General features: G+C 41.2%; 4 protein-coding genes across 16 annotated transcripts; 2 read left to right on the forward strand and 2 right to left on the reverse strand.

The window, feature by feature from the left end:
- Positions 1 to 3,462: 3,462 nt before the first annotated feature.
- syne1b (spectrin repeat containing, nuclear envelope 1b) lies at positions 3,463 to 79,657 on the forward strand. Of its 13 annotated transcripts, none has more exons than XM_068721488.1 (146): positions 3,463 to 3,627; positions 10,438 to 10,499; positions 12,974 to 13,069; positions 14,139 to 14,222; positions 15,137 to 15,229; positions 15,514 to 15,692; positions 15,856 to 16,052; positions 16,696 to 16,805; positions 17,445 to 17,477; positions 17,723 to 17,830; positions 17,927 to 18,064; positions 18,515 to 18,679; positions 18,826 to 18,938; positions 19,033 to 19,201; positions 19,306 to 19,402; positions 19,705 to 19,725; positions 20,043 to 20,245; positions 20,397 to 20,561; positions 20,666 to 20,818; positions 20,918 to 21,061; positions 21,623 to 21,790; positions 21,975 to 22,133; positions 22,220 to 22,384; positions 22,616 to 22,750; positions 22,953 to 23,111; positions 23,346 to 23,554; positions 23,844 to 23,952; positions 24,105 to 24,269; positions 24,668 to 24,835; positions 24,965 to 25,141; positions 26,297 to 26,437; positions 26,546 to 26,706; positions 26,974 to 27,124; positions 27,422 to 27,649; positions 27,740 to 27,838; positions 27,932 to 28,119; positions 28,298 to 28,421; positions 28,648 to 28,814; positions 29,064 to 29,217; positions 29,350 to 29,975; positions 30,127 to 30,306; positions 30,792 to 30,942; positions 31,079 to 31,237; positions 31,498 to 31,680; positions 31,980 to 32,081; positions 32,273 to 32,476; positions 32,599 to 32,806; positions 33,164 to 33,276; positions 33,442 to 33,647; positions 33,732 to 33,881; positions 34,049 to 34,340; positions 34,435 to 34,607; positions 34,726 to 35,035; positions 35,305 to 35,469; positions 36,124 to 36,480; positions 36,618 to 36,754; positions 37,395 to 37,572; positions 38,052 to 38,234; positions 38,354 to 38,497; positions 39,014 to 39,169; positions 39,513 to 39,677; positions 39,769 to 39,941; positions 40,189 to 40,342; positions 40,526 to 40,669; positions 40,770 to 40,934; positions 41,079 to 41,396; positions 41,668 to 41,823; positions 42,036 to 42,206; positions 42,401 to 42,727; positions 42,831 to 42,983; positions 43,066 to 43,233; positions 43,382 to 43,558; positions 43,684 to 43,830; positions 43,920 to 44,045; positions 44,413 to 44,589; positions 44,883 to 45,148; positions 45,457 to 47,617; positions 48,245 to 48,582; positions 48,673 to 48,817; positions 48,928 to 49,146; positions 49,228 to 49,496; positions 49,752 to 49,917; positions 50,021 to 50,176; positions 50,331 to 50,483; positions 50,583 to 50,765; positions 50,896 to 51,033; positions 51,288 to 51,473; positions 51,644 to 51,766; positions 51,896 to 52,078; positions 52,361 to 52,504; positions 52,663 to 52,851; positions 53,113 to 53,256; positions 53,616 to 53,729; positions 53,828 to 53,989; positions 54,301 to 54,495; positions 54,643 to 54,819; positions 55,831 to 56,022; positions 56,714 to 56,845; positions 56,992 to 57,092; positions 57,219 to 57,372; positions 57,507 to 57,635; positions 57,739 to 57,894; positions 58,143 to 58,352; positions 58,456 to 58,557; positions 58,654 to 58,773; positions 58,887 to 59,087; positions 59,231 to 59,404; positions 59,707 to 59,838; positions 60,148 to 60,344; positions 60,539 to 60,671; positions 61,821 to 62,003; positions 62,173 to 62,322; positions 62,631 to 62,807; positions 62,889 to 63,044; positions 63,147 to 63,302; positions 63,461 to 63,631; positions 63,839 to 63,972; positions 64,076 to 64,280; positions 64,582 to 64,764; positions 64,885 to 65,031; positions 65,124 to 65,278; positions 65,409 to 65,556; positions 65,639 to 65,733; positions 65,903 to 66,137; positions 66,452 to 66,646; positions 66,902 to 67,027; positions 67,246 to 67,401; positions 68,070 to 68,228; positions 68,460 to 68,626; positions 68,756 to 68,918; positions 69,319 to 69,506; positions 69,608 to 69,758; positions 69,870 to 70,052; positions 70,250 to 70,387; positions 70,843 to 71,034; positions 71,195 to 71,522; positions 72,556 to 72,624; positions 73,380 to 73,507; positions 73,775 to 73,901; positions 74,086 to 74,297; positions 74,395 to 74,595; positions 74,724 to 74,852; positions 75,228 to 75,440; positions 75,630 to 75,722; positions 76,652 to 76,710; positions 78,576 to 79,657. In XM_068721488.1, the coding sequence occupies exons 1-146, from the start codon at positions 3,561 to 3,563 to the stop codon at positions 78,811 to 78,813; spliced, it is 26,376 nt and encodes an 8,791-aa protein (XP_068577589.1). In that variant the 5' UTR covers positions 3,463 to 3,560; the 3' UTR covers positions 78,814 to 79,657. The 13 variants fall into 13 exon arrangements, with proteins under 13 accessions (XP_068577589.1, XP_068577602.1, XP_068577601.1 ...); XM_068721487.1 differs by lacking the exon at positions 3,463 to 3,627 and adding an exon at positions 8,818 to 9,290; XM_068721501.1 differs by lacking the exon at positions 19,705 to 19,725.
- A 22-nt stretch (positions 79,658 to 79,679) lies between these two features.
- Positions 79,680 to 84,350, reverse strand: ccdc170 (coiled-coil domain containing 170). The gene is made up of 8 exons (XM_068721502.1): positions 84,266 to 84,350; positions 83,890 to 84,072; positions 83,064 to 83,366; positions 82,257 to 82,457; positions 81,968 to 82,141; positions 81,494 to 81,736; positions 81,048 to 81,251; positions 79,680 to 80,154 (listed from the first exon to the last, which is right to left on the reverse strand). The coding sequence occupies exons 1-8, from the start codon at positions 84,290 to 84,292 to the stop codon at positions 79,867 to 79,869; spliced, it is 1,623 nt and encodes a 540-aa protein (XP_068577603.1). The 5' UTR covers positions 84,293 to 84,350; the 3' UTR covers positions 79,680 to 79,866.
- Positions 84,351 to 85,393: 1,043 nt separating this feature from the next.
- Positions 85,394 to 89,386, forward strand: rmnd1 (required for meiotic nuclear division 1 homolog). The gene is made up of 12 exons (XM_068721504.1): positions 85,394 to 85,540; positions 86,012 to 86,467; positions 86,564 to 86,669; positions 86,780 to 86,855; positions 87,173 to 87,212; positions 87,323 to 87,423; positions 87,529 to 87,635; positions 87,716 to 87,780; positions 87,905 to 87,981; positions 88,289 to 88,409; positions 88,518 to 88,634; positions 88,806 to 89,386. The coding sequence occupies exons 2-12, from the start codon at positions 86,039 to 86,041 to the stop codon at positions 88,836 to 88,838; spliced, it is 1,272 nt and encodes a 423-aa protein (XP_068577605.1). The 5' UTR covers positions 85,394 to 85,540; positions 86,012 to 86,038; the 3' UTR covers positions 88,839 to 89,386.
- Positions 89,387 to 89,548: 162 nt separating this feature from the next.
- LOC137880525 (titin homolog) lies at positions 89,549 to 95,987 on the reverse strand. The gene is made up of 2 exons (XM_068721937.1): positions 90,770 to 95,987; positions 89,549 to 90,621 (listed from the first exon to the last, which is right to left on the reverse strand). Exon 1 carries the CDS (start codon positions 95,904 to 95,906, stop codon positions 90,804 to 90,806), a length of 5,103 nt encoding a protein of 1,700 aa, XP_068578038.1. The 5' UTR covers positions 95,907 to 95,987; the 3' UTR covers positions 89,549 to 90,621; positions 90,770 to 90,803.
- Between the last annotated feature and the right edge of the window lie 5,306 nt (positions 95,988 to 101,293).

Raw genomic sequence — 101,293 nt, forward strand, 5'->3', positions numbered from 1 at the left:
CAGTCTCTATGGGGATTTCCTTCAATTGTTGCACTGTTCCCGCTCCACTTCTGTCCTCAGAGTCCTCAAGCTGACATTCTGCAGCCCAACAGTTGATACAATATACAGGTTCAACTATTCCTTTCCAATCAATGGACACATTTTTGGAAGACATCATTAAACTAGGGCCTTTATTAGATATCTATAAGCACGTTTTTAGGATTTAACTTTGAACTAATTCCTCAAACAACTGTATTAAGGAAGAGGCCATAGAGAATGTTTTATGAGGGAAATTCTCTAGAAATACATTCATGTCTCAAATATGTCCAGCAGGTGGCGCTGAAGTACTTACAATGGAGATTAATTTGGGAGACTGCATCTTTGTGCACTTCACAATCACTATGATCTGTATTATAAAGACAGGAGGTTCACCAGAAACATCATACAATAAATATATCAATTCAGCTGCAGGGTTGGATTTCAGATTTCTAACTGACAATAGAAGTGTGAGGTAGCAGGTTACTGTTATATCTCTATTGTAACGCAGAGTACATCTGTCTGCACTCTGCACCTACCTGTCTATCTACCTGCCTGCCTGCCAATACCTGTCTGTAAGTGTATAATAATAAATCACAGAAAAATCTTCATTATTGCCAGGACTATCTGCATTTGGGTCCCTCCCTAATACCTTGCACACACACCAGCTGTGACAAACTGAAGGTTTAGTTTGAAATTAGAAAGGAAGTCAAACTTCTTACTTTTATATAACTTTAACCATATTCTGCATGTTTCCTGTGTCCTTTGGAACATTTAAGTTAAATTAATTACACAATCTTGAGGAGAGAGCCACCAGCTGGCTATGTACAAACCCAGTCAAGTCCCTGCAGTCATTTGCCAACGTCAGGTCTGGAGTGAGTTGATACCTCTGCTGCTAACAATGAATTCATGCTATTTTCCTCAAATATGATACATTTCATGTTGCTTATATTGAATTTGTCCAGTCAGCGTTCTCCCCAAGTGGAGGGATCTGTTTGTATCTTCAGTATTTGCTGTACACAGAGGGGGTGATTTAGAAAGAAAAATGCAATAAATCTCACAATTTTTTACTGACTTTTTCTAAGAATCTTCATCCTCAGAAAATTATGAAATCTTGAGAATAAACTCAAGACTATTTTTTTTTTTATATGTATTTCACTCACATGTATAACAGCAGGCTTGCTGGTGTATCAGAGTGATAAACACGTGACCCTTTATTAACGACTTAACAAATTGATTGTGATCCAGATGGTCGGCCCCCCCAACCTTTACATAGGAGGGAACTTCCTGATTCATTTAAGAGCTAGGTGAAAAGACAAAGCACGGTTCATGCAGCAGGAGGATTTTCCCCAAAACTACAGCATCCTGTAGTAGTTTCATTTATAACTAGAAACTCAACGCGAAGTGTCCTAAACAAACCTTGGGAGAGGGAGAGGGAGAGGGAGAGGGAGTGGGGGATACCCGGAATTCCTCTCTGTTTACCCAAAGAATGACCTCTTTTGTTCCTAAAAATTAGGAGGACAGAAGTTGGTCCACACTATTCCGACCCCTCCGCCTCCTTTGGGTCTGTCTGTGCAGTTCGCTGCCAGCAGCAGCAGTAGCGTGCCGCTGCTCTTCTTCTTCTTCTTGTGGTCACACACTTCACTTCACGCCACCATGTTTCATTTTCACCGTTACTATTGGCAACAAGTCAACACACACACACACACACACACACACACACACACGCACACACGCTTACACACACACACACACACACACACACACACACACACACACACACACACAGGCACTTCCTCTGTAAAGTTATCATGCCCGTCTACTGTCCTGAAAGAGGTAAGATGACATGTCAAATGCAACTTTGTATTTTTTAGAGTGATACATGTTTGCCTGTTGGTTGTATGGTTCTGCTTACTGAAGCGTTAACGATTCATTTTGTAATTTTGTGATGCTTTCTAGCTCGCTAGTTCTAATGTAGTTGTAGCTAATTTGTGGTGTTTTAGTAACTTCCTCTCCTGTTAAAAATGGCGCTAATAAACCATTCAAATGCAGGTGTCCAACTCGTTCAAATTGTAATGAAGTATTAAATAACTTTATGATAATATGTGCACACATGTATTGAAACGGTTGTAGGCAAACGTGTGTGCCTAGCTAGCTAACCTGGACACTTCTTTTAGCTAATTCATATTTTCTCACTCAACAGTAACTTCCTTTTTGATTGTCCTTGACAGTTTGCAGAGCAAGAAAAAATACAGTTTCACTCCTTATTTGAACCTATTGTTATAGTTATTGTTAACTACTCTATTTAATAACCCTTTTGCTTGTATGTAATATATGGCTGTTACTTGTGTCCAGTTACTTGCCTTTTAATGATATCTTTGTGGTTACGTTTGCTTATCTTTGTTATGTTTGTGTAGCTGTATGTCTATATTTATATTCGTTTCTTCCTGTAAATTTCTTCTTGGCACTTCTTGAGAACTAATTACTTCCGATTTAGTCAGATATCCAGCATGTGTCAGCATACTTAATCAGTAAAGTTGATTCTGAATCTTATTGTCATGTAAGCAATTCATGAATTGACTGACACCTTTATTTATAAAGGAAAGGTGATAGTCTTAAGTAAATCACCTGTTCTCCAGCACATTTTTTCACAGGTGTCACAAATAAGATTAACGAGGACTCTGTTTCAAGCCATGACAGACAGTGTGACTGTGAACGGTTCATTGGAACTCAGCAGTTATTGATTTTATGAATTGCACCTGTGCTTTTCGTACTGTAACATGTCAAAATGTCTTCTGTGAATTATTATTATTTCATTTCTCATCGTGTATATTTCCTCCCAGGTGACACATTAATTATTTCTTGTGATATATTGTTTGATGTAGAAGGGTAATTTACTTTTATTTATACATGAGAAACTCACTAAAAAGCAAATTATCTTCTCGCATAATAAAACACAAAATTATTAACCGAGAGGTACAAACAACATCAACAGCAATGAAAACTAGAATAAAATCTTGAAAATATTAATTAAAACATGCAGATTGTTGTAGTATTTTAATGTTTGAGATACACTGTGAGAATCTTGTGACTTCTAAGGTACAAAGTAACTAATAGCTGAGTTCCCTAAGGGGGGGGGGGGTCATTCAACATCAACATGTACTTGTGAACAAGAAAACAAGCTAAACAGTTAAATTGGTCTCAAAATATAACCTTTAATTTAAATCTAATAATAAATCGTGAGCAAAACAGCGTCATGAAATAGCTGCATGTCAAAAGGTGTGGCCTCAATCGAAACTCTCTTAACATGCTTCTCTTTTTTCAGGCAACGACTGGAAGAAGAGCTTCTATTGGACAGCAAACCTGCTGTCCCTGCATGAAACCTGAGATTCAATTGGACCTGGTCCTGCAGTGAAATTAGAAAGAGAGAGAGAAGGAGAGCGAGGGAGGGGCAGAGGGGGGATGTCCCACTCAGGACAGTTGTGAAGGATCTTGTGCCATCAGCATCAGTGACCCACCTTGTCATACAGCTGCGGTGAGACGACATGGCCTCTCCAAGGCACTTCGGTCGGCCGTCTGTGGACATCGCTAATGTGATGCAGAAACTGCAGGGTGAGTGTCACTCTTCTGCTTCAGCTGGCTTACGGACTAAACACTCTCCTCCTACGCTGCTGCACAGTAATATTGTGCTGATTCAATGCCTGGGCCGCGTGCCCATCTCAAGTTTGCCAGCTTCTGCAAGGCAAGATGCTCACACACACACACACACACATGCTTACACACACACACACACACACACACACACACACACACACACACACTCATTTATTCACATACCATTTAGACAGAGAGTTAGAAAACATATACCATCAAATTAAACTATTACTTATTGCCTTTGCAATAACAATCTGTCTGTTTAACTTATTTTTTTTTGTCTCTGCAATGCATTCTGTATTGCTGGTTAAGATTTAGAGTTAAAAAATGCACAAAAATTGCAATGTTAAGATTATTTTTTTAATTAATACTTAAAATGATACGTTACAGTCCTACATTACGTAACTGCTCTGTCCACAGGTACTTGTTGCCTTTAAAAGGATAATGATTTTATGTGCGTACAGTGTCAGGTTTATTTTTTCCTATAGCATGTAATCTTATTTGGAATGATAAAATACATTTGATTTTAACTTTTGTAACATCTTGTGACCAAACTAAGTTGTTTTGCGGCCTAGATACGGTAATTGAGAAGTTAATTAGAGCATGATTTGTTTTATTCAGTGTATATTGTGAAACTCTTGATCTCAATACATGGATCAAACAATGATCTGTTTATCTTTAAATCTAATTTTCTGTTGAGATTAGTAAGCTAAATTTGTTTTCACATCATGCCATTATTAAAGTAGCATCAAGTCATCTTGTCCCCAGTAAAAATATTTTTTTTGGACCCAATCTTTTCTAGCAATAGAACAATTTTTGCCACTTCTGACAAAGAAATTCTTGCTCATTGAATCAGTCCAGGGATGATCAGGAACATTTCATCTGGTCTGAGTCTTGACATACTGAGTCACAATAACTGTGGCTTCATGAATGCACAGACAATGCACCGAACAAGACTAAAACCTGACACCCTTTTTGCCCTTGGGAGGAGAACAGATCGATAGCGGGGGTCTCTTTTTGTTGGTGTACCCCTTTTGTTACAAGGGCATTAAGCCACTACCATCACCACACAGGTCTGGCCGATTCTGGCATCCGCTTCCGCTCAGTTTAGATGCATTTGTGGATGTTCAGTATACCAGGAAATTGTACACGTTATAGCTTGTTACCATAGAGACTGTTACAAAACATTTGTCTGTGGTTGTGCCAATGCAACCCAGTTCCTGCTCTAGAGAGACTTGGTTTCACAGTTACTTACATTCACTTGATATCAATAGATTAGGCCGGCACACTGACTCACTCTCTGAAATGAAAGACTATTTAAGCTATAGTATAGTGTAATGATAGACACAAACTAAACCTCTTATTAGCTGCTGCTGAAAAAAAAGATCAGATTTCAATATCTATTTTTAAGATAATAATAGAAACACAATAAGATGAAATTAATTGATTTATCTTTCTGACCTGTCACATGAAATCCCCCAAAAACATTACCTTCAATACTGCTTGGGGGAAATTCACCTGAACCATGCACAGATGGCATAATCTGCAATGCAAAGTGCCAGCCACTGTTGCGCGTTTCATGACAGGAAGTGGAATTTGGTGTGAGGTCACATCTGGAAGATATTATTGTGCCAGTGGTTTTAGGTGCTCTGTAGATGGCGGGCAGCAAGCTGCTCTGGGCTTTTTCACTGTTCAGATGCAGCTTCCTGTCATTAAAGGCATCCTGCAGAGCCAGTTAATGCAGACTCACTTTGACCTAAACAACAGTCCATCTAGCTGGATGAATTATTGACACCAGCTAATCTGTAGTCTTGTGAATGTATATTGTCGATTGTAGTGATCTACACTGTGTATTGAAAGAGATTCATGAAGAATTCTCCGAAATGTATCAACAACCACATCTTTTTTTCTAGTTTTTTGCTGTCATCATGCTATCGTAGTATTTGTGTGTTTGATTTCAGCACCATAAGACCATAGAGTAGCAACACCTTGTGGCCTTATATACCCTCTGGGGATGCCTGTTAGTTGCCTGGTGGAGTGTGCATGACAAGCGTGTTGCTCTCTTTTCGCCTGGGTTTCTTGTGGGTTTCGGTCTAGTTTAGGCTGTGTGTCAAACAGGATATGAAGAAACGCAAAGGGTTTGTGGTGATCTCCATCCCTTAACAGATACTAATAGATAAAAGCCTATTAATGTAGTTTTGTTTTGTGACAGAATGCCCATCACAAATTCCTTCAGACCCGTTTTGCCTGAGCCAACAGTTCAAAGTTATTCAGCTGAAAATGAGACATAGCGAAGCCTCACATTCGAAAAACCAGTGAACAATGAATCAATCGTCCAAAAAAGCGTCCTGTTCATTTTCTGACAATCAACCAAAGCGCCTCACACCTCCAAGACTGCAGCTTTGTTGTAAAAGGTCACAAGCTAAAACACTGTGAATACAGATTGTTAGAAATCTGATGGAGTAGTTACATCCCGGTTGGAGCAAAAGCAAGTAAAAGACAGAGTAGCACGCATGTTGTCAGCTGTGAGAGATGCTTCTGCTCTACAGTGTCAGTAACAGCTGCCCGGGACAGACAGCCATCACACTGATATGATCTGTACGCTAAGCTAAGCCTCAGAAGTTAGTAAAACAAACCATATCTTATGTAACTTCCTCATTCTTTATCTTTGTATGTGAATATTAGATTACGGTATTGCCATGTTATTTTGAAGACCAGGAAACCATTCACACTCTAAGTAAATCCTCAGTGTCAAACATGTCCGAATAGACAGCCACAGAATCCTTTCTTGTCCCGCCTGATTGTTGTTGGCTTGTCAGAGCTAAAGTAAGGCTGCTCTCGACTAAATGGACCAACAACAGAGTGAGTGGGCTTTTACAGTGCTCCCAGGTGACCAACGCAGGCCAATGAAGACAAGCACCTACAGTACAGTATTGCCAAAGGTATCATCTGTCCTAAGATCACCTTAAGTACTCCATTACTCATGTGGATTGAAGATGCTTTCATGGTTTGATGCTTTGCTGGTGTTTGTTGCTGGGGCTTTTCGCTTTTAATTGCCACTTAGCTACTAGTACTACATCAGGCTTAATTAAAACAGTTGGCTAAGACATAATGACTCAATGATGGGGAGATGCTTTACATAAGGATTTCATGCTTGTCAGAGATCCAGACCTGACCTACATACGTTTATTGTATTACACTAACAGAGTTCTCTAAGATAGTTACATTTGAGACTGAGTAGCCGGAAAACTTATAATTTACAAGTTTGATTTTGTATTTTACGAGTGCACTGTGTATGTCCTGAAAAGTGTTTAAGGGCTAACAGCTCCAAAGTTGGCCTTTACTCTTTACTTCTTTGTCAGATTCATAATCTTGTTTGCTTATTTTTGAATCCCAGTTTGACCAGGATTTCTCCAGGTTAAACTTTATTCTTTTATGAAGCTTTCAACCACTTCTTGAGCGGATAGATTTGCTCATATCCAGAAGAAAGAAAAATGGATCTTATGTTGGGAATTTATCAAAACAGCTTTTAAGAATGATACTTCAAGCTTACATTTTTTTAATTTTTAGAGTTCAGCTGTTTGGGTTGCATTTAACATTTGAGAACTTGCGTTTGGCTACTAAAAAAATAATTATATATCTTAAAATAAGCTTTCAAAAAAACATACTGTTTTTGTATTGGGCCAAAATGCAGGTGTTGGCTCTTATCTAGCCCTACTTGACTCTAGTGGAAACAAAAACACATCTCTTCCTTTTCAGCAGAAGGTTTTTCCTGGGTTGGTCCTATGTGGCATGAGGCATTTAGAATAGCATATGTTTAAAGGTTATAGGTTGACTCACTACTCTGAACAGAGAAGCAAAACAAAAAAAATTAAAATAACATTTTACTATCTACTGTTCTGCTACTGTGACATACGCAGTGTTTTTTAGGAATGTTACCATGAAAGCAGTAAGTGAGTAATTTATGTATAATAGAGTAGAGTATTTTTGGTAATTTTTAAAGAGGACACCCTGGTATAAAAATACTGAAACCCTAAAAGTATGATGTCTCAAGGTGGTTGGGTGTTGAAGGGTTAAAGAAGTATTCTAAAATGGAAAAAATAGCTTGATAACAATTAATTACAGGGTTAATATTTTGATCTTAACCTTTTCTGCTTTGGACTTAGATACTCATAAATGTGCATTAATTGAAGTATGTCGGCGCGCTCATTGTTCTCAGTGTACGCAGCGGTCAACAACATTTCAATGGTGCTACTTTTAACCTTTTACCTTTTTGATGTAAAAGGGAGAGAAAAAAAAATCCATTTTCACCCAAATAGCTTTTCTGGGCCAGTTCCACCAGCGGTCTATAGAGCAGTAATAATAGAATAACAAACGGAGGCCTATTTTTAGTATATCAGAGAAGCTTTTAGTATGCCAGTGGTCTTGAAAGAATAAAGGGATTTCTCTGCAGGAGATAAGTACTATACTTATTCACTATTGTGTGTTGTATTCAGAAGAGTGGAGTAGTCTAATAGAAAACAGACTGGTCAAAGCTGAAGTTGTTCCAGTAGGTCTTAAAGGACAAAAAGGGATATGCTTTAGAGCTTTTACATGATACTGTGTGTGAAGTGGGAATCCCGGAGTGGGTGTGTCTGCTTTGTCGTCACAATAGCATTGACACTGAGAGAGAGAGAGAGAGAGAGAGAGAGAGAGAGAGAGAGAGAGAGAGAGAGAGAGAGAAAAAGAGAGAGAGAGCAGGTGGTGGATGTCATTCACCAGCCTCAGCATTAATTATTGAGATTTGTTGCACCATGGTGAGCTTTGTGCAGCAGTCTTTTAATTTAGTTCTGGACTATTTAATCAATAGGTCTACTGGGACTTCATCTTATTTTACAGCAAAACATTTTTTAAAAATAAATAAAAGGGTAATTTTACAAATATTTCATGATTTCCTTGGAATTTGTGATGCTTTTTAACTGTGTCAGTCTCATAGAAGATTAAGCAAATCATATAGGCAAACACAGGTCCATACACACACACACAGACACGCATAAATCAGGAGAATGTAGCCAAGGCTGTGACATCACTGCCTCCCCCATGCTGATTGGTTGAGCCATGCTTCTAGCTGATCTCTCTCCAGCGTCAGACAGTGTGATGATACACAGAGGCAGTGCAGCGGGGGCTGTGCACATCCTCACAGGCATGGCTCCTCTGGATGGAAAAAACACAGCAAGATGGAAGGATGGGATTGTAAATGACCCGATCCGTTAGAGCCTTCTCCTCTGCCATCTGTGCGTGTGTGTGTGCGTGTGTGTGTGTGTGTGTGTGTCAGTGTGTCTGTTTGTGAGAGTGTCAGGGAGGAGGGGACGTTTTCGACACAGCCTCCAGCAGCTCTTTTGCTTTCAGCCAGATCTGTTGTGCTTCCTGCTGGAAAAAGAGAGGAAAAGGACAGCTGTGTGTTTTTGTCTCAGTTTTCCACTGTGGATTTTATTTTCACACATACATATATGTACCCTGGAACTGATGAGAGGCAGAAGGAGAGAGCCGGAGAGTGGGGTGTAGAATGGCTCATTATAAGGATGTATCTGTCAGAAAGACTTCTTTAAATCTGGTGACTGGATTCTTTCAGTATCTACGTGGTAAGTAGGGCAGCAGCATCCTTCATCTCTCATCTGTGTGCGCATACGTAGCTAATCTGGGATATAACTGGGAAAATAACAGATGCTAATGGTTTGTGGGTAAATCCCTGCTACATGAACTAGTTACAGTGTCATGCTGCACAAACACAGCTGTATGTGTGCTGCATCTGTATGTGTGTATGTGTGTGTTTGCTTGTATCTGTATGTGTATGCTTCAGTGGGCATCCCCTGTGCATCAGTGATGAAGCATTTGCCTGTGGGTTAACTCAATGTCTTTGCTCCCTGTGTAGTGTTCGCATTGCTTCCTTCCACACGTGACCACTGTCTATATCTCTAAGGGTGGATGTTTAAAAATGGCCACTCTGTGCAGTGTGCAGCAGTCGCCTACCGGCATGCGTGACAGGGTGTTAGAAATCCATCCCACCGGCAACAACAGCACCACTTTAGCAAAGAAATCAGTTGTTTGTTCATACCTGCTACATAATGCATGAAGCATTGTGACTGAATATATTATTAGACCACAAAAGAGGCTGGGGGTGACCAAAACGATCACGCATGTTATTACTGAACACAGAGGGGGCTTGCGAGATGTGTTGGCAGAAATGTCCTCAGCACTCATTCTCTAATCTCCTTGTATGACCTCTTTCTGAGAGCTCTGGAGCATCAATTGTACCAGCACCGCCAAGCCTGTGTTATTCACATTGCACACATCTAACCACTGCAGAAGTCGTACTTGGTAACATGTTTGGTGCAGGGTGACTAAAATGCTACTTGACTTACCAGAAGCAGTGTAAGACGATGTGGTATGAGGTTGGATCAAGTATGGTTCTGGCTCGGGGAGTCATACAATGGCCATTTTATATATATAGTTATAGTTAGAGATTAATATTTTATGTATTTTATGATTATAAGCTATGAACCCAACCATATCCACATCTAGAATCAATTAACAGCCACTTGTTAGCAAGTGCAAATCCATAATCTCTGATCATCAAGTATAACTTGTATTGTCCACATTCGGTTGTGTCCTCTACGAGTACCAACAGCTCCTCTAGTCGCAAGTGTGTGGCTTAACAGTCAGCCGTCAGGAGCATGTGGCGTCTTTCGTGTACTGTGTTGACATGACCTCTGTGCCTTTCCTTTTCAGATGAGCAGGAGGCAGTGCAGAAGAGAACCTTCACCAAATGGATCAACTCTCATTTAGCAAAGGTAAGCGTGCATTTTCATCCATGCTCTCCGCTGCCTTCCCACTGCTCATCAACCTCATGTAAAACAAATTGTCAAGGCAATTACATCACATGTACATTGGAAGCTGTGGTATGTTGACCTTTTTCCTCAGAGAGGCTCGTGATGTTTTATTGCTCGTCATGATGATGTGGCTTCTCTTTGGTCCGTGGTATTTCAGGCGACTGACCCGTCACGCCTGTGAAGGGAACTGACTGCAAGATGAGCTTTGCCATCCGACAATAATGGCCCCTAATAACACGGCACAAGATATTCAATTTATCTTGTTAACCGTGAATTAAACCACCTTGTTTCTTAAGCATTTCAGATCATATAATGTGTATTGTGTTTATTATGACTGGATCTAATGATGGGGAGGGAACACAGAGTAAAATAAACATTGAATTCTTCTAGAACCATTAGAAAAGGTCATGCTGGTTGTTGCTTCGCTGGAAAGACGACACAGACATAACGGAGCTCAGAGGCATCTTCACAGTGCAGAACTGCAGTACTGTTTTAAAGAAGCTCACTAGGGGCTATTATCGTTGGGTGAGCTTCTGTACCACTAGTGGAGTGTGTTTATGTGGACATATGGGAGGTATAATGGAATTATTCAGAAACTGGTGTGTGGGGTACGTGTGTTCGTCGTGTATTAGGTGTAGGTGTGCCCCCGCTGTGTGTGTGTCTGAGTGCGCGTGGGTGTTTTGTTCTTCGTGTGAGTGTGTGTATTTGTGGACAGGCTTGGCAGGGATAGTGATGCGGTGTGCAGATGGAGAGCAAGGGGGTGAGGACAGTTCCCTGTAGGCAGTCGTTTGCGTCTAAGGTTCAGGCATGTAAATTACAACAACAACACATTTTAAGCTTAAATGCTGGATTACGTCACACTGTGACAAACTGTATTAAATCATGCACACTGATGAACTGTTCAGAATTCAGAATAAGTACTGTGGGATCTTTTTGGGACTGTAATCACTGATGACACAGCAGAGTGTTCAACTAGTCAGACACTGGGTTTATGTCTGGAACCTGGCAAAGAGATTTAGTTTAGAGGGGTCTTTTGTTGAGCCTGATCTGCCCACATTAGTTCAAAGCGGGGCTTCTAAAACTTTAGAAGAATCTCAGTTATGTGGTGGGCCAGAGCAGAGACACTGTTGGTCTATTCTTCATTATTCATGCACTGCGCTCAAGCTCACTCACTGTGCATACCAATAGGACTAATGTAGCATAAGCTACATCATGAAAGAGCTCTAACAGTCAAATTTACACTGCGGACACTGCGTTTACTGTAGATTCTTGCAATAGTTTTGTGTGTTTGAGTAAATGATGGATTTTGGTCTGAATGGAATCTCCTGTTTGTGGATGAAAGTGTGTATTATCTAAGCTTGAACTTCCTGCAGTTGTCACACTTTTCCTCTAGTCTTTTGTTTCCATTTCCTCTGACATCGTATTACTCAGCAGGTTTTTCAGTGATTTTCACAGTTTTTCCACTTTTAGGAGGTCTCATGTGATTCTGTTGCTCAGGTAATTCATTTTCCAGGGTGGGAATGACATAAGCTATATTTGCGGGATTGTGCATATTAGCAGTTTGGAAATTTGAAAAAAAATAAAATATATATTTTGTTTTAATTTGAGTAGTAGGAATATGATAGTTATATATTCTTATATACTCAAATAGTATATTTGATTGACTCTCTTAACACATTACTGTACGTGCAGCCATGCATAGACCTTTAGCTGCAGTGTGAATTGATAAGTGCATGTTTTTGAACCAATATGGTTCAGATAAATCTCAAGCAGCTGATAATATTTGGAAAGAGATTGCTGCACAAAACCATGACGCATCTTCTTCAGTACTTTTGTGACGGGAAGAAGAGAAGTGTGCATGTACAGAATAACAGGACAGACGCTTGCCTCTTCACACTGCTTTGCCCTAAATAGGCAGCCAACTGCATCCTGTCATGGAATATGTTGAGTTGTGAAATGGCCTGTATATGGTGCCAAATGAAGAATGCCCATGGTGAGCTTTCCTTATAATTAAAGCTAAATACACATCTGTTTATTTTACTTATGCTCAGGAGGTTATAACGCTGTCATTCATCTTGGAGATTGTACAGCTCTGTAAATGTGTGGATATGATATCAGGAGACAGTCCAATTAGGGTTAAATCAGTACCGTCGCCTCAGGACTGGGCACCGGGCCACTGCTGAGGAAAAGGCACCATCTTTTCAGCTGCAGGGAGGCTCTGTGGTTGTTTCTAACAAGCCTGTTTCTCACAAACAACATTGGGTTTCTCCTCATCCCTGCTAATGGACTAGAATACTAATATCCCTTCACACTAAAGATTTAACAATGCAACCATGCTGGTTCTATAAATGCATTGGTTCTCAAGACTGATTCATTTCTAATCATAACCATTTTAATTTGTTGCAATGATTAAAGCTGTGTTTTGTCTCCTCCAGTATAAACCACCACTCGAGGTTAATGACCTTTTTGAGGACATCAAAGATGGGGTGAAACTTTTGGCTCTTTTGGAGGTTCTGTCTGGTCAAAGACTAGTAAGTAATACTAATGAATGTACATGACTTTTACCAAGAGTCCTACCTTTAGGATGTTTAAATGTAATGCAAGGGGATTTACACTCTTGATTTGAAGTGTAGATTTAATAAAGGAAAAGTGCCACCCTGTATGATATCCACTTGGAATAATGAATATGTAAATCAAGGCACGCCTTTTCATCTGGGTCAATTTCACGGGTCAACTTGTACATGCATGTGTGATTCCCTACATTATGTAATGCCTCTCCTCCCATTTATTTCATGGTTTAAAACCCCAAATTATGCATACAAATTCACTATATTGCTTACAATAATTGTTGCTCACAATTTGCATAATTATGAGCAGTGTTGTTGGTCTTTAAGTCAATGAAATACTTTTCAAAGCAGTAAAGATATTGTCAGATAATTATCTTCTTACTTGTCTTTGCATACTTTTGAGAGCCCTCATTGACATAATCCGTTCCCTAGCCCCTAATCCTAACCATAAGCATCCTAAATGCTCAATCCAACCCTAACTTACACTGACACGCTTACACCAACTCACAAAAATAGCAATACAAGCCCACACACATAAACACACTGGCCCAGACTCTGATAGGGATTTAGTAATCAGACCTGTCTTAAAACAAACTGCCATGTCATCTGTAAAGCTGTTACTTGGCAAATGAATCAGTTGCATGTCATGGTGAACACTGCCTGATGCTTCCAATTACTGCTTCCAGAAGTGGACCCCTGTGGTTTACATCAGCCAAAACATTCACATCGACAGATCGTATTGAAGCTGATTCTCACTCAGGTTTTAAAGCACAGGATTACACGTTTTCTCTTAAAGCAGCTTTGGCACTCACCACTTAATTTGTGTTCGAAAAGCCCTGCTAATATTCCCAGGCCACTTTCACTTTTACTTTGCTAGTGGCAAACTTGAGTGGTTAAGTAGTAAAGAAGACAAAATTACCATCTGCAGTTAAGTTGTTACAATGTTCCAAAGCAGTAAATGGTTGAATGAAGATTGTATAATATGGCTTTCTCGACTAGCATGATTTTGACTGTTTGCCCACTGTGTCTTAAGCCCCGCGAGCAAGGCCGCCAGCTGAAGAGGATCCACTGGGTTTCCAACATCGGCACAGCGCTCAAATTCCTCGAAGGCAGGAAGGTAAGCATTCAGTGATGTCAGCAGTTTCACCTTTGAAATGGTATGAGGTCATTTTTTCCACAACTAAATATCAGCAGTGTTATGTCTTAAAGAAGTCCAGGGTGTGAGTAAGAACTCATGAGAAAAAGATTTTGATTAGATATTTGTCAGTGTACATAAGGTCTGCGCAACCTGCACTATATTCAGAGAAGCAGCAGATAGAAATAGGAGTTCTTGATTACATAACCCTTCTCTAAATCCCTCGGCTCTATAAAGCCTGTGTCCCACTTTACATCTGGGCTCCCTGAGGACGGAGTCTTACATTGTTGTGATCTCTCTCCCATCATGTGTGCCTTCAGTCTGTGTATCGAGGATCTCCGGTCAGTCGCCATTAACCGCCCTGTGTGATCCCATACTGTATGCATTCTTTTCATTTGATGCACGATGTGTACTAAGCAACGCTTGGATACAGCCATTTCTGTTTCAATAAATGCAGTCATTACGCTTTTCTACTGACAGGCATTTTGATGCATTTTGACTAGAACACTGGTTACTGATGTGTTCATCTACAGTTCTGAGCTTCTCAAATGTAGCGATGTAAACATGGCAAATTGAGGCACTTCTCCAATGCAAAGTTTGCAGTGCTGTGGTACCTCTGCTGTTCCTAAAATGCCTAGTTGGACACAATTCTTTTCTTTTTTCTGTTTTTCCTGCTGGTTCACTTCTCAATGTGGCTGTTTCTGCCTTCCTGGTTTGGCTATATTAAAGTACTTACCTGCATCAAAGACCTGACTTTGATGATGTTGAGAAAACAAAAGCTTGCCATTTTTTTTGGATTGTATGAAACTGTTGGGGGCTTCTAGGGGAAAATGCGAAATAAATCTTGCTTCCAGACTTATTTTCCATAATAATCCTCTGCTTGGTTTTTGTTCCAGATCAAACTTGTTAACATTCATGCCACCGACATCGCAGATGGACGACCATCAATTGTTCTTGGGTTGATATGGACCGTTATCCTCTACTTTCAGGTAAAACTTGATGATCCCTAAATCCTGAGAGCTTGATAATAACTGTGCTCACTCCAACGTGAGTTGATGCCCTTCGATTAAACTCGGAACTTCTCAAACTCCTGGACCAAATCTTCTTTGATCCAATGTTGATCTTTGTCGCATAGAATAATGTATGAAGCGGATGTCGCTGGAGAGATTATCTCGCTGATTCAGTTGAATGCCAAGAAAAAGTCCTTTTTTTTCATGTTGCTATGGTCACAATGCAACCTCTTCTTCTCCCATTGATCTTGTTCTTCATTTAGATTGAGGAGTTAACCAGCAACCTGCCAGCCCTCCAGGCCCTGTCCAACAGCAACTCTTCCGTGGAGAGTTTAGCCAGCTCTGAAGCAGGAAGCCCTCCCATGAAGCGAAAGGTGGTTAACAAATTCCAGGGCAATGCCAAGAAGGCCCTGCTCAGATGGGTGCAGAGCACAGCAGCCAAGTATGTCACTTTCAAATCACCATTTAGGCCAGATGTTAAAACAGGTGTTGTTTGTAGATAAGGGTTAAGATACATATTCTATGCTGTTTAAGATTCAGTAGATAAGGTGCCTGTGTTCTGTGTTTTTCTGCGTAACAAAAATGGTCACCTATGTGTTTTTCAGGTATCATGGAATTGAGGTGAAGGATTTTGGTCCAAGCTGGCGCGATGGTGTTGCGTTCCAGTCGGTGGTGCACGCCATCAGGCCAGACCTGGTGGACATGGAGGTGGTGCGGAGGAGGAGCAACAGGGAGAATTTGGAGGAAGCCTTTGCTCTTGCAGAAAATGAGCTGGGTATTCCCCGCCTGCTGGATGCAGAAGGTGCCCTGGATCTTTCCTGTTGCTTGTATTAAATAGTCCAGTGTGGTAGAGTATTCAGACAAGATAGCATTGGATATAAGTGTTAAATAGTTAAGTATTTTGAAGTTTGTCATTGTTATAGTCACATAAATACAGCAAATATATAGTATTACTGCAATTAGAACATGAGCCTTTTTGACATGTGTGCTGAAAAGATCAGTGAAACCCTCCAGAGGAATAAAGTGATGTGTTTACTTGTGGCTCTGAGTTTTAGTCTGAGTAAGTGAAGCACTCTGCCGTAGCTCTGCAGTCCTGTCTTCACTAGCAGAGTGATGATGCTTTAATGCACAACAAGCTGCACTGAAACGTCTCTGCTTTTACCTTAGCTTGACCCTGATTTCTAGAAACATCAGGTCAAGGATGGATATGAAAATACACATGTCTAATTAGCTGTCAGGCCTGCAGAGATTTATCCTCTTCAGGACACAAAATGTTTTTATTCATGTCATATGACCTAATACCAAATATAATGGCTCTGTCATATCTGTCCTTTATTTCTATATTGATGAAGTCATGGTTTTTTTTAGGCCTGAAAAACATTTGCATCAGCAAATTTTCAGCGTTTTTATCCAATGCATCCTAAAATGTTTGTGTTTCTCTGTAGATGTGGATGTAGACAAACCAGATGAGAAATCCATCATGACATATGTGGCTCAGTTTCTCAAGCACTACCCAAACCCACACCACTCTGAAACTGATGGACAGCAGGATGAGGTACTTTGTTTAAATCCTTTGATACTATATAAGTGCAGACATCGGGGAATATCTGGGACAAATATCATTGTGCTACTACTAAATAATCTAGAATAGCAATTTAACGCCATGTGTTGTTATTTAAATAATTAAATTGTATATGTTGTTGCCATCCACATTTCCCAAAAATGACAGAGTGCATCATCATTCATAGAGAATGACCATATGCAGAGATCAACAGTGCATGCTTGATGAAATCATGCTTTACCTGCTGCTGTGCTTAATTGTTGTACGCCTGTGCAATTTTTCTTACTTGTCATTTTATCACATCAAGCTGTCATCATAGCATGAACACAGCAGCAATACAATCATCACAATTTTGCTTTTTCGTCATCAGACTCATTTATTTTCTCCATGTACTTATTTTTTTGTGCACATTAAGCTGCTTCTTGGCTCAATTCCAACTTTTGCACTGTCAGTGCCAGTACTTCAGGTGAGAGTTCAGGTCATACTGCTGCATGCTCTCCATTTGGAGTGTATTCCCAACTCACACTCATCCCATTTCCTGTCCACTTTGCTTCTTTTTTCCCTCCTTGCTATTCTAATGCATTTTGTGGTGTGTTTGCATCTCTTTGTGTGCCTTGCTGCTTTCCTGGATAGTTTGGTCCCCAAGATATAGAGCAAATGCTTGAGGTATGTTTCACTAAATTAACAGACTAAATCCAAAGTTGTCAAGAACATGCAAGTGTCCAAACCCCTTTCCTTCTTCCATGACTTCTAAAAAAAACGTCTAATCTTTGCTAAAACATAGAGGCTGGAGACATAGAAATGTCCTTCTTGAATGTCAATTTGGTGTCAACATTTTGGCAAGCTCATTTGGAAAAGATTCACATCAGTTTGTTCCTGAGACTCTAAGCTGGATGTTCTGATTGTGACAGAGAGAGGAGCGGAAGATGCTGAGAGAGCTGAAGGTGTTTTTAGATCAGCTGGAGAGAGATGTGCTGCGGGCCCAGGGAGCAGAGGGAAACCTCACTGACAAATATCAGGTGAGTCTGTCCTGGAAAGACAAAAAGCATTGTTCCATAACGTTCCAAGACATTCATCAACTGTCACCACTCTAATTTAATCTATTTGTTTTGCAGGCATTTAAGAGCTTCCGTGTCCAGTATGAAATGAAGAAAAAGCAGACAGATCCGCTGCTACAGCCAGTCCACAGAGACGGCAAGCTGTCCGTGGATCAAGCTCTGGTCAAACAGGCGTGGGACCGCGTGTCTGCCAGGGTAACTGCACTGCTTCTACACAGCTTGAATCATTTATAACAAGCTACAAAGAAAGGAGAGTTAATTGTGATAATTAATCATACCCAAATTAAAGAGAACCTGAGGATGAATAATAGATTGTCCATTTGTTATTTGTCTTTATTGTTTTCTGTGCTTAAAAATCACATTACCATAGTGAAGGTGTCATAATGAGAGAAACACAACTCAGGGTTCCTCTCTTCACTGGCGTTTCAATAAGAGTTTGTTCAGAGGGGAGGAGACAGGAACAGAGGAGGTTTTGTTCATTGGGCAGCTTGCTCCTCTGGACATCCACAGCTCATCTAGACTGGCATAAAACTCTTTTGTGGCCTGATTGCTTGTGAACATGTGGAAATGTTTTGATCAGCACAGCCTCCACTATGGTGGGATCGTGTTTTGGTAGAGTGGGTTTTTAATGGATGTCAATTGCAGCTGCTGGACTGGCACATTCATCTGGACAAGTCCCTGCCTGGTCCTCTGGGAGTGATTGGAGCCTGGCTTCACAGGGCAGAGATGGCTCTGAGAGAGGACATTCCCATCCAACATGCTCATGAGGAGACAGCCAATGTTCTGCACAGAAAACTAGAGCAACATAAGGTAACACAGTGAACCTTTGAGTTTCAATGTGTGCGGATACCTACTGTACCGTGCTATTGACCTGGTAGATATACGAATCCTTTTACACAGAAACTGTAGACAGGAAAGTCAATGGAAATATGATTATATGTGATTTGATTTTGCAGGAGGTATTAAAAAACTTGGAATCGCACAAACAAACCTTCCAGCAGATCCACAGGGACAGATCAGTGAATGGGGTGCCTGTCCCACCTGAGCAGCTCCAAGATATGGCTGAAAGGTATATTGTCAAATCTTGTTTTTAATTAAGTAAAACATTTGTCTGTGTTTAGATGCCTTTTGAAATAATTACTGAACATCTGTTTAATTTGCAGGTTCAATTTTGTATCCACATCATCACACGCTCACTTGATTAAACTGGAATTCTGGGAAATGAAGTATCGACTGATGGCATTTCTTATGTTGGCTGAGTCAAAGCTCAAGTCCTGGATCATAAAATATGGCAGGCGGGACTCTGTGGAACTCCTGTTGCAAACCTACCTTGTAAGTGGAAATTATTGGTGCTGTACTTGCAGTATTTAAAAAGTCACTGTGTCTACCAGACAGATCTGATTTAATCTGAATTCATGTTTGCCTTTCTATTCCAGACTTTTGTTGAAGGCCACAGGTTCTTTGAGCAGTATGAGATAATCTTCACAGGCCTCAAGCAAGCTGCAGAGGTTTATGTAAAGTCAGACAGTTCAAGTAAGACTCTTCTCTGTTTTATTACCAATTTGTTTGATATATATATATACACACACATATACATATATATATATATATATATACATATATGCATATATATATACACACACACATATACATATATATATATACATATATATACACACACATATATATATATATACATATATATATACATATATATACACACACATATATATATACACTGTATATATATATATATAAATATATATGTATATACTGTATATATCGTTTTTCTTGGGCTCATGGTAAACAGTCTTATTATCGATTTCATGTTACAGGGTCTAAGACCTGTAACAAAGGTAAGTCCAAATACAGCCTGACAGCCTTTGAAACCTTAACTTTGCCTGTCTCCTGAGCCGTTTCTTTCTGTAAATGTGGGGCTGCACTTTTCTTTTCTAACATACTTTTAATCCCCAGAACTAAAAAATCATAATATCGCATTATGCATGAAAAAGTAACAATAATTGCATCAATCGGAATGCTATTTCAGCACGATCTTTCTGACCTAACATCAGCCTAATGGCTACATAATAGTAGTAGACATAATCAAATGCTGTGCAGTTACTACCCATATTGGTTTCAACTAAACCAAACTTGTTCCATAATTAACTTTCAGTTGATGAAGCAGAAGGGGTAAGTAAATTCCTCAGTGATGCCACGGCTCAGTGGAGGAACCTGGCTTTGGAGGTGCGGAGTGTTCGCAGCATGCTGGAGGAGGTGATGACTAACTGGGAGAAGTACAGTAGCACAGTGGCATCGCTGCAGGCCTGGCTAGAGGACGGTGAGCAGATGCTCAATCAGTCAGAGAATGCCAAACGTGTAAGTACAATCACAGATACTGGTAATGGTAAACAGTAATATTGGTAATATACAGCTTACATTTGTGCTGCTAAACCGTATGAAGAATGTTTTTTTCTATATGGTCACTGAGTCTCTGCAGCAACGGTCTTTGTTTTCCTTTTTCTCTTAGGATTTCTTCAGAAACCTTGCTCACTGGATGCAGCAGCACATGGACATGAACGATTCTGGGAACTTTCTCATTGAGACATGCGATGACACGGTCTCACGAGATCTGAAGCAGCAGCTTCTCCTTCTGAACGGGAGATGGAGGGAGCTGTTTGTCAAAGTCAAACATGTAAATGTCATTTGAACATCTGTACCGTGAACCCACACATCAGCTTAAGTTTTCAAAAAAGATAAAAATTATCCACTGACTGTCTTCCTCTGTTTCATTGGCAGTATGCAAGAGCAGACGAAGTAGATAAGTTGAGACAAGACTACCAGGATGGGATTAATACCTTGAAAATGTTTATGGATGCAACCAATGAGAAGATGACTGCTCCTGTCCAAGTATCTTTCCTGAACGTCAGAGCCTTTGTTCAGGATGTTGAGGTAAGGAGCTGATTCGCTCATTCTTTACTCGAGTCAGACCGATTTTAATCTCTCTGCTGTGCAATGAAAAATTATACTCTACATCCCAACTTACTGTAGGAAATCAAGCACAAAGTGCCAGCTATGGAAGCCGCCTGTAAGGCAGCAAGCCGCACGGCCCAGCTGTTGACCAAAGACACTCCACAGGAGGAAGTTTCACAGATGATGGCTGTGATGGCCTCGATCAAAGAGCAGCTGAGCAAGGTGTGTGCATGTAATCATACATATGTCATACACTTGTTTAGCTTTGCTTCTCTTTGTCTGAGTTTGTGTGTAAACACGTGTTTTCATTAAATTAAAACTGGTGGTTTTTCAAGGCTGATACTGATAAAGTTTGTATCAGGTGCTCATAACTTTTTTGACCGTATTTACTATTTAATACTTATGTACGTTGGAATCCATACTTAATCATACAAAATATATGGATTCTTTTTGACATGTATGCAACATCATTTCGGAACATATGGACTCAATTAGGTTGTTCTTTTATATAGTTTTTACACAAAAAGTAGGCAGAAGCATGACCAAACCTTAACCAAAATAAGTTTCCCTATCTTAGCTAAAGGGGAACCAAAGCCTTAATACATAAATATTGCAGGTAATTGTTTGCACTGGACAAAGGGCTGCCAATTAGCAAATTCTATGCAAATGATAATTTGAAGGATATGTAAAAAAAAAAAGAAAGAAAGTTTGGTGTTAAAGCCTCTGAAAAAATACATCAGTCACGTGTGATTCACTTTAATCAACGTGCTTTCCTCCAATCAGATAAGGGAGAGGTCTTTGCCTCTGCTGAGGGAGTCCCAGTCTCTATTACCTCCACTGGAAGAAATGGAGAAGAACATCACAGGCTTCTACCAGGCTCTGGAGAAGGCCAGTCATATCACCAGCACCGGCGACTCTGAGGGAACAGTAGACTTCAAACAGGAATGCCAGGTAACTAATGCAAGAGTTTTTAATTTGTTGCCGTCCCAATTTTAGGTACACAGATCAAGAAATTGCATAACATACCCAATACCAAGCATGTTTGATTTGTCACAATGTTTTAAAGTGAAAAGCATAGCTTCAAGTCAAGATATGAATAAATGACTAACACTCTGCTTGCCATTGAATGTTGCAGGAGCTGGTGACCTTCACACATAGCTGTAAGAAGTGTTTGACAGCGATAGAGAGAAACCATCAGAGCATCCAGAAAATAATGAACGGCAGTAACACCCTCCAGTACATGGACATGAGCCTTCTGCAGAAAAGAGTAGCAGATCTGCAATCCTCCTCACAGGTACAGTTGACATCAAGGCCTGTGCTAATTTCTGTTCAGCTCATAACTGTTTTGGTATTAAAGCAATTACTTGTTTGTGTGTTCAGGGGATGATTAAGGAATCTACAGAGTGGAGGAAGCATGTGGAGGCAAACAGCAGCCTCATGAAGAGGTTTGATGAGTCACGGATAGAGCTGGAGAAGGTTCTTAAAATGGCACAGAACTGTCTGACAGAAAGAGGCAACCCAGAGGAGCTGCTCAAGAAACACACAGTAAGAACTGGCTTTGTGCAAGATTCACAATGCCACACGTAGCTGTAAATACAGTGTAATTCATGCTTTACTTAAATTCTATAGTCAGTCCTGGCACAGCATGAAACAATGCAACAGAAAGCAACAAAATAACATATAATTGCAACAGATGATAAGAAGGATTTATTTAAATAAGACATGGCATGCCTGTACAAAGTGTCACACATGAGGTGTGTTTTTTTTTTTTTGCAGGAGTTCTTTGGTCAGCTGGACCAGCGGGTCCTGAATACTTTCCTCAAGGCCTGTGATGAGCTGACAGATATTCTGCCAGAGCAGGAGCAGCAGTCGCTACAGGAAACAGTCAGGAAGCTGCACAAACACTGGAAGGTTAGTTCCTTGGCTTGAAAAGTGTAATTTTTTTATGAAGGAATTAGGACATATTTCCATCTTTTTAAATCCATTTGAATTATGTCAATTAGAAAAATATACATGTATTTATTTTATAATTTGGGGCAAAATGTTGGTTAAAGCAAACTGCTTAAATTGCTCTGAATCTGGTCTCGTATTTGTTGTATTTCTCATTTCACAGGATATTCAGTCGGACTCCCCTTTTCACATCCTGCATCTTAAAGTGGAGGTGGAGAGGAGCAAGCTGATAGTGTTGCAGCAGGAGTGCCAGGCGGAGGTGACCAGGGAAAACCGCCACCTCGCTAGCATGGGAAGCGAGAGGCTCGTCAAGGAGCACAGGGTGAGCACAGAGTGGCTGGCTGAGTTTCATGTATTGATCCAACTCATTGTGAGATAACTAAATGCAAATTCACTGCTGTGTCGCAGCTTGGGAAGATTTTGATAAACTTGATGCAGACGAACCGAGGCCTTTCCAGTGTCAAACAAAAACTGTCCTCAATCAGCAGTGTTTTGTCATTTTATATTCACATACATTTTAATTTAACACAAGTCAATAATTGTGGTTTTACTTTAGGCCTTCTTTAGGGAAAAGGGCCCCCAGTCAATCTGTGAGAAAAGGCTGCAGCTGATGGAGGAACTTTGTCAAAAGCTCCCTGAGGCCGACCCTGTCCACCAGACCCTGGAAACGTCCAGAAAGGACTTCTCTGAGGTCCGAGAGGAAATCGAGAACACTCATCAGAAGCTAATGCAGCACCCAGATAAATGGAAAGAGTACAACTCAAGGTGCAGCAACTATTTATTTTGATGAACATAAATACAGCATAATTATAGAAAGATACATTGTACGCACATTACGTACACACTGTTCCTAATGCACTAATATTTGGGACTGTGTTAAAGCCTGGGGCTTTACGTTGAAGATGAGTTGGTTTGCATTGTGAATTTGATGCCTGACGAAGGTCCATGACCCAAGAAATTTGCATCTAATAAATGCAGTCTTTTCATCACAAGCAATTATTCCTTAAATCTTCTTGAGTTTGACGTGAAATTTTCCCGTCATGGTGTGGAACAGGTACGCTGAACTTTCCTGCTGGCTTATATCTAAAGAAAGTCAACTGAGGCTGCTGAGAAACCGAGCCAACGACCCCAGGAAATATGGCCAGGTGAAGGCTACCATTATGGTGAGTTATTACATAAAACTATCCACTGACAGTCCCTCCTTCGGCCTCCTCTGTGATCTGTCACCTGTGATGTGCTACTGGCTTGTCAGTGTCACTGCTGAGAAGATGAGACTGCAAAAACATTCTGTATCACACTCTTTTCTTGTGTGCAGGAGCTGAGGAATGATGCAGAGCTACAGGAGGGGAATCTGGGCTGGTTGAAAGCTCGTATGGCCGTACTCATCGAGATTTGTGCTGACAGCGATGCCCAGAGGCAAGGAAGTGCCCTGAGCAAGCTCTCTACAGATTTCAAGGGTCTTCTTGCTTCTCTCGTCGAGGTAGGTCCAGCTTTCACGTGTTTTACTAAGGTGCCAGACATCATATTCCTTCTGTGAATCTACAGTATACTGCTTGAACACTCTAACCTTATTTAAGGTACACAGATACAAAAATATTGCAAGAATCTAGAATTATATGTAACAAATCAGTGCACGTTATTAGGGCATTATCAGACCAAGTTAATTTATAGGTAAGATGTATGTTTGATTGCACTAAACTTTTTCAGAGTTCAGAGTTGAAATACTAACTATATCTGGGCAAAGGAGAATTGTTCGCTAACAAAGATTTTAACAAATTTGTGAAAGATACAACTTATATTTTAGTTCAGTATATATACCTCAGCATCAATGTATCATGTTTGTTCTCATACTGTATTTTTTTTTTTTATATCTTCCAGGCTGAGAAGATGGTGCTGGCTGTTGGCGACTGTGTGCAGTTCAGGGAAGAGGTACAAACTATATTGGACGATCTTGTTCAGGGGCAGAAAGAGGCTCAGGCCGAGGTCACCAAAATACTGGACTGTCCAACTGTGAGAGAAGCCCAGCAACTACTTCTCGTTCACCAGGTACTGTAGGACATATGCAAAAAATGAATGCAATTCATAAATAAATCTTTGACTCTTTTGTTTTTATTTTAGTTAACTTTGAATTAATTTCAATAGATGAACACTTTGAATGTGTCTTCCTTTCCATAGCAACTGTTAAAACGTTTGAAGATGAAGAGAAAAGATGTCCAGCAGCTGATCACCAGAGGCCAGCAGCTCCAGGCTGAGGAGGGTTTGGGAGAGACTCTGCAGCAGGACCTGCAGACTTTAGAGAACACACTCGGCAAAATGGAGCAGAATATGGATTCACAGGAGCAAAGCCTTGAGGTAAGTAGTGTTACTAAGGCAGTGAATCAGGGACACTGTTAGTGAATAACATTTCACAGCGGTTTAAATCAGCACTTTTTCCCTAAATAACAAATTTAGAGTGAAGGATGATATTGCTACCATCTTTCTTTGCTAAATATTAGCAAAATATCATGAGCAGATAGGATCCTTACTCAATGATTTACTGAATGTTAATTCAATACAGTATAATTTGTTCTGACTTGAGCTGAAAGGGTGTTCATTTCAGCTCTACTATAATATGCTGTCCATAGTTTTGTAGACCTCTGTGATGTTAAGTGTTGTCTGTTGTTGTGCTTGTCATATGTGCTTGTATGTGTCTGTTCTACATGTTTATGCGGGTTGTGCTGCATCCTCCTATAGGTGTTGCGATGCTGTTTTGTCTGTCTTGTTTGTTTTTTTGTACAGTATAACATCAACCTGCCCATGAACACAATTACGTCTTATCAAAGTTAATTCATGTGTGTTGTCCCTTATAAACAAATAAATTAGGTCAGACTTGGCGAACATAAAAGAAAAGAGCTTGGGTATGTGAAGGAGGAGAGGGATGCCTGTTAATGCAGTCAGCTTTGGAGATGCAGCATTTGTGGAAACTTGTCCTGAATGGAGGGCAGTGAGGTCTGATTGATGTTTTTTGCTCGAAGGCCTTGCCCTCTGAGGCTTTACAGTTCCTTCAGAAGATAGCGATGCAGTGAGTCAGTCCTCACTCTCTTGATGGTGCTTTTGTAGAACGCAGACAGGATGGAGGTGGGCGTCTTGAAATGGAAACTTTGTTTGCCTTTGTGTGTGTGTGTTCGGAAGAATGCACAACAGATCCAAGTAAATGATTCTCGGTACGGTGAACAGCAACATATCTGATTTCTGTAGCTGCAGCACCACTGGGGCAAAGTCCTTGCATAATATTAGCTGTGTTTCCTCTGTCGATGTGCCTCATCACCATTGCTGATAAAGCTAAACGTAGTAATGTCACCTGCATACTTAATGATGTCATGTGATCTTGATCTGGGATTGCTGGCATTAGAAAGTGTCTTCTAAGTGACTTTTACCCCTTTTGGATCTGCGATGCTGTGTTTTATAGATAAGGCACTAAATTAATTTGATTTGATATCATTGATTTTGGGGCATTGTCATCCCCAGGTCACACTGGCAGCCTGGCAGGAGTTTGACAGCCAGCAGGAGGCAGTTCACGAGTTTGTTAATAAGGCCCGCTCAACGATGGAGAGAGACCTGAACTTCAGCAGTCCAGAAAGCCTGGCTGTCGAGCTTGACCAGGCCAGAGTAAGTCAAGTTTGTGTTAATTCTTTGGTTTACTCCTGACATTTTTAATACTGGAAGTGTATCAGCTAAATGGAGAATATAAACAATACTTTTTGTTTTTTTAAACAGGTGTTGTTGAAGCAGTGTGAAGCAGAGGCCTCACACATGAACACTTTGCTGAAGAGAGCAAAAGAAATCCAGCTTGGTCCAAACAACAAGACTCTGCTTTTACAACAAGCTCGTTCCCTCAGTGAGCAAGTGGACAAAGTAGAGGCTAGTCTCAAAAAGGAGTAAGACCATAGATTTCATTATGCTTTTGCTAGTTAATGCTTTAGTAGTCTTCAAATACATTATGGTTTTAGCCTAATATGATAATGTTCCAGTTGAGTGGAGTTTGCCACAAAGGACAATACAACACAATCAAAATTAATTGACACAATCTCAAGGACCCAAATGTCGTAAACCCAATTACCGGGTACTCTGTATCTTACGTTATTGTCAAGATGTATTTGTAAATACAACTTAGCTAATTTGTAATGAATACTCTTGTGTTTCAGTGTCAAGACTCTGGAAGAAATGAAAACTCAGTGGGATCAGTTTGGAGCTGGGTTTGAAACCTTTTCCTTGTGGATATCTGACAAGGAAAAGCAGCTGGATGTACTGAAATCTTCTACTTTGCCTCTTGAGCAACAGATCAACACAGTAAAGGTACATTATTGTGTATTGTAAAGCTACAATTCTCCTACACTATGCCCTAACAGAGTCATTGGTGTTAGAAAGCAACAATACAGACCTTCTTCTGACATAGCGTCCCTGCAACTGTTTGGGGAAGTTTAACGAGCAACAGTAGCCAAAGCCATTATAGGCACCAACCTAAGCAGTGTAAATTTGATCATGCTGAACATCACCTGCCAATGTCTAACATAATCCCATAGCGTATCACCTCCACTGGACATTTATAAAGTCTTGTTTTTTAATTTTTTACATCCATCCCTGCATGTCCAGGCTGTTGGTGCAGAGCTTCAGGAGCGAGCTGAGGTTCCTTGTCAGCTGGAAGCAGATTCACAGGCACTAGCCCAGTTTGTATCTTCAGGGGAGGCCGCTCGCATCAAGGCCCGTCTGACCCAAATTGGCAGGTACTGGGATGAGCTGAAGGAGAGCGTACAGCAGCTTGATGGACAGCTGGAGGAAAGCTCCTCTCACCAACAGAAGTTCAAAATTAGCCTTCAGGAGGTAAAGAGACTTATTAATACGTGTTTTTTCAAATATCATGACATAGCATTTAAGGAAGGGCATACAGTTATGATCTTGTTCCTCTCCTAGGTGCAATCATCTCTCAGTGAGCTACACACAAAACTGGAGCATCCTATCAAATCCTGCACCTCCTCATCGGAGACCTACAAAGCTCTTCAAAGCCACATGGTGTTTAATTGTTTTTACTTTTATGAAAAATGCTTAACACAGCACCAGCTGTCCTGCAGCTCACAGATAATGTTTTGTGTTTTTGTTCTTCAGGATGTCTGTCAGAATCAGGAAAAGCTGAAGGGAACCTTGCTGTCCCTGTCAGCTGGTACCAGAAGGCTCAGTGACAAAGAGCAAGCGGAGAGGATCGTGACAGAGCTAAACAACAGCTATGACCAAAATGTACAGGATGCAAAGGACAAACAGAGCACTCTGGAAAACCTGCTTTCTCTTTGGCAAAAGTAAGCTCTTGAACGGATGAATTTAACATATGCAGGATTTTAAAATCATGTAAATAAAAGCAATGTTAATAAATAAATTGGATCACAGGCTTTTCCAGTTGATGGGAATGTTAACACACCACTTGCAGTAAAGCACAGCCAATCGTGAGACACCAGTGTTTCTATTGATGTGTTTCAGGTATGAGAAACAGCGATCAAACTTTGTTTCCTGCTTGGAGAGAAGTGAATCTGCATGCAAACCAGAGAGTCAGTATCTGTCAGCTGATAAAGCAAAGCTCCGCACAGAGCTACAAGATTTGCAGGTACAAACATACACACAGACTCTCATAGTTTTTCACATCTAAAACTGAGTCTTAACCCTAAACTATTTTGCAAAAGATAAATAAATGGTTTATCTTTCCCATGTATGAGAATGTGAACTGACTTTTCCCCCACAACATGACGGATAAATACCACACACGCATATTTATCCAACACTAAATTTAAACAAAAACATATTTTGAGTGAAAGTTTTTTTTTCTCTTGCAGGCCTTCCACTCTGAGGTCCAGTTCCTCGAGCCTGCTCACGCTGAATTGGTATCTTTGGGTACATCTTTGTGTCCGACTGCACCAGAAGAGAGAGTGAAGCAGCTGAAAGACGAGCTGGAGACCCTGCAGAGGAGACTGCATGTTCAAAATGAAGTCCTCCCCCAAAGGTAAAATAATCTCACACAAAATCCCATTTTTTTTTTTTACAGGTCACACATGCTGTTGAACATGTTTATAGCAAATATTCTTTATGCACAATACACCACATATTGATGATATACATTATTAAATGTAGTGTAACAGTGAGGGAATATTGGTGTTAAATATTTGACTGAAAAGTATACAGTACAAGTGCTAGTGAAAGCAGGTCTTGTCTTTCCTGATTTGACTCACTTTGTGGACATTTTGTCGCCCAGAATCAAAGAGCTTGAGAGCCACCTCTCGCTGGTGGAGCAGTTTGACCAGGCCCTGCTCAAATTCTCCCAATGGGGTGAGGCCATGCTCTCAAATCTGCACTCAACTTCTCAAATCAACATCAGCAACCTGCAGTCCGCCACCAAACAAGTAAAGGTCAGAACTACACAGAGTCATTGTTCATCCTGTTTGTGCATGCAGGGCTTTACTGAGCCACTTAAAGTTAGCCAACGAATAGCATCTTGCTTACGAGCAACAACTGATCCTCTATCAATTTATATTTTACAGGAGACCCAGGTTTCCTTACAGAAGCAGTCCAGTGTGAGACAGAGCTTGGAGCAGCAGACCGAGAAGCTCTGTCAGTTCTGTGAGCCTAGTGATGCACAGCTCCTCCGCAGCAGAGCAGACAGCTGTCTGCAGCCCTACCTGGAGGCCCAGCACATAGCTGAGCTCCAGTTAGAGTGCCTTGAAAGGCTTGAGGCTTTTCTGCAGACTCACGGTGTGGCTGCAGGGGTGTTGCGGGGTCTGAAGCAGACTGTGGAGAGTGCCGGGAGCTGGGACCGTGGAAAAGTAGAGGAGCTGCAGCAGGAGCTTTCCACTATTGTCCCAGACATTAGCCAGCTCGAGACTCTAGCTGTCAATCTGGACAGCAGCCTCTGCAAAAGCCATCTCCACATTGGTGCTGACGAGGGCTCTCGTAAATCATGCCGCATGCTGGCTGATGCACTCAGCGCTGAGCTAGATGCAGTGAGGAACCTGCTGGGTACTAAGCAGAGTGAAGCAGAGGCCCTGGGGTCCCTGTGGACCTCATTTAGACAACGTAAAGAACAGCTGCTCAAAGCTGTGGAGGACATTGAAGAAAAAGCTGATCACCAGACCTTCAAAGAGCCCAGCCTGCATGCACTACAGCAGAGGTAAAGCATTTCAAGCATTATCAGATCAGTATTTCTATTTGTCAATGCTCTTATTAATAATTTAGAGGGGGACTGTTAACATACTATGCCAGTGCCGTGGGTGGGTATGAGAACATGTTCAACAGCAACATGTTATCCCTCTGTTTGCCAGGCTAAGGTTCTTTAATCAGCTGGAGGATGAGCTACAGTCACACCAGCATGAGGAGCAGTGGCTGAGGGACAAGGGGAACCAGCTGGCCCAGAGAGATGCAGAGTTGGCTGGGGAGGTACTGAGGGAAATCAGTCTGCTGGAGACCACATGGGAGGACACCAAGAAGCTCATCACAGAGAGGTACTGAAATAGTGGAAGAAGGTCTTTCATGAGTCATGAAATATTGCATCATCAAAAAACATTCAACACAAAAAAAGATCTTACTGGGAGAAAGAAAATCAATAATTAATAATTTTTTCTTCTTTTTTCTTTTACATTTTTGCCATTGTTGCAGATATAATTGAGTAAAAAAAAATAATCTTTTTGAAATTTGAACTTTGTTCTCACATACTAATTATTATGATACACTCTTTTTTGGCAGAAAAACATGTGACACTGACCTCTATGGTTGATTGTTTCATTTGTGTTGTATTTAACATTACATCACTTTTGGGATGTCAACATTTCTAGTCCTAAATGGGTTTGTTGGCACAGTTATTTTCTTTATTTTTTTCATGTTTGTTTTCTCTTTTATGCAGTTTATTGTATATTTATTGTGTTTTACATTTACAGTTAATTTACATAATCTACAATGGACAAAACACGTATCTCTCCCCCTTTGACAGACAGGAGCAGTGCAATGTCCTGGTTGAGCTTATGAAAGAATACCAAATACTGAAAACCTCCATCAGCAGCATTATTGAGAGCACCGAACCTTTGGTTGAGATAAGCTCTGTTTTGAAGGACCATGAGGAAACCAGGAGGTCACTAACCAAGGTCAGGTCAAATTATGAATTCATCTTTTTTGGGATGTATCTCAAAATAAATTTTTCATTACACAAATCCAGAAAAACGAGTTTCTTGGTCATCAGGATACTTAATAAAAGGTTTGCTGTCTTCACTCCATTTGTAGCACGAGGCAGTGAAGATCGAGATGGCTAGCAAGCAACATGAACTGGACCGGTTTTCCAGTAAAGGAAAACAACTGGTGATTGAACTGAAGAAGATCCCTGAGTGTAATGCTCAGATGATGAAAGAGGACATGGAGACCCTTGTTGACCAGTGGCTGGATGTAAGTCTGACTTCAGGAGTTGCTACAATCGTAATGTGTTGATTTGATGCATCATTCATGTGCTTTTAACAGTCAACAATGATGGCACAGAGGAGTTAGCTAGGCTTTGGCTACACAGGCAATACGTGTTCAAAGGATCAATTCATTGCTGGTTTTGTTTTCTATGCGATTTGTTGACAAGAAAAAATATATGAAACTCAAGTCCACTCCAGATGTTTGCTTCTGTGACTTGAACGGTTGTGATTTAATCCACTTCTCAGGTGTCTGAGAAGATAGATGATAACATTGATCACCTGAACCAGAGTTTGATACTGTGGGAGGATGTGCGTAAAATCAGCGAGGACACTGAGAGCTGGACAAGCAGCTGTGTGATTGAACTAAATGAGAGCCTGAACAACCTCAATGACAGTCAGAAGGTGTTGGCAAGACTCTCCGTACTACAGGTAAGATTTCTGATGTCATAATTAAACCTGGTTATAATTAGTTTGTATGTAGTAAGTATGGTTTTCCACAAAAGACAATGTAAATGTTAAATTAACCCCAAAAATTGTGCGCAATCGAATTGACTGACATAACTAACATGATAGCTCCCTGCTTTCAATGACAAAAATGCTTAAATACATACACATACATAATCATTGTGCAGCCACAACCACTGGGTATCATTTCTCGCAGATTACCAAAGAAACTAGAGGAAAAGAACTCAGAGGGGGTGTAATACATGCTTTTCATACATCCACAGGCTGAAATGGGCGAGAAGGAGCAGAAACTTGAAACCCTGCAGAGCAAAGTATCAGAGCTGAAGAAGTTAAATCAAAGTCAGGAGACGCCTGCTAAATTACAGGTACTAAAGATTATTATAATGATATCTGTTTTGTTTTTTGGTTATACTGAATCTCACAAGTGGTACTACATTTGACCAATTAGTGGCACTAATTGACCAACAGATATTAACCCCTGACCCTTCTGAAGAAGTAGGTCCTCCTCTTCATAATACATGTGTGTCACCCACAACTTTTATTATACATGCATCAGGTGTTGGAGAATGACCTTCGTAAAAAGATCAGCACTGCTCAGAAGCTGCATGAGCAGGCCAGGGGAAACCTCACGGACTTCACTTCTCAAAAGAAACAGCTGGAAGAATACATCTCACAGATGTCTGCGTGGCTAAAAAGTATGGAGGATTCCCTTGTTTCCTCACCCACTGGATCGGATCCTGAGGACATCTGCAGAGTGAAGGTGCAGCCTAAATAACAATGACATTGTTGGTGTTACAGATAGGCAGCCATTTTTTACTTACAGAGCACATAGATGAGAATGTAAGGACTAAACTAATTTACATTTCTAAACATGTTTTAAAGGACCTTCAGAAAGAGCTGCAAAATCAGCAGGGGAGTATTGACTCCACGAGGGAGAGCCTCAACACACTGTGTCGAAAATATCCCTCTGAGGAGCTGGCTGGTTTGGGATCAGCTCTCACTGACCTCATCAAGACTTATGAGTCTGTGAATCAGCTTTCTTCCAGGACGCTGGCATCACTGCAGAACTGCCTTCAGCAGCAGTTCAATGGTGAGAAATCCAAAAAACTAAATAAACTGAATAAAATGTGTAGTTTTACTCAGTAGCCACTTGCTGCTCCAGCTTACATGCTTACATAGCTTACACGATTGTAATACTACGGTTCTAAACATTTAAATACAGCACAGTACATTAAACTATTCTACCATGTCCTGTTATTTATGACCAGATATGTTCTGTAACCTCCTATTAATTTCTTGTTTTTTAATTGGAAGCCATGTCTCATATACAGTAATGGTCATGGAGTGTAAAATCTCTGCTTTACGAAGACAAAGCTTGATTCTATTCAGCTTAGTTCTGTGTGAATCGACACCAGATATTCATTTTCTTTCTCCTCTGCCTCCTCAGATCTAGTTCAGGAGTTCCATCGCTGGCTTTCAGAACAGAGAGAGATCGTGAAAGAGTGCTCTGACAGGTCTGGAGACACTCAAATTGTCGAACGCAAACTACAGAAACTAAAGGTAAAACGGACACACCAAAGAAATAGCTGTTCATTTAATTTACACTTTGATAGGAATGCAAATAAAATGTGGATTGTGCTCGTATCTACAACTTGTGAAATGAAAGATTAAGCAGAAAAAAAGAGTTAGAAATACAAAGCTAAATTACTGTGGGTTATCTGTCAGGGTGCCATGGATCGTGTGGAGGAGGGTGAGGTACGTCTTACTCAGGTTTGTGAGGAAGGAGAGAAGCTCCTACTCCATCTTCCCAAAGCCAGCGCTGGGCAAGTCCAGCAGCACCTCTCCTCCATCCAGCAGGACTGGGACAGCTTTGTGGAGCAGTGCAGACAGAACCAACAGATCCTGGAAGACAGTGCATCGCTCATGAAGGGGTAAAAGACTCACACAAAACCAGTTCTATCAAGCACTTTGTAAGCTAAACTTTTATTTAGCATTGCATTGTAAATTCCTTTTAGGTTTGAGGGTCGCCTTAAGAAGCTCCGGTGGTGGTTGGAGCACATGGAAAAGAAAATGACCACAGATCTGCTTGAAGCCAAGCAGCGAGGTCCTGAAAAGGCTGCGCTCGAGCAAGTGGAGGAATATCAGCAGGAAGTGCTCAAAGAAAGGTGCTGAATCTGCTTCAAGTCTGCATTTACTAGGGAAAAAAAATAGACATCAAATGATTTTTTTCATTGTCTACCAGTGTCCCCAAAAGGATCCCAAATAATTGTTCACAATCAAACTTCTAAATACCCGTTGTAGCTTATTTAACCATTTACTTGCTTCCATGTAGGGATTCATTTGAACGCCTAGGTCAGGAGGGCCAGGCGCTGAATGAAGGTGGGCGAGGCGATGGTAGTGAGACAAGAGTGTCAGCTCAGCTGCAATCCCAGCACCAGGCCTTACTGAGGCGTGTGAGAGAAAGGCTGCGCAGCTGCCAGCTAACTTTGCAGGAGCAACAGGCCTTTGAAGATACACTGCAGACTACCTGGACGTGGCTTAACGGCGTCCAGGAGCGTCTGGCTTCACTCAACAGCACAGTTGGCAATAAAGAGACTCTTGAGAAAAGACTAGGTCTTGTACAGGTCAGTTAATATAACCCTGATTCAAAGATATTGTGCTTTGGGATACTGTGTTTTCTGGACACATTTGGAAGCTTTCTGTTTTTTATACATGCAGGATATCCTGCTAATGAAGGGTGAAGGAGAGGTAAAGCTCAACATGACCGTTGGAAAAGGAGAACAGGTCGTGAAGCACAACAGAATGGAGGGACAGGAGGCCATTTGTTCACAGCTACAGAGCCTAAAGGATGCCTGGGCCAACATGTTGATGACCTCCATGAGTTGCCACAGGTAGGAAATGTATCTTCTTCTACACTCAGACGATTGAAAACCCCCACTGACACCATAGCTCATAATCAACTGTAAATGCTCTTCTTTATTTCTTATAAACTCTTGTTATTGTCTGTAGTCGTCTGGAGTGGACAGTAGCCCAGTGGACCAGTTTTCAGGAAAGTAAGAGCCAGCTGCAGCAGTGGACGGAGTCAGTGGAACAGGAGGTGGGGATGACTCTGCCTCAGCAGCCAGGCCTCAAAGAGAAGTCCGCTTTGCTTGAGCGCCTCAGGGCCATCCAGGCTGATGTGGACGCTCATGCAGCGGCACTGTCACGCCTAACAGACAAGGCAGTGGAGATGCACGAAAAAACTGGGGACCAGACGTTTGGTCCAGAGTCGAGGGCGGACCTCAACGCACACTTTGCTGATATCTCAGCTGTTGTCAAGGTGATCTAAATACAGGCATAGGTTAACAAGTACTTGCAAATATTTGCTAAATCAAGGGCCAGCCAAAAAGAAGCTGCATCTGGTCTACACACAAATTGTTGCCAAAATTGAGACCGAATTTTTGTATATTAAATTGACTTTTAAGGTTGCATAACTGCCATCCCACTTTCCCTTGCAGGGAATTAGTCTGAAACACTATTTGGCACATTCATCCATATCTGGTACTTTTTTTCTGGTAGTAATTTACGTTGTCTTTTTCTTCCACAAAGGGTAAAGTCCAGTCCATGCAAAGCATTGTGTCTGAGCATGAGCAGTATGTAGATGCTGTGAGAGACTTCAATGACTGGCTGATTTCAGCAAAAGAGGAACTCCAGCGCTGGTCAGACCTGTCTGGAGACTCAATCTCCATTAAGAGAAAGCTCTCCAAAGTGCAGGTGAGAACTTCAAGATGTTATGTTTTAGGATTAAAAAAATTGTATGTTGCTCTTGGTCACGTTCAGCTGAGAGAAGTTTGTCGTCCAAAGTCCATTCATATTTACTCCAGTGTCTTCTCCCACATTCTGCGTAAGACCTCCACAGGGAGGCGATAGGAGGCATCTTTACTGGGTGTTTAAACCAGTTCTGCTGGCTCCTCTCATTGTAGTGTTGGTTTGATGGCAAGGTCTTCCAGGGGCATTGAGCGCAACCACGCAATCATATCAGCCATGAGTGGCAACAGTTTCATTCTTTTGGTCACAGTCGAGGGCTTGTGAGCATAATTTATGTATGAAGATTGCATTTACTGTGATTAAGACCTTTATGATTAGAAAGGAATGGTATCAAAATATTGTCTGGCTTTTGTGTGTGCCCATTTCCTTTGCAGAGGTGACTGTCAGTTATAAGCTTTGAAGCTAGATTAAGAGAAAAAAAAAAGAGACAAGTTTTAGATAACACCTTTCTTAAGCAGAGGATTTCCATTGGCTGGGTCCAGACAAGCACACACTTTGTCACTTTTGGGATTCAAGGGCATTCCTACTTGAAAGTTACTTGCCCTTACATTTGTTTTATTTGACAAAGATGACAATTATGATTCCTTTTGCCCTTTCCAGGAGTTGCTTGACTCTAAGCAGCGAGGCAGGGAGAGGCTGAACCGGGTTCAGAGATGTGGGGCAGTGTCAAGAGATCACACTGGCTCAGGGGGCTATGAGGCTATGGAGCGAGAGGAAGCAGCCCTCCTTTCGTCATGGGACCAGTGGGAACGTGGAGCACTGCAGACACGAGCTAGTCTGGAGACTGCCCTCTCACAGATAGCCAGCTCTGAGCAAGAGTTCAGCAGCCTGTCAGCACAGCTGGAGCAGGACCTACACGACTTCAGCCGTCAGCTTAAGGACTGGCGTCTGTGGTTGGCTCAAGCAGAGAGACAAAATGAAGGAGAGGAGGCTGTTAAAGGCTGGCAGATAGCAAAGGTAGGTCTCGGCTCAGTTTACTTCCATTAATAAGTTGCTAATAATCGGAAGCAATGATGGCAGTAGATGACTAATTCATTTGAAATGTAAATTAACTTCCGTGGGTTTTGATCAGTGGTTGTTTGTTTTTCTCTCAGGACACTTTGGAGGAACTTGTCAAAGCTGAGCCTGTGTCTGATAGTCTGAAGACTCAACTCAATGATCTGTGCCGATTCTCCAGAGACATGGGCACACAATCTGAGAGAGTGTCTGCTCTTATTAAGGAATACAACAGGTGAGACAGGTGTAAAGGTGTCATGGCTTTTAAACTGTAAACTGTAGTAACATTAAGCATTTACACATAACCTTACTAGGTGTTTTAGACTTTTTTCATATAATTACACAGGATCTTATGCAGAACTATACACCAGGAGTGACCATAAAACTTATGCAAAACAGTGCAATGCAATATCATAAACCCACAATAAATATTACCTTCATTAAATATTCAGTTCATCTCAGACTAATCCTTTTGTTTTCTCTGTGTTTGTGACATGTTTCTATGAAACATTTTAGGTTGTATTTTAATTATTGGTCTACCTCATTTGCAATATACGGAGTGGCATACACATTAAACACTCTTTACAATATAATGCAGTTTAGTACACCAAACCACAAGTTGCCATATAACTGAATTGACACCTCTCTGACACACGGTCAACAAACTAGTTTCACACAGGTAATACTTTATGTGGGATTTTTGCATTTGATTGTGTTGCAAAGTTAATATATTACTGTTTTCCTGGTCACTCTGTAGGCTTAAATGTGTCAACAACTTATGGTCAGACAAAAAAAACCAACAAGCCAACAAAAGAACTTACAAAAATGTATGGATCTCTTAAATTGATTAACAATGACACACTGCTTGTTTCTAGCCTGAGTCTCCAAGCGTCCAGGGAGTGCCAAAGCAAAGAGAAGCTGCTGGAACAAGGGTTCCGCTCAGTCTTCAGAGAGTTCCAGAAATGGTTGGTCAATGCCAAGATCAACACGGCCAAGTGCTTTGACGTACCTCAAAATCTCAACGAGGCCTCATCTAGCTTGCAGAAGATTCAGGTACAGCTCTCCAAGTCAATTGCCATGGAACATTCAGACAGTTACGCTGCCAGAACTACAGGTTTGATCAACACTGAGGGGAATCAACACAGTGGGATTTTAATTTGCAACAACTTGTCTGTGTGTTTTCATTAAAGCATGTAACTAAATCATGTTTCATACAGTCATATTTATCCACGAGCTATCTCTCACAATCAGTCAGACATTAGTATGAACACAACAATGTAACTCCTCCACCTCCCCAGTCTTTTCCTGTACTAGTCATACATGGATTTTTTATGTTTTCAAAACATGTGTATCTTCGGTTCTGTCAAGGGGGGTTATGAGCTCAGGATGTTAAACACAGAACGTTCCAGAGCATCACATGAGCAGAGCCACACTGTCAAACTAAATTTCATCCATTTGCAGGAAATGGTTTTAAAGATAAAGAGTTTCACTACAGGCTTGTGTCATTATCTCATCTCTGCTTCTCTCCTCAGGAGTTTCTAAGTGACAGAGATCAAGGTCAGTCAAGACTCAATGCTGTGGTTGTGAACGGTGAGCTTGTCTGTAGTCACGCCGCTAAAGACAAAGTTGATGCAGTTCGGGTTAAAATGAACACTTCCAGAGAGGACTGGAAAAATATGATGACCAACCTGCACAACAGAGAGACAAGTCTACAAGTAAGCACCTAAATGTCCCTTCTCACCAATCAGGGTCCATCTAAAAATAGGTATATTAATACATTTTAAGTCAAGGAAACATTTCAATAGTCTCTTCATACACGTCTTTTGTGCTTCAGAACGTCTTGTCCCAGATGAAAGATTTTGAGGCGAGTGCCGAGCCTCTTCAGGAGTGCCTGAACGCCACAGAGCTGGCTGTACACGAGAGCTGCACAAGGCTTCATGATCTCTCAGCCAAAAAGCAAGAGCTTCACAAGCTGCAGGTACTAATTTCCACTGAGCTTGGAACACCCCTCATTTCAAGACCACTCACGCTCAGCTGCAACAACCACTCCGTGCTTAAGTGCCTACATGACTATTTCTGTCATTTGCAGAAACTCACCATTCCACCTACAGTATGTTACAGTGTTTTGGCATCGCTGTTATTCTTTAACAGCTTATACTAACTGCCAGTTGCTTATTTTTTGAATCGCTGCCATTTTTCTGCTTTGCTTCTCTCAGATGTCCTCTTAACAGTGTCTATCATATCAATTAATACTTGCCTCATTTATAAAATAATTGCTTTTAGTATTTATTGTTTAAAACTGTCTGCCAGCTAGTTCCAGTGGCCTTGCACGTCATGACCACCAAGAGCCTTACCAACTGTAGCATTGGCCATTGTCTCATTCTCTTTTCTTTTTGCCATGTTGCCATCTCTAACCCTTCAGTCTGTGTCTGAATTTCTTATATCTGTGTGTCAGCTTGCATGCCTCTTTGATAACCTGCTTGTGCTCTTCCAGTCTGTGCTTGAGGAGTTAGCCTCTCAAGAGATTCAGCTGAACAAGCTGAAAGAGAAGGCCCAGCTGCTGTGGGATGAACACGCGGCCGGCAAGGGTTTTGTGCACCGTGTCTCGCAGCTCTCTGCTCAGTACCTAGCTTTAACCAACCTGACCAAGGTACAGTAATGCCTACCAATCTGCTTGTGCACCGGGGCTTTTCTGGGGGTAGAGCTGGAGAGGAAACAGAGGCGCTAGACTGGATCGAGCTCTGACTTAATATTATTTTACAGTGATTAACAGTGAAGGTACTAACTCACAATGATTAAACACTCATTTCTTTCTTTTGTTACAAGTCTGTTAAGTCTTAACAGAGAATGTACAAGCTAATTTCCTTCATATATTTTGTTCTAAATCTCTATTAATTTTGAAATTGAAATTGAAATTATCAGGTTGCTGTGGATTCAATTTCTAAAACCTACAGTTGTAATTTCTCTGTTGCGCCTGTTTTGTGATTCTGCAGGAGAAGGCATCACGGATTGACCGAATAGCCACTGAGCACCAGCTTTTCTCCCAAGGGTTGAAGGAGCTGCAGAACTGGGTGGCTGACACCAGCCACATGCTGCAGACTTACTGCGCCCCCACTGCTGACAAAAATGTTCTCGATAGCAGGATGATCAAGCTGGAGGTATAAAAAGTCACCGGTAGTTTTCAGAATTCAAATTAACCCTATGAATATCCATCATAGGAGTGTATTATATGTGTCATTGTTGCACCAGGCCTTGCTGACTGCTCGGCAGGAGAAGGAGATCCAGCTCAAGATGCTGATCACAAGAGGAGAGTCAGTTCAGAGAAACACCTCAGCTGAAGGAGTGCCTGTACTCCAAAAACAAATACAGGACCTAAAAGATTCCTGGGATGCTCTGCTCTCCGCCTCAATACAATGCAAAAGGTAATTTCTCAGCCACAAGTAACAACACACATCAAACAACAACATGTGTTTCAAACAGCCTTTAGTAGCTTCACAGCAACAATAGTGTGCACAAAAGGTTTTTCCTGAACTTTGAACTACAAAAGGCACAAAGGGAACACAGCATCTCAATCCTGCTGCTGCTATTTTTGCCAAGTCTTTGATTGCTGCTATTTCTACAATTACTGCACTATTGTCTGACGTTGTTGTACTGTTTTAAAATTGACAGTCAGCTGGAGGGTTCCCTGTCTCAGTGGACCAGTTACCAGGAGGATATACTCCAGTTTGTGGCATGGGTGGAGCGTGTGGAGGACAGTCTTGAGCCCACTGACAAACAGTGCCCAGAGATGAGAGACAAAACTACTAATTTGAGCAAAGCCAAGGTATTGCTATCTTCTTAGTCATACTATATACTATTAGCTGTATACATGATTTAGTGAATTCCATGTAGACTTACAAATACAGAGTACTTTAGAATTTCAAACCAGTACAGGGTTTAAAGTCACACAAGCATTAAACTTCACTTCAAAATGCAGTGGATTGATATTGTACCTCTGTTGTTTCAGTTGCTGTATGAGGAAGTGCTCAGCCACAGCACCCTGCTGGACACCATCAGTGCAAAGAGTGCCAGTATCGCTGAGAACTATGTCAATCAGCTGGAGCTCCAAGATCTGCAAGAGCGCTATAGCACTATCAAAGACAATGCCATGGTAATGGAATCAGAGTGAACAGTAAATCTTACTTTAAATATGTATTTCAGCTTTGGTCATAAAAGTAATAAATAAATCCTTATCTTCATTGTGTACTCAGAGGGCTGTAGGCAAAGCAGAGGAGCTGGTGAAAGCCCACCAGGAGTATCAGCGGGGCCTTCAGGCATTTGAAGACTGGCTGGAACAAGAACAAGAGAAGCTTGGCTGCTACACCCAACTGGAGGGCGATGTTGATATGCTGGAGGAGACTCTGCAAAAGCTACAGGTCAGAAAATTCTCAGTGGGGAAACATTGTAAAAAAAAAGAACATTAAATGCTAGTTCTACTACATAGCCAGAAGTTCTATTTAGTTAACGTATTGTCTAAAGTTGAGAGCTGAAAGTGCTCAACCACATCTATGTAACTACAGGAACTGCAGCTGCACTGCACAGAGGGCCAGGCTTTGCTAAACACCCTTTTGGTGAGTCGGGAGCTGGTCATTCCCTGGGGCCTGCCTCAGATCGAAGACCGAGCACTGGAGACCCTGCAGCAGGAGTGGAGGTTGTACCAGAGCCGGCTGGCCGACACCCGGGCTCAGCTCAACAGTGCTCTGGCCAAACTCCGGCAGATGGAGCAGAAGTTTCAGCGTCTTGACAGCTGGCTAAAAGGCATGGAGACCAAAGCACAACTGCGTAGCAATCGGCGGTCTGACCGCGCCACCAAAGATGCTCAACTTCAGTTAATAAAGGTTAGTGTTACATGCACAGAAGCTATGCACATGGAAATGTTTTGCACAAATCTGCACAAATCTGCATAGTTTTCACTGCTGCTTTAGTTGCTGTGACAATACTGCATTTTAAATCAGTGCAGGTCATTTCAATCCAATCAGAAAGAAGAGTCTTTCAACAAGTTAATTTGCATTGGAACAAGTGTCATTTCAACAAGTGTCATTTCAGTCAAATGATTATATTGGAATTTGATTATTGCTCAGACATCTCTAATGGTCCGTGTTTGGTCAGAGCTGGCAGGAGGAAGTGCTGGTTTATCAAGAGGAGATGGAGGGCCTCAGTCTCTTGGCTCAGCAGGTTCTGGATGAGACCCATATTAGCAGCCGGATCAGTTCCAGAGCTACCCAGATTACAGCCCGATACCACATCCTGCTTCTGCATTTACTGGTAACAAAGCACACAGTATCACTATGTTTGTTCATAGATATGCATTGATTGCTTGATGCATTTGAAATTGTTTCTTTAACCAGTATACCAACCTGTTTATCATCTTTGTTGAAAATCTTTATTTGACAGATAATTGGGAAGATGACATTAGTTTTGCTACGCTTAGCTTTCTTCTACCATAACTTGTTGTTTCCTCTTCCTTTGTATTGCAGGAGACGATCAAACAGCTCCAGGAGGAGGTGTCTTGCATTGAAGAGGCACAGTGTGTCTTCAACACCTTCTCAGACTGGCTCAGCACAGCTCAGAATAACTTCAGCACTGTGGCTATCAGTGTTGATGTAGTGGACCGCTTCGCTATGGACAGAAAGATGAAAAAACTAGAGGTACTCTCTCTAACATAGAACACATGCTGTACATAAAATAAGTGCACATAATTACAAACTATTGCTGACTTTTATATATATTATCAGTTTAAATGCCAACAAAAGTTCACAAATTAAAGTTCCAGCGCTACTATCAGACTCAAAAATATGATATCTGTTTAAGAATTAATAACACCGTCCCGTGTACCTTTCAGGCTCTTCAGGCAGACATGGAACAGGGTCACTCTTACTTGAAGACAATGAGGGAGAAGACAGAGAGAGCCATGGCATTCTTAGAGGAGCCTGATGCAGAGCAGCTGAAGGAGGAAGTGGACAGCCGACTCTTCCAACTAAAGGAGTTGATGGAAGCTCTGCGAACAGAGCATAGCTCCCTTGAGAAATGTATCTCACTCTCTAAAGACTTCATGGATAAATACAAGTCCCAGGCCCAGTGGGTGATGGAGACCAAGAACCTTTTAGCATCAAGTGTGGAGCCTAAAGCTGAACTCTACCAGAAGAAGGCTCAGCTAGCAAAGTACAAGGTAACTTGACACTCGTTATTCTTTTTTTTCCATCATGGAAATACAGTGAAAATAAACAGAATGCATTTATCTGCAATATTTTGCTCTCTCTTCATATATGCAGACCATCCAGCAGACAGTGCAGTCTCATGAATCAGCAGTGAAATCTGTCTTTGAGAAAGGAGAGGCCCTGCTCGACACAGTCCATGACCCCACTATAAGTGACAACATGAAAAAGCTGCAGGCTGACTACCAAGATCTCTGTTTAGCAGCTAAGGTATGGACACTATATGTTGGATTATTTATTAATGTTTTTTGATCTGTGTTGTTATAGCGATTGGCTGTGTGTTGTATTTTAGACTCAGGTCCAAAACCTTGTTGAGTGGGTGAAGGAGCACGAGGATTACAACAGTGAATTGCAAGAGGTTGAGAAGTGGCTCTTACAGATGTCCAGTAGACTGGTCACCTCAGACTCCATGCAGACCAGCGGTATGGAGATGGCAACTCAGCAACTTGCCCGACACAAGGTGACCTATACCATACTGTCCTACAATTTTTTACTGTAAAATGAGTGCACTTTACATTTTTACATGACTTCAAATACTTTGCAGTTTACAATTACATGGATGACTTTCGGTGATATTTGTATTGAAACACCCGACTGTTCTTTTTCAGGCAATAATGGAGGAGATTGCCGGTTTTGAGGAGCGTCTCACCAGCTTGAAGCAGAAAGGAGAAGGTCTCATAGCCAGCTGTACAGACCAAGTTCAAGCTAAGATAAGTCAACAAGTCCAGGCTCACCAACAGGGAACCAGAGATAGCTACTCTGCCATTTGCAGCACTGCCCAGCGTGTAAGTAATACAAGACAACATTGATCATATATCTTCTCGCTATTCCTAGAAAGGAAACCTCTCCATTTGATAATAACATTTTAAGATATATGTTAGTTAATGTCTTACCTCACCTTGTTTAACAGGTGTACCAGAGTCTGGACCGGGAGCTACAGAAATACGTTAACCACCAGGACACTCTCCAGCAGAGCCAGACCTGGCTCTCCACAGTGCAGGAGGAGCTTCAGCTCAACGATCAGGGGCCGTCGGGTCTGCAGGAAGCACTAAAGCAGGTGCAATGTTGCCCACTCTCGGAAAGCAATGGTGGCGACAAGTTATTTTTTTAATGATTTATCTTAAATAATTGCTTTTGCACACACAGGTGAAGCACTACAGGGCCCTTCAGGAGCAGGCCAGCACTTACCTGGACCTAGTGTGCTCTGTGTGTGACCTGTCTGATGATGCTGTGAGAGTGACCGCTGCTCAGGTCCAACAAGTCAAACTCACGGTCAGTAATCGTTACTTCCTTATCCATTGTATGAATCTATGACAATTAGTGCATCATATTAATGACTCATAAAAACTGATTGTAATTCCATGAAAAAAACAATGTTCTTGATTCTATGTTGACAAATAAAAAATTTAATTCTGGCACCTAGTCCAATAAGTGCTGGATTTAAGACGTACTATGGCGAGTTCATATACCCTTCAAAAATTCTTTCATCAGTCAGTAATAAACAAGCAGAATGACATTCAGTGTGATTGTAACTGTTCTGTGAAAATATAAATAGTGGTATAGAATGTTGTGTTTTTGATTATATTCAGGAAGATTCTGCCAATATTGACTGTAGGAAGGTGTAAATATTTTTTTCCAGATAGAGGAAAGGATGTCCAGTGCACAGGAGCTCTCGGAGGGCTGGAGGGAGATCAAGGAACAGAAGCAAGATCTGACCAGCCTGTTTCAGGATACGGAGCAGCAGCTCCTCAGCCTCTCCAGAAGGCCTGCAGAGTTGGAGACCAAGATAGCTCAAAACATGCTGTCTCAAGCCAAAGTAGGAAACATTATCAGAGCGGCTGATCCTTTGACAAGGCACACAAAGGGGAACTCTTTCATCCTCATCAAGCTAATTTTTCATGCTTATATAGATAAAGATATACTGTATGTCTACATGTGCTTTTTACCTCAACTATACAGTACAGTGATTCTAAATATGATTCTGGTGGTTATGTTGTTATTATTATCTAATACAACACTTTGGCTTGGATTGCATAGGGATTAGAGAGAGATCTGCTGAGTCTTTGGATGTATTTATGGTTAACATCCAGTATATTGCTTGTCACACAGGAATGCAGCCAGCAACTGCAGTCTAAACAGAGTATCCTGACCAAGATGACGGAGACTGTGAGCAGATTGACTGGTGGCCAGGACTCTCCAGAACATGCAGAGCTTGACTGTCTGGGCCATTCCTGGCTCGAGCTCTGTCACCAGGCCAACAAGCTGCAGATCCAGAGAGAGGAGGACCTGCAGAGGTCTAAAGAATACCATGACTGTATCACTGCAGTGGAGGCGCTGTTTGAACAGGTGTCCAAGGAGTGGGACAATCTGGCCAGGTGTGTTTGTACATCAAGTATTAAAATGAGTCATCACATACTGCTGTGGTCTGATTCTAATAATCTCCTGATAGGACCAAAGCCAATAATCGTAAATAGATTAGCTCTACGTTAGACCATTTGTTTATCATTACACAAGTCTGAGCTGAAGGCTATCATTGAACATCTTGGGAACTCATTTTAAAAATATTCTTTGTTTAAATATAGTTGTATTTCAGTTCTCTAGATCAAAACATGTACTCCTTACATTGTCATATATTCTACACAACACTTGTTTAATTAATTTGTTATCTTTTTACGTCTTACAGAACGGATGCTGAAAGTTCATCTCAGCATTTGGAGGCATTACGGAAGCTTGCAGTAACTCTGGAAGAACAAAAAGGAACTCTTGAGGACCTTAAGGAACAGAAACAAAAAGTCATCCAACATTTAAACTTGGATGACAAGGAGCTGGTAAAAGAGCAGATCAGCCACTTTGAGCAGCGATGGTCTCAGATGCAAAACCTAATCGAGAGGAAAATCCAAGACTCAGTGGTGACCCTGGAAGATATGGGCCAAGTAGAGGCCCGTCTGAGAGAGGCTCGGGACTGGGCCGAGGAGCAGAAGCCTGCCCTGTCTGAGGCCATGAAAATGAGTCCTCCCCCTGAGCTGGCTCAGAGCTTCCTGTTTGACCACCTGAGCATCTGCAGTGAGTTGGAAGCCAAGCAGCTCCTGCTGGCACAGGCCATGGTCGATGCTGACAGGGTGCTGGCCCGGCTGGGCCTCAGTGAACGGCAACGTCTCCAACATCTTATTGTCGACACTCAACATGAGGTGGAATCTCTGAGTGTGAAGGTTGTGCAGCGCAGAAAACATCTCAGCAAGGCATTCACAGAGAGAACGCAGTTCCTGATGGCTGTGAGTCAGTCCATTTCCTGGGTCCAGCAGAACGAGAAGAAGGCTCAGGCTGAGGAGTACATTGCTTTGTTACCTGATGACCTGGCCAAGCAGGTCAGAACGTGCAGGAACATCCAAAGCAGCCTGAAAGCCTATCAGAGCGAGCTGACCTCCTTGTGGTCTCAGGGGAGGGACCTAATGAGGGATGCCAGCGAGGAAGAGAGGAATGAGATTCTTACAAAGTTGCAGGAGTTACAAAACATCTTTGACAAAACATTACATAGATGTGGCCAGAAACTACAGGAGCTTGAAAAAGTACTTGTTTCCAGAAAGTATTTCAAGACAGACTTGGAGAAAATATGCCTGTGGATAAAACAAGCTGATATAGTCACATTCCCTGAGATCAATCTGATGGTTGGAGATGCTGAATTGGAAGCACAGCTACTTAAGTATCAACAGATAGTCGAGCAGGCAATTGAATATGAGAATCTTCTCCTAATTGTACAAAGAGCTGGCCAGGAAATATTGCCCAGTCTGAATGAAGTAGACCACTGCTATTTGGATGAAAAACTCAACACGCTCCCCCAGCAATATAATAGCATATTAGCACTAGCCAAAGAAAAACAGGAGAAAATCCAGCAGGCCATTCTCACGAGGAATGAGTACACCTCTTTCATAGATGTCACTCATAAAGCCCTGAAGGAGCTTGAGGAACAGTTCAATAATCTGTGCACACAGCCTGTAGGGCTGCAAACAGAAGAGGTTGTCAGTTTGCAGAGTGATTACAAAATGATCCAGGCAGACCTAGGCAACCTCGGTCTAGCTGTGAGTGAACTGAACCAGAAGAAAGAGGGATTTCGTAGCACTGGTCAACCATGGCGCCCGGAGGAAATGACCCTGCTTGTGAGCCTGTACAACGGCCTAAAGAGGTTGGTAGAACAGAAAGTAGAGCATCTGGAGGAAACCTTGGAGTCGTTTGAGGACCACAAGGCAATGGCTATGCAGGTTGACTCTGAGTTAAAGGCCACAAAAGAGCAGCTGGTAAAAGTCAACGCTGAGACGCAGTCAGCTGAGGAGAGGCTGAAGAACTACCACGCTCTGGCAGGGAGCCTCCAGAGTGCCAACTCCCACTTGTCAAGGCTCATGGAGCAGATGGACACTCTTGCACCACGCGTGGAGCAAGCAGCCCATGATGCCTCCAAGGAGCAAGTGGTTCTGTGGCAAGACGAGCTGCGATCTTTGCAGGCTGCAGTAGGTGATCTGATTGAAGAGTGTGAGAACAGGTTTGTCCAAAGTAAGGACTTTGAGACAGAGATGAAAAGGACCCTGGACTGGCTGCAGCAGGTCAGGGATGACCTGGGCTGCGCTGTGATTGTGGATGTGAGGGTGGAGAAGGTGCAAGAGGAGATCAGAAAGCAGCAAATCATGCAGGAGGAAGTACAGTCAAAACTGAGAATAGTGGCTGCTCTTAGTAGCAGAGAGAAACAGCAGTTTGTCAGCGCAAATGAGCTTGTACCAGCCCACGTAGATACAAGCCTAGAAGAAATGGCAAAGCTGCAAGCAGATGTTCAGAAAGCACTGAGCTCCAAACAGGTGGGACAATATCACATTCAATATTCTATAAAACATGTTCATAATTGTAGTGAAATGCTTTATCTGTAATGCTGTTTCGTATAGTTACCTCAATGCTTATTTACAGTATTTGATTTGTCAGAGTTGTTGAGAAGCATCAAAATAATTGCATTCATGGTAGAACGTTTTTTTTATAAAGATTTGTTTTATTGAAAAATGAATGATGCTCAATTTACAGAGCAGTAGCTCTATGTTAGCTATATAAACGTTTCCTTTCATGCATGAAAAATAAAATTCATAAGCATACAGATACATGCAAATATACAGTACTTGTAGAAAAAAATAGTCATTATAGAAATAATAATGATACGACAACTGAAATATATATTCAAGTAAAATGGGGATAATGACATATAAGACATAATAAACCTAACCTGTATTAAAAGGAAACATTAACTAAAATAAAAGTAAGTAAATAAATACACACATATACATATAGAAAATAAGTATTGAAATTAAAAATGTTTTTATATAAATACAATAAACATGTAATAATAATGGAAGAGAGGGGGAAAAAAACTGAATCTGTATTTTATATATCAATATTAAAAAGTGTTGGTTTTTTTTCATCATTTATTTTGTGTTAAGATTACTCTGGAGGAAGCCCTGGGGTTGTGCCAGAAGTACCACTTCAGGATGCAGTCAGCCTGTGAATGGCTGGAGGACGCTGTGTCCTTCCTGCAGCAGGCCAGCCTGGGTGTGGACGTGGAAAACTATGAGGAGTGTCTCCGACAGCAGGGGGACATCATGGCCACAGAGCAGGAGTTCCTCAGCCACTTGGAGGAGCTGCAGGCCCTGCTGCCTCACCTGGAGAACCTGGTCAACCCCAAAGCTAAAGATCAGCTCCATGTGAGCGTGGAGTCAGCCGAGCAGAGAGGCGTGGAGGTCCGAGATCAGCTCCAGTGTCACCAGGATGTCCTTCAAAGGTAGTGAGAACAAAACTGTGAAGTTGCATGTGTAATATACCGTGACAATACACAAGCATTTTATACTTTGACATTTTTTGTTTTTCTCAGCTGTGTGGCTCAGTGGAAGTCTTACCAGGATTCAAGGCAGACTGTCATTGAGCTCATGAATGAGGCTGAAAAGAAGCTGACTGAATTTTCCACTGCAAAGGCAGCCACAAGTCAAGAGGCTGAAGATAAGCTATGCAGACATCGGGTATGAGAGGCCAAAATAAAAAGGCATTTTCCATTTGAAAAATGGGTGGGGCTTCTATGAATGCTGTGCACTTACTTACTTACTCACTCAATTGTGTCTTACTTTTTCAGTCCCTTGTCTCACTGGTGAATGGCTTCCAAGAGAAGCTGAGTGGTTTAGAGGAGCAAGCTGCCCAGCTGGAGCTGGTGGGGAGTGATGCCAGCAAGGCCACCATCAGTCGCTCCATGACCACTGTGTGGCAGCGCTGGACACGACTACGCAGCGTGGCACGGGGACGAGAGCGAGTACTCGAGGACACAGCGCAGGATTGGAGGACTTTTAGAGAGAAGGTACAAAGACAAGATGATGACAGACAATAATTAAATGAAAATATTTCTGTACCAGAAGCTGAACTAATCATTAATGTACAGATGGTGAAGGTGAGAGCAGTCTCTGATGAGCTCCAAAGTCGTTTCCCGGACAGTGCCGTGGAGAAGGCTTCCAAAGCCACCCTGCAGTCTCTGTTGGACCAGCATGAGTTATTGAGCCAAGACTTGGAGAGAGAGCTCTCCTCCCTCACACTGCTGCGCCAGTACGCTCTCAGCCTGCTGCACGATGTGGAAGTGCCTTCACCAACAACTGAACAGGATGAGCGGCCCAGCCTGAAGGAGATCAGAGCTGTTCAAGACCAAATGGAAAGGTAGAGACAAGAGGTTGTTGCAAGGTTGTTGCATTTAACAAGAGCTTATGTCTTAAGATAACATCAAACTAGTGGTATTGTTTTAATGGACATGTTTTAATGGACATGTTTTAGATAGATAGTTTGATTCAAATTAAAAATAAAAAATTAATTTGCCATTATTTTGATTGAAAACATTCTCAACTATTCAGAAATCAAGATGACTATATTCTGTCATTCAGAATTTCAGTAGAGTAATTTTCTCTTTGCCTCCAGCCTCCTGACACAATCCAGGACCAAGCGGGCTCAAACAGCTCAGGAACTGAGGGACAGAGAGGAAGTGGAGAAGGAGCTTAGCGTCGTAAAAGCCTGGATCCAGGAGACCAGGGAGCTTCTTCTCAATCCCACACCAGACATTGATTCTCTGCTGCAGGAGCTTGAGGTATATCTCATATCTAAAAACATTAATATCAACTCTCTGATCTTCCAGTCATCATTATTATTTCTGAGAAAGGTTACATGGGTCCTCCATTTGTTGCGTTTAGGTTGTACATGGAGAAGTGATCACTTATCGTCAGAATGTGGATAAACTAGCAGAGCAGCAACAAAGCAAGTATCTGGACCTCTACACCATATTGCCCTCTGAAATCTCCATGCAGCTGGCTGAGGTCTCACTTGCATTGGGTGCTATTGAGGACCAGGTACAGTATAATTTAAAAAGCTTTCAATGTAAACAATATCTTAATGGAACTCTTTATATTTTGCATCATCTTAATTGTTAGCCTATGTCAATTTCATAAGGGAACTCCAACAATATGTTTGTAGTCATATGGCATTTGTTGACATTTGTTCTAGGTTCTTTCGAAAGAGAGAGAAATTCAGAAAACCCGAGAAATAAAAGAGGACTTCAGCTCTAGAATCCATGACGTCTCTGAGAAACTCAAAGTAATCTCAGCTAAATTCAAGGAAAAATCTCCTGACGTTGATCATGCCAAAGAAGAGGTCAAGGTGGGGTAGCTTACTTTTGCTTGAACCTACTGTGAATGTGTAGTTGATACAGTTTGCTGAGAAATTCTGATGTTTTTTGTTTTTTTTACATTTCTTCAGAGCCTGGCTGAGGACCTGGACAGTTGCGGTCACACCCTCTCAGATATGGATGCTGCTGTTCAAGAGTTTGGCCGCAGAAACCCCCTACTGGCCAAACAGCTTAGTGATGCCATCAGCAAGCTATCGGAGATGCATCACCACACAACACGGCTAGCAGACTGTAGGAACAACTGGCTCAAAAAGGTTTGCGTTTACAGGTCTCCTATACAAATGCAAATGTTATTTTATGCTACAACATTCAGAAAAGGTGATGCTGGTAAGCATTCTTTTGTGTTTTTGCTTTAATGGCCTTTTTCTTATCTTGGCTCCTCAGGCTGTCTGCTATTTAGATGAGTATAATGAGATGCTGGACTTCATTGTGAGGTGGTCGGAGAAAGCCAAAAGCCTGGTGAGAGCAAACATCATCTGGAACTCCTCTGTTCATCTGCAGGAGCAGATACGAATGTATCAGGTGAGTTCAGGATCCAGACCGGCATTCCCATGGGATCTATTGTGATATACAACTACAGCATTTCAGCTTTTTAAGAAGTGTTATTGGGCTCCTAATATTTAGAAACATGGACATGGTTTGGGCTAGACATGTAAGGATTTTTACCAATGCACATATTTCATAAAAGACACATGCAGGGAATAAGTTGCCTCTTCCCACCAGGAGACCATACCACACATGCCTTTCATTCACTGCATTGTTGCCCTGTTCTTTAGGCTGTCCTTCGTGAGTCTCGGGAGCTCCATGGAGACCTGGAATCAATGGCGGAGAAAGTGGATCTCTTATCTGAGGTGCTGCAGGTCGAGTCTATGAGCCAGCAGGTTTGTGAACTTAGTCGACACACTGAGGAGCTTCAGCAATGCATCAAGACACGACTGCAGAGCTTGGAGGATGCAGATAAGGTACAGAGAAAAAAAAGACTTATTATCTATTACTTGATTGTAACATTTACAATCGTGTTTTAATTATATTTGACTAGTAGAATTTCCCTTAATGAGTTTGAGTACTTGTATCTCATACCTTACAGTGATAAATACACTGTATAATTGACTCATGTATTGTGTGTCCTCAGAGTATGGAAGCCCTGGAGTATGAAGTTAAGGCCCTACATGTTGCTCTGGAGCAGGTCCAAGCCACACTGACCTCACCAGAGTTGGCACGCCAGAGCCTCAAAGAACAGCTGGCTCAGAGACAGGTAACCACACCACATTAAAATAATCCATACTATGTCCTGTGATTTGTCAGAAAGCACCTTGGATGCTTACTTTGCATATTAAAGCTTGCTAACTGTTTCACACAATGTAAACTTTCCCTGTTTCTGCAGCGTCTGTTGGCAGATATGGAAAGCTTCAAGCAGCAGGTGCAGGCAGTGCAGCTGTGTCAGAGTGCTCTGCGGGTCCCAGAGGAGGTGATGCCCAACCTTGCCATTTGTCGCACAGCGCTGCGTCTGCAGCAAGAGGCCAGTCAGTTGCAGCACGTGGCCATTCAGCAATGCAACATCCTACAGGTACAGTAGGGGACACTATTGCTGCAGCATAGTAACGCCATATTGTCCTGCATTGTCACATAAATCTGTGACTGTAGAAAGGCCCGGCTAGCAGCTTGAGTCACAATGCTGCCAAGTAAACAAGCTTTAAGATGATTAAAGAAGATTTTACTTGAAATGAAAGATTCATTATGGTTCTCTGCATGTTTTAAGAAGTGTACTCTTTTTAAATTCTGCAAAAAACAACTTGGAGGTTGAATCTGTTCATCTGACAGTAACAAAGCAATTTCATTCTCGATCCAGGAGGCAGTGGTGCAGTACGAGCAATATGAACAGGAAGTGAGAGACCTACAGGGGCTGATAGAGGAAGCACATCGTGTGATTCAGGACCGACCGATTCCCACAAACAACATCCAGGAGCTACAGGCCCAGATCCTTCACCATGAAGTACAATATATTAATTCACGTATTTAACCCACTGTAACCCAGGATAGGTCATCAGGGCAATGCAGGCATAACAAATAAAGTGTGACATGCTTGCATGTGTTCATAAGTTTATTATGCATAACTGCATAATAAGTTGCAATTTTTTTTATTTTGAATAGGAACTGGCCCAGAAGATCAAAGGTTACCAAGAGCAGATCGCCTCACTGAACTCAAAATGCAAGATGCTGGCAGTGAAGGCCAAGCATGCCACCATGCTGCTGACAGTGAGTGATGTGGAGGGACTGCCTGAGGGGCTGCAGGAGATGGATGGGGAGAAATCCAAGAAGTCTTCAGCACAAGCTTTTATGGTAAGAGAACAGAATATAGCACATAACAAAGTGGTGCTCACTGTTTGCTGTGACTGTTTGCTGGCATTGCCTACTTAATAAACTCATTCTGCTATTTCTGGCTCAAGCTTAAAGAGTTTTTGCCTGCTTTTATTATAAAATATGTGTTTTTAAAAGGTGCATTGCCACTTTTAACTAAAAAACACATAGCATATTATTAATCTTTCCCAATCCATCTTGCATGTGTGCTCTTCTGTTAATGTTTCTTGCATGGCGTGTCAGATGACGGCTGGCCGCTGTCACACCCTCCTGTCTCCTGTAACTGAGGAGTCTGGGGAGGAGGGCACTAACAGTGAGGTTTCTTCTTCTCCTCCTGTCTGTCGCTCTCCTTCTCCCATCACTTACACTGAAGCCACTATAACCAAGGTATCTGCCTTCACTCTTCCTCTTGAGCCCTTTTTTCAGTCATTCTGGTCTTTCAGATAAATTCTACATACTTTGTGAAATTTTTATTTTTTTCAATCTAGACGATGAATACTCTTTTTCTCTTTTATCTGTAATCTTTCCTGTTAACTCGGTAATTAAATTAAGCACGCTCAATTAATAAATGCAATTAATAAAAGAAGAAGGCAAAAACAAACTCCATATCTATTCTCTGCCTGCACCCGCAAGCTCATCATGACTGACAGTGAATTAGTGGCTTTATAGAAGTATTTCTATCTGCCATCTGTTTCATAACTAATTTCTCTTAACTGCTGATGGCACTTTTTGAATGTTTTTTTTAGATGGGAAGAGGAACACTCACAAGAGCTCCAATCCAAGAATTATATGACCCGTCATTTGAGTCCGTGGCCAACTTAGATGACTTGCAGCGCTCATGGGAGACTTTAAAGAATGTGGTATGTGTACAACAAGACATCAGCTTGGTAGTTTGTTGAATCTCAGTGACTGTTTTCAGGATAAGCACTTTTAAATTGTCCGCTTGATCTTCCAACAGATCAGCGAGAAGCAGAGGTCTCTGTATGAAGCTCTTGAAAAGCAACAGCATTACCAGGGTTCACTTCAGTCAATCTCCTCCAAAATGGAAGCTCTGGAGGCCAAACTGAGTGAGCCTTTGGAGGCAGATAGAAGCCCAGATAGCCACGTTAAGGCACACAAGGTGAGTCATTGCAGTACAATAAAGGTTTGATGGAAAGAGCTTTTCATAGTTTACAGTAAAACATTATTCATCTCGACATTACATCACTGTTACACTATACTAACTAACTAGTTTGTTGAAGCTAAATGGATTGAAAAAGGAACTACTGCTCCGTCTCTAATATCCAAATTTGTGAAATGTATTGTATTGCATTCAGTCACAGTATCTACATGCCTCAAAAAGATGATACTTTCATTTGACCAACATATAAATGAAAATACAGTCAATAAATATGCAGAATGCAACACCTATAACAATGTTTTTCACTCCAGGGTCTGATAAAAGAGATCCAGAGTGTGCAGGAGGAAATAGACAGGCTGCAGACAAGCTTCACAGAGGATCTGGCCTCTGATGCTGTGGACTCAGACGTGGCTGACCAGCTGGCCATGCACTCCTCCCTGGCTGTGTTAGCTGAGAGGATGGCCACTATCCACATGAAGGCTTCAGGGAAAAAGCAGATATTGGAGGTATTTTTTGTTAATGTTGTAATATAATGTTGCCACTACAGTAATATTAGCTAATAGTTTGGCTTTATTGTTAAATTAATTTGTATTTCTCTATTACTGAATTATTAGACTGTTGTGATGAGTAAAATGTGATGTACTTTGCCTCAGGAGCGCATTAGTGACCGTCTGGAGGGTCAGCAGCAGGAACAGGCCATACAGCTCTATCACACCCAGGCAGACGACCTGGACCTGTGGTTGACCAGAATGCGCAGTGCTGTAACCTTTATCCTTGAACCTAAACCTCTAGAGGAGACTGATATGGAGGATCAGTTTTCTGAGTGTCAGGTAAGAGCTCCCCCTGCTGTTCAGTCAGAGCAATGGATGCAAACAACATATTTGAATTATTATATGAATTAATTTATGAATCTCACTATGAGGTTGCTTAATAACATATATGGCATAGCAAATTGTCAGGAATAGCAATACTGTGCTGGAGTACTTTTGGAGTATTTTTTTCTAGTTGTTCAGTCATTGTTTCTGGTCAGCACACTAATGCAAATTTGCCAGTGGATTAATTACATCCGTCTTGTACTTCAATATATTTAGTTTCCTTTATCACATATGGATCATCCCAGCAGGACAGGAAGTGTCCAGTGGGTAAACAAGAGCATTAGAGGAGTTAGAGGGTCATTCAGATGGCTGGGCTCCTAAGCGACTGTAGCACTAGTCTTAAGAAGATTATGCAGATGTCTCTGTTTGACTGCGGCCTGTTAGCAGCATAGGGCGGAGTTGTCAGAGGTTGTAGCTTTCAGACGATTAATAGATCCCACTTCTGGGATTGGTGTTGGTGATGAAGCTGCTAGAATATCCAAGTAGGTGAATCCTAGAGAATGGGGAGCGTAAGGCGGGAGGGAGGGGGAGTTACTCTCTGCCTTAGAAAGACCTGTTGAAGCTATCGATAGCAGAGTAGCAGCAATGCTTTAGAAAACAAATGTATCTTCAAACTTTGGCACAGCATTAACTGATGGGCGTCGTCAACCGGTCTGGACTTAGAATGCTGATCTGTAGATGAGAATTAGTTTTGAATGTGCACATGAGCATGTATGCTGTAGAGCATGGAGCGTGAAGGATTAGTGGTAATATGTTGCACAGGAGACGAGGCCGGAGAGGTGGGCCAAGGATGAGAGCAGAGGGAGAGCTCTCACTGGCCTGTGGCTGAGGAAAGCTGCTGGTGTAGGGGGTTCAGCCAGACCCTGACCCCCCGTCTGTCTGGAAGGTCTGTTGTGTAGAGAGAGGAGCTGCTGTAGGTGCTGAGACACCATGTTTGAGCTGGCCTCTCTCCTCCTGCTGCTGCAGAACATGCTGCTGGAGATTGAGGAGAAGGTGCTGGCCCTGTCAGAGCTGTCCATGCACAGTGAGAACCTGCTGCTGGAGGGCCGGACAGAGACCAGAGAGGACGCTGAGCAATTGGCCGGGAAGTTATGCATGCTGAAGGGCAGCCTGTTGGAGCTGCAGAGGATGCTACAAGACAAGCTGATTGACATCCAGGTGAGGTGGCTACATGCTTTCAGGGCTGATATACACTAATGTGTGTGTAAGTGGTACCGAACTTTTCTCAATAGTTCCTTTACACTGCATTTTATTGCAGGGTAAACACAGGTGTAATTTATAAAATTATTTATGGTCCTGTTCAATTTAGTGTGTCAAAATCATTCCTGTTAGCCAGCATGCACAATATCAGAGCCCTGATTCACCTAAATGGAGCAGGGTCATAATTAGTGTCATTAATTACACCTTTGTTTACCCTGCAATGACATGTAAAAATGGCTGCTGTGAAAAGGGCCTATACCATATCATATTAAGCTCAGTCCCCACTGTGGGTACCTTGTTTACAATGTAAAAACAGTTTCCAAAATCACATTTTTCTTTCTAACTGCACTATAACTGCACTATAAAGAATATTTTATAATCTGACTCACATCACCATATTTATTAGAACATCATAATACAATAGACTGACCTAAGTGTCTAAGTCCATTTGTTATCTATCTACCGACTAAGCATAACAGAAGATGAAAAGAGAATATTGAATATTTGTCTTACTAAAGCACCTTTCTTCACACCCACCGACAAATTTGCAAACTTTTGAATAAAAAATTAATTACAGTGTTTGATAGTTGTGCTTCCTTGCTGATGTGTATTACTTAAATATGTTCTAATACATTGTCTGGTCCTCCAGGGCTCTCTGCAGGAGCAGGAAGACAGTGAATCAGACTCCAGCCTCTCTCAAAGTCCCAGTATGCAGGATTGGCTGGTCCAAGCCCGGACCACACGTTCCCAACAACACCAGGACAGTCTACTGAGACAGAGGGTACATTTTCAAATAGATTCTTGTTTCCTTGTTTTAGTACTCAGTACGCATGGGCATGCAGTGTACAGCGGCTGGCTAAAATTATAATCTCCTTTCTAAAATGATTTCCAGTCCAATCTAAACTGTTTTACATGTTTGCTTTTTAGGAACTGGAGGAGCAGCTTGCAGAACAGAAAAAGTTGCTTCAGTCAGTGGCCAGCATAGGAGAGGAGATCCTCATCCAGCAGGCCTCGCCCAGCAGTGCCAGGTATTTTATATAAAAGTGTAACTCAAATCAAGTAGGTTGAATGTTAAGTTAACATATATAATGATTCCTGTGACAGATTTCAAATGGAACATTCATTAATTCATGTTTTTGTCACCCACCGTGCAGTACATCAGAGCCATTTTCACCAGCAGCTTTGGTTGAGAGGGAATCTCAGGCTGCTAGAGAGCAGATGAGGCAGAAATGGGAGAGCTTGAGACTAGAGCTCAAAACTAAGCTGCAGCTCCTGCAGAAAACCCTGGAGCAGGACCACAAACAGCCGGTACAAATCCTGTTGTGTTGTTATTGTTACCATAAAGTAGAAGTAAAGTGTATTCACATTGTTGTTGTTGTTGTTGTTATCAATTTCTAAAGCCAGGGACTGTTGTTGACTGTCCGTCGTTTTATTTTTTGCAGGTTTACTCCAGAGCTTCTCGCATGACCACGGCTGGATCACTGTTTAAAGGAGAAACACAGGCTAACAAATCCTCCCTGAATACTCTGTATGATAGCTTCAGACAAACAATGGAGGACATGACCACTCAGGTTTGACTATTTCTCTCACATTTGAATCCATTCTATTGCAACATAAAAATATGTAGTTGAACGTGTGTCAATGGAAATTTGCAACACTCTTGTGTGTACATAGTCCGGTGGTGGTGAGGCACAGGTGGCGCAGATGGAACAGCAGCTCTACACAGCTGTGTCATCCACCTCCTCCTGGCTGGATGGTGTGGAGAACAACGTCTTCTCTGGCTCAGTGCTGCTGGTCGAAAACCCAGAGACCCAGCTACAAAAGCAGGAGGTACAATCAGGCATATTTGTGCTGCTTCTTTAATTATTGCAGACATTTTTAAATAGCAAATCTGGTAGTACCCATGTTCAGTCAAAGTTCAGTGGAAAATCTCCACAAGAAGTGGATGAATTATACAGTGATACTGTTGCTGGAGTTTAAAAAACGCTGACAATTAAAGTAACAGTTTATCTACTCTATGGATATAATCTTTTTTTACATTTTTAAATCTTCCTACCTGTTTCTGATCTTTCCTCCAGACCTTAGAGAACGATGTGAGGCATGTCACAGAGGAGGTGAAGCTCAGCCAGGCTCTGCTAGCTGGGTCTTCAGGATTGAAACAAGAGGACCGATCGCTGCTCGAGGACAACCTTGACTGCTTGAAAGAGAGATTGGGAGCTCTGGGTTGCGCCCTGGGGCAACGCTGTGACCACATGAGGACCAGAGCACATGAGCTCACAGCCTACCAGGTCTGCACATGAAAATGTCTTTATATTGTATCTGTATTATGTTTATCATAACTCCATGCACCTCAATTTAAATGTTCTATAAATTGTCTTTTGTCTAATACAGACTGAGTTGCAACTTCTCCAAACTGCTTTAATCGAGACAAAGTGCCAGATCCTGCAGGCTTTAGCTGGAGCCATGGATAGACCAGCCTCAAAACAACTGGAGGTAAGGAAAGCTTTGACATAGACATTCACACAAACACTGCTTGTCCCCATCAACTCTTACAGAACAATACATTATTGTGAATGCCATTTTTCTTAGGTTATTTCCAGTGCCGAGGAGAGCCTGAAAGACTTTGAACAGAGGATTATGGAGCTCAAAACCAGAGGAGCAGCACTACAGACGGATCAGATATCAACAAACAAAATACTGAAACTCCAGGTAATGTATATCACTGAGAAGCTCTCACTAAAAGTTGTTCAGTCTGATAACCATGCTGCAAAAGCTGCTCTGTCTAACTTTTACTTATTTATATTCTTTGCATGTGTTTTCAGGATTCCTATGAGGAGCTGGTGATGACGGTGGGTTCCCGGCGCAGTGGGCTGAACCAGAACATGGCTCTGAAGGAGCAGTACGAGCGTGCTCTGCAGGACCTGACTGACCTGGTGGACACAGCTAAAGACAAGATGGCAGCCGATCAGAGGATCATTGCCAGCTCTGTGGAGGATGTCCAGAATCACCTGGACAAACACAAGGTTTGGTCAACTTGGAGCTCAGTTAAGCTGAGAAAGGCTTAAGGAATATTTATAATCAACAGTGTGAAAACATAGCTATTAATGCTGGAGATACACTATTGCTCAATGATGTGTTTGTGTGTGTGTCTGATTGTGTTTTCTAGGAGTTCTTCCAGGGTCTGGAGTCCCATATGATTCTAACGGAAACGTTCTTCAGAAAAATCGGCGTCCTGATGCTTCCCAAAGAGAGTCAGGCCCTGGAGGAGACACTGGCTGAGGCTCAGAGCGTCCTCAAAGAGGCACACAGTAAAGGAGTTGAGCTGGAGTGTATCCTGGAGGTGAGAGAAACAATACTATTTGTGTTGACCATGATTTTCTTTTGAAAGCATACTGATATAGTAAATCTGGGGAAATTATTTAAATTTGCTGTTAATATATGTTTCTAACTTAAAAGGAATAGAGAATAGTTACTTATGCTTGAAAACTAAAGCTATTGAAGATTATCTTACACACAATGTATTGGAAAGCGTTTCTTTCCTCTATGATAGAGAGAGAGCACAGCAGCTGCTTTAGTGTTACAGTGTCTTTATCTAAGGTTTACTTGTCAGCTTTCATATATCCTTTGTAATCTTTTTTTCAGACTTGGTGCCGCTTGGTGCAGGATTACCAAAGTCTGAACCACCAACTGGAGGCAGTAGAAGGAAATATTCCAACTGTTGGCCTGGTGGAAGAGACTGAAGAAAGACTCATGGACAGAATTTCATTATATCAGGTACAAGGTGACATCAGTGCAGATTTTAGGATATGGCATAATGATCCTAAATAGTCTCCATTGGCCTCCTTGTTTTGTTACGATACCGTCAATAAAGTAGGAATTTGATCTGTGGCCTTTTTGTTTTCCTCTCTGAGCTTTTTGGTATAGTGCTGTTTTACTATGGGAAAATTAGCTTTACTTTTATTTAATTCACTCACTCAGTCTCACTCACTTTCTTCACCCAAACCTTCTCAGCTGGTTCCACTCCAGCTACAATGTCACTGCTCTAAGATTTAGTTGTCTGCCCCTCTTCCATTCTCTGTAAAGGGTCTGAAGGGCAGACTGACAGAGTACCAGCACAAGCTACACCAGGTACTGGATGAGGGCAAACATCTCCTGCTGTCAGTGTGCTGTCCCACTCTGGAGAACCAACTCGCGCTGCTGGGGGAACACTGGCTCAATAACACTAGCAAGATCAACAAGGAGCTACAGCGCCTGGAGCAAACCCTAAAACACTGGACCAGGTCAGAAATACATCAGAATCAGAACTTTTTTTTCAGCCATCAAATCCATATGGTATGCCATAGGGACACTGAAAAACATTATCTTTAAGTAGGGTCTTTAAAATGGGGAGCTTAGCAAACAAAGACTGCACATGTGATTTCTGAACTGTCATTGCATGCCATTGTTCTATGATTGTATTGTGGTTTTCCTCTAGGTATCAGAGGGAGTGTGCAGAGCTTAGCGAATGGCTTCAGTCTGCTCTGGAGCGTCTGGAGTTTTGGAATACGCAGGCGGTGTTAGTCCCACAGGAGCTGGAAACTGTCAGAGACCATCTCTCTGCTTTCCTTGTGAGGCTACAGTTTTTATTTGTTTTCTTTTGCATTTTGTATCTTTATTGATCCGGAGATTCAGGCTTTTAGCCAACAGCAGCAGTGGTGCAACTAGTAGACATTTATACAGATTTATACCCAACCGTGGTGCTTTGTGGCAACGGTGCTCATAACTGAGCCGCCATACTGCATATGGAGCCATATGCAGGCCCATACAACTATATTCACATGCAAGACTGTGTCAATGTACAGTAGTTTATATATACACTACAGTGTACAATTTAAACAATATACTATGCTCTGTATTCACACTGTTACAGCATATGCTTCTTGTATAAGAGCATACTTTTAATGTAAAATAATAGCATTTTTGAAAGATGTATAATTATTAGTGTAAATTGCATATTTTTCATAATTGTACCAGTGTTAGTAGCAGTGGTGGAAGAAGCACTCAGATCTTTCACTTTTTTAAATGTATAAATACCACATTTTAGAAATACTCTGTTACGATTAAAAGTCCTGCATTAAAAATCTTAAGCAAAAAAAGTATTAGCATTAAATTAATTAGCATAATAACCACATTTTACAAATTTCCCCCTGGGGATGAATAAAGTATAAATCCATCTATCTATCTATCTATCTATCTATCTATCTATCTATCTATCTATCTATCTATCTATCTATCTATACCAAAAGTAAAAGGACTCATGATGCAGAATGGCCCATTTCAGAATGACATATTGTATATTATTGGATTATAATTATTGATGCATTAGTGTTTCAGTGGGTAAAGGTGGTACTACTTTTAGGGTAGTTTAATCTATATTATTACATCACAATTTATTTGTTATACTTTGTTTTAATAATCAGAATCTAAAAAGTAACGTATAAGTAATTTAAGTTATAAGATAAATGTAGTGCCTTTGAGATGCAGTGGAGTAGAAGTATAAAGTAACAAAAATGTAAAGTATAGCACAAGTTCTTCAAATTGTACTTTCATAAATGTACTTATTTCACCACTGGTCAGTAATGGTACTTATCATGGATGCATTAGTAGTAATAGTCTTGCTGTGTCATCTGCAAAAATCTATAAAAGTATTTAATATCATCATAAGATAAACCTTTGATTGCATACTAGCTGTTGCTTCTTGTCCCCTTCTGTCTCAGGAGTTTTCAAAGGAAGTTGAAGGCAAGTCCAGCCTGAAGAGCTCAGTGATAACCGAAGGCAACCAGCTGCTGCGTCTGAAGAAAGTGGACACGGTGGTGTTGCGGTCTGACCTGGCACGCATTGACACTCAGTGGACTGAGCTGCTCACACGCATCCCAGTGGTCCAGGAGAAGCTGCATCAGGTATCGTCACATGCAGCGCGACTGAGCAGGCTTAGCTGCTCCAGAGCAAATAGGATTACCTCTTTCTGCTGCTTCACTCCTAGACAGAAGTTTTCACACAAGGTTGCATGTGCGTGTTTTTTCCCTGGTTGTTTAAAATGCTGGTTCAATGGGTTTCATTTTTCCTCAGATCCAAATGGAGAAGTTGGCCTCCCGCCACGCCATTTCTGAGCTGTTTAACTGGATATCATTGATGGAGAATGTCATTGAGGAGAATGAAGAGAACCTAAAGAGTGCAGTGGGGTCAAATGTGATTCAGGACTATATGCAAAAACACAAGGTAGTGGACTTCATACTGATTTTTAAAATGTATTTTTGATAGAACAATGTGTGCCAGCTACATAATCTTTTGGTAATTTTCTAAATATGATGGATGTAAAAGTTTTTTTAGGGTTCACAATCGTTGAACATTAAATATTTCTATTATATTTTCTAGCTACAAAGTAAGAGGACTATTAAGACTATTAAAGAGGATGTGTGTATGTCCAAAATGTAGATAAACTTGAGCATGATGTCATGCATGATTCTAGTTGTGAATCTGTGACAGCCATTTTAATTTGGAATAAACTCTTCTTTTCTCCAATTCAGGGTTTCAGAGTAGATTTGAGCTGTAAGCAGCTGACTGTGGACTTTGTCAACCAGTCAGTGTTGCAGATCAGTGGTCAGGATGTGGAGAGCAAGCGCAGTGATAAGACAGACTTTGCTGAGCGTCTGGGAGCCATGAACAGACGCTGGCAGGTCCTGCAAGGCCGCATCAATGAGAGGGTGAGGACATAGGCACCGATACTGGATAATGAAAGGGAACAGCCATTATTTTACAGTGTAATTTGTATAAAATACTTGCAGATTCAGTTTCTGGAGAGCCTTTTGGAGATGTGGTTGGAGTATGAGAGCAGCGTTCAGGTCCTGAAGTCCTGGATGGCAACTCAGGAAGAAAGGTTAAAGAGGAAACACCGGATAGAGGATCTAACATCTGTGCAGAATGCTCTCAAAGACTGTCAAGTAGGCTTGTCTTACTGTACTAATACTGATTTATCAAAACACGTAAATACCCCTACATGCTGTTATCATCACATCCTTTAAGTCCATATTGTTAACTTTTAGGAAATGGAAGAGTTGGTGAAGGAAAAAGAGAAAGAACTAGAGAGAGTGGAGGAGCAGGGCTGTGCACTTGTCCAGAACAAGACCGATGAGGCCTGTGCTATAGTCATGGAGACACTCCAGGGTGTCAATCACACCTGGGCTAACCTGGACCACTTGGTAATCTCCTCTGTTCTCTTTCTACTCTGTTTTCTATATGGTACATTGTTAACACCCATCTATTCTGCTCGGCTCAGCTCTGTCTGGTTCTGTCCGTTTTGGCCTGGTCTCAATAATTTACTGAATGTCACTGTGTGTTTTTATTTTACTTCTAACAGATTGGGCAACTAAAAATCAGTCTGAGGTCAGTGCTTGATCAGTGGAGTCTTTACAAGCGGGCTTCAGAAGAGATCAATGGCTACCTGATGGAGGGAAGGTACTCTGTATCTCGTTTCCGCCTCCTCACGGGATCCCTGGAGGCTGTTCAGCTGCAGGTGCAAAGTCTACAGGTATGTTAGGATGAAGAGGCTTTTGATTTATTTTACCTGCCAGCTGGCCTGTTGTCACCCAGAGGAATTTGTTTACATTGATTTCATTAATCTTGTTGTGATGAAGTTGACATACTGTATATATTACTCATCAAGGGAATCTTTCTCTCAAAAACGCTTTATTCTTGCTGGTGAATTAAGCACTGTATTTTTCTGTTACCTGTGAAGGATTTGCAAGAGGAACTGGAGAAACAGGAGAGCGGTCTAAGAAAGTTTGGTGCTGTGACCCACCAACTGCTAAGGGAGTGTCACCCTTCAGTATCAGATTCTCTCAACAACGCCCTTAAGGACGTCAATGCAAGGTGATCATGAAGTAGAAAGAAAGTACAATTGTTCACTGATCGAGGTGCACTTTTTATTCTTTTCATTGTCTCTTACATTGATCCATGTCATATTTGCAACCAGATGGACCGGCCTGCTGGAGGAGATTGCGGAGCGTCTGAGAAGCAGCAAAGCCCTGCTTCAGCTATGGCAGCGCTACAAGGAGCTTCACGAGCAGAGCTGCAGCAGCAGCCAGCTGCAGGAGGAAAAGGCAGACCAGCTCCTCAAGCTCGCCTGCAGCAAAGACATCGCTGACGAGGAAGTGTCCGACTGGATCCATGAATGCAGCGTGAGTGAGGCCACAGCTGTGCCACTGTTGACTCATTTTGCATCTAAACAATTATTCAGTATTTGTCTGTATGTGTTTTACGGCCTTATTATGAAAGCCAGTTTGCCACAAATAATTAAATTGTTTCTGTGTTGCTGCAACATGGTTGCAGAATGTTGTTTATGTTCCTCAAGTGAAATAAATAGATAATACGAATTATTTCTCCTGTGTTCCTCCCATTTGATTCCATGTAGGGTTTTGTTTTTTAGTTTTGAATGAAAAAAAATACTTTACTCAAAATTGTATTTGTGGTTTGTCTCAGGAGGTGCTTCGGTCTCAAGCTCCAGTGCAGGCCTCCCTGCAAGTTCTCCAACAACTGGGAGAGCAGCTGAAACAGCAGGTGGACACATCAGCAGCATCTGCCATCCAGTCAGATCACCTCTCTCTCACCCAGCGGCTGGCTGCTGTGGAACAGGCCCTCACCAGACAGCTCACCACACTGCAGGTACAGAAAAGGCTTTGTAACTAGTTTTGACTTCACGTTGTCCATTTTAAGTAGTCAGTCATCCAGTCAGAATCATGAATTTTACACTTATGGATTGCTGATGTTTGTCTTCCACACTAGACTGGAGTTCAGGACTATGAAATCTTTAACGATCAGCTGGATTCACTGGGGCGCTGGATAGTTGAAGCTGAGGAGGCTCTGAAGGTGCAAGATCCCAACGGCTCCACCGACCCGACAGTGATCCAAGACCACATGGAGGGGCTCAAGGTTTTTTTTTTTTACTTTTGTCAGTTTGAAATAATCTATTACTGATTGTCCTGTAATTGAGAAATGTAACATTTCTCTCTTGTCCTCTACAGAGGCTCATGCTGAAATTCAGCAGTATGGCTCCTGAACTGGAGCGTCTTAATGAACTTGGTTACCGGCTCCCTCTCAACGATTCAGAGATCAAGCGCATGCAGAACCTCAACAGGAGCTGGTCTACAGCCTCAGCACAGACCTCAGAAAGATTCAGGTATGACCTATGAAAGTTTCAAGACAACATTTAAAACACCACAGATGTTCAGTAAAGGCCAATGTCCAATGTGACTGAGATGATGGAATGGGTGGACATTAAAACTATGTATTTTGTTCGCTCCTTGTAGCAAACTCCAGTCCTTCCTGCTGCAGCAGCAGACCTTCCTGGAGAAGTGTGAAACATGGATGGAGTTCTTGGTACAAACGGAAGAGAATCTGGCAGTGGAAATTTCTGGGAACTACCTGAGTTTGATGGAGCAGCAAAAAGCTCATGAGGTTAGAGTTCCTTTTGAAGTAAAATACTCGTAGCTGCTTTTTAAATTTCATAATCATTAATCCTCAATATGCTGTCTTTTAGTTATTCCAAGCCGAGATGTTCAGTCGCCAGCAGATCCTCCACTCTATCATCAGCGATGGACAGAAGATGTTGGAGCAGGGTCAGGTTGATGACAGGTAAAGAGCCCAAAATCACATTGTTTGTAATCTGTTAGTTTAATATTGTATACAATTTTACTATGAGTGGAAGATTGCTAGACCTTGTAAATCAATTTTCTCTTTGTTTACCACAAAAGAAATCTATCATAAGCCTTCCTTTGACAATTACAACTTCCCTCTCCTGCAGAGATGAGTTCAACCTGAAGTTGGCTCTCCTGAGTAACCAGTGGCAGGGCGTAGTGCGGCGTGCTCAACAGAGGCGAGGCATCATTGACGGTCTGATACGACAGTGGCAGCGCTACAGAGAAATGGTGGAGAAGCTGCGTAAATGGCTGGTGGAGGTCTCCCACTCTGCAGAAGCCCTTCAGGCAGGGACTGCCGTGCCTCTGCAACAAGCCCGGTCCATGCTGGACGCTGTCCAGGTATGTAATGTAAAAACTTAGAGAGTACACATCTCATCATACATCTCGGATTTATATTGGTGGTGCTGGACAGAAAGACACACATGTTATGTGTAGTCCAGCCACTAATCTCGCCAGAGCAGACATTCATCTTTGTTAGGGTGACTATGCAGTGGATTCTGGCAAAAATACTCTTAAGATCAAAATCTTGTTCAATAGCATCTCATTTTTCTTGATGTGATAAACTCCACCTATATAAGAGGTAACTGTAATAACTCCATATGTTGGTCGGGCAGGAGATTGACAGGTCTGTGTGATTGTGCTTTCTGGTTCAGCTGAAGGAAAAGGTGCTGCAGCGTCAGCAGGGCAGCTACATCTTGACAGTGGAGGCTGGCAGACAACTGCTCCTGTCGGCTGATAGCCGGGCGGAGGTGGCCCTGCAGACAGAGCTTACTGATATCCAGGAGCGATGGAAACATGCCAGCATCTGCCTGGACGAACAGAAGAAAGAGCTTGCCACCTTGTTAAGGGTAAATCAGACAAATTGCCAGCAACTTGTGGAGTACAGGAGAATCTCAGGGGACATTGATTTGATACTATTAATGTATTTGCATTATAGGTGCAAGTTTGCATGCTTTGCTTTTGGGTTTTTTTAAGTTCAAAAATCTTTTACTTGTGGTTTAAATGATGAATGTCAAACAAGTCTAGAGAAATGTATGGAAAAACAACTATTATTTTGCTGTTTAATTCTAAATTATATAGTACATTGTTTGTGTAATGTGCAGGACTGGGAGAGGTGTGAGAGGGGTATTGGTGGATCACTGGAAAAACTTCGAGCCTTCAAACGGCAGCTCTCTCAGCCTCTTCCTGATCACCACGAGGATCTGCAAGCTGAGCAGATGCGCTGCAGGGTAAAAAGCTTTACATTACATAGAAATTTTACACAAAGGAAACATTATATACCAATAACACAAGGCTGAATCAGTATAGAGTTATTTGTCCCACCCGTTGAGCTGAATATTAAATAGATTTAATTGACATAGTTGTTCAGGACATAAGCTGTTAAACGTTTTGTCTGCAAGATGTTCAAATTGATGTTTTAATAATGGTAATAACTTTTCAATAACAGGACCTGGAGAACACATTTGATGGCTGGACTGGTGACCTGGCCCATCTGAATGTGCTGCGAGAGTCCCTGTCTTGCTACATCAGTGCTGAGGACCTGTCTGTCCTGCAGGAGCGAATTGAACTGCTGCATCGACAGTGGGACGAAATCTGGCACCAGGTACAGTTCACCAAACAGTACCTGTACATATCTAATCTGGTGTCACTATCTGATACACTGCTCTGGTTTCTGCAGTTCCTTGAGATACCAAACGGTGGTGCTATTGTCAAACAAAATCACAAGACTTACACTTTGGTATGGACAGTGTCAGTTCGCCAACATCTAATACAGTTCACCATCATATGCATAAAATACAGAATATTTATACGACTAATGAAATGCAAGGTAAAAAAAAGGCATTTCCTCTTTGAATATATGCTCACATTGATTTCCACAGTTCTAAAGAAGCTATAACCAATGAATGTAGATAGTGTGCACTGTTCTTTAGATCACTTAAATGTAACTCAAAATGGCATTTCACAGCAAATTTCAGAAAGGAACTTTGCTGTCCAAAGCAGTTTCTTTTGCATGCAAAGTAAAACCTCAAGGTTGTGAGTTGCATCCTGTGTCGTATAGATAAAATACGCACACAGGAAACACACAGAAGCACACACTCGCTGCTTGATGCAAATGAATCAGTCATGGTGCAGCGGTCTCTAGCACTGCATCCGTTTGAGACTTTTTGACATGAATGCACTTGTTACAATTTAACATGCATTCATTGATTGCTATTATGCACTTTGCACAATGATTTACTTAACTTAATATGGATTGCTGTGCCTCTGCAGCTGTCACTACGCAGGCAGCAGGTGAGCGAGAAGCTGAATGAGTGGACGGTATTCAGCGAAAAGTACAAGGAGCTCTGCGAGTGGCTCACCAACATGGAGAGCAAGGTTTCCCAAAATGGAGACATCAGCATTGAAGAGATGATCGAGAAGCTCCGCAAGGTAAACGGAAATATACAGTTAGTATGTTTTAAAAAATGCAGCTAATGCCAAACTATTAATCACCAAGTTGATATCTGCTTTTTCTCATGATTTGCTTTATTCCCTCTTAAAATATACGGGTTTACTCCACACAGTGTTACTCACTCTCATTGTCACGTTGTTGCTTTTAAGTACAGCATTTAATCTTTTTAAATTGCTTTTATGCACTATTTGTGTTATATTGTGTCTCAGGACTACCAGGAGGAGATCACTGTGGCAGAGGAGAACAAGCTGCAGCTGCACCAGCTGGGAGAGCGCCTGGCCAGAGCCAGTCACACAAGCAAAGCAGCTGAAATCGAGCAAAAACTCAACAAAGTCAGCGACCGCTGGCAGCACCTCCTGGATCTCATCGGAGCCAGGTGAAAAGACCCACACTCACACCTGAGAAGCTTAAATAGTTCTGTAATTTGTTTCAGTATTAAGAGTAACATTTTTTGAATGTATTGCATCAAAGATCACTGACAGAGCTGAATTATTTATTTTAATAGAGTGAAGAAGTTGAGAGAAACTCTAGTGGCCGTGCAGCAGCTGGATAAGAATATGAACAGCCTTCGCTCCTGGCTGGCCCACATCGAGACCGAGCTGTCCAAACCCATCGCCTACGACTCCTGTGACTTCCAAGAGATTCAGCGGAAGCTCGATCTGCAGCAGGTACAAACATACATAAAGTACAGTACAGTGCATAACATATGAAATACTATATTGTAGATTTTTAAATATTACTGTAGCAATTCATTGTTAACCTGGAACCTCAAACGAGCACTGAGTATTTTCACTAGTTGTTGAAAAGTATTACATTCTCATATATGCACGGATCTAAGTTTCCTCCTTTTTCCTCAAATAGAGAAGCACGTATTTAATAGGACAGCTAAATCAAGATTTAGGAATGAATTGTGTTTTGTGGTTCTTTAATGGCACATTATTATAGCTGTTAGTCGGTAATGGATACATAGTCTTCTGACTGTATTCATCTTTGGGATTTTTCAATTAACTAAACTAATCAAAAGTCATTATTTTTTCATTACGTCATTATTTTTTTCTCACCTCTCAGGAGCTTCAGCGTGACATAGAGAAACACAGTACAGGAGTTGCGTCTGTACTGAATCTGTGTGAGGTGCTTCTGCACGACTGTGACGCTTGCGCCACCGATGCAGAGTGCGACTCCATCCAGCAGGCAACTCGTAGCCTTGATCGCCGCTGGAGGAGCATCTGTGCCTTGTCTATGGAGAGGAGACTCAAGTAAGATGTCGGATGAAAACAAAGAGTGTAATATAATAGTATGGATGGAAAATAGGTCGTTGTTATTATTCTATGTAAATATTATGTTTTCCCTCTGATAGAATTGAGGAGACGTGGCGCTTATGGCAGAAATTCCTGGATGACTTTGCACGATTTGAGGAGTGGCTGGCCACTTCAGAAAAGACTGCTGCTCTGCCCAACTCCTCTGGTGTACTGTACACTGTGGCCAAGGAGGAACTTAAGAAATTTGAGGTATATAAATCATCTATACCACTAAAAACTTGTCCAATATTTTTTTTTCTTGATCTAGTAGGATGGTGCTGTTGATAAGGACCATATTGATACAATTCTTTGTTTCTGAAGGCCTTTCAGAGGCAAGTCCACGAAAGCCTGACCCAGCTGGAGTTAATCAATAAGCAATATCGCCGCCTGGCCAGAGAAAACCGCACTGACTCTTCCTGTCGTCTGAGGGAGATGGCTAACGATGCCAATCAGCGATGGGACAACCTGCAGAAGAGGGTGGCATCCATCCTCCGCAGGCTTAAGGTACATGCATCATTACATTCATGATTTCTTTATTAAAATCAAAGTTCAATCTCCACATGTATTTTTTAATGTTAGATGGTAGCATTTGTGATCTGCCTGTTTTACTTAATGTTAAATCAATGACTAATGATGCTTAATATATGCTACGTACATTGTACTATCATTCTAACAGCAGCATCTCTATTTCAAACGTGCAGCACTTTATCAGTCAGAGAGAGGAGTTTGAGACAGCCAGAGACGGCATCCTGGTGTGGCTGACAGAGATGGACCTGCAGCTAACCAACATCGAACACTTCTCTGAGTGTGACATTCAGGCCAAGATCAAACAACTCAGGGTAGGTTTGTCACAATGCACCAGAACAACATGGTCCCGAAAGTATTTGCTAATCATACTTACAGATTTAATTCATTTACATTGTAATGTGTATATAGTTTTAGACATATTGTAGTTTTAGACTTCCTGAAGATGTTTGCAGAGGGATTGTTGGGACACATTTGCCCAACAGACAGAGCTACAAACTAGTTACATTTTGATCAATTTCAAAAGTTACAAGCCCATCAAGTATTCTTCTTGTGGTGTAGAAGGCTTGAATATATTAGACTAGACTGACTAATATAACAAGATTTCTCACAAGTCACGCTGAGCATTCAAATTTTTAAAATCAGGAATTTAACATAGGAAATGTCCTGCATTTAGAAATTGAGACTGTGAAAGGATCTTGTGTTCAGCTTGAAAAACAGAATTACTGAGGATTTGTTTATCTGTACTCTTCCTCCTTCGGTCCCACAGTCTTTCCAACAGGAGATCTCCCTCACTACAGCCAAGATCGAGCATATCTTCCACCAGGGAGAGGCGCTGATAGAGAAGAACGAGCCTCTGGATGCTGCTGTCATCGAGGAGGAGCTGGAAGAGCTGCAGCGCTACTGCCAGGAAGTGTTTGGTCGAGTGGAGCGCTACTACAAAAAGCTCATTCGGCTTCCTGTAAGACCTGAGATTGAGAGCATAGCAAAGATTGTATATTGTTATTGTACCATGATTTCACCATCTAATGTGGCTTGATTCCAGGCACCAAATAGGAGTCTAAACACATTTTTTTACAGACTTTAAACTGTAATATGTTATGTCTGTGCTTTTTCTTCAGCTTGCAGACGATGATACCGAAGTGTCACTCTCGGACCGAGAGCTGGAGCTGGACGAGCCGGGTGACTTGTCCAGCCTACCATGGGGCGAGCGTTTGGGGGATGGCTTCCTGTCACCTCTGCCCTCCTCTGGCCGCTCGGCCTCCCTGGCAGCCCAGCTCCGGACCGAGCGCTCAGGCAGGGACACCCCAGCCAGCGTGGACTCCATTCCCCTCGAGTGGGACCACGACTACGACCTGAGCCGCGGGCTGGAGAGCGCCAGCAGGGCCCTGAGAGAACAGCAGAGTGAGGAGGGAGACTTCCTCCAGCGGCCCGCCTCAGCCATGTCAGGTTAGTTATCAACCACACACAGCATTCTGCTTAAAGTGAAAGTGTTAACTGAGACTTTTAAGATAGTATGATTCATAACAACGGTGTATGAGGTATTGTGGCTATTTTTGAGATGAAGAAAACAGAGAATGTTTTAATAGAAAAGGGAGAGCATCTTTTAATCCAGTGGTTCCCAACCTTTTTGGCTTATGATCCCTGATGCAGTGTCTGTGGTCACAGGTTACTTATTTGAGTTGTGAGCACTTGCACCAAAGATAATTGTCCTCCAAAGTTGTTTCTCTTTAATAATTGTTAATAATTGAATAATTGAGGCTTGAAGTGGTCAAACTATCAAGTATTTCACAAGAAAAAAGCAAAGATCTGATAATAGTCCGAACAAAATTATACAAATATGTGTAGCAGAATAATATTGTTCTTCTTCACTGTCCAATTCATTATCTAGTGACCCGTTGCATGAGTCCAGCTGAAGTGTGATTGAGAGAGACACTAAATGCCAAACAGTCATAAGGTGCTGTTCAATGGCCAACTTTGACCTTTGCTCTACCTGAGGAGGCAGAGAATAAGAGTTTGCCTACAGAAACTAAATGTTAGCAAGTATACATAAATGGTAGAATAATGATATCTTATAAAAATCACATGTAGCATCAAATTCCAGACAATATACACTAAAATACAGTTAAGTGTAATGATGGGTCTGATTGTTTTAAAACAGTTTGTTTTTATAGACTTTTTAAGCCTTGAACCATCTCATAAAACGTACAATGGTGACAACATAAAATAACTCCTTAGCCAAAAACATCCATGGACCAAGGAGAACTTGACATGGTTTATTTTAGATGCTGGGTGAGTAACGTTTGTCACACAACTTATTGTCAATACAGTGTATTTTCTTGTGACTAATAACTAGCAAACTCCATCTCCATTCATCTAGTGGTGCATAAAACAGCAGATGAATACATGGATACTCAGTTCATGGAGTCAAACAGTGTCATGCCCGCTGCTGAATGTGTGTACTGTATAATGTTTCTTCCAGATGTAGTGATCCCAGAGAGCCCAGAGGCCTATGTTAAACTTACAGAACAAACACTGAGGTCCTCCACTGGTAGGCAACAGCAGACCCCAGCATGTCCCAAGTGTTTGGGTCCAGAAATAACAGCTGTACACTGAGTGATACCACACTTATAGCCTAATCACCGGCTTGGACTTTGATTTGTGTTGATTTTCTCTCTTATACACTTTGGGCACATGCTGTAACCAACGGCAACACTTTCTAACACCGAGGGATAGGGTCAATTCCATTTTTACTTCTTCAATTCACTGTTTCTGCTTTGGTTTCTAATTCAGCAGAACTGAAATGGAATTCAGCCTAACCCTTCTTTCTAACTGGCTTTCTTACTTTTGTTTGAGTGTGCTGTGTAGCTAACCTTCCGATTTTTTTGACGTGATATTTGTGTTTCAGAAAAGCATGTTGTTTTATCGTCACAATGAACAAGTCTGAACTTCTTGCTGAAGGGATTGCAGATTTGTTTAAAGTAAACTTTTTAAAGGCTCCGTTCACACAGAGGCACATCGTGTAGGAAAAAATGCTTTTGAACTTAAAGATCGTGACACCTAATATAAGCAGGACAGGAGAGCACTGCGATGAGGCTGAGTGTGTGAGGTGGATCACTTGGCACCATGAGTCAAACCAATTCCTGTCTTCTTCTTTCAACTCATTCTTTACTCTCCAAGTCTTGCGTTTCTCTGTATGAACGGGGCCTTATCTCTTCTTAGGGTGTAAGAATATTTCAAGTAACCATTATAATACAGTACATGATCATAATCAGCAAAGATGACCAGTTGATGATGTGTCTACAGGAGAGGTTGCCTCGATGGACTCACATGTTCACCCTCTGGATTCCAGCCGTTTCCACCTGCAACAAATGGACAGCGGCCGCAGCCGCACACCCACAGGCACAGAACTGGACGCCTCGTATATGGGATATGTATGTGTTGCTCTTACAGCTAAATGAGGCCAGAAACAAATACTTCATAAATGTTTTTTTTAATGTTTGTTTTAAGTAATGTCAAGTCATGTTATCACCAGCCCATGATATTAATTCAGAGTAGGACTTACTTGATTATCCAGTTTACAAAATCTTAGCCATAAGGTTGAAATGTATGTCTTATCATGAAATATGTAATATAATAAGCTTACACTGATTGCACTATGCAAATAGCATCGTGTAACTTAACATGCATCCATTCTGTAGATGCGGCTGCTGGGTGAGTGTCGGGGCAGTATTGACACAGTGAAGAGGATGGGCTTTGAGCTGAAGGAGGAGGAAGACACGGTGTCTGGACTGGCAGATCCCAGTAGCTCAGAGTCCCAGACATCAGGTAATATGACACCTCAACCCATCCTGCATGCATATATCCTACATTACCAAACATTTAAATGAATGTACATGAAAAGAAAAGGTCAACGTGTGTAAATGTTTCAGAGCTTTTATCCAGTGGGATACAACTCTGGTGAATTCAGCTTGGATAGTGAATCGTTTTTCTCTTACACCCTGTAATCTAGGAGTGATTGAGCGCTGGGAGCTCCTGCAGGCTCAGGACCTCAGCAAAGAGTTGCGCACAAAGCAGAACCAGCAGCAATGGCAGCAGCTGAACTCTGACCTGAACAAAGTTTGGACTTGGCTGGGAGAGACGGAGGAAGAGCTGGAGCAGCAGCGGAGGCTGGACCTCTGCACGGACATCCAGACGATAGAGCAGCGCATCAAAAAGCTCAAGGTATTCTTTTTTTGTGTTTGGTAGCACCTATGCATGGTATGTTTTGATCATTTTTAGTTATCTCTTTCAAAAACATAAATAAAATGTTTGTCTACAGGAGCTGCAGAAGGCGTATGACAAGCGCAAAGCTATCGTGCTGTCCATCAATCTGTGCAGTGCTGAGTTTGTGCAGTCAGCCACAGAGGAGTCCCGAGAGCTGCAGGCCAAACTGAAAGACATGAACAACCACTGGGACAAACTGGGCAGCTCACTGGAGGAGTGGAGGTCTTCATTACAGGAAGCTCTCATGCAGTGTCAAGTACGTGTCAGTCATCAAGGTTAAGACAGGGAGCAGTTATTCTGAAAGTTAATGTGAGATAATGTGAGTTTCATAGAGCTGTAATCATGCATGCAGCTGAAGCTCTACTTTTCTGATCTGACTTCCAGGACTTCCATGAGATGAGTCATGGTCTGCTGCTCTGGTTGGAAAACATTGACCGCAGGAGGAATGAGGTGGTTCCCATTGACCCCATCCAGGACAGTGACACTCTCCATGAGCATCATAAAACACTTACGGTACAGAAAATATTGTATATGTAAATATATAAACACAACTTGACTTTCACATAAAAGCCTTTGTGGCTCTTCGTCCCACACCTACAGTGCATTGTCTCACCCGTTACGAGTTACCCTCTATTGGACAGTAGTTGATTATTTTGTAATAATCTTCATTGATGATAGCCTTGTGTGTATAACAAATTATTGCATCCAAAGCTGTAAAATGAATAAAACATAATAGGGGTTACTTTTTTAGATAATTCATTGGATCCTGAATAAACACTATCAATTAAAGTATCACAACATGTGTTTCAAATACAACAGGACTGCATGAATAATCCCAGTTCTCCTGGTGTTTTAGAGTTCATGTCTCAAATTCACAATCCCCCACAGCAAATCCGTCTGGAGCTGCTGGACTCCCAGCTCAAAGTCGCCTCGCTGCAAGACATGTCCCTCCAGTTGCTGGTCAACTCTCAGGGCAGCGACTGCCTGGAGGCCAAAGAGAAGGTTCATGTTATTGGGAACCGCCTCAAACTGCTGCTTAAGGAAGTAACCCGAGACCTCAGAGAGCTGGCCAAGATTCTGGACATCACAAGCAGTCAACAGGTAGATCTTCACTTACTATACACCTGTGCAGTGTTTTAGATTTACAAGGATTTCCTCTAGTTTTGTATTTGTTTATTTTCTGAAGTAGATTTATGAAATGGAAGGCTGCTACTTGCCGACCACTGTCTGATATTTCATGTGTCTCTCTCTTGCTTTCTCTCTCTTTTGTGCAAACGTTTCCTTTGACAGGATCTGTCATCTTGGTCATCTGCTGATGAGCTGGACACCTCCGGTTCCCTCAGTCCTTTATCAGGAAGGAGTACGCCAAGTCGACAACGATCGGTAACGTATACATCTACCTGTACATGCTGCTCTATGTGAAGCCAGGTGTTCGGTTACCCCTCTGAGACAGTGCATACACTAACTTGTGCCCCAAATGCCCAGTTGAAGGCCATGTTCACCCATGTCATCCCAAGATCTCTCCTCACACCTTTCTACACCTCCACAACCTGCTCTACACTCCCTCCCTCTGATTTCTGAACTTTTTTCCAGCCTTTTACTCTTCATGCATGTTGTGTATTCCAAGAGCAAAATCCTGCAAGACAACTAGGGAAACCTCTCTTTCTAACTTTCTTTTCCTTGGATGACTTTTTCATTTCTGCCCTAGCTATCACTTTTTCTCTTCCAGTATTTTAACACAAAAACAAACTTCTGTCCTACAAATCTACAAATAAACTTTCCTCTAATTTCTTCTCCCTCTAGTTTTGGTATGATCCCTGTAGTTTTACTCTCAGGAATACTGGCTATCATGAAACTGCTAAATATACAAAAGAAGCATATAAGCTCTGGTTTTATGATGTAGAAAGCATGACATCATATATGTTTTGTATTGTAGGCTGCAAGAATCAGTATTGATTCATTATATATCTTGATGTCAGTCCAAATAAGCATGTCGCTGCTTATATTATGTGTGTGTTACTGAATGTCACTGTTATCAAAGAATCCATGCATCACATTGCATAATTCCTAGCTTTTTATTTGCAATAAGTTTGTTGCACTCACAACACGAAGCACTTCAAAGTAGTCACGAACTTTGAAAAAGCCAGATTCCTTGTTACCACGGTTTACAAAATCAACCTTCACATATGATTTTGTTGCTGCTCTTCTTTCATTTTGGGAGTTTTCTTTTCATCGGTAGCTTTGTCTTGATTTGCCTGGACTGAAACATACTTTCTTTCTTTTACCTTCCCCCCCCTGTTCATTGCAAACAGCAACGGGGCAAATGTAGTCTGTCACAGCCTGGACCCTCTGTGAGCAGTCCACAGCACAGGTACCTTTCTGTTGGTTTCTAGCACACCCAGAAGATAATGGAACTCATCAGCCCATGATGCACTTGGAGGCCGATCCATGCTTTCTAATCCTCCCCAACAACAGCTGTGTTTTGAAAGAATTTTTAAAAATCCCAATTTCAGTTTTTGTGCCAGATTAGCAGCTCATGATAGTGAATTCCATCATCTTCTGTCAGTCTAGACGCTCTGTGTAGGCTCGGTGATGAGGTGCAATGCAGCCCACACATCCTTAATAAAAGAGTTTCACAAGGGATGGTGCCAGGCCTCTTCTCCGGCAGTGTCCGCGGCTGCTTAATACCGCTAACCAGAGGGCATTTATTACATATAACACGAATATTTCTCTATGTCTAACACTCCCTCGCTGTTACTGAGCACACACACCCTTTTTCTCAAATTGCCGAACCAGTAAATGTCTGCAATGAACAATGCAAAGGCTGCAGTTTCTCTTTCTCTCTCGCTCTTGTGTGTGTGTGTGTGTGTGTGTGTGTGTGTGAGTGAGACAATTCTTCTTCTTCTTCTGCTGCTGCTGCTATCTCACCAACTATCCACCATCTCCCCCCCTCAGTCTGTCATCTGTGAGTCTCAGATCTCCATTTGTAAAGTGGTAAGGGGCACTTTTGGTAACATAGGACATCCTGAGTATAATTCATACATCATTAATGTCCATGCATTCCTGGAGTCAGGGATCATTTTAATGAAATACATTTAGAGAGTACTGCAGGCCTGTTTTCTCTTAATTTAGATTAATAAATCAATGTTGTTTAACAGTAGGTAAGTGTGACTGAGCTTCTTTATAATAATTCCCTTTAGCTGCTCGTGGCTTCTAACCTTTGAGGCTAAAAGAAGACAGTTTTGCTGAGGGTGATGGTGGCTGTAAATTATACGATTAACTGGTATGACACTTTGGGAAATTCGTTTTTTTGGCTGGGAGCTCTTTTTGTTAGTGCTGGAACCACGGAAGTAGGCTAGCTGTCTCTCCATGCTTCCAGTCCTATGCTAAGCTAGGCTAACCGTCTCCAGGCTCTAGCTTCCTATTTAACACACAGAGTTGAGAGTGGCATCAATCGTGTCATCCAACTCTCAGCAAGAAAGCAAATTAACATATTTCCCAAACTTCCTTCAGAAAAGCTTACGTAAACTACTTTGTCAAAGAGGCCGGTTCTAATTGCTATTGCTCCTCTTGCCTCGGCATGCTTTGCATTTTTCAACAGGACTTTCAAAGAGTCCATTTTAAAACATACATGATTATTCAGCTGATACTTGCAGCATGCCTTTTGTCTTCTAGCCTAACATCCTTTGCAAAGGAATGCAATCTCACATATTAAATGTATTTGTTTGGTGCAGGATTGTATAGTATGTACTGTATGCTTTTGTGTGTCTTTGTACCCGTGTTTAGCCACCCAGTGTCAGTCAGCATGTAGATCACACTGTGAAACATTGTCCTGACATTGCTTTTGAACCACGTTGGCAATGTCTTTGAAACACAGCATGGTGCTTATAAGCACTGTCACGCAGTTCCTCTATCGCTGAACTGAGGTCTTATTTGGATTGAATTGGTAGACAACACCTAAACAATAAGGCGTATGGAGAGAAGAAAATTAGATGACTGAGAAGTTCAAGTAAGGCTTGTTAGACTAATTTAATCAGTTATTTTCACTGAGTTTATTTTTGTGGACAGAAAATAAAAACCCATTTAAGGTCGTTGTTGTGATGTGATTACACAGGTCTAAAATTAGGAACTCAGATGTCAAAACAGATAGCAGGATTTTGTTTGTTCCTATTGATCGACGTGAGAAACTAAACGCCAGTCTGTGCTGCTGTGTTGTGAATGCGTGTGTTTGAGCAGGTCTCGCAGCGACGCTGGATCCGCTTCCTTCCCTTCTGACTCGGAGACGGTTCGTAGATCCTCGTTTCTGTGGCGCGTCCTCTGGGTCGCGTTGCCTCTCCAGCTCGTCATGCTCCTGTTAGTGGTCTTTGCCTTCCTGCTGCCAATGACTGAGGAGGACTACTGTGCTCAATCCAACAACTTTGCTCATTCCTTCTATCCGATGCTCAGCTACACTAACGGACCACCTCCAGTGTAGACTGGCTGTACGAGCGTTCAGTACTCATGCATCAGTATGACTTAACTTGAAATTACATTGATATCCTTTAAAAGGTCCATCATTTTGGGAGCAAAAAATGATCTTGGTCATCCATTTGTGCTGCAGAAAAAACAGCTGCCATTCACATTTAATATCTTTGTGTGTAGCACATAGGATCAAGCATCTCACTGTGTAATGCTGTGTAATGCTGTGTCAATTAAGGAGCATCTTTGGTGTAACTAAACTGAAGACACAGTGGACATTGCTGGATGAATGAACTGGAGATCAACTCAGTGGCATATACATGTTGTATTTCTCTGAAGAGATCTGTCAGTGGATAGCACCAAAGGTAAATGCTGAAATATAGCCTGTGAATTTGCTTGAAACTCAAAAATTTGTAAAACAAACACAAAAAACATTTAATATATCTTACATTGCAATTATTTTTTTACCTGTATTTTGGCATGCAGTTCTGATCTTTGCTTTTATTTACTTATCTCCGTCATTGTGTCCATTTTTAACTTGAGTTACATTGATACATGTAAGATTCTTTTAAGCCAAGTTGTGTGTTTTAATATCAAAGCCAGACACATTTCAAGAGTTTAATCTTCAACATCAGTCAACCATTGTCTTTATACATTTTACTGTTTTATTTTTTAACAAAATATAAAACAGGTCTTTAGGATTGAGAAATATGAAATATAGAACTATTGTATATTTTGTATGACCGTCAGTATCAAATGTATAACAGTCCAGGATTATTTAACATGTGTATATAATGGTAACAAATTAATATGAAAAATGTATGTATATGCGACCATCAAAAACAATGAATGCCAAATCATCATGTTTACATTTGTCTTTTTATTTAATTTTGTATGGGATTTTACATGTCTAACATTTATTCAGTGAATCATATTTTTACTGAGCTTTTCCTGAAAACACAATTAGGAAAATATGGTTATTTGATTCTGTAAAAGATTTATTTTTATATACTTTTTAGACCACAATAATACATTATCATTTAAATACAGTTTGGCTTCAGCATAATGTTTAAATCGAGGCTTCGTTAAGGGGAGCTGCTTCCCCTGGATAAGCAGACGCGGAGGTAGAAAGATCAAAAGAGGAGCTGTCAGGAAAGTCCTGGATTTGGGCGACATGAGGCCTCTGGTGAGTAGGACAGTGCCAGGGCATATTAACGTGATGATGATGAAGGTGGTGATGGTGATGATGAGGGTGAAGAAAGGACTCCAGTGATTTGATGATTTCATAGTTTGGGAGAGCAAGAGCTGTGGCATCCAGACCCAACATATGGGAAACAACCATCCGGAAATCCACCAACTGAACGAGATAAAAGAATATTGAGTTTGATTTAACAGCTTTTTACAATTGTTAAGAAACAGTTTCTGAAGCTAACACTCTTTGTTGAAACTCTACACACAAAAAGCAAAAACATAATCATAAATTAAAAAATATCTTATCAGCACACACTTCATTCAAAACTATTTAAACTTCTCTAAAATTGTATTTTTGCCAATACACCAATAAATAGCTCTTTCCACAAGCCAACTGCACACTGATACTGTGCTAAGTATAAAACACTATTATCTAGTCTTTGGCATTTCATTTGTAGCAGACTGTGAATACAAATACAATGTGTTTATTCTCAATACAGTATCAGTCACAAGTACTTTAACTAAAAATGACATGAACATAGTCACTGCATTGTAAACAATATTGTAATTACAGTCCTCTAACTCTTTCCATTGTTGTGCACACCAAAAAGCAAACCTGAATGCTATTAATAGCGTTCAAGCTCTGATTTCTAAGTGATCTTATTGTTTAAAGGTTATTTCACAGAGGCATTCTGGGTGCAGGTGATTGATAATTGAGTGTGGTATTTAAATTTAGCAAACAACACACACAGGCTTTTAGTTTTGAATGACGTGTCTATTGTAGATTACTGTATGTAGTTATTTGCAAAGAGTGTTTTAAAATGCCTTGTAAAGCAGACAAAGTGCTTAAGGTTCAGCATCCCTGGTCAATAGACAGATAGATAGCTACATGAGATTGTGGTTTCAATAATTGTGCCACAAGTACCAGTTTTTGTGTCCTTTCAATCACAAAAAAAAAATATAGGCATAAGAAGAATTCTAAATATCACCACCACACTATTTGAACTTCTTTGTTCAGATGTTGCTGAACAAGTCTTTTGATATTCATCGTTCCCTCACCTCTCTCTCCCTGTCGGACAGCTGAGTCAGGCTCTGTCTGAGGGAGTTGAGTTGTTGCTGGTCCTCTCTGGTCTTCTTCTCTCGGCTCTGCAGGTCCGAGCTCACTGTGTTCAGCTTCTTCTCCACCTTGGCCTTCCCGTCCGCCAGCTGATCCAGCCTCTTTTTCTGCTCCTGCATGGCCTGACTCTGTTCCACGACTTTCAACTTGGCACGTCAGACAGAGGTGTTCAGTGAAGCAACTGTTATTCAATGGCTTTATTGCTCTGGAATACTCTGATACTTAAAAAAATATACATGGTTGTTTTCAGAACCAACCTGCAGTTAAAAAGTATAACCCGCTCCTTTCACCCACACATACACAGACGTAAACACAAATACATGATACATTATGAGGTGAAAATGCCTCTGGATTTATTTTTAGGGGCCTGAACCTCTCTCCCCTCTACCTTGAGCTCACTGCTGTGGGACAGCTGGGCCTTGAGCTCAGTGTTGGACAGCTTGGTAGCCTTCAGCTCGCCTTGGAGACGCTCCAGTTTTTTCTGCAGCCTCCTGGCCTCCAGATGAGCATCATCTCGTTCCACAGCCAACGCTGAACGGCTCCTCTTCTCCTCCTCCAGCTCTGACACCTTCTTCCTCAGGAGCTGGATGTGGAGTCCTTTGCTCTCTAGTTGGTCTTTCTGCGACTTAAACTATTGGGAAAAGGAACATTTTGATTACAGGTGTATTGCTGGTCGTGCCGACACAACGACTGCTTTGCATTTGTGCATTTAGCGAGGAGGTTTTCATCACAATCTAAATAAAAGATGGAATCTTCAAACAGCATTCAGAACATTTGTATGAGCTTCTGTTTGGTTGTTTAAAACCTTTTGTAATATTTAAAGATAATAAAAGTGACAGTAATTACACTCCTTCAAGCCCACCTTTCGCTGCAGACTGTAGGTCAGACTTTTGCTCTCCACCAAAGCAGTTGCCTCTTGTTTGACAAGCTGCTCTGCCCGTGACAGGATGACTTTTAGCCTCATGTCGAAGCCTAGATCCGCAGCAATACTGTCAACCTTCATTGTCTCTGACAGCTGTTCCAGGAACTCTTCATACTGTTAAAAAAAACACTAAGTAATAATGGATGGAAGACTATACTTCTGTCATCTACATACTTTTTCTTAGGTATTTACCAGTAGCTGTAACTTCTTTTCTCCTGATTTTACTCACATGCTGTTTGCTGTATCTCAGCCCGTCACGCCGCATGTCTGCTGCCAACAGCTCAGTCTCCAGACCTTGCAGTCTCTCCCTCAGGTCCTGGACTTGCTGCTCTGCAAGCTGAGCCCTCTGCAGTGCACCGTGCTGTAGCTCCGTCCGCTCGCTCAGCTCCTCAGAGACATGACACAGCCTGGCTTCTATCTCTGGAAAAGACTGCCTCCAAAAAAGGTAGTAAGGATGCTATTTATCTTAGAGGAGGAGTGCCTTTTTGAGACATGGAAACCCAAGATGTAATGTAATGGGAAATGTGTTTGAAAGTAACTAAATACATTTTCTCAAGTGCTGTATGTATTTCAGTACAATTTTTAGGTACTTTACTTTTTACCCCACTGCATTTATCTGAGAAATGTAGGTACTAACTCTTTAAACTTATTCTAAACACTTAAAATGCATCTTGTAAAGTAAATTAAACCACCCAACAAAATGAGTAAAATTAGCTCTACCACAGCCTGACAATATATTAAAATGCTGTTTACACTGTATTGAAATATCAGAAATAACAATAATATTCACTGAAAAATCCCTTTTACAATTTTAAAGAAGTGAGTGTATGTTCACAAAGTCAAACATTAGGCTATACCATTGTTCAGTTAATTTCATAGGGCAATACTTGTAATACAAAGAAGAACTTTATTGTGAAACCAACTTGTTTCGACTTGGGCTCTCTCAATAAAGTTCATATTTGTATTGCTGGAAGTTTGACTTTTTAAGATTTCTTTCCTTTCAGCTTGTGCCACAGATCCTAATCTGCTTCATCACCTTATTGCAGACATGATCCAGGTTGTGTAGAACGTCTTTCTCAGTGTGCAGGATGACATTCCCAGACTTCCCCTGCAGCAGGCCTGCCACCTTTTTCAGGAACATCTGTAGCTTCTCCTCAGCTGCCTGGCTCTCTCCTTGGCTCGACTGTAGCTTTCTTTCAAGCTCCTCCACCTGTTTCTCCAAACAGTGGGACTCTCGCCTCGCTGCCTCTATGACTCTCTTGCTGGCGTCAAGCCGCTCCATTAGGGTTCCCCTCTCCATCTCAACGCTCCTCCTGCCCACCACCAAGCCGTCTAACTCCTGAAGGAGGTAAAAACACCACAAAGAGTCACAACACACAATGTTGTTGATGTTTAATAATAAGACGTACAGGAGAAACTTTGATATGGTTCTTAATGATTCCAGTGCAGAACTGCACACCATGGCTGTAGCAAAGACACCAATGTTGTGTCCTCTGTATTCTTTGGGGGAATTTTGTTTTTTATCAACCTGGAGGTAGTATTCATTAACGCAGTTAAAAACTTACACATGGAGGTTATTTTATAGGCTGATTGCAGTATTTATATACTCAATTTGACTACTATTAAACCAACTAAATAAATCAATTATATTAATCACTATTTACCCACAAAAGGTTGTTCCTTGATGTGTTGAGTAGGTGAAAAGTTATATCTAAAAATCCCTAGAAACATTAAATAAATCAAATCAAAACATTTTATAGACTTCTCTTTTGGTGTCTGGGCAGACTTTTTTGATGGTTGCACTGTACTATGTCATTTTAGAATAAACTTGAGTATGGAGAGTTCAAGAGCTGTGTAAGTACCCCTTTTAGTGAATCGAGAGCTGCTGCACTGCTGGCAGCCTTCCTCCTCTCTCGGTCCAATTCTGCCACCAGCCTCAGCACTGTCTCTCTGCTGGCTCTACACTCCACCTCACAGGATTTCACACTCTCATCCAAAAGAGCAATTCTCATCTTCAGCCTCTCCCTCTCATGAGACTGGTCCACCTAATAATTAAAAAAGAAATCATTCAAGAGATATAATTTATAATAACTTTATAATTGTAAAATCTCTAGTTGGACATTTATCAATTAAAAGCTTAAGAAGCTAATCTCAACATCAGGTGCAATTTAGTTCATGCTCAATAACAAATATGTGTCATGAAGATAGTTATAATTGATTTATGTTCTGTTAGCATACCTCTTCAGAGTTTTCCATAACTTCCATTAATTAGAAGTGTTGCAGGGGAAGTGAAAACAGTAGAGAATTGTCTCTGTTTTAAGAAGTCTCCTGGCAACACCAAACACAAGCTATACCGGACTCCACCAGAGGGAGTGCTGTAGCAACGTCTGACATTATAAATAACAAAAAAAAAGATGCCTTTTGGATGCAAATTATATGTAATTCATAGCTTATAAAACAGTGAGAAAATGCATGAAATAACACACAAAAAATAGAAGCAAGAAGCTGATGAAGATGCACGTGAAGGTTAACTCAAATTAATAATTTTGAAGCCCTAAGTTGAGACTTTAAGGTAGCCTAACTTCTAGGGCACCAACTTGAGTCTTCTCAATTCACTCTTCGCAATGCAGTAATTACATTTATACTGTATGGTAAGTTGCACAAGGCATGCTGAGTGTTGCCACTTGGTCAGTTCAGTCCTTGCAAGTATATCATTTATGATACATTCAGTTTCACTTGGGAGTTGAGGAAACACTTCAAAATGACAAACATACTATGGTGGACTATAAACAGTTCTTGAACATTTAAAATGATGTAATGTCTACATGTGATATCTTATCACATGTTATTATTGCTTTAGTTTGAACATGAGTGTGCTTATTCACTGCAAATATCCAGTATTTCACAAGGAAATGCTGAAGATTTGAGAAAAGTCAGAAAAGAAAAAATGAAGGTGATCCCAAACTGTAGGTTGTAAACCACTGGCCAGTGAATAGCTTTTAAATATGCTACATTTTGGGGGAACATTTAATGCATTTATCAGACAGCCAACAGTAGAGACGAGGAGGTGAGGGGAGAGAGAGAGACGAGGAAGGACATGCAACAGACGTCCCCAGTCGGATGTAAACTGGAGATGTTGTGGCTCATGGCTCACATAACTAATTTAACCGAAACTTAAATATGACAAATTGATATACTCAATTACTGATTGTAATACTCTATCAGAGAACCCAGAGGTCCTGGCTACAGCCCTGGAGCAGCAAAACACAACCTGCCAGTCAATGATCGGGGCATACGACTCGAAATATTACGTCACCATAAACAGGAAATGAGCCGCAACAAAACTTTATTAGCAAACAGCAAACACATGCAGCAAACACGCCTCCTGTGTCTGTCTCTGTCATGCAAGGTGTAATGTCTCTGTACTCACAGTTACATATGAACAAAAAACGTTGTTTTCGGACGCGTTGAATTATTCGACTCCTGTTGAATCGCTTCTTTTTTCATTTACCGGTAAGCTAACCAACGGCTAACGGCTACACATCGGTTAGCCTTAACGTTACACACTCTGTGATCTGTTAGCACGTCCGCCACCTCTGTTGGCTTGTAACTTAGTTGAAGTTACAGCTCCAGGTACTGAACCGTATTTATTTAGTGTTTTGCTCTCACAGTTCATTTAAAATGGTTATATCGTAAGCGGACTTAACGTTACTAGTGAAGAGTGTGATATCTAACGTTAGCTAATGTAGTCAAGGTCAGTGTAGCTTATTCTGCCTCCTATTTTTATATTCACTTCTATATTCACTCCTATATATTCACTCCTATTTTTATAAAGATGTCTGAAATTACATATTTAAGTGTATGTGCTAATAGATCCAGGTTGTGGTTCCAGAGTGCTTTGTAATGCATACACATTAGAGTATAATACAGTACATCATGATGCATCTCCTGGAGGTACACTGTTGGCTGTTTCCTGTGTTGCAGCTCACCTGTGCAGCTGTCCATGCTAAGATGCTTCTCCGGACGTTGTGGTCCAGACTGGGAGCCCAGCGGCCTGCAGAGTGGAAACCAGTCTGCCTCTGTACCTCGGCCTGTCTCTCCCAGTATGAAGCCACACCCAGGACTCACTCAAACTGGTCTGCCCCAAGGATCTTTTCAAGGACCTATCATTCAAACACTCTTCACCAACCGCTGGAGCACACCAGACGTGTCCCGCCTGCTTTGGTTGGGTTTAACAGTAATGGCAGCACTTTGATAACTGACCCAGGGATGCTGACTAAATGTGGAATTGGACAGAAGCGTTTTTATTCACCCGACCTTGTGAAGTCTGTGTTAAAACCGAGTTTAAAACCAGCAGCGGTGCCAGGGAAGAGGGTTCCCAAAGGACCAAGAACTAAACAACCTTCCAGAGCCAATCAGCCCTCCCTGAACGTGGACAAGGTGATTCAGTCCTCTAATAATGACTGATCTCTTTAAGTGTTCATACATGTCTTGCTTGTGTTTTAGTGATTAATTCAAGCCTGTGTTTCTCTGTAGGATATGATGCAATGTATTGCCTTTGCAACAGCAGATCAGTATCATTTGCCAACACTTTGCCACGACTTGATCAGCCACGGCTTCCATGAGATAGATTTACCAAGAGGTATGATTCAAAAATATATTTATAGAATACAGCTTTCCTGGGATTTAAATGTGATTATATGCTGCTTGGAACAACTACCACATTTAATGAAAAAAAATGTTTGATTTCAGATGCCTCAAATGTGCTGGTGATAAGCACAGAGATGGCTGCAAAGCCAGATGACGACGCTCTAATGTTCTTCTTCAGGTAGAAATATATACAGTATGTATATATAAAACATTTCAGTTTAGTAGTATTCTAAATCATTTTAGATCACTTTTATTTAGGCAATGTTCTTGTTGATGCACTGATAGTTCGGCTTGTTTTGTTAGATGAAGTGATGGGTTGTGGAAAATATTTATATTGGATAAATATATTATAATGGCATATATTATAATTATAATATTGAATGGCAATGGTGTAAATATTTATATATATATTCAGCTGTAATTACAGTGTTATGGCAATTTTCTGTTTATATTTTGGGAAATTACTGACTTAATTTTTTCTATTTGTAATTTCAGGGAAGGATCAGTCGTTTTCTGGAATGTTGAGGAAAAAATGGTAAAAAAACAAAACTTTTTTAAGTATAATATTTAATTCCTTGTAATCCTTGCTGACTTTGTTACTGTAGCATACTTTTTCGACAATGTGCATATTTTCTGTCTCTACAGTTGAAAAAGGTGTTGAGAGTATTGGAACGTCATGAGATCCAGCCCTATGAAGTAGCGTTAGTCCACTGGGAAAATGAGGAGATAAACTACACTGTTGGAGAGTAGGTTGATACTCACTCATTAAATACATTGTATTATTATGCACAGTACGCTCCATTCTTTCTGTATTTTGTTTTTCCCATTAAGTTTAAATCTCTCTTCTTCAGGGGAAACACAAAGCTTGAGCGTGGCAACTTTATCCTGAGTGACAAGATGGAACAACATGAAGCGGTTCTGGAGAAATTTGCATTTTCAAATGCACTATGTTTGTCAGGTGAGAACCGGCGCTCAGACTATAAATCACAAGGATTTGAATTGTTATGTTGTAGTTTAACCTCATGCTTTCTTTTCCAGTGAAGCTGGCGATATGGGAGGTGTTTTTAGACAGCTTTGTGGAGTCCATTCAATCAATTCCAGAGGTACAGTGGCAGAAAGAAATTCTGAATAATTGATTATCTGTAATGGTTGTTTGTTTGTGTGTAAGGTACACCATGCATCAGTGCTCCACTTAATGCTAATGTCCTAATCTGTTTATCTCGTTAGACGCTGAAGTCTGGCAAAAGAGTTAAATTGTCCTCTGCAGAGGTTATGAAGAAGATAGGTGAACTTTTCAGCTTAAGGTAAATTCTGTTTTCTTTAAATAGCAGTTTGCTCAGAGGGAACTGCTTCCTTTCCTTTTTTTTTTTTTTTTTTTTAAGGAAAAAGGTTTAAGCCAAAACTTTCCAGTTTCCACTTTAAACCTCAGATTTGTATTTTTTTTTTTTTTGTAAATTCAGTTTGTATTTGTCAGGTTATCAGTAGCAGAAATGTGTTCACATCCATGTATTGTGTTGTTTTTGCCACTCATTGCAATTATAAGAACCATTGTCGGTCTGCTGGGATGACAGACTCTGTTTAAACCTTTGTACTCACATGCTCCTCGGACAGACACTGTATAAACCTGAGGTCTGACCTGCTCATCACACCCGATTTCTACTGGGACCGAGAAAACCTGGAAAAACTCTACGATAAGACGTGCCAGTTCCTCAGCATCAACCGCAGAGTCAATGTAAATAAAGCTGCTTCAAAGAATAATGTGGCACCATAGTTGTAATGTAGAGACTCATACTGGCACTCTGTTTCTGATCTAAGTGAGAAACATTTGTCTGTGTTTTAGGTCGTGAATGAGAAGCTGGAACATTGTTCACAGTTAACGGATTTGATGAGGAGCCACCTGAGTGAGAAGCACAGCTTGAGGTTGGAGTGGATGATAATCATCCTCATTGCTATTGAGGTAAGGAGATAAGAGATCCTTTGAGCCCTTTGTTTATTCATCACATCAAACCATCACAGAACGTCCTCTTGTGAACATTGGTTAGTCTACTTGAATTTAATTAATAATATAATGAATTCAAATTCTCAAAATATTAGTTTAAGCTTATTTGTTTTTGTGTTTTTCTTGTAGGTTATGTTTGAACTTGCAAAAATGATCTTCTAAGCGGCTCCTCCCACAATGCACAAATCTATAAAAGACACTGGGGAGAATGCTGCACTATACAAATGTACTATATGTGGCAATGTTTTCTGGAAGAAACTGCAATTGTGAAGCGGACCTGAATATTTTTAAATGTCTTACTTTTCCTGTTACACAGTACATTCATTTCAGCGACACACAATGACTTTTTTTTTGTTTTTTTACCATGTCTTTACCATTTGGCTGAAGATCATGGCAGAAAACAAAGTGCATCAGTGGGACTTTTTAAACTTTGGGATCAGCTGACCACACACGTTAGTATGTGTTTAAGAACATTGATTGGACTTTTACACTATGTTCAAAAGCCTTTGAATTACTTAGTATGAAAGATGCATGTTGTTTTTAAGGGAGGATAGAGACTCACTTCAATATATCACATTCGTTTTGTGTCTCAACTACTGGCAGTAGAATAAAAACCCAAGATGCACTAATTGTTTTAAATTTATGAAGTTCAGGAACTCCAACTGTGAGTGCTGTATTATAAAATATGCAATAAAGTGTTTTAAATGTTGTATTGAATGTTTGACAGCTGTGCTTCAGTGTTTACATGTACAATATCAACTTATTAGTCAAGTAGAATGTCTAAAGCTAACTTATGATCACTAGAGGTTTCAATATACAAGAATAATTTGCAATATAAGAAGTACTTGAAATATCCAGGTATGAATTTATTCCAATAAAATAATATTTTATACATAAAATATATAAACACATAACTCAGGTTTATGTTTTGCATTTTGTAATTATTTAACATAAAAAATCAGCAATAATTAATTAATTCCATTAATGTCAGTATATGTGGAAAGAAAAGAGTTGACACAACAGCCTGTCATCTCCTTAAGGTGATAGAGGTTTACACACAAACCACTGGGAAATAGAACGGGATGAGGAAAGCTGCCATCATTGTTTAAGGCTTTGCTGATTACAATTGAATTAATGATGAATACATATGTGAAGATTAATTTAACTTCAAACAAAAACAATCTTAAAACTTGCCACAGTAAAAATTCTGGTAGATTAAAAATGAGCACATGAGCCTGTATAAGCATTAATCATTATGTACAAGATACTTTACAGTAATGGTATGTTCAGCTCTGCCTTTCCCTGCATTGAGCTCATGGGGACATGTTTTTAAGTGAAATGATTAAACGAAAGCAGAATGACGAAACGGTTTATGAACACAGATGATACAGTGAAATATCTACATATGCTAATAGCATCCTTTTAGGTCAAAATAAATGAACATTTGTCCAGCGCCTGGATTATATACATTATGAATTAATGTTTTTTAATACTTACACAAATGTATTTGAAGCACAAAACTGCTAACAAGAATGCTGTCTTATACTCTGACGTTCATCTAAAAAAAAGATCAAGATAGATCTTTGCAAAAACATCATTTATAATTGAAAAGAAAATTGCACTATATAGAAACAAGTCATGAGAATGATTGAACAAAGCTATTGAATAATGGATGTAGTTCACTGTTAAACCTCTAGAATCACACTGCATGCACCCTGAGCCAAGCGCAGCAATTCTCCAGTTGATGTTGCTCGTACTAGATCTCTCTCACTAATCACACACATTATCATAATAATAATAATAATAATAATTTGAACATAATGTCAAATAAAAGTAGCAGAATGCTGTTTCCTGTAAAGTTCTTCTACCACTGTCAGCGCTACTCTTTAGTGGCTTTTTGAAAATTTCTTACAAACTTGAGTGACTTCCTTTTTGATTGTCCAACCTTGAAAGAAAAAAAATAGGTAACATATTCATTAATTTGGAAATTTCATTAAATGTGATGCATGCTTTAGGTGTACTGGAAGAGAAAATTGAATAATGGGAAAAATCTTGCAAAAAACACAAAAATAAGAGTAAAGGGATAGGCTTACCGTTTAGTGACACTGAAGTTGAGTAGAATTAATTTCACTCCATTGTTGTGACACTCACAGTTTCAGTTTCAGGATGTTCAGGTGCAACAGCAAAATCTTCACCTTCGCTATCAGTTTCACATCTTTCTACTGTTTTGTGCATTTTCTGTTGACTTTCTTCTTCCTCAGTCTTGGATTTAGGAGCCATTTCAACCTCATGTTCAAGTCCTGCCTTTGCCTCTTGCTCGCTTTCTGTCCGAGATCCAAGAGATTCCTCCACCTCAAGAATGCACGCCTCTGTTTTCGCTTGAGTGTAGATGTCTTCCTCAGCATCCATCCACACATCTTGGTCCAACTCTTTTTGTTTAGCAGGCTCCTTTACTTTTGTTTCTTGCTCACATGCTTCAGAGAGTACTGGCTGACTCAGGGACTCTTCTGTTTTCTCTGTTTGCCTAACTGGTTGTTTTGTTTCTGTTGCCTGGACACTGGAGGTTACTGTCTCTGTTGATTTGATTTGTTCGTCTGGTTCCATCGCTTGGAAGCTGATATCCAGCAGTACAGGTTGAGTAGTAATCACGGCTCTTTCCTTTGAATCTAAGTTTGCCACTAGTTCTGTTGTTCCTGTAGCCTGAACAGCGACCTCCGTTAACTCTATTTGTTTGGTTGTCTTTATGGGTTCTTCTACCTCTACTGCCTGAACTCCGACCTCAGACACCTCTGTCTTTTTCACAGGTTCAGATCTCTCTGTTGTAGCTGGTGGGGAAGCTGGTTCATTTGCTTGCCCAAACTGTATGTTAAGTTTGAATTCAATTGAAAGACTTGAAGGGGACTCCACGTTACCTATTGACGAGATGACTCCAGTGTATTCGGGGGCTACTACTCCAGTGTTAGTAGGTGTTACAATCAGAGTTTGGATAATTTGTGTTTCTTTGTGAATCATTTGATTTGATTTGACCTCTTCTACTACGACACCTGCTTCTGATTTTTCCTCTTCAGCTTTAGTTTCCTCCAAGTGGTCTTTTTGATCATGGATAGAAACATCTAAACATTGTGTAGTATCAGGTGTGTGCAGATCCTCAGTCACTTGCTGTCCAGTTGCAGCAACGGCACTGATTTCCGTAGACGTTTCATCTTGTCTTTCATGGAAAGATGCATTACTATCTTTTTGATCCTCAACTTCAATTGATTCACTTTTAACCATCTCACTCACTTCTGTCACAGCATCTGGCTGTTCAATACCTTTTTGTCCCAAGTTGACAACCAGTGATTCAGGTACTGTCTCTGGTAAGTTTTTCTTTACATGTTGAATGACTTCTTGAATGGTCACCTTGTTTTGCTCATTAATTAATTCTTCTACAATTTCTGGAGTTGTGGAGAGACTGTCTACCTTTTTAACATTTTCCTGACAAACATCTATACCTTCTTTGGCTTCTGTTTCCCCTACCTCTACCACTGTGTCCACAATTGTTTCAGCTGATTTGATATCATCATCGACCACCTGTACTTGAGTTCTGTTATTATCCTCAAACTCTACTGATGGCACATGCATCATCACAACCACACTGCCTTCCTCCGCTGTCTCAGCCTTATTGTCTTTCACTATTGGTGCAGCAGTCTCGACTTCCTCCTCAAACATTAGCTCACTTGTGACTCTTTCTATCAAGATTTCAGTAATGGGTGATGTTTTCTCTATCAAAACAGCAGGTATTGCAGCTGAGACATCTTTAATATTACATATGACTACATGCGCCGCTAGGGCATGTTCAACTGCAGAAGTCTTTATCTCCCTGCCTAAAAACTCACTTTCTTTTTCTCCCTCAACACTGACTTGCCCTGCGCTGAGATGCACTTCATGTTTGGGTTCATTTGTAACTGCAGCGTTGTCTACACATGATGCTGGAGTTTCTTCGGTTACAGTCTTTTCTAGTACCTGAACATTACTTTCTTCTTCATTCACAGAGGATACACAAACTGCTGTTAATGTTAGTAACTTGTCTACAACTTCAGGTATGCAATCTTCCTGCTCAACCCCAACATCTTGTGTAATGCTCTCTGTTTCCTGATCCTTTGCTCTCTCTAAAGAGGGACCCAGTTGTGCCACACCTTCACCCTTAAATCCATCTGTAACTGAAGCAATGACACTATCAATGTTTGGTTTAGGAACGTCATCTAACAATATTTGCTTCTCAAATTCCTGAGCACTACCTCCCTCAATACTTTCTATGACTGCATGCATACACATTGATGTCCCTTCATCAGTGTTTGTTTCAGTTACATGATTTTTTACATCCGATGGTAATACTTCTGGTTCTTGAGCATATTCTGTTTTGGCAGCTTCTACTGGTAGTTTTTCTTCTTTCTCAACTTCATTTTCCTGTCTGGGTTCATCTGTAACTGTTCCCACTACTAGAATATCCCCTGATATTTCTTCCTTTTCAAGTGAGAAAAGGATTCCCGCCTTTGAATCTAATGTGGCTGCTTGCTCAGCTTGTAGTGCTTGTGGTTCTTGAACATGTCCAGTTCTGGAAGAATCCACTGGCTCAAGATTGGCTTCAGTGAAAGGTATTGTTTCCTCTTTGGGTTCATCAGTAACTGTTTCTCCTTCTGGAACATCCTCTGGTATAAGCTCTTTTTCAAGTGATTGAACAATGCCCTCCTCTGAATCTAATGTGGCTGCTTGTACAGACTGAATTACTTCTGGTTCTTGAACTTTTTCAGTTTTGGAAGCATCCACTGGCTCAACACTGACTTCAGTGTGATGCTCTGCTGTCTGTTTGGGTTCATCTGGAACTGTTTCTGCTTCTGGAACGTTCTGTGATATTACCTGTTTTTCAAGTGATTGAACACTGCTCTCCTCTGAATACAATGTTGGTGCTTGAACAGTTTTCATAGCATTCGCTGGTAGTTCTTTGTTTTCTTGCTCAATACTGACTTCAGTAAGAACCTCTGCTGACTGTTTGGGTTCATCTGTAACTGTTTCTGCTGGGGAAATGTCTTCTGATTTGACTTCCGCTTTTGGTGATTGAATGCTGCCCTCCTCTGAATCTAATGGTGGTGCTTGAACAGCCTCAAATACTTCTGGTTCTTGAACATGTCCAGTTTTGGAACCATCCACTGACTCAAGATTGGCTTCAATGAGAGGTATTGTTTCCTCTTTGGGTTCATGTGTTTCTCCTTCTGGAACATTATCTGATACAACCTCTTTTTCAAGTGATTGAACACTGCCCTTAGAATCTAATGTTGATGCTTGAACGTCCTCTAATACTTCTGGTGCTTGAACAGTCTTCATAGCATTCGCTGGTAGTTCTTTGTTTTCTGGCTCAATACTGACTTCAGTGAGAACCTCTGCTGACTGTTTGGGTTCATCTGTAACTGTTTCTGCTGGGGAAATGTCTTCTGATTTGACTTCCTCTTTTGGTGATTGAACACAGCCCTCCTCTGAATCTAATGTTGGTGCTTGAACAGCCTCAAATACTTCTGGTTCTTGAACATGTTCAGTTTTGGAAGCATCCACTGGCTCAAGATTGGTTTCAGTGAGAGGTATTGTTTCCTCGTTGGGTTCATCAGTAACTGTTTCTCCTTCTGGAACGTTCTCTGATATAACCTCTTTTTCAAGTGATTGAACACTGCCCTCCGCTGAATCTGATGTTGGTGCTTGAACAGCCTGAAATACTTCTGGTTCTTGAACATGTCCAGTTTTGGAACCATCCACTGACTCAAGATTGGCTTCAATGAGAGGTATTGTTTCCTCTTTGGGTTCATGTGTTTCTCCTTCTGGAACATTATCTGATACAACCTCTTTTTCAAGTGATTGAACACTGCCCTTAGAATCTAATGTTGATGCTTGAACGTCCTCTAATACTTCTGGTGCTTGAACAGTCTTCATAGCATTCGCTGGTAGTTCTTTGTTTTCTGGCTCAATACTGACTTCAGTGAGAACCTCTGCTGACTGTTTGGGTTCATCTGTAACTGTTTCTGCTGGGGAAATGTCTTCTGATTTGACTTCCTCTTTTGGTGATTGAACACAGCCCTCCTCTGAATCTAATGTTGGTGCTTGAACAGCCTCAAATACTTCTGGTTCTTGAACATGTTCAGTTTTGGAAGCATCCACTGGCTCAAGATTGGCTTCAGTGAGAGGTATTGTTTCCTCGTTGGGTTCATCAGTAACTGTTTCTCCTTCTGGAATGTTCTCTGATATAACCTCTTTTTCAAGTGATTGAACACTGCCCTCCGCTGAATCTGATGTTGGTGCTTGAACAGCCTGAAATACTTCTGGTTCTTGACCAGTTTTCATAACATTCACTGGTAGTTCTTTGTTTTCTGGCTCTATACTGACTTCAGTGAGAACCTCTGCTGACTGTTTTGGTTCATCTGTAACTGATTCTGCTGGGGAAATGTCTTCTGATTTGACTTCCTCTTTTGATGATTGAACACTGTCCTCCTCTGAATCTAATGTTGGTACTTGAACAGCTTCTAATACTTCTGGTTCTTGAACATGTCCAGTTTTGGAAGCATCCACTGGCTCAAGATTGGCTTCAGTGAGAGGTATTGTTTCCTCTTTGGGTTCATCTGTTTCTCCTTCTGGATCATTATCTGATATTACCTCTTTTTCAAGTGATTGAGCACTGCCCTCCTCTGAATCTGATGTTGGTGCTTGAACATCCTGAAATACTTCTGATTCTTGAACAGTTTTCATAACATTCGCTGGTAGTTCTTTGTTTTCTGGCTCAAAGCTGACTTTAGTGAGACGCTCTGCTTTCAGGTTGGGTTCATCTGTAACTGTTTCTACTAGTGGAATGTCTTCTGATTTTACTTCCTCCTTTGGTGATTGAATGCTGCCTTCCTCTGAATCTAATGTGGAGGCTTGCTCAGCTTCTGATGCGTCTGGTACTTGAACGTGTTCAGGTTTTGCAGCATCTGTTTCTAATTCATCTTCATTTTCTGGCTCAACACTCACTTCAGTTAGCGGCACCTCTTTGAGTTCAAATGTAACTGTTTCGCCTGCTGGTATGCCCTCTGATATTATGTCCTTTTCAAGTGATGGAACACTCCCCTTTTCTAAACCCAATGTGAGAGCTTGTACATCTGCTAATTCTTGCAAATTATCCACCTCTATTGGTTGTTGATCATCATCTTCAGATTCTACCTCCTGCTCCATTGCCCCATCCTTAGTTTCATCTGCCACTGTTGCATGTGAGTCTGCTTCTTGGGAGTCTAGTTTTGGGGGCTCTGTTTCAGTTTGAAGTGCCTCAACTAGAGATCCTTTATCTTGGACAATTTCGTCCCCTTCAGGTAATTTTTTTGTAGACCCAGTCGCATTAACCTCCGATAGGCATTCTACCAGATAACAGCTCTCATCAATACTTTCTAATTCGGTTATGCTGTCTTCTGGATGTCTTACGTCAACCTCTTGTACTTCATCTTCAGCGATTTCAGCCGTGTCAAACTCCTCAGTAGGAACTTCAGATACAATCTCTGTGGAAACAGAGTCATTGACTTCATATATGTTTTCTATTTGGATGGTGGCTGCAAGTTCATTATTTGCGTCCAGTTCTTTAACCTTTATGCCAGTGTTAATTTTAGTAGCATCTGACCTTCTGTGTAATTCCAGAATTGTTGGCTCGTCCTTTTCAAATGTTTCCAGTACTTCATGTGAGACAGAAAATACTGTTCTTTCAGATCTTAAGTCATATGAACAAACTGGAACTGCCTCTGGACTTATGTAGATGGTTTCAACAACCTGGTACAGAAGCGCATCTGTTTCCATAACAACATATTCTGCTGGAACCGGTGTTGTGTTGCCGGATGTTTTTGAAGACTCTAAAGATAACTGGGACACTGCAGAGATCATCTCAGTTTCATCTGCCAGGGTAATATCTAAATGTTCTGGTGCAGTAATGGCCTCAGATGTGATCTCTATCAGGTCCTCTGCTATGGTGTCATCTCTAGCTGCCTCCTCTGTGACTGAAGCTGGAGTGGCCTCTTCTGGAATGTCACTGAGTTGTTGTTTACTTATTGATTCTGTAAGATCATCAAGTTTTTCATTCGTAGCAGGGGTTGTAGTTGCCTGATTCTCTAAAACATCATTATTGCCTTGGACTTTCTTTGCTTCAGTTTCCAGGTTGTCATTAGGTAGGACTGGTTCAGCCATTGGATCAAGGAGGTCCTGCTGGTGTTCAAAGTCTGCTTCTTTGGGTATATGACTTTCTACGTCTGCCTGTGTTTGTATGTGAACTTCTGTCTCAACTGTATCAAACTCAGACAATGGAACCACAGCTGGTGTGTCAGAGTCTTCGTCGCCTGAAGCTGCTTCCTTATCAGCCTCATCTGAAGATACTTGGTCCTGCTTTTCGGCAGACTTCCTCTTTTTTCGTCCTGGTAGGAGTTTCTTTATTGAAAACGAGGACTCATCTTGAGTTACTTCACTATCAGATTGTACATTGTCTTTGCTTTCATCGTCATCCTTGGCTTTCCTTTTAGGGGTGACAAGTCTTTTCAGTGATTGCCATGTTGACACTCCATCTCTCTCTGAAGGACTTCCTGCTTGTTTGGGTGAATAGGCTAAAATTTCATCAACCTCATTTTCTAGGCCCGATTCTGCACCATGTTTAGATCCACCATCTTGCTTGTTTATATCGTTATCAATTTGAGGTGTTTCATCCTCAGAGTCTGATGTTTTTCGGCTTCGTCTCCTTCCGGATCTACACAAAACAGAGTCCCATGAAACAGATGAGTCTTTTCGTTTTTTGCCTTCTTCTGTGCTGTGATCTGATAGTTGCCCTCCTTCGCTTGGTTTTGGTTCTTCTACTGAACCTGAGATTTGTGTCTCTTCATTACTTAAGGAGGATTTTTTCATGCGCTTTTTTGGAGTCACAAGTTTTTTGAAGGAAGCCCATGCACCATCCTCCTCCCCTGCTGTCTCTGTAGAGGGTTGTGCATAACCTTTTTCTTTCTGATTCTCAGCTTTCTCAGTAGATGATAGGAGCTGATCTGAAACATATTCTCCAGAGTCTGACAACTTTGCATCACTTGATTTCCGGCTTCTTTGCTTTTTGGATAGTTTCTTTAAACTAGATCCTGACAACAGCCTTTTCAGAGGACTTGCTTGAACTTTGTCCTTCTCTTGAGAACTCAGAACCTCGGGCTCAGTGACAATAATGGTTGATAGGTCTGTGTATGCATCCATCGTCTGAGCTGCAGACAGGATCTCCCCTTTTAGTTTATTTTCTTCATGTTCTGTCTCAAATGCAGCAGCCTCAACACCTATACTAATGTCCTCTTTATCCTGTTGTTGGTCTTGTGCAGCTTGTTCTGTCTTCTCTACGACCTCCTTTTTGCCTACATCTTTAATTTCTTTGTCAGTGGTCTCATCCTCTGCAGGCTTCTTTTTCTTCCGTAGTCCAGAGAAGATTCCAGTTGCAAAAAATCTTTTAATTGGGGATACAACAACTTCTTCTTTAGGACTAGATGGAGATGTGGAACATGGCTCTTCTTCAGTTGTGGTATCCTGGTTTACATCTTCTCCTAGAGGTGAAGTCATCGCTGCATCTGCATAATCAGATTCAACCTTTACTTTGGTTTCTGTTGCTTTCTCCTCTAGATTTTCAAGAATGTCCTCCGGTGTAACGTCTGTCAGGGTTGGACATGTTGTTGAATCGTTATCATATGTTTCCTGTGCTATGTTCAGATCGGTATTCTGTTCAGCATTCTCACTTGTGGTTTCCTTTGTGGTGTCCTCAACGTCTTCTGGTCTGTTGGGTTCTTCTTTGTTAGTATCATTGGTCACATCTGTTGGGATTTCACCTGAGCCCCTCTTTACTGTCAATTTCAAACCAATGTTACTGAAAAATCTCTTAAAACTTTCATTGATGTCATTCTGCTTTGCATTCATTTCAGTCATTTCTAGGGGTATATCTTCATTAGCATCAGCTTCATTAGGTGATTCCTTTTCATTTAGTTCAACATTTTCTAATGGTGTTTCTTCTTTAAATGGCGTTTCTGTTTGTGAAACATCTTCGTCTGGTGAAAGGACGGCTAAAGCAGGAAATAAATTAATTATTAAATACTTGGATTGCAAGAACTGTAAAATAATGTTGACGGAGATGAATTCAAACAAGTTATGCATCTGTTGAAATTATGCTGACGTTGTCCGCCAATAAGCAGTAATAGTGTTAGAGCACCTACCCTCTGCAGCGAGCTCATCCTCACAGTGACCATTGACTTCTGCTGTAGAGCTGTCTGCTTTTCCATTGATCTCAGAGATCTGCCCTTTATTTTTGAGAGGCTGAAACCAAACATAAAACTTAGCACGTACAATGGACCCTTGCTCTTCTGTCAAAGATTTGTTTGTATGTAAACCAGACAATAAAACAATTTCCTGTCTGTTAGAAGTCAATTTTAAACATTTCCTTGTTTGTAATAATAATTTAAAAATCACTAGTTTCAGTTAAAACAAAGCAAGAGAATAAAACAAATCCATCAGACTTTGTACTTATATGAAACAAACAATTTCAATCTTTGATTAACTAGGGTTCCAAAGTCCTATTTAACATAGTCCAGTCAGTGTTCTGCTGATGTGATGGTAGTCTTACAGTTAAACAACCCTAATTGTCCAAATCTCAAATGCTTGAGCCAGATTAGTGGGGAAAGTCTGAGCAGGCAAAAGGGAACAAGAAACGTGTTCTTCGCCTTGAGAAACACAATAATTAAGCAACTATACAAATAGCTGTAGGGTCCTATGGCACCAGCTAACACCTGCTACGACTTTGTTGGACATTAATACAGTAGATTCATTTCCATTGTGTTTTTTTAAATGTTTTGTCACATCATGATACACACAGAAAAATTATGAACACTCTGTGTGATATTTTTTGATGAATCAGGTATAGGTCTTTTGGTGGTGTACAGCGGCCTTTGAAGCCACCATTTCTTTCTTCAAACGTGATAAACATTTTTAAACATTATAAATGTTGCCTAAGTAAAATGTTCTGGGTGAACCAAAAACCAGCTTATACTACACATAATATAATTATGGATGGCTGTGAGCTGATTTTCCAGTAATACACCTTGCCCATATTAGGGGCTGTGAACACGCATCGCTTTGTTTTCAGTCAGCCATAAACCAGAATGATTAATTGCCTCTAAGTGGACCTTACTTCACGAATAAAGCAGTTTACCTTCAGGAAATACAACCAAACTTGACTTTGCAAACAAAAGTACCAATGAGTGTGACAAAGAATATAGCTCTTCAAGTATTTTTTACAATTTATTCGGAAAAGAAAGAATCTGATAAGAGTTCTTAATTAAACTAAAGACAACGTGGCATTTGGAAAATATTGCTTTTTAAAAAAAAATGTATACTTATTCTTAAAAACTTGAGTTATTAGACTTTATTCAAGATGAAATGATCCATTGTGACAGTGGCTTACGTTAGCCATTTATTCCATCCAAACATGTAATCACCCAAGTCACAAAGGTTAAAGCATGCCATTAAATCATCACAAACTTGTGATTATAGCTCATAATACATTAATAACTATTTTCATTCACACATACAATGCTGTCTAATTAACTTCCTGCTCTGCCCGACCAAGTGATGATGTAGTACACAAGTAATCGATGTTGCTTTCTGCTGAGTGCAACAAAGGAGAAATTCCATCTCTCTCCTGGGCTTTACTCAGGTTCCTCTAACAATGAAAGGTCATTATGCCTCCCCATTGGTTCCTTTCATCTAAATGCAAACCTTTGCTGAATCAATGAAACAGTGAAAGCAGGGTTTTCAGAAGTCCACTAACAGCTTCTAGCAGAGTTAGCCTCAAACTACCAAAGCAATGGGACAGATCCCAACCTCTGACAAAAACAGACAAGGACGACACACTTTCAACAACTTAACCAGGAAGAAAGTGGTAGTAATGACTCCATTCTGCACCTGAATAAAGTGAGCTTGATGTGTTCGATGACATTCATTCAACTGGGACAAGGACTTTTCTTCTTCTTGGGGTTAATGAATGTGTTGGCAAGCAGCACCTGCACTGTCCTTTCTGACAACAACAATAAATTCCAGCCTCAGCATTTTTATGCAACATGACGAGGCTTTCATTATACCACAACATGTGTTGCTACAGAAAATGCATAGATGAGGATGAAACTAAATCATTATAGATAAGTTTAAAGTCTGTAGACGTGGCATTGGTTATCTGCACTATGTCAACAATTTGGATCTGTGGGAAATAAGATGATACCTTGTCTTCGATATTCTGCTCAGTCTGAGCATCATCCACCTTTCCGCTCTCCTCCTCATCCGCTGCATCCTTCTCGCCCTCCCGTTGCGCAGACTGAGCGTCTCCCATTATCAGAACTGCAGCGCGTCACTGTCCGGAACGAGCCGCACAAGTGATGTAAATATCCCAAATGCGCACCGGAAAAAGAAAAAAAAATTGCAGTCCAGTAGCTCAGCGAGAGACGGTCAGCTCTCAAATGCAAGCTGGACGTTGAAAAAGTATTTTATAACCCAACGCCTCCCTGCAGAATCACATGAAGCCTATG

This window comes from Cebidichthys violaceus, unplaced genomic scaffold (assembly GCF_023349555.1).
Source record: "Cebidichthys violaceus isolate CVI_PGR_0920_01 unplaced genomic scaffold, fCebVio1.0.p SCAF_28, whole genome shotgun sequence".
In the NCBI taxonomy this organism is placed as follows: domain Eukaryota; kingdom Metazoa; phylum Chordata; class Actinopteri; order Perciformes; family Stichaeidae; genus Cebidichthys; species Cebidichthys violaceus.

Bases quoted from the DNA above. Each gene is read 5' to 3' on its own strand.
- LOC137880525 (XM_068721937.1), bottom strand. From the start codon at position 95,906: ATGGAGCAGGAGGTAGAATCTGAAGATGATGATCAACAACCAATAGAG.
- rmnd1 (XM_068721504.1), top strand. From the start codon at position 86,039: ATGCTTCTCCGGACGTTGTGGTCCAGACTGGGAGCCCAGCGGCCTGCA. The intron at 86,468-86,563 runs GTGATTCAGTCC...GTTTCTCTGTAG, and splicing joins CCTCCCTGAACGTGGACAAG to GATATGATGCAATGTATTGC. The intron at 86,670-86,779 runs GTATGATTCAAA...GTTTGATTTCAG, and splicing joins TGAGATAGATTTACCAAGAG to ATGCCTCAAATGTGCTGGTG.
- ccdc170 (XM_068721502.1), bottom strand. From the start codon at position 84,292: ATGGAAGTTATGGAAAACTCTGAAGAG. The intron at 82,458-83,063 runs GTGATGAAGCAG...TTTTGGAGGCAG, and splicing joins TGGATCATGTCTGCAATAAG to TCTTTTCCAGAGATAGAAGC. The intron at 82,142-82,256 runs GTGAGTAAAATC...TTTTTTTAACAG, and splicing joins TGAGATACAGCAAACAGCAT to TATGAAGAGTTCCTGGAACA.
- syne1b (XM_068721487.1), top strand. From the start codon at position 9,215: ATGGCTCATTATAAGGATGTATCTGTCAGAAAGACTTCTTTAAATCTG. The intron at 51,034-51,287 runs GTGAGTTCAGGA...CCTGTTCTTTAG, and splicing joins AGCAGATACGAATGTATCAG to GCTGTCCTTCGTGAGTCTCG. The intron at 57,895-58,142 runs GTACAATCAGGC...TCTTTCCTCCAG, and splicing joins CCCAGCTACAAAAGCAGGAG to ACCTTAGAGAACGATGTGAG.